The sequence below is a fragment of the Cervus canadensis genome, chromosome 1, assembly GCF_019320065.1.
Source record: "Cervus canadensis isolate Bull #8, Minnesota chromosome 1, ASM1932006v1, whole genome shotgun sequence".
Classification (NCBI taxonomy): domain Eukaryota; kingdom Metazoa; phylum Chordata; class Mammalia; order Artiodactyla; family Cervidae; genus Cervus; species Cervus canadensis.
Genome location: NC_057386.1, coordinates 96127032 through 96271210, shown reverse-complemented (window position 1 = coordinate 96271210; position 144179 = coordinate 96127032). Strand labels below are relative to the sequence as shown.

At 39.4% G+C, this 144179-nt stretch overlaps 1 pseudogene; it reads left to right on the top strand.

The window, feature by feature from the left end:
* The first annotated feature begins 100505 nt into the window (after positions 1 to 100505).
* On the top strand, positions 100506 to 101438 carry LOC122439808 (annotated as a pseudogene).
* The last annotated feature ends 42741 nt before the right edge of the window (positions 101439 to 144179 follow it).

Sequence of the window (144179 nt, the reverse complement as noted above, 5' to 3'; positions counted from 1 at the left end):
CAGGAAGTGAGTAAGTGACTTCCAAGTGGAAAGGTTGTAGTTACAGAAATCAAATGCCTTTCAAATGCAAATGTCCAAACTGAAGTCGCATCCTCTTTCCCAAGTCTACTATCGCCAAGTCTTCCATGTATCAGCTCATGGCGGTTTTGTCCTTTCATTTGCCTACATCTTATCTTTGCTTCTTTCTCTCATGGTCTACATCCAATGTTAGGAAATCTCACTGGCTCAGCCTACAACTATTTCTCTTTTTATAAATTTCTCTTTTTATTGAAGTACAGTTGATATGCAATGTTGTGCCAATCTCTGCTGTGTAGCAAAGTGACTCAATTTTACACATACATGCTTTTTTTCAATATTCTTTTCCATTATGGATATAGTTCACTCTGCTGCACAGTAGGGCCTTGCCGTTTATCCATTCTAAACGTAATGTTTGCATCTAATAGCTCAGACTCTCAGTTCATCCCTCTTTCCCCCCATTTCCCCTTGGCTGCCACAAGTCTGATCATATACCTGGGCAAAGCTATAATTCAAAAACATACCTGCACCCCTATGTTTGTAGCAGCCGTCTTCATAAGAGCCAAGACAGGGAACAATCGAAATATCCATCAACAGATGAAAAAATAAAGAAGACATGGTACATATGCACAAAGGAATACCATTTGCCTGTAAAAAAGAATAAAATAATGCCATTTGTAGTAACATAGATGCAACTATAGATTGCATCTAAGTGAAGTAAATCAGAAAGGGTATGATATCACTTTCATGTGGAATCTAAGATATGACACAAATTAACCCTTCTATGAAAGAGAAACAGACTCACAGACATACAGACCAAACACTGCTGTTAATCTCCACAAGCTATACCCCCAAAGCTTCCCTCTACCCCACTTTCTTAGACATTGTAAAGAACTCCAAGTTCATTTTGCCATCATTGCCTTCCTCTCCTACCACTCTGAACTTGTGTTGCTCAACTTATTTCAATATTCAATTACTTCTTATCAGTTCCTAAAGAGGTATATTAAAAACTACCATTATAATTATGGATTTGCCTGGCTCTTTCCTTAGTTATTTTTAGCTTTATAAGTTTTGAGGATATGCTATAAATATGTGTATAAATAAATAAATAAATAAATAAATATATATATATATATTTTAGTAGTTCATTACCTTTATAAAATATCTCTATTTCTAGTATGACTTTTTCATTTACATGTACCTCATCTGTTATTGGGACTTCCCAGTTGGTGCTACTGTTAAAGAACCCACTTGCCAATGCAGGAGACATAAGAGACACAGATTTAATCACTGGTTTGGGAAGATCCCCTGGAGGAGGGCATGGAAACCCACTCCAAAATTCTTGCCTGGAGAATCCCATGGACAGAGGAGCCTGGCAGGTTACAGTCAATAGGGTCAAACGGAGTCAAACAGGACTGAAGTGACTTAGCATGGATACATCTGTTATTATACCAGCTTTCCTTTGTTATTTTTTCATAGTGTACCAATTTTCTAGGAAGACAAAACAAAAACAAAACACCTCTTAGTTCAAGAAAGATATTTAATAAGGGGAATTGGTTTCATAGGTTTTCTGTGTGTTGCACTCTTTCATGTCCAACTATTTGCGACCCCATGGACTGTAGTTCACCAGGCTCCTCTGTCCGTGGAATTTTCTAGTCAAGAATACTGGAGTGGGTTGTCATTTCCTTCTTCAGCATAAGTTGAGAGAGTCTATATGCTAAAAGGAATACTGTTGTAATCCAGAAATGACAACTATAGAAAGCAACTACTATTTTTAGCGTGGGAAACAAAAGAAGAAAGCTGAAATGAAAGGAAGAGCCCTGTAGAGATGCTGCTAAAATCCAGGGTGGTGAGGGGGTGGTGGTGAAGGGGAATATGGTGCCACTCAATGCAAGGAGGACCACACAAAGGTACTGGGTCTCAGACCCAGGATACATCCCTCTCAGCTCCGTGTCCACTATGGGCTCCAATGTGGCTGCTTCTGGGAGAGTCCGTGGAAGCTGGTGGCTTTGACCTGTCACTCCGGGGACCATCCTTGGTGGTCACTGTTAATACAAACAGGAATATGGGAAGTCATCCCCTTTTGCCTTTCTTTGGCCTCAAGCATTCTCTCTAGTGACACTTCCTGGCACAACTAATAGAAATCCAACAGTCTGGAAATGTAGTTTGCAGGATCCCAGGCCTGGGATTGTAGAGTATAAGCAGAGAGGGATTTTTTAGAACTGAGAGATGATAGGTAAGTAACCAGAAAATAGGATATATATTTTTCTACTTTTACTTTAACCTCTCTATATTCTTACATTTTAAAAGTGTCTCTTTTAAGCAGCGTATGCTGCTGCTGCTGCTGCTAAGTCGCTTCAGTCGTGTCTGACTCTGTGTGACCCCATAGACGGCAGCCCACCAGGCTCCCCCGACCCTGGGATTCTCCAGGCAAGAACACTGGAGTGGGTTGCCATTTCCTTCTCCAATGCATGAAAGTGAAGAGTGAAAGTGAAGTCGCTCAGTCATGTCCGACTGCTAGCGACCCCATGACTGCAGCCTAGCAGGCTCCTCCGTCCATGGGATTTTCCAGGCAAGAGTGCTGGAGTGGGTTGCCATTGCCTTCTCCTAAGCAGCATATAACTGCATTAAAAAAAAAAAAACAAAAAAACAAAAAAAAACCCGGAGGCTGACAGTCTTTGTTTTTGGCTGTTCTGGGTCTTTGTTGCTGTGTGGGCGGGCTTTCTCTAATTGTGGTGAACAGGGCTACTCTCTTGTTGCAGTTGACAGGCTTCTTATTGTGGTGGCTTCTCTTGTTGAAGAACACAGGCTCTAGGGTGCATGGGCTTCTGTACTCGGGGTGATGCACAGGCTCAGGTGCCATGTGGCATGTAGAATATTCCTGGAGCAGGGATTGAACCCATGTCCTCTGTGTTGGCAGGTGGATTTATAACCACCAGAACACCAGGGAAGCCCCAGTTTTTGTTTTTAAATTAGAGAATTTGATTTATATTTAGTCTAGCTTGTATGTGATTGTTATTACATTGATTACTAACACATTTGGGTCTAGACCTACCACATCGCTATTTGCTTTTTGTTCATCCTGCTTTGTCTCTTTAGCTCTTCTTTACTGACATTCTGAATTAACTATACCGTTAAAATTATTTGGCTTCCCAGGTGGTTCAGTGGTCAAGAATCCATTTGCCAATGCAGGAGATACAGGTGACATGGTTCGATCCCCGGAGAGGGAAATGGCAACTCACTCCAGTATTCTTGCCTGGGAACTTCCATGGTGGGCTGGTGGGCTACAGTCTATGGGGTCTCAAAGAGTTGGATGGATGCAAGAGCATGTTTCTCCTTGAATCCGCTGGAAGTCACACATCCTTTCGTTCTTTTAGTGATTCTTTTCCTTTTCCCACTTCTAGGAGGGGCATTTTGCAGCTCTCATGCACCGCTTCCCTGATAGCTCAGTTGGTGAAGACTCTGCCTGCAATGCAAGAGACCCCAGTTTGATTCCTGGGTGGGGAAGATTCACTGGAGAAGGGATAGGCTACCCACTCCAGTATTCTTAGGCTTCCCTTGTGGCTCAGCTGGTAAAGAATCCACCTGCAATGCAGGAGACCTGGGTTCAATCCCTGAGTTGGGAAGATTCCCTGGAGAAGGGAAAGGATACCCAGTCCAGTATTCTGGTCTAGAGAATTCCACGGACTGTATAGTCCATGGAGTTGCAGAGAGTTGGACATGACTGAGTGATTTTCACTTCACTTCATTTCACATGCACCACTGGCCCTCCACTCCAGTTTTTGTCCCTTTAGTCATCTGCGACTGTTGAAAGCTCCACTTAGTATTTCAGCCTTGCAGAAATCTCTTGTTAAATACATATAAACCCCTAAGGGAAAGTGGCTCCTGATTTTCTTTTTTCTGATCCTGCTTTTCTAGTTCTAGTTCTGAATTACCTAATCTATCACAACAGAAAGTAGAGCGTTTTACAGTCAGTTCTCTCTAGAGAATAATACAAGTCAGAATGCATCATTGCTCACAGCTCACAACCTTTGGATGGGTCCTTCTGTATTCAGAGGAGAAGTCTGAGGTCCAGTGACCCCTCCCCTCCCCCATTTCCCCTGTGACCTTATCACCTCCTACTCAGCTGCACCAGTTTCTATGCTGCTTCTCAAACCTGGCATACTTGTCCTCAACTCTGACCATTTGCATTTTCTGTTCATTTTGTCTGGAATAGGATACCTTTCTATTTGATAGCTGCTTGTCTTGCTCCTCCCTCTCCTCACATAACTTGCTGAAATCTTACTTTCCCAGTAAATCTTATCTAGTGATTACAAGGAAGAATTAAACTCTGCAGGCATTATTTTCTTTTGATTCATTTTCCTCCTTAGAAATGACTACCTTATCATATATTTTATAATTTGCTATTGTTACTACCTTCTATCTGTTTCCTTTCATTAGAGTGTACGTTCCAATACGACAATGAATTTTTAAGTTATTATTGTTCACCATGTAGCTCCAGCATCTGGAATAGTGCCTGGCACACAGTAGATGCTTAATGAACGTGTTTTGAATGGTGGGATGAGTAACATGGTTATCAGTAAGATAAGTGTTTGGGGTTTAGATTTGAAAACTATTAAGCAACAGTGATTAATTACATGTTGATGATAATTTTGAGGAGCCCAGGAGGATGAGAAGTTTTCTGACCCAGGAAACAACCTCTTTTCCTTTGAACAAACAGGCTCTTTGTTTACCGGGTGGCATTTAATGTCTTTTTCTTCTCTGGCTCCATTTGACTGCGTGGATATCTCATCTCACTGTTTACCCCAAAGGCAATAACTATATTAACGATGCTCTCCAGGATGTTGCCAGTGATGTCAAAGGCCAATGTGCATCCTGTGGGCTATGTTCCCTGTATCTATTGAATTCAGGTAGAATTTCCTTAGTGTCAATTAAATGACAGAAATGATAAGTGCTACTGATGTTAAAAGGAGGAAAAGCTTTCTATAGTTTGAGAGCTTGAGGAAGGCTATAGAAAAGAAGTAGTCTTTCATATGCTCACTAACATTTGAGTAGGACGTGGCTATTTAAAAGATGTCTTTCAAGGAAGACAGGGCGTGGAACAAGTGTATTGTGGAGGTAGACATGGGGTACATAGAATGGATTTTGGAAGAACGTGGAGGAGTTGGGGTGGGGCAGAGGATGAACAGAGATGTAAAAATGCAAATCTTTCAGTTGTTTTCAAGAAAGGAGAATGTATCCATTTAAAGGTCACATAATTTACAACCATGCAGAATGTTTATTTAAAATCAGTGGATAATGAAGCTGGAGAAAAGATAATAGATACATGGTTAATTCAGTTCACTTCAATATCCAGGCAGTTTTGAAAAAATATAGGATGTGCTGTTTGATTTCATTTTCTTATTTTTTATTTTGAATAGATTCAGCTGATACCATATTCTTCACATTAGATTAATATGTCATTTAGAAAAGAGATGCAGTTTTAGTTCTTTGACTTTGATGTTCTCTATAGAGTCTTTTTGTAAGAAAGGAAACAAATAGGGATGAACATTCTGGAGAAATGTGGGTCTGCAGATCCTGGGTCACAAACCATTTGGTGTATTTAAAAATAAACAAACAGAAAAGGAGAGTGAAAAATAAAAAGCAGACTATGCAGAGATGAGAGTCAATTGAAAAGTAAAAATATCTCATGAACTATTAACTGTCTCTGGAGTATTAATGGAGATCAGTTTGGCTTTCTGAACAATCAAAATCAGTCAGATCAGCCAGACTCACTAACTTGGCTCTGGCCAGAGTCTCCGTTTGGGTTTTGGGTTTGGGGCTTTCTCAGGTAACTTAATGTAGCAAGAGGCACCCAATGACTGACTTTGCCTCTTACATGTCAACAACCTTGGGCAAGTCCACTGACCTCTTTAGGTTTCGGTTTCCTCATGTAAAATATCAAAGTATTGAAGCACATGTTTTCTATGACCCCTTTTACTCTCACACTGTCTCCTTACTCAGGAGACTGTCCCTGGAAACTGTCCCTCATCTGGGCCTTGGATGCCTGCTCCAGAGGATGCCTGGGACAGACTCAGCACTGTTTAACTACCAGCCCAGGGTTTACAGGAGGACTTCCTTCCTAAAACAAGTCAACTTGATGCACCTGTGTGAACGTCTAGGAAGAAAACTAAGCTAAGATCCTGATCCTATAAAATGCCATTGCAGGTCCTCTTCAACTGGGTGTTAGCTTTGAGGGAAAAATGTGTTATTTAAGGAAGTTTCTGCGGCCACATATTCTTCCATTGCCCAAGGAAAGATGAAGAGCTGGTCTAGTTCCTGTCTTAACAGTGATGGGGGAGGTCTGTCTGCTTTGTGGAAAATGTGTCTGGATTTAGTTTCCTCAATTATCTTGGTGTCTGTAAATGCAGGCTCTTTCCCTTCAAGCTGTTTCCGATTTCAATGTGGACTGTTATTTATATGAAGCTACAGAGACGAAACTCAGACTGAAGCCTTTCATGAATTTATCATTTTATTGAGTGCCTTAGACTAGAGTTGTTAGTTATATAACGATGTCCACTAATGCATTTTTAGGTAATTGGTTTGCACTAGGGTCTATATTGTTTATCAATATAGAGTAAATAATTTATATTTATGGGTTTTGTTTGTTTGCATGAAGGAGCTTAGTGAAGTGGAAAAAGCATAGACTTTTGGAACGGACTTGGCTTCAAATTTCACCTCCTCCACTTTCTAAGTGTATGGCTTAGAAATTGTTGCAAAGTTACCCTAAGACTTGATTTTCTATTAAATGCTTGTAATCAAGCCCAACACAAATTTGCTCTGCAGACAAATGATGTAGGTCAAGTTCACAGCATAGTTTCTGAGACAGAGTAGATTCTAAAAAAATGATTGTTAAATGAATGAAGTTAGTTCCCTTCCTCTTTTGTTTATTCCCCAACCTTCATAGTTGCTGAAACTTGTGAAAAATAATATATTACAGCAGTAGCAGATATGAATGATCAAAACAAAATCCTTTCCTTCAAGGGACTCCCATGTGACCAAAGTGAGGTAACCAGAGGTGTTGTCCTTGAAAAGATAACAAGTGTGCTATCTAAGTGTCTTTATTTTTTTAATCAGTGTTTATATACACTCTCCCTTATGTGGATGCAGGATGAAGCATGTGCCAAGGCAAATTTAGTAGTCTGAGATTACGAATAAATAGGAGGAAAACCTTTGAACTTAATTATCTTAATCTAATATTAAAGACTTAATAGATATGAGAAAACTGGGTCAATAAAGTTTAACTACCAAGAAGTGACTCCCACAAGAGACTGAGCCAGACCTGCTTTTGAGTGTTTGAGTGTCTCCTGCGGAGGCACGGGTCAGCACCAAAGGGGCTCTGGCTGCAGCAGACCTGGGAGGCATGGCATGTGGCATAAGCCCTCTTGGAGGAGATCACCATTAGCCCCACCAGGGAGCCACTGAGCAGACCACCCACAAACTGGAGAACAATTATACCGAAGAAGTTTTCATACTATTGCAAAAGCTCTAGGGCTCACAATAGATTTCCCAACCTGGGGATCTGGCAAAGGGACTGAGAACCCCCAGGGAATTTGACTTTGAAGGCCACTGGGGTTTGATTACAGAACTTCTGCAGGACTGGGGAAACAGACACTCTGGAAGGCACAAACAAAGCCTTGTGTGCACCAGGACCCAGGGGAAAAGAGCAGTGACCCCTCAAGAGACTGAGCAAGACTTACCTGTGGGTGTCCGGGAGTCTCCACCAGAGGCATGGGGTGACGGTGGCCTACCACAGCGTCAGGGCACCGACTACAGCAGTCCTGGGAGCAGCAGCCTGCGGGCATGAGTCCTTTTGAAGGAGTTTTCCATTACCACCATTACCCTTATATTTGGTTTCAGACCAAACTACAGGGAGGGAATACAACCCACCCATAAATAAAAATTGGATTAAAGGTTTACTGAGCATGGCCCCGCCCACCACAGCAAGACCCAGTTTTCTTCATAGACAGTCCCTCCCAGCAAAACCATCCCTGAGAAGAAGAAATGCAAAAAAGTAAAATGGTTGCCTGAGGAGGCCTTACAAATAGTTAAGAAAAGTAGAGAAGCAAAAGAGCAAAGGAGAAAAGGAAAGATATATCCATCTGAATGCAGACTTCCAAAGAATAGCAAGAAATCTGAAAGCCTTCCTTAGTCATCAGTGAAAAGAAATAGAGGAAAAGAATATAATGGGAAAGACTAGAGATCTCTTCAAGAAAATTAGAGATACCAAGGAAACATTTCATGCAAAGATGGGCTCAATAAAGGACAGAAATGGTATGGACCTAACAGAAGCAGAAGCTTTTAAGAAGAGGTGGCAAGAAAACACAGAAGAACTACACAAAAAAAGATCTTGATGACCCAGATGACCATGATGGTGTGATCACTTACCTAGAGCCAGACATCCTGAAGTGCAAAGTCAAGTGGGCCTTAGGAAGCATCTCTACAAACAAAGCTAGGGGAGGTGATGGAATTCCAGTTGAACTATTTCAAATCCTAAAAGATGGTGCTGTTAAAGTGCTACACTCTTTATAACAGCAAATTTGAAATTCAGCTGTGGCCACAGGACTGGAAAAAGTCAGTTTTTCATTCCAATCCCAGTGAAAGGCAATGCTAAAGAATGTTCAAACTACTGCACAATTTGCACTCATCTCACATGCTAGCAAAGTAATGCTCAAAAATCTCCAAGCTAGGCTGAAACAGTGAGTGAATAGAGAACTTCCAGATGTTCAAGCTGGTTTTAGAAAAGGCAGAGGAACAAGAGATCAAATTGACAACATCCGTTGGATCATAGAAAAAGCAAGAGAATTCCAGAAAAACATCTACTTCTGCTTCATTGACTACACTAAAGCCTTTGAGTGTGTGGATCACAACAAACTATAGAAAATTCTTAAAGACATGAGAATATCAGATCACCTTACCTGCCTCCTGAGAAACCTGTATGCAGGTCAAGAAGCAACAGTAAGAACTGCACATGGAATAATGGACTGATTCCAAATTGGGAAAGGAGTACTTCAAGGCTGTATATTGTCACCTTGCTTACTTAACTTGTATACAGAGTATATCTTGTGAAATGCTGGGCTGGATGAAGCACAAGCTGTAATCAAGATTGCCAGGAGAAATATCAATAACCTCAGATATGCAGATGACACCACCATAATGGCAGAAAATGAAGAGGAACTAAAGAGTATCATAATGAAAATGAAAGAGGAGAGTGAAAAAGCTGGCTTAAAACTCAACATTCAAAAAACGAAGATCATGGCATATAGTCCCATCACTTCATTGCAAATAGATAGGGAAACGATTGAAATAGTGACAGACTATTTTTGGGGGCTCCAAAATCACTGCAGATGGTGACTGTAGTCATGAAATTAAAAAAAAAAAAGTTTGTTCTTTGGGAGAAAAGCTATGACATACCTAAACAGCATATTAAAAGCAGAGACATTACTTTGCCAACAAAGGTCTGTATAGTCAAAGCTATGGTTTTTCCTAGTAGTCATATATGGATGTGAGAGTTGGACCATAAAGAAGGCTAAGCACCAAAGAATCAATGCTTTCGAACTGTGGTGTTGGAGAAGACTCTTAAGAGTCCCTTGGACTGCAAGGAGATCAAAGCAGTCAATCCTAAAGGAAATTAATCCTGAATATTCATTGGAAGGACTGATGCTGAAGCTGGATTCCAATACTGTGGCTACCTGATGTGAAGATCTGACTCATTAGAAAAGACCCTAATGCTAGGGAAGATTGAAGGCAGGAGAAGAAGGGGATGACAGAGGATGAGATGGTTGGATGGCATCACCAAACCCATGGACGTGAGTTTGAACAATCTCCGGGAGATAGTGAAGGACAGGGAAGCCTGGTGTGTTGCAGTCCATGGGGTCGCAAAAAGTCAGACATGACTGAGTGACTGTAAAACAACAACCAAGAAGTTTAAGATCTAAACTAAATGTGTGGGTTTTTTTTTTTTTTGACAAGTCACATTTGCAAGGACTATTATCTATTTTAAGATACTTCTCAAGTTTGAGGTAATGGTTTGTTATTCTTTATTTCCAAAATATAAAGGAGTGAATGAGTTGTATTTTATGTCATTAATATTAATGAATTTTCTTAAAGGAAAAGCAACAGATTTTCTTGGATCAGAAAGATGAATTTCACATTAGTAAATGAGGGAGTGGAGAAAGGGAAGAGAAAAAATGATAAAAGTAACAAAAATTACTAAAAAGTACAGTTCCAAAGGAATAGAGAGACTTTTATTTATTGGAAAAAGTATTAAGGTATAACTCCAAAGTAATGATGATAGGTTATTAATTTAAAGGGAGGAAGTTCTTAAAATTCATTATGCAAATCTATTGTTCCTTTCATTTTCTTGGACTCTAAAATCACTTCAGACAGTGACTGCAGCCACAAAACTAAAAGACGTTTGCTCCTTAGAAGAAAAGCTATGATAAAACTAGACTGCATATTAAGAAGTAGAGACATCACTTTGCCAGTGAAGATTTGTATAGTCAAAGCTATCCTTTTTCCAGTAGTCATGTATGGATGTGAGAGTTGGACCATAAAGAAGGCTGAGTGCCGAAGAACTGATGCTTTCTAATTGTGGTAGTGGAGAAGATGCTTGAGAGTCCCTTGAACTGCAAGGAGATCAAACCAGTCACTCCTAAAGGAAGTCAACCCCGAATATTCATTTGAAGAACTATGCTGAAGCTGAAGCTCCAATAGTTTGACCATCTTATGTGAAAAGCTGACTCACTGGAAAAGACCCTGATGCTGGGAAAGATTGAGTGCAGGAGGAGAAGGGAAAAACAGAGGATGAGATGGTTGGATGGCATCACTGACTCAATGGACATGAGTTTGAGCCAACTCCAGCGGATAGTGAAGGACAGGAAAACCTGGCATGCTGAAGTCCATGGGGTCAAAGAGATTTGGAGATGTTTTAGTAACTGAACAACAACAATGTTGCCCCTTTCTTCTATTCCTTCTTCCTGATAATATCACCAATACATTAATTAAACACATATCACAGTGACACGAAGAGGCTGCCCCAACAGTCACGTCACATGTACAATGCCCATAATAATGAGGGTAAACAGGTGGCAAAGCTGGAAGGGTCAGACTTTAAAAGGTCAGATTGTTATTTGGTTTGAGAACTCTCCAGCCTCCCATCATCTGGTTGAGAAATTGACATGGTTTTACTTATCTTGAGTAGACAGCCCCAAATAGAAGCAAACGAGACACCAAACAAAAAGGCCGTGCCTTGAGACAGACCTGGTTTTAGATTCTTTCAGCCTTGTGATCCTTGGCGAGTGACTAATCATCTCTGAGACTCGGTTTCGTTTTATGCAAAATGAGTCGGTAATGTTTGTGTCAAAGCATGAGGATTATATGAAACAGGGTATCAAGCATGTGGAAAGTAAAAGGTGCTCCTTGCATGGTGGTTTCTCACGTTTTCCTTAGGACAGGGCATTGAGAAGGTGCTTACTGAATATTTCTGGTATTAATCAGAATATTTACCTCTTGGGATGAGTATGAGGATATACTTGCTGACAAGTATAAAACTGTAACAACAACAACATAAAGCACCAAAACCTGATACACTGAACGGATCAATAACTGTTGGTGTCCTTTCGCTCTCATCTATAAAGTAAGAGCTTAGGACTAAATGGCCTTCAAGGTCTCTCTTGGTTCTTAAAATTCTGCAGTTTAGTAGATTTTGATGCTCTTCATTAGAAAGTATACTTTTGTGTGCTCTTTTATGTAGAAAAACATCCAGTTTCAAAAGGGCACTCTGTCTGGCTGTATGTCAAATGGGAACTCCAAATCCTCCATAAAAATGGATTTTTCTGTTAAAAGAAAAAACCAACAATAGCAACCCTTCTTCTCTTATTCTTCTTCTAAAAGCAAGGAATAAGAAAAAGTTGAGAGAAAAATGAATGGGTAGTGAACTCTATAAAGACATTGAAGTAGAGGCAGAAAGAAGATTGAGCAATAATTGCAATAATGGGTGGAACCTAAGGAGAACATGTTAGCAAAATCCTGTTTGTAGGCAGAACAGAAGTGCCTTAGATGTGCATGAATGGCCTGAAAGTAAGAGGGCAGTGGATTTCAGCATGGTAGAGGTGAGGAAGGAATGGTCAAAGGAAGGCAGGAATTCAAGAAAAATAGGAGCTAAGTTTTCTGGTAAAAAGAAGAATTGAAAAACAAAACAAAACAACCAACCAACAATCTCAAACTAAGTGAAAAGTGAAATGCAAGTGGGCAATGGCTGAATGTTTTTCTACTTAGCCTGCATGTGTTAAATTTGGTTCTATATTTTTAAACTGAAGTATAGTTGATTTATAATGTTGCATTAGTTTCTGGTGTAGAACAAAGTGATTCAGTTACATATGTATATGTATCTGTTCTTTTTCAGATTTTTTCCCCTTATAGATTGTTACAGAATGCTGAGTATTATTCCCTGTGCTATACAGTGGGTCCTTTTTGGTTATGTATTTTATGTATAGCTGTGTATATTTGTTTATACCAAACTCCTAATTTATCCCTACCCACCTTTCCCCTTTGGTAACTGTAAGATTGCTTTCTATGTATGAGGGTCTTTCTATTTCTGTTTTATAATAATTTATATCTTTTGGGGACAGATTGGCTTCCCTGGTTGCTCAGATGGCAAAGAATCTGCCTGAAGTGCAGGAGATCCAGGTTAGATCCTTGGGTAGGGAAGATCCTTTGGAGAAGGGAATGCCTACCCACTCCAGTATTCTTGCCTGGAGAATTCTAAGGACAGAGGAGCCTGGCAGGCAACAGTCTGTGGGGTTGCAAAGAGTTGGACATACCTGAGTGACTGGGCATACACACACATATCATTTTTTTTAGATTCCACATATAAGCAACATCATGTATTTGTCTTTCTCTGTCTGACTTATTCACTCAGTATGATAATCTCTAGGTGTATCCATGCTGCTGCAAAATGGCATCATTTCATTTTTATTTTTATGGCTGAGTAATATTCCATTGTATATATGCACCACAACTTTATCCATTCAACTCTTCATGGACATTTACATTGTTTTCACATTTTACATTGTTTACATTGTAAATAGTGCTGCTAAGAACATCGGGGTGCATGCATCGTTTTAAATTATGGTTTTCTTCAGATTTTTGACCAGGAGTGGAATTGTAGGATCATATGTTAGCTCTGATTTTAGTTGTTGGCTTTTTTTTTTTTTGTAAGAAACCTCCATACTGTTCTTCATAGGGGCTGCACCTATTTACATTCCCACCAACAGTGTAGGAAGTTTTCTTTCTCCACACCCTCTCCAGCATCTTGCTTGTAGACTTTTTGATGATGTTCTTCCTGACTGCTGTGAGATGATAACTCATTGTTTTTATTTATTATTGATGTTTTCCTATGATTTAACCACTGATGACCTAGTCTCTTCATGAGAACATTATCATAAGCCTGGTTAACTTCTGACTTGTCTCAAAACAATGTATGAAATGCAGAAGCAGGGATGATGGAAGGAAAAGTATAATTGATAAAATGAAAATGAGTCAGTGAAGATTTTGGTGGAGTTTGAGTTAAAGTATAAATTTGGTGGAGATAAGTTAAGGCACTGTGATAATAATAGTTTTTAGGAAGGAAAACACTGGATGTATTTGTTTGGAATTTTAGAAGACAAATTGTACTAAAGAACTGATAAATAACTTTCTCAGAATAGCATCTCCACAATAAAATATTATACCACTTGAGAAAAAGTGCAAACATCATGCTTATGGGTTCTCTAAAACAAATTTAAATCCAGTCATATGTTAAATGATAAAATTAAAATGAAAATTTTATCCGAATAGTTTGCTAATTTACTGGGCAATTTATAAAGTAGGGATTTGATAGCAATATGCTACTCTTTTCAGACTGATGGGGAAAAAAAAATTCTTTCAATTACTTGCATCTCCCATTCAACTCCAAGATTACAGATTTGTCCCTTGCCCTTAGTGTGATAAACATATTTCTTTCCAGAATTGCCCCTCCAGAATTCACTCCCACTTGTTTTGAATCCGGTTGTCAGATTCTTCTTAAAGTGTGATGTTCTGGACAGAACCCATCATTGTTGGTGGGAGTCTAAACACTACTACTCAGGTTGCACTTCAAGAAGATGAATTTGACAACTTTCCTTAGGATGGACTAGTGTCTGCAAATTTTCACAACACTGTGAATGTCGATAACATCAAATTTTCACTCCAAGAGTTTGGTTTCTTGTTTGGGGAACTCATATTTGGCCTCCCTTCTCTTTAACCTTTAGAAAAAGTTCTGCTCTTGGCTTCAGGCTGCCTTGATGCACTGATGCCTGGCTAGTCCTTGGACAAACGGAGATCTCAGAGGAGAGCATCACTCACCCACCCCTTGGGCCTGCATGGCAATCGCTATTCTAGCATCAATTGCTGAGACCACTCAGTATTCTGAACAATCAGTGGCCTAAATATGAGGGAAAAAATGAGGGGGGTGAGAAGAAAATAAATATGGGATGAGTGACAGAGAAAGGAAAGGATGAGAGAAGAGAATACCAATTAATGGGTCAATCACAACTATCACTTGCCATTTATCCAAATATTTCTATGATTATGTGATTTTTTTGCCTGAAAATGATGGCATTGCCTATACAAATTTTCACATATTCTTTCTTAAAAAAAAAAACCCTTAAAAACAGATTTTTTTTAACAGTTTAAAGCTTAAGGTTTTTTTGCTATGTGCTCAGTCACTTCAGTTGTGTTCGATTTTTTGTGACCCTATGAATTTTACCTGCCAGAATGTAGTCTGTCCATGGGATTCTCCAGGCAAGAATATGAGAGTGGGTTGCCATGCCAACCTCCAAGGGATCTTCCCAACTCAGGGATCAAACCTGCATCTCCTGCATTGCAGTTGGATTCTTTACTGTCTAAACCACTGGGGAATCCCACAACTTTTTAAGTGTATTTTAAAACATTAAATTGAAAGGTAGAAGGAGAAGAGGACAACAGAGGAAGAGATGGTTGGATGGCATCACCAATTCAATGTACATGAACTTGAGCAAACTCCAGGAGATGGTGAGGGACAGGGATGCCTGGCATGCTGCAGTCCCTGAGATTGCAAAGAGTTGGACAAGACCTGGTGACTGAACAACAACAAAAATTAAAAAAAAAAAAAGAACTATGAATGCAAAACAGTTGAACAACAACAGTAACACTTTTATTATAACAGCATTTGCTCAGTTATTTCTTCAAATCTTCTTTCAGATCTCAGCCCAAGCATCCTTAGAGATGCCTATTCGAGTGCCTCAGTGAGAACTGATTTCACAAAAGCACAGATCTTCCTCTTTGGCTTTTGCACAGGTGTCACTGAACAACTTACAGATTATTTTCATTAATATTCATCTCCTTCCCTACACCGTGAACCTCCCAATGGCAAGGTTTGTCTTTTTTTTTCTAAATCACTGTCGTATCCCCTGCACCCAATGCCTGGCATACAGTGGGTGCTCAATGACCATTTAATGAAATAAAGAAATTTATGATTAGTTTGCTAGACCACTGAAGGACATCAGAGAAAATCTATTTGCTGAGTTTCAGAAAAAAACTTTTGATAGGTGAGATGGAAAAATATAATGATTTACTATAATAACATATTTCTTCCACTTGTAGATTTTGAGTTATTTTTTCAGCTATGCTTACTAACAAACCTAGAATGAAAACAAACTGGATTTATAGCCAGAATTGCTGAATCATAAAATGCTAAATCAAATTTTCTAAAAGGATAAAACATTTTCAATCATATTTCTGTCACTGAAAGCTGTCATGAATGGTCAATTTATACTGTTAAAAAAGATAGTTATTTTTAAAACATTGTTTTATAGTCATTCATGTTTTCTTTCTTGTGTGTATATATATATATTTTAAAACACATATAGCATATTAAAACACAAGCATATGTGTCTGTAAGTCACACTCATAGAGCGACTTTATTTCGTGCCCACTCTTTCTTTAAATCTGCTCTGTGAGAACGTTTTTCTCTACCCTGGATGGAATTTCATCCTGAGTCTGTAGTTTTCGGGTAGCTCTTTATGTAATAGACATGTCTCTGATCAGTTCTAATCTCAACAGACAGATTTTAGTGACTAAAACATCCAGGTCAGGGCCAATAAAGACTCTTTTGAACTTAGACTCCTTCTCCCCTTTTCTGGGTGGCTTCAGCTAGAAACCTGAGAGGGAAATGGTTCCCTGATGGCCCCTTTGTCATACCGTATCTTGCCTTTCTCATCAACCAACTCTCCTCCAAATCCAAGGAGCCTCCTCTGGATCCTTCAGGATTGGCTGGGAAAAGGGAGCCTGGTATTGCATGAGGAAAGAGAAGTGGGATCCTGGGAATTTCTTCCTTAACTGTGACTGCTACATTCTGGCATTTATGCTTTCTGGGCTGATGGGCGGTCCAAGTTATTCCTGTTCTCTCTTGTGATTTTATGGGTTTCTCAGAGACTTTCGAGTACTATTTGTGATGTGAATATCCGGTCTTCTGGTCTGATTGCTTATAGTTCTCCCCCCAAATCCTGGGCATTAAGCTGTCCACTATTTGTATTGAGGTCCTGCTGCCTCAAACTTGCCCTTTCCACGGATTCCACAATTTGGCCCTGGCTAAACATGCTCCATTGATTACCATTGCTGCAGCTACTTTCCAGTGATATCCTGACCACTCTGTTAATCTGGGACCAACTAGCCAGCTCCAATCACTTGCTTTGAAAATTCTCAGGGTCTAAGTATAGCACTCCACTATACTTTGGCCACCTGATGTGAAGAGCTGACTCATTTGAAAAGATTCTGATGCTGGGAGGGATTGGGGGCAGGAGGAGGAGGGGACAACAGAGGATGAGATGGCTGGATGGCATCACTGACTCGATGGACATGAATTTGAGTAAACTCCGGGAGTTGGTGATGGACAGGGAGCCCTGGTGTGCTGCGATTCATGGGGTTGCAAAGAGTCAGACATGACTGAGCAACTGAACTGAACTGAACTGAACTGAACATGAACCAGCCATGCGTGTACATATGTCCCCCATCCTGAACCCCCCTCCCACATCCCTCTGCATGCCATCCCTCAAGGTCGTCCAGTGCACTGGCCCTGAGCACCCTGTCTCATACATGGAACCTGGACTGGTGATCTATTTCACATATGGTAATATACATGTTTCAATGCCATTCTCTCAAGTCATCCCACCCTCGCCTTCTCCCACAGAGTCCAATGTCTGTTCTTTATATTTGGCATCCTCCAAACCTCAACCCTTCCAAGACCCCTCACTTTAAACATTTTCTTTCTTGGTTTCTGGTCTACCACATCCTCCCAGGTTTCCACCCACCACGTGTGCCACTCTCTCAGTCATTATGCTGGTTCATCCTGATGTTCCCTGACCTCTCAATATTGGAGGCCCCTGAGCACTGTCCTCAGATCTCACCTCTTTTGTAAACATTCTCCCTCTGTTGGCCATCTTGCTTGATAACATGCCATCCACGTGGTGATAACTTCCAAACTCTATGCATATTCCACTTGACACTTCTTGTTCAGTCACTAGATCACATCTGATTCTTTTTGACTCCATGGACTGCAGCATGTCAGGCTCCTCTGTCCTCCATTATCTCTTGGCGTTATGCTCAAATTCATGTCCATTGAGTCGGTGATGTTATCTAACCATCTTATCCTCTGCTGGCCCCTTCTCCTTTTTCCTTCAATCTTTCCCAGCATCAGGGTCTTTTCCAATGAATCAGCCCTTCACATCGGCTGGTCAAAGCAATGGAGCTTCAGCTTCAGCAGTAGTTCTTCCAGTGAATATTCAGTGTTGATTTCCTTTAGGATTGACAGTTTTGATCTCCTTGCATCCCAAGGGATTCTCAAGGGTCTTCTCTAGCACCGCAATTCGAAAGCATCGATTCTTCAGTGTTCAGCCTTCTTTATGGACCAGCTGTCACATTCATATACGACTACTGGGAAAACCATAGCTTTGACTATATGGACGTTTGTTGGCAAAGTGATGTCTCTGCTCTTTAATATGCTGTCTAGGTTTGTCATAGCTTTCCTTTCAAGGAGCAAGTGTCTTTTAATTTCATCTCTGCAGTTAACATCTGCAGTGATTTTGGAGTCCAAGAAAATAAAATCTGTCACTGCTTCCAGTTTTTCCCCTTCTATTTGCCATAAAGTGATGGGACTGGATGCCATGATCTTAGGTCTTTCGAATGTTGAGTTTCAAGCCAGCATTTTCACTTCCTCTTTCACCCTCATCAAGAGGCTCTTTACTTCCTGCCATTACCCTTTTCATTTTCTGCCATTTGCTCAATCATCTGCATAACTGAGGTTGTTGATATTTTTCCAAGCAATCTCAAACCCAGCTTGTGATTCATCCAACCTGGCATTTTACATGATGTACTCTGCATATAAGTTAAATAAGCAGGGTGACAATATACAGCCTTGTCATACTCTTTTCTCAAGTTTGAACTAGTCAGCTGTTCCATGTCTGGTTCTAAACACCACTTCTTAACCTGCATACAGGTGTCTCAGGAGACAGATAAGTGGTCTGGTGTTAGTGTCTCTTTAGGAATTTACTACAGTTTGCTGTGATCCACTCTGTAAAAGGCTTTAGCATAGTCAATGACGCAGAAGTAAGTGTTTTTCTGGAGCTCCTTTACTAACGAATGTTGGCAATTCGATTTCTGGTTCCTCAGCCTCTTCAAAATCCACTTGTACAATGGAAAGTTCTTGCTTCATATACTGCTGAAGCCTGCTTGAAGGATTTTGAGCATAACCTTACTAGTTTGTGAAATGAGGACAATCATGTCGTAGTTTGAACATTGTTTGGCTTTGGCTTTCTTTGGGATTGAAATGAAAACTGACCTTTTCCAGTCCTGTAGCCACTGCTGAGTGACCACACTTCTTCTTGGATAGTTAATAAAAAATTGAAATAATAACATGTCCAGACACAAAATCCTGATATTATCCCCCAACACAACACACACACATACACACACAACTTGCTATTTCAACATTCTTTGCTCTTTATTACCTCCACTCTTTCTCTTATATCCCATATCCATTCTTTAACCAACCTTATTTACTTTAAATTCAAAAGGATTTCAGAATCTAAACACATCTCTACTGTTATTCCCTGGTTTTGTCATTTCTGCCATTGTGTGTTTTCAACAAGTCAGAATACTCCTTTTAAAAAGTAAAAAGTTGTTGGGATGATGCATATAAAAAGTTAAAAAAATTTTTTTTATAATTATTTGAGGTGTTGAATATTAAAAAAACTTACTGTGGGAATCATTTTGTAGACATACATCAAACTATTTTGTTGTGTACCTTTAATACTATATGTGAGTTATAGTTTAAAAAACTGGAGAAAATTTTAAAAATTATTTCTTTGCTCAAAATCTCCCACTGGGTCTTATCAGAGTGAGAGCCTAAGTCTTTACAGGGTCCTCCCCTCTGGGGAATTCCCTCTTACCCTGCCCCACAGTCAGTCTGCTCCAGATGCACTGATTCTTGGCCAACCTCCCTGCTCAGTCTCTAGGCATCTGCTCTTACTCCTCCCCAGACAGCCTCATACTTGCCTCCTTAGTCTCTTTTTAGATTTTGCTAAAGTGTCTCTGTTTCAGTCACATTTTCTTGATCATTCTGCTTAATAATCCAGGTCATCCCCCACTCTGACACACCTCATGCCTCTTGATGCTTTCCTTTTCTTTATGTCACCTATTACCACGTGACTTTACTTATTACACTTTTGTAGCATCATACATATTGGCTTAAATATTTTTTGGGGCATTTTGATCTAGTTATTAAGAATGTATTTGTTTATTTTATTTTATTTTATTTTTTTTGGATGAATCTTTTTGTTTATTTTAATCAAAGTATAATTTACATTCAGTACAGTTCACCTATAAAATTTGGTGAAATTTTGACAAGTTTACACACTTGTGTAACCACCACAGTCAAGATTAAAACTTTTTTGCTATCTGAAAAGTACTTTTTGCAGTGAATATTCTCCCCAAACCCTTAGAGAGACAACTGGGGCCTGGGACTCTTTGCTGTGGAGTTTACATATGGACAAAGGTCTCCTCAATAGATACAAAGAAACAATAAGGGACTAAAAATAACTGCATGCATGTGAAGTTGGGGTTAAACATGAGCAATAAGATACAAGAAGGTAAGGACCAATTGCTACTTCTGAGGGGTCCATGCACTCTGCCTAGAGCACCACCAAGGGGGAAGGCAGACCTAATCCACCCCGCCAGTCCCACATTGTTGTGCAATTGCTTGGTCATGTCTGACTCTTTGCAACCCCAAGGACTGCAGTCCCACATATAGATGGGTAAAAAATGGAAACAGATGGGAACAGTGACAGATTTTATTTTCTTGGGCTACAAAATCACTGAGGATGGTGACTACAGCTACAAAATTGAAAGACACTTGCTCCTTGGAAGAAAAGCTATGACCAACCTAGACAGCATATTAAAAAGCAGAGACATTACTATGCCAACAAATGTCCATCTAGTCAAAGCTATGGTTTCTCCAGTAGTCATGTATAAATGTGAGAGTTGGACTATATAGAAAGCTGAGCGCCGAAGAATTGATGCTTTTGAGCTGTGGTGTTGGAGAAGACTCTTGAGAGTCCCTTGGGCATCTAGGAGATCCAACTAGTCCATCCTAAAGGATCCCTGTGATCCCTGTCTGGAAAGATCCCGCGTGCTGTCTTTTTCAGCTAGGTCATCCCTCATTGCTCCGCCTATCTTCCTACCTAACAAATGGAACAGAACATTTGTTTTCTCGTTGTTTGGCTTCTTTTCACTCAGCTTAATGATTTTGAAACTTGTCTATGTTTTTTAATATATCACAATATTTTTTTAATTGTTGAGAAGTATTACAATCTATGGTTAATCTACAGTTTGCTTTTCTAGTCACCCGTTGATGAACCTTTGGATTGTTTCCTGCTTGGATCATGGTGAATAAAGTTGCTTGAACATTTATGTAAAAGTCTTTGTGAGTATTTCACTTTCTTGGGTAAATACTTACACATAGGATCACTGAGTGATATGGTAAATGATAGGCTAAGTTTACAAGAAACTTCCAAAATATTTTCCAAGATGGGATATCATTTAGCTTGTCTTCCAGTTGCCCCACACCCTTGCCAACATCAGTATTATTGATCTTTTCATTTCAGTCTTTCTAGCAGATACATAATGATATCTCAGTGTGGTTTGCATTTTCTTAATGACTAATGAAATTAAGCATTTTTTATGTGCTTATTTGCCATCTGTTTAAGTTCTTTGTTGAATTACATTTTAAATCTTTTGCCCATTATTTTTATTAGTTTCTTTTTCTTATTATTGTGTTTTGAGAGTTCTTTTCTTATTCTGGATAAACACACTTTATCAATAACTTGTTTGCAAATATTTTCTCTTACTTTGTACTTGATTTTTTTATAATGCTCCTTGATGTAATTTTTAATATATTTCTACCACTTATTGTCTGCTGATTCTCTAGGATCTAAAAGTTAATAATTTTCACCAAATTTGTAAAATGTATGATGCTTATTTCTTCAAAATTTTTCTCCCTTCATCTCTTTTCTCTCCTCCTTGATCTTCAGAGACACATAAGTAAAACTGTTTGATATTGCCTCATACCTTTCTGTGGATATATTTTTTCTTCTTAAGGCTTTTATTGTATTATTTTTATCATATTATGTGCAAGTTTCCACATCTTCTGCAATATTGAATCTGTCATGAATCCTAAACAATGTATTATTTATTTCAGATATTATAGGGTTTTTTGTAAATTCAATTAGGATCTTTTAAATTTTCGCTGCGTTTTCTCTTTTATGCTCAACTTAGCACATTCTTGAATATATTTGTAAGATTTATAATAGATGCTTTAAGTCCTTGTCTGGTAATTCTGTTATCTCTGCCCTTTCTGTGTCTGCTTCTACTTCAGGCTGTGGGGATGCTTCTCACTTTTTCATGCTTTGTATTTGACTGGATGAACAATTTGTAAATTTTAAATTGAATATTATATTTTTCTTGTATTCATTTAAGAGTTTGAGCTTTGGCGTAGCACTCTAGTATAGTGCCAATACTTTGGCCACCTGATGCAAAGAGCTCACTCATTGGAAAAGACCCTGATGCTGGGAAAGATTGAGGGCAGGAGGAGAAGGGGGTGACAGAGGATGAGATGTTTGGATGGCATCTCCGACTCAATGGACATGAGTCTGAGTCAATTCTGGGAGATGGTGAAGGACAGGGAAGTCTAGATCACTCCATGGGATCGCAAAGAGTCAGATACAACTTAGAGACTAAACAACAATAGCACAAAGTGGATGAAGGACTTCAGGACCTCATGATCTTACCTACTAGTATCCATGTCCTTGGATAGTCTCCTCAGCTTGAATGCTTCTAATTGGTAGAGTGTCATAAAGATGAAGGTGATACTCCTGGTAAGGTGACGGAGTGTCACTTCTGCTACATTACCTGAGACTCCACCTTATCAGACTGGCGTCAGTAGCTTTCCTTGCAGGCTCAGTTAAAAAAGGGCCATGTTGGTTGGCCTCTACGGCATGAAACTATGGGTGGTGTCTTGGACCTGAGGATGGCCTCCAGCTAAAAGCAAACAAAAAGGGAGGGCCTCTAGACTTAAAATTAAAAGTTAGTGGATTCTGCAAACTGAGTGACCTCAGAAGCAGATGCTATCCCTCAGGTAAGCCTTGAGAAGACACTGCTCTAGTTGACATCTTGATTGCAACATGATTTAAGCTGATATATTTGTGCTAGTTTTTAAACAACAGTGAAAACTGAATGCACACCCAGGCATGTCACTTTTGTATCAGTTAAATCCTGGTTTGTGTTTAAGCTTTTGCAATCAGTCTAGAACAGCCAGCCTTTACTCCAGGTAGCATTTATCCTCTAAGAAGATGTGAGCCTCCTGGGGCCTCAGATACATTGTATTAAAATGTTCCTTCACTCTCCTCGGTGGGAGCATGAACAATTCCCAGAGCTGTGCAAGTTCTAGGAATTATGTGGCCTTCTGCTTTAACCTGGCTAGTCCCTCAGTCTTGTGGAGTTTCACCTCACATCTGCACAGACAAATGCTTGGGCAAAGACTTAACGCAATGAGCTGTCTCCTTGTGTGGATGCCTTCCTGTGGGAAACTCTGCCCTGTAAATCCTAGCATCTCCCGAGTAATTTTACCTGTCATTCCGGTTCAGCAGACGGTCGAGCTGCATCCTGGAACCTGACTCCCAGAATGAAGCTGGGGCCCTTCTCATTCATCCTGTGTCCTTACTTCTCTGAACTCTCACAATCCTGTGCTGTATGATGACTGATGTCTGTAAACAATTTTCATGTATTTCCTGATATTTATTGGTATGTCTGTTTGTTTTAGGCAGGAGGGTGGGTCCCGGGACAGGTAATAATATTTTGTGGGCAGAAGTAGAAATCCAAGCGGATGTCACGCTGTGGTCAGTCACCTCTGGAATGAAAACATCACGAGGCTGATGCCTTCATGCTTGGAATACTCTGTGCATGTAGAAAATGCTCAGTAAGTTTTTTGTTGGTTCGTTTTTTGTTTTGCCGTGCTGCATGGCATGTGGGATCTTAGTTCCCTGAACAGGAATCGAACTCCCACCCCCTGAATTAGAAGCATGGAGTCTTAACCACTGGATGACCAAGGAAGTCCCTCAGTAAGTGTTCTTTTTTGAATGAATGAATTCAGACACACTATTCTTAGTGTCTGTGGAGTTTTCCCTTTTCAATTTATTTGGTCATTTATGTGAGTTTGTTTTCTCTTGCTATTTCACGAGGGGTATTTCAGACAGCCTATCGGTCAGTTTTTTCTTGTTCTTCTGAGTTAATTTCTAATGTATGCTTGTTCATTGATTGAACCATATACATGGAAAACGTTGGATATATCAGGTGTTCTTTTAGACACTGGTTAAGGAATGTGCCCCTCAGTCCTTCCTTTTTCTCTGTCGTTAGCCTTATCTATTTATTATCTTTTTTTATCCTTTTTCTCCTTAAGTATTAGAGCACCATTTAAATTTTAAAAAACATAGTGGTCATTCGTGTTTTATCCTTGACCTTAAAGTAGGTGAATAAGCTTGAAGTTACCTATACCCTTTTACTTGGGGATGGTCTTGATCCCTGCCTCTTGTACAATGTCACAAACGTCTGTCCATAGTTCTTCAGGCGTTCGGTCTACCAGATCTAATCCCTTGAATCTCTTTCTTACTTCCACTGTATAATCATAAGGGATTTGATTTAGGTCATCCCTGAATGGTCTAGTGGTTTTCCCTGCTTTCTTCAATTTCAGTCTGAATTTGGCAATAAGGAGCTCATGATCTGAGCCACAGTCAACTCCTGGTCTTGTTTTTGCTGACGGTATAGACCTTCTCCATCTTTGGCTGCAAAGAACATAATCTGATTTTAGTATTGACCATCTGGTGATGTCCATGTGTAGAGTTTTCTCTTGTGTTGTTGGATGAGGGTGTTTGCTATGACCAGTGTGTTCTCTTGGCAAACCTCTATTAGCCTTTGCCCTGCTTCATTCTGTACTCCAAGGCCAAATTTGTTGTTACTCCATGTATTTCTTGACTTCCTACTTTTTCATTCCAGTGTATTATAATTTTATTATAATTTATATAATATATATAAATTATATAATAATTTATAATGGAAAGGACATTTATTGACTATGCCAAAGCCTTTGACTGGGTGGATCACAAGAAACTGTGGAAAATTCTTAAAGAAATGGGAATACCAGACCACCTGACCTGCTTCCTGAGAAATCTGTAGGCAGGTCAGGAAGCAACAGTTAGAAGCGGACATGGAACAAAACACTGCTTCCAAATTGGGAAAGGAGTACATCAAGGCTCTCAAGGAGTACTTCAATATTGTCACCCTGCTTATTTAACTTATATGCAGAGTACATCATGAGAAATGCTGGGCTGGATGAAGCACAAGCTAGAATCAAGATTGCTGGGAGAAATATCAATAACCTCAGATATGCAGATGACACTACCCTTATGGCAAAAAGTGAAGAACTAAAGAGCCTCTTGATGAAAGTGAAAGAGGAGAGTGAAAAAGTTGGCTTAAAACTTAACATTCAGAAAACCAAGATCATAGCATTTGGTCCCATCACTTCATGGCAAATATATAGGAAAACAGTGGAAACAGTGATAGACTTTATTTTTGGGGGCTCCAAAATCATGGCAGATGGTCACTGCACCATGAAATTAAAAGACACTTACTCCTTGGAAGAAAAGCTATGACCAAACTAGATAGCATATTAAAAAACAGAGACATAATTTTGCCAACAAAGGTCTGTCTATGGTTTTTCAAGTAGTCATGTATGGATGTGAGAGTTGGACTGTAAAGAAAGCTGAATGCTGAAGAATTGATGCTTTTGAACTGTGGTGTTAGAGAAGACTCTTGAGAGTCCTTTGGACTGCAAGGAGATCCAACCAGTCCATCCTAAATGAAATCAGTCTTGAATATTCCTGATGTTGAAGCTGAAACTCCAATACTTTTGCCACCTGATGAGAAGAACTGACTCATTTGAAAAGATTCTGATGCTGGGAAAAATTGAAGGCAGGAGGAGAAGGGGATGACAGAGGATGAGACGGTTGGATGGTATCACTGACTCAATGGACTTGAGTTTGAGTAAACTCTGGGAGTTGGTGATGGACAGGGAGGCCTGGTATGGGGCAGTCCATAGGGTTGCAAAGAGTCAGACACTACTGAGCAACTGAACTGAACTGAACTGAACTGAACTGAACTACTTGTACCCTATTGGGTAATTGGCTTGTGGTGATAGATCAATACTTGACCTTGGGGAATGTGAACAACTTGGTAGGACAAAGCTATAGGAAATTAATAATTGGCTCCTCTATTCCTTCAAATACTTGGCAGGTGTACTATCACTGTGTCAAAGGAAGACTAAAATACCCTAGAAAGTTGTTTCTCCAAAAATAAACAATTTAGTGAAAAATAGTGAATTAAAATAGTAAAAAGTGAATTTGAAGTATCTTAATTTAAATTTTTTTGACTCTAAAGTGTGCTTTTTTAAATTAATAGTTGCTTTATATGTCTTACAATTTCTGCACAAGAAATTTGATGGTTCAATATATAGCAGTTTATAAGTGTTCCTATTTGCAAAGTACAGTAGAAACCTACATTTAGGATCTTAAAAAATGAAGTAAAGCTAAGTTCCTGAAAAGGCAATCACTGGATGATATTGCTCAGTTTTTTCTCAACAAAATAAAATATCCATCTTTTAATAATTCTGTGGCTAAAGTAAATCTTAGCTTGCTTAAAATATTTTAATTGCCATTTTCAGAGATTAGAAATTTATAATACTAAAAATTATTTTCTATAAATTGTTTTCTTTTTGTTTTTTTCAAAGCACTTTTTTTTACGCTGCCAAATTGTGAGCTACATGAAGAAAGAAACTGTATCTTTTTATTTAATGATACAACCCCAGAACTGGCACATTCTAGGTGCTCAATAATTTTTTGCTACATGAGTGAATTCTTAGTATTATTAACTAAAATTATTGCTGACTTGTTTAAATAAGACTTTGTTAGCAATCATCTAGATTTTGAAAATTTGATCTATAAAAATAGCCTTCTATCAAATGATAAGCACAAAAATTGAAAGATAACTATAATTCAGAATGAGAACAGAACATTTGCTCGTCTAGAAATCTAAGTGATCTGATGCAAAAATATTGTTTCCATTGGTATAAACCACATGGAAACCTGTTAGATCCTGAAGCATATTCTAAAGAAAAGGAAAAATAAAGAATTGACATGTATGTCAGAAAAAGTGTCAAAACATTGAGTATAGCTCTTCAGGAAATATAAAAATAGCAGATCTCAGGGTGAAACTGATGTGAAACCAACCACTGTATCTTGACGCTGAATTAAATCTCAAATACAGAGTTTTGAGTGAAGTAGAAAAAATAGATGTGTTGCTTTGCCAGGCAAAGGCAGCCACAGCGGGCTAATGCCCTCAAAACTGTGTGTCCCAACCTGGAGAGGGTAGTGAGGAGTTTAACACTAATAGTTTAAAGAGGGTGTGACCAGTTCATGGACATTCTTCTGACAGTTTGTGGTGAAGTAGGTGGGAGTCGCTGAGGAAGGCTTTCTTATCTCCCCTGGCTCTTCTTTGGAACTCTGCATTCACATGGGAATATCTTTCCTTTTCTCCTCTGCTTTTCGCTTCTCTTCTTTTCGCAGCCATTTGTAAGGCCTCCTCAGACAACTATTTTGCCATTTTGCATTTCTTTTCCATGGGGATGGTCTTGATCCCTGTCTCCTGTACAATGTCACGACCTCCGTCCATAGTTCATCAGGCTCTCTGTCTATCAGATCTAGTCCCTTAAATCTATTTCTCACTTCCACTGTATATTCATAAGGGATTTGATTTAGGTCATTCCTGAACGGTCTAGTGGTTTTCTCTACTTTCTTCAATTTAAGTCTTAATTTGGCAATAAGGAGTTCATGACCTGAGCCACAGTCAGCTCCCGGTCTTATTTTTGCTGACTGTATAGAGCTTCTCCATCTTTGGCTGCAAAGACTATAATCAATCTGATTTTGGTGTTGACCATCTGGTGATGTCCATGTGCAGAGTCTTCTCTTGTGTTGTTGGAAGAAGGTGTTTGCTATGACCAGTGCATTCTCTTGGCTTCATTCTGTACTCCAAGGCCAAATTTGCCTCTTACTCCAGGTGTTTCTTGACTTCCTACTTTTGCATTCTAGTCCCCTATAATGAAAAGGACATCTTTTTTGGGTGTTAGTTCTAGAAGGTCTTGCAGGTCTTCATAAAACCGTTCAACTTTGACTTCTTCAGCATTACTGGTCGGGGCATAGGCTTGGATTACCGTGATATTGAATGGTTTGCTTTGGAAATGAAGAGAGATCATTCTGTAATTTTTGAGAATGCATCCAAGTACTGCATTTTGGACTCTTTTGTTGACTATGATGGCTACTCCGTTTCTTCTAAGGGATTCCTGCCCACAGTAGTAGATATAATGGTCATCTGAGTTAAATTCATCCATTCCAGTCCATTTTAGTCCGCTGATTTCTAGAATGTCGACATTCACTCGCCATCTCCTGTTTGACTACTTCCAATTTGCCTTGATTCATGGACCTAACATTCCAGGTTCCTATGCAATGTTGCTCTTTACAGCATCAGACCTTGCTTCTATCACCTGTCACATCCACAACTGGGCATTGTTTTTGCTTTGGCTCCATCCCTTCATTCTTTCTGGAGTTATTTCTCCACTGATCTCCAGTAGCATATTGGGCACCTACTGACCTGGGGAGTTCCTTTTTCAGTATCCTATCTTTTTGCCTTCTCATACTGTTCATGGGGTTCTCAAGGCAAGAATACTGAAGTGGTTTGCCATTCCCTTCTCCAGTGGACCACATTCTGTCAGACCTCTCCACCATGACCCCACCATCTTGGGTGGCCCCACACGGCATGGCTTAGTTTCGCTGAGTTAGACAAGACTGTGGTCCTGTGATCAAATTGGCTAGTTTTCTGTGATTATGGTTTTAGTGTGCCTGCCCTCTGATGCCCTCTCGCAACACCTACCGTCTTACTTGGGTTTCTCTTACCTTAGACGTGGGGTATCTCTTCACGGCTGCTCCAGCAAAGCGCAGCCGCTGCACCTTACCTTGGACGAGGGGTATCTTCTCATGGCCGCCCTCCTGACCTTGAACGTGGAGTAGCTCCTCTCAGCCCTCCTGTGCCAGCGCAGCAGCCGCTCCTTGGAGGTGGGGTTGCTCCTCTCTGGCGGGGCCCTTGACCTCCGAGGTGGGGTAGTTCCTCTCGGCCGCCGCCCCGACCTCGGGCGTGGGGACGCTCCTCTCTGCCGTCGCCCCTGCGCTGTCGCAGCCTGGCGCTCTCGGTCACTACCCCCGACCTTGGGCAAGCGGTAGCTCCTCACTGCCAAGCTTCTGTGCGGTGGTCGCAGCCGGCACGCTTCTGTGTGCAAAGGAGAAAAGGAAAGATATTCCCATTTGAATGCAGAGTTCCAAAGAATAGCCAGGAGAGATAAGAAAGCCTTCCTCAGCAATCAATGCAAAGAGATAGAGGAAAACAACAGAATGGGAAAGACTAGAGATCTCTTCAAGAAAATCAGAGATACCAAGGGAACATTTCATGCAAAATGGGCTCAATAAAGGACAGAAATGGCATGAACCTAACAGAAGCAGAAGATATTAAGAAGAGGTGGCAAGAATACACAGAAGAACTGTACAAAAAAGATCTTCACGACCCAGATAATCACAATGGTGTGATCACTCACCTAGAGCCAGACATCCTGGAATGTGAAGTCAAGTGGGGCTTAGAAAGCATCACTACGAACAAAGCTAGTGGATGTGATGGAATTCCAGTTGAGCTATTTCATATTCTGAAAGATGATGCTGTGAAAGTGCTGCACTCAACATGCCAGCAAATTTGGGAAACTCAGCAGTGGCCACAGGACTGGAAAAGGTCCGTTTTCATTCCAATCCCTAAGAAAGGCAATCCCAAATAATGCTCAAACTATCACACAATTGCACTCACCTCACATGCTAGTAAAGTAATGCTCAAAATTCTCCAAGCCAGGCTTCAGCAATATGTGAACTGAGAACTTCCAGATGTTCAAGCTTGCTTTAGAAAAGACAGAGGAACCAGAGATCAAATTGCCAATATCTGTTGGATCATCAAAAAAGCTTGAGAGTTCCAGAAAAACATCTACTTCTGCTTTATTGAGTACACCAAAGCCTTTGACTGTGTGGATCACAACAAACTGTGGATAATTCTTAAAATGATGGGAATACTAGACCACCTGACCTGCCTCTTGAGAAACCTGTATGCAGGTCAGGAAGCAACAGTTAGAAGTGGACATGGAACAACAGACTGGTTCCAAATCAGGAAAGGAGTATGTCAAGGCTGTATATTTTCATCCTGTTTGTTTAACTTATATGCAGAGTACATCATGAGAAACACTGGGCTGACTGAAACACAAGCTGGAATCAAGATTTCTGGGAAAAATATCAATAACCTCAGATATGCAGATGACACCACCCTTATGGCAGAAAGTGAAGAAGAACTAAAGAGCCTCTTGATGAAAGCGAAAGAGGAGGGTGAAAAAGTTGGCTGAAAACTCAGCATTCAGAAAATTAAGATCATGGCATCTGGTCCCATCACTTCATGGTGGATAGATGGGGAAACAGTAGAAACAGTGGCTAACTTTATTTTTCTGGGCTCCAAAATCCCTGCAGATGGTGACTACAGCAATGAGATTAAAAGACACTTACTCCTTGGAAGAAAAGTTATGACCAACCTAGACAGCATATTAAAAAGCAGAGACATTACTTTGCCAACAAAGGCCCATCTAGTCAAGGCTATGGTTTTTCCAGTAGTCATATATGGACGTGAGAGTTGGACTGTAAATAAAGCTGAGCGCTGAAGAATTGATGCTTTTGAACTGTGGTGTTGGAGAAGACTCTTGAGAGTCTCTTGGACTTCAAGGAGATCCAACCAGTCCATCCTAAAGGAGATCAGTCCTGAGTGTTCATTGGAAGCACTGATGTTGAAGCTGAAACCCCAATACTATGGCCACCTGATGTGAAGAGCTGACTCATTTGAAAAGTTCCTGATGCTGGTAAAGATTGAGGGCAGGAGGCAAAGGGGACAACAGAGAATGAGATGGCTGGATGGCATCACCAACTCAATGGACATGAGTTTGAGTAAACTCCAGGAGTTGGTGATGGACAGGGAGGCCTGGCATGCTGCAGTCCATAGGGTCACAAAGAGTCAGACACGACTGAGCTACTGAACTGAACTGAACTGAATCTTGGGTCTGCTCATCTGATACACAGCAAAGTCAATTTACTGACACTGGGTTTTGGAGAAGGGGAGTGAAAGTACAGTGTTTATTGTAGCCTCCAAGCAAGGAGAACAGGTAACTTACATTAAAAAAGACTCAAACTCCCTGACAGATTTCAGGGAAGGACTTTTAAAGATGGTTTGAGGGAGGGAATCTTGGCTTGTAATCAGCTTCTGCATAATCCTCTGACTGTGAGGTCACAGGGTGATGGTTCCAATCTGTCTGGGGTCTCCATGCTGGTGGCAGCATGCAGTTAACTTCCTCTGTGTGGTGGAGGCTTCACCATCTGCAAAGCAGCTAAAGGCTATGACTCAGGATGTTACCTATAGTCCTTGAGGAGGAGCTCAAGGTCCTTGGCTTTGTTTTATGGCTAAACTGTTATGATTTTGTCTTGCTTGACTATTTGCTTTGTTTCTGCATTTTCTCACTTCTCTGATCAAATTTGCTCTTTGGAATTCAGGGAAGGTCTTGGAGGCTAAAACTTCTCTACAGACAAGAAGTGGGGGACATGTGGGTGTCTGTCGCTGGGAAAGCCCTGCAGGGTCCTTCTCAGTTTTATAATGAAATACCGCACTTGCTTCCTATCCCTAAGGGAAATAAGAAAGGATAGTTTTTTTTTTTTTTTTCCCTTTGTTTTGAGGAAGATTAAAAAAAATCTGTCTTATTGTGTGACCAAAGACAAAATTTGGAAGAAACAGTAGTAGGCCAAAATCAGGATTCTAAGCAAGTAGACAGCAATGTTTGTAATCTTCTGTTTTTAAACTCTTGCATCATAAATTTTGTTGCTCTTCCTTGGATGGTGTTCAAAAGTAAAAACTGCTCTTTAAATATATGAAGATTTATGATGATTCAGGTGATTTCTGAAGTGGCCTCTCACCTGTGTGAATATTTGTAAGAATAAAAAATGAAAGGAAATTATGTTTGCTATAGATTCAAAAATTATCCAAGAAGCAAAACATCACAGCCATCCATGCAGACAGTAGCATGCTTTTCTGAAGGAAATCAAATATTACAGTTTATTTATTGGTAAGCACAGTTTACTGTGGCCTTGGAAATCAGCCAAGATTTTATAACTTATGACCAATTTTTCATAAGTTATAAAAGAGTAATAACCTTCCATATGCCAGTGGAGACTTTTGTTTTGAGAAAGAAAATAAAAATAATAATTGAATAAAGGTAATTCTTTAGTTTTCAGATGAGATTTTAGGTAGTAAAACAGTTTTTTATATATAATAGTAATGCTATTTTTTGGCATGAAGAAGTGAAAATAACAAGTCTGTATATTATCTCAAAGGAAAGTGTACAAGATTGTGGCTATAATAAAATATTGTTATCTAACTTTGAAATTTTTCTGCTTTTACATTTGCTTGCTCTCTCAACTTTCTCTGATATATGACTACATTTTCTCATATTTCCTGCTTTTATCACAGTGTTATGAAATTTAGTGTCTTGACAAGTTAAGTAATAAATTCATAATTTTTTTCAACCATGTGATTGGTTGTAAACATTTAGACTGCATACATTAATTTTGTATCTGGTGCATTTGAAATTATTTTCTTTTTAGTGTATCTGATTTTCAAGATTGACCTTCCAAAGTTCCAAATTTTTTTTAAAAAAAGTTTGCTATAAGGTGAAAAACCAGTTATAGAGATCTGTGAAAGGCAAATCATATTACAGAGATGAGAGTGTGCTTATCAAACTTGTTCATCAGGGGTGAACAGCACAGTGACCAACTAATCCTAGTTTGCCCAGGATTTTGCTGACTCTAGTTAATTATAAGTCCTGAATCCCAGAAAGCCAGTCCTCAATCCATGTAGTCAATATACAAAATTTCATAGGACCAGCCCATATATAATCACAGTTTGTCTATATCTATAAATAAATCTGTTTCTGTATCCGCATGCTAGATACATGATATATGTATGCATAGTGAGTCAGTCAGGGAGAGGAAAACTTCCCATCTTCCCTTTATGCTTCAAAGTTTGGCATTGTTCATCTTTATAATTGAGCAATTTGTGTTTGATATGTATTTTTTAACAAATCGATAGATACCCACTTGGTTAGTTTTTAGTTTTCTCTTTCTCTTTTTCTTTCTTTCCTCCTTTCTTATGCACATATTTATTATCTATTTATATAGCTCTATGTTTTGTTTTATTACTAAAAAATTACACACAGTTTATATGGCACATTGATGATATACATTTGGGCAGAAGCACCATTTCTCTGTGTTAGATTCATTTTCCTTTTGAAAACTGATATTCTTAAATTATTCATAACAAATTTTTAAAACTCCTGTTATTTTTTGTATTGAAGTATACTTAATGTATGAAAAGTGCATGTGTTAGTCACTCAGTCATTTCTGACTCTGAGAACACATGAACTGTAGCTTTCCAGACTCCTCTGTCCATGAAATTCTGCAGGCAAGAATGCTAGAGTGGGTAGCTATTTCCTTCTCTAGGGACTCTCCCCAATCCAGGGATTGAACTTGGGTCTTCTGCATTGCAGGCAGATTCTTTACTACCTGAACCACCAGAGAAGCCCGTAGTTAATGTATAACATTACATAAATTACAGGTGCACAATATAGTGATTCACAATTTTTAGAGTTTATACTCCATGTACTTATAAAATATTGAGTATATAACCCATGTTGTATAATATCCTTAGCTTATTTTATACTTAATAGTGAAAGTGAAAGTGAAGTTGCTCAGTCATGTCTGACTCTTTGCGACCCTATAGACTGTAGCCCACTAGGCTCCTTGGTCCATGGGATTTTCCAGGCATAAATACTGGAGTGGGTTGCCATTTCCTTCTCCAGGGGATCTTCCTGACCCAAGGATCGAACCCGGGTCTCCCGTATTGTAGGCAGACCATCTGAGCTACCAGGGAAGTACCTCTTAATGCCCTACACCTATATTGCCCCTTCTTCCTCCCCTTCTCTCTCTGTAACCACTAATTTGTTCTCTATATCTGTGAGTCTGTTTCTTTTTGGTATATTCACTAGTTTGTTGCATTTTTTAAGATCTCACGTCACATGTAAGTAATGTCAGTAAGTATTTGTCATTCTCTGTCTGACTTATTTAACTCAGGCCTCCCTGGCGGTTCCCTGGAAAAGAATCTGCCTGCTAAGCAGGAGACCAGGGTTCAATCCCTGGGTCAGGAAGACCCCCTGGAGAAGGAAACAGCAAGTCTCTCCAGTATCCTTGCTTGGAAAATCCCACTGACAGAGGAACCTGGCAGGTTACAATCCATGGGGTTGCAAAGAGTTGGACACAACTTAGTGACTAAAGAGCAGCAGCAGCAGTCTGACTTATTTAACTTAGCCTAATGTATTCCAAGCTTTTTGAGGACATTAGACTGCAAACGGCCAAGATTCATTCTTTTTATGGCTGAGTAGTGTCCCAATGTGTATACATGTCACATCTTCTTTATCTGTTCATTCGTTGTTGTTTTTTTTTAATTTATTTTTTAACTGAAGGGTAATAGCTTTGCAGAATTTTGTTGTTTTCTGTCAAACCTCAACAACATGAATCAGCCATAGGTATACATGTATCCCCTCCCTTTTGAACCTCCCTCCCATCTCCCTCCCACCCCACCCCTCTAGGTTGATACAGAGCCCCTGTTTGAGTTTCCTGAGCCAGACAGCAAATTCCCATGGGCTATCTATTTTACATATGGTCATGTAAGTTTCCATGTTACTCTTTCCATACACCTCACCCTCTCCTCTCCTCTCCCCATGTCATAAGTCTATTCTCTATGTCTGTTTCTCCATTGCTGCCCTGTAAATAAATTCTTCAATACCATTTCCCTAGATTTTGCATATATGCGTTAGAATATGATATTTATCTTTCTTTTTCTGACTTACTTCACTCTGTGTAATAGGCTCTAGGTTCATCCACCTCATTAGAACTGACTCAAATGCATTCCTGTTTATGGCTGAGCACCATTACATTGTGTATATGTACCACAACTTCTTTATTCATTCATCTGTCAATGGACATCTAGGTTGCTTCCACATTCTAGCTATTGTAAATAGTGCTGAAATGAACAATGGGATACATGTGTCTTTTTCAATTTTCGTTTCTTCAGGATATATGCTTAGGAGTGGGATTGCTGGGTCATATGACAGTTTTATTCTTACTTTTTAAAGGGCTCTCCATACCGTCTTCCAAAGTGGCTGTATCATTTTACATTCCCACCAACAGTGCAAGAGCATTTCCTTTTCTCCACACCCTCTCCAGCATTTATTGTTTGTAGACTATTTGATGATGGCCATTCTGACTGGTATGAGGTGATATCTCATTGTAGTTTTGATTTGCATTTCATTTGTTGATGTGTTGGTCACTGAGGAAGGCTTTCTTATCTCTCCTTGCTATTCTTTGGAATGCTGCATTCAAATGCAGGTATATCTTTCCTTTTCTCCTTTGCCTTTCACTTTTCTTCTTTTCACAGCTATTTGTAAGGCCTTCTCGGACAACCATTTTGCCTTTTTGCATTTCTTTTGTTGAGGATGGTCTTGATCACTGCCTCCTGTACAAAGTCACGAACCTCCGTCCATAGTTCTTCAGGCACTCTATCAGATCTAATCCTTTGGATCTATTTCTCACTTCCACTGTATAGTCATAAGGGACTTCATTTAGGACATCCCTGAATGGTCTAGTGGTTTCCCCTGCTTTCTTCAATTTCAGTCTGAATTTGGCAATAAGGAGTTCATGATCTGAGCCACAGTCAACTCCCGGTCTAATTTTTGCTGACTGTATAGAGCTTCCCCATCTGTGGCTGCAAAGAACATAATCAACCTGATTTTGGTGTCTACCATCTGGTGATGTCCATGTGTAGTCTTCTCTTATTTGGTTGAAAAAGGATGTTTGCTAAGACCCGTGCATTCTTTTGCCAAAACTCTGTTAGCTTTTGGCCTGCTTTGTTTTGTACTCCAAGGCAAATTTTGACTGTTACTCTAGGTATCTCTTGACTTCCTACTTTTGCATTCCAGTCCCCTATAATGAAAAGGACATCTTTTTGGGGTGTTAGTTCTAGAAGGTCTTGTGCGTCTTCATAGAACCATTCAACTTCAGCTTCTTCAGCATCACTGTTTGGGGTATAGACTTGGATTACCGTGATACTGAATGGTTTGCCTTGGAAACAAACAGAGATCATTCTGTCGTTTTTGAGATTACATCCAAGTACTGCATTTTGGACTATTTTGTTGACCATGATGGCTACTCCATTTCTTCTAAGGGATTCCTGCACACAGTAGCAGATATAATGGTCATCTGAGTTAAATTCACCCACTCCAGTCCAGCTTATTTGACTGATTCTTAAAATGTCGATGTTCACTCTTGCCATCTCCTGTATGATAACTTCCAATTTGCCTTGATTCATGGACCTAACATTCCAGGTTTCTATGCAATATTGCTCTTTACAGCATTGGACTTTGCTTCCATCACCAGTCACATCGACAACTGGGTGTTGTTTTTGTTTTGTCCCTGTCTCTTCATTCTTTCTGGAGTTATTTCTCCATTGATCTCCAGTAGCACACTGGGCACCTACCAACCTGGGGAGTTCATCTTTTAGTGTCCTATCTTTTTGCCTTCCTCAGTGATCAGTGCAAAGAAATAGAGGAAAACAATAGAATGGGAAAGACTAGAGATCTCTTCAAGAAAATTAGATACCAAGGGAACATTTCATGCAAAGATGGGCACAATAAAGGACAGAAATGTTATGGACCTAACAGAAGTAGAAGATATTAAGAAGAGGTGGCAAGATTACACAGAAGAACTATATCAAAAAGATCTTCATGACCCAGATAACCACGATGGTGTGATCACTACCTAGAGTCAGAAATCCTGGAATGTGAAGTCAAGTGGGCCCTAGGAAACGTCACTACAAACAAAGTGAATGGAGGTAATCTAATTGCAATTGAGCTATTTCAAATCCTAAAAGATGATGCTGTGAAAGTGCTGCACTCACTATGTCAGCAAATTTGGAAAACTCAGCAGTGGCCACAGGACTGGAAAAGGTCAGTTTTCATTCCAATACCAAAGAAAGGCAATGCCAAAGAATGTTCAAACTACTGCACAACTGCACTCATCTCACACACTAGCAAACTAATGCTCAAAATTCTCCAAGCCAGTCTTCGATAGTATGTGAACCATGAACTTCCAGATGTTCAAACTGGATTTAGAAAAGGCAGAGGAACCAGAGATCAAATTGCCAACATCTGTTGGATCATGGAAAAAGGAAGAGAGTTCCAGAAAAGCATCTATTTCTGTTTTATTGACTATGCCAAAGCCTTTGACTATGTGGATCACAAAGAAACTGTGGAAAATACTTAAAATGATGGGAATACCAGATCACCTGACCTGCCTCTCTGAGAAATCTGTTTGCAGGTCAACAAGCAACAGTTAGAACTGGACATGGGACAACAGACTGGTTCCAAATCTGGAAAGGAGTATGTCAAGTCTGTATATTGTCACCCTGCTTATTTAACTTATATGCAGAGTACATCATGAGAAACACTGGGCTGAATGAAGCACAGCTGGAATCAAGATTGCTGGGAAAAATATCAATAACCTCAGATATGCAGAAGACACCACCCTTATGGCAGAAAGTGAAGAAGAACTAAAAAGCCTCTTGATGAAAGTGAAAAAAGAGAGTGAAAAGTTGGCTTAAAACTCAGCATTCAGAAAACTAATCATGGCAACCAGTCCCATCACTTCATGGCAAATAATTGCGGAAACAATAGAAACAGTGACAGACTTCAATTTTTTGATCTCCAAAACCACTTCAGATGGTGATTGCAGCCGTGAAATTAAAAGGCGCTTACTCCTTGGAAGAAAAGCTGTGACCAACTTAGACAGCATATTAAAAAGCAGAGACATTACTTTGCTAACAAAGGTCCATCTAGTCAAAGCTATGGTTTTTCCAGTAGTCATGTATCGATGTGAGAGTTGGACTATAAAGAAAGCTGAGTGCTGAAGAATTGATGCTTTTGAATTGCTCTGGTGAAGACTCTTGAGAGGCCCTTGGACTGCAAGGAAATCCAGCCAGTCCATCCTAATGGATCAGTCCTGAAAATTCACTGGAAGCACTGATGCTGAAGCTGAAACTCCAACTTTTTGCCCACTTGATGTGAAGAATTGACTCATTTGAAAAGACCCTGATACTGGGAAAAATTCAAGGTGGGAGGAGGAGGGGACGACAGAGGATGAGATGGTTGGACGACATCACCTACTCAATGGACATGAGTTTGAACTAGCTCTGGGAGTTGGTGGTGGACAGGGAGGCCTGTGTGCTGCAGTCCATGAGGTCACAAAGAGTCGGACACGACTGAGCAACTGAACTGAACTGTTGATGTTCATTTAGATTGCTTACATATCTTGTAAATTATAAAGTGCTGCTATGATCATTGGGGTGAGTGTATCTGTTTTGAATTAGTGTTGTTTTTTGTTGCTGTTGTTTTTGCTAGATATATGACCAGGAGTGAAATTGCTGGGTCTTACAGTATCTCTACTTTTTAGTTCTTTGAGAAACCTACATGTTCTTTTCCATAGTGGCTGTTCCAATTTACATTCCCACCAATGCTAAGGCAATCTAGAGATCTAATGCAATCCTTATGAAAATACCAGTGACATTTTAACAAAACTAGAAGTAATTTAAGAATTCTTATGGAAACACAAAAGACCTGTAATAGACAAAATAATCTTGAGAAAGAAGAACAGAGCTGGAGGAATTTGCTGCCTGATTTCCAACTATATTACAGAGCTACAATCACTAAAATAACGTTATTTTGGCACGAAAATAGACACACAAATCATTGGAAGAGAGTAGAGACCCCAGAGGGGGGAAACAAAAAAACAAACACCTCCAGTCAATTAATCTTTGACAAATAAAGCAGGCAAGAATATACAATGGAGAAAAACAGTCTCTTCAATAAGTGGTGCCAGAAAAACTGGATAACTATGAATGAACAAAATGTAAAAATGTCAAAAATGTAAAAAAGAAATTAGAATATTGTCTACCACCATATGGAGAAGAAAATGGCAACCCACTCCAGTATCCTTGTCTGGAAAATCCCATGGAGGGAGTAGCCTGGTGAGCTACAGTCCATGGGGTTGCAAAGAGTCAGACACGACTGAGCAACTTCACTTTCACTTTTTCTATCACCATGTACAAAACTAAACTCAAAATGGATTAAAGATGCAAATGTAAGACTGGATATCACAAAACTCCTAAAGGAAAACATGACCAGAACACACTTTGATATAAATTGTAGCAACACGTTTTTGATACATCTCCTAAAGGAAAGGAAATAAAAATGAGCAAATGGAACCTAATTAAACTTAAAAGCTTTTTCACAACAAAGGAAACCATCAACAAAATGAAAAGATAACCTAATGAACAAGGAAAATATTGGCCAGTGATATAACTGATAAAGAGTTAATATCCAACAAATATAAACAATTCATACAATGTAACAAAAAAAAGTTGAATTTTAATGTAAATTTTTTAAGCATGGAAGCCATTAAAATACTGAGAAAATTGTTTCAGATATCACTTTAACTAAATGTCTGTGTATATAAAAAACAAAATGGACATCTCTTATATATGGGAGATATTTCTTACCAATCTTTACATGATTAAGGTTTTTTTTTTTTGTTTGTTTGTTTTTGATGATTAAGGTTTTTAAAAGCATAGTCAACTTCAGTTTATGATCATGTCATATACAACATTAACATCCTCAGGCTTCACCATTCTATGGTTATTAATTATTTCATATTACCATTTATATTTACATTTCACTCACTTGTAGATCTCACTAGTTACCTATATCATCTAAATTTTCTCATCAAAATCTCCCAGCCCTGCCTGTACCAAGAGTTCCTTGGGTCTCAGATGTGTCCCAGATTTTTTCATCTCTAGGCTGTAGAGGCCACTATGGGATGTAACCTGCTCTTTCTGCCTGTCCTCCTTGAAAACAATGCTTCTTTCTGCTGATCCCTTTACTACTTATAGAGCTATATTTTGCTGTAAAATGGTCTATCTTATTCATCACTTTATGCCATGTGCTTGGAATAGTATTTAGCACATAGCTTATTTGAAAACTATGTATACATTATAGAAATATTCACACATATTTATTGAGTGTCTGATATGTATCAACACAGTGTTAGTAACTGATGGAACAAGGATGGAAAGAAGAGGCACTGGTCCTTCCCACATGGAGGGAAGTTGCTGTTCACTAGAGTATATGGACAATTGGCCAGGCAACTATAGATGCATTGCAGGATGAGAAATCCATGAGAGGGGAGTGCAGGGGGCTGACATGCCAAGAAGGGGTACCCAGCTGCTCCATGCAGGATACACCTGGACTGATTTGTTCTACAGAGAGCAGGTTGCCTGGGTTAGATGTGTTTGGCTGGGAATAAGCAGAACATATCTTTGCTTCTCTGGGCTCAGGAAAGCTTTTTCCTAGCATGATTCACTCTTTAAAAGAAAATTGAGTATATCCACAAATTCTAGGTCATTTCTGGTTTTGAGGTATAAACACATGCACATTTTAAAGCAGAAAATTAGTTCTTTAATGCATTTCAGTTTCTAATTTACCATAAGAGAATTTCAGAGGAGAATCTAAATTTATCTTTTTAGTCCTTTACAAATATAACATGCTAAGCATAATGTCTGAAAACTATGATGAAAACCTAAGACTAATTCACTTTTTTTTTCAGAACAAGGGAGGAGAAAGAGCATCTCACAATTCTTTGTAAGACCTACATTTCAGTGCTTTTTTTTTTCCCCCTCTGCTTGTTTAATCATTACTGGCAGGTGTGCAAGATGATGTTGGTAGGGTTTCTTTTATTTCTGGCAAAGCATTTAGTATACAGTTTTATTTTTATGAAGTAAATTTCAATGGGACCACTGTACTTTTTGGAACTCATTTAATATCACATAGTGGTAGGCCAGGATAAGAAACTCTTTTAAATGAACTTTTTTTCCCCCTGTTCTGTATCATTCATATGCTAATATTCTGCCAAGTTTCAGTATATGTCCTGGAGCTTTAGAAAGTGTTTTATCTACAGATACTTCATTCATTCTCATCAAAACACAGTCAAATAAGAAAAATATGGCTCACTTTCTAGTCATTTTCTGGTTAACATATTGTAACATTTTTACAAGTATGGTATAGTTATTGTAAAATATTTTATTAATTGTCTGAGTGTGTACATGAAGGACATCAGCTATATATGATTTAAAGGAAGAGAAATGTATAACATCTAATCATTAAACAACATTCCCCCAGGTTTGGTAGCAAGTTTGTCAGAGCAAAATAGGATCAAGATTTTAACTACTATTAAAAATAGTGTAGGGCTTTTTTAAAAAGAAAAACTTAATATTATAATCAGATTATGTGATTTCATGGATGCTTTTAAATATATATATATATATATATATACACACATTTTTTCTAATGTAAACACTTGTTATTAATCATGTTATCCTCTTTGGATAAAATAAAATGGGTGTGCATGAAATCTGTACTTTTTCTTCAACTGGAGTGTTTTCCTGATGATTCCTAATGATATTATCATGTTACCTGTGGGAAATGGTGGTATTTACATAGAACAGTGGGTTTCCCCGGTGGCTTGGTGGTAAAGAATCTGCCTGCAATGCAGAAGAAGCAGGAGATGCAGGTTCAATCTCTGGGTTGGGAAGATTCCCTGGAGGAGGGCATGATAACCCTGGAGGACAGAGGACCCTGGTGGGCTACAGTCCATGGAGTTGCAGAGTCGGACATGACTGAGTGCACAACACAGCAGCATCGTATAGAACAATAGGGTCAATAATGAGTCTTGATGGCCATAAGATGACCACCTGGGGGCTTGACTAGCCCTGCGCCTTGCTCCGCTGTCCTGGGCTGAGAGGAGTAGTATCTTAAGCACATCCACGAACCACTCACAACATATTAGTTGAGAAGCTCTGTAATTATGTGCATAGGGCAGCCTTGGCAAATCATGTCACATTACTATAAATGCAGACATTGGGTTTTTTTTTTTCTCTTCTCTTCCCCTTTTCTTTTTCCCACCTCTTTCCCTTTATCTTTTAAAATAATATTGATGAGAATATTTTCCCAAATATAACCAAAAAATATATTCTAAAATATTCAGATAATAAAAAAAATAGTCAATTATTCATAATTCCAATACCTGCAAAATAACTGCAGTTAGATGGTGTGTATAAATTGTGACTGTAAGTCATATACAATTTTGTGTGCTTTTTTTTTTTTAACCTGATGTTCTATTTACATTTCCCTACTTTAATTAAAGCTGATTTTTTTTACTTGTTGCAAGATGTTCCATTAAGTGAACATTTTGTAGTTAATTTTATAATTTATTTAGTTAGATAATTCTCATTTTTTCCAGTATTTTAGTTAATGGTTGATATATTCTTTAAATGCAATAAGGATAAATATCTAAAAGTAGAATTAAGGGTTCTATTTTAGTTGAACTAGCTACTGAAACAAACTCCAAGATACAAGTTGTTAATTGGATGTACCTTTTGCTCTCATAGAGGTCAATGAGAGCCTACTGTATCGCTCAGGGAACACTACAAGCGCTCTGTGGTGACCTATATGGGAAGCAACTCCAAAAAACAGGATATATGTGTATGTTTAGCTGACTCACCTTGCTGCAGCAGAAACTAACACACCATTGTAAAGCAAATATGTGTCAATAAAAATTAAAAAAAAAAGAAAAGTTTAGTCAGAGTGAAGTGTGGTTTTGGGGGTGGTGGTGCAGAGCGAAGGCCATATTCAGTTCCAGAAAAATGGCTGCAGGCTGTTCCCTGGTCACACATGGCTTCAGAGGTCACCCTGGAGATGAGGCACAGGGTGGATTGAGAAAGAGAAGCAGAGAGGGGGATTACATGGAATGTGTAGATGGGTCAAGCCTGCAGGTAGTCCTCACTCATGGTTGGACCACTGCTAGGGAGACCATGTGCTCAGCGACTTTGTCTTCATCTCAAGATCACAATTCTGAGCGTATTTAAAGATCTTGCCAATTACCGTAAGGAATGTTTTACCCAATTTGCACCTGAAAAAAAGTGTAGAAAAAACTTGCTTTAACTTCACAGTCATAGGCATATTTTTAAAAAGTTTCTGATCTTCAGGTAAAATAAAAAATGAAAGCCTTCTCACTGTTGCTTTAAATAGCAACTCTTTGATTACTAGAAAAATTGAACATTTTTATATGTATATGGGCCATTTTTTTTCTGGATTCTGAACTTAGGACATTAATCATTTTGTTTTCGACTCAGGTGCACATCTTTTTCTTAGTAATTAAAAAAAAACTTAATAAAGTTAGGAAGATAGCACTTTTTTGGTTCAATTTTTTAAAAACCATTTTGGATTTATCTTTCACCTTTGTTTATTACATATTTTCAGAATAAAGCCTCTAAGTTTTATGTGCTCAGATCTGATCATATTTTCTGTCTCTCGTTTTATGTGCCCAGCTTTTCTTTTCTAGAACATTTGATTCTCTATCTTTCTCTCTTAGTCCCTGAATTTCCGCTAACACTCTGGCTTTCCTCACTTTGATAGTTTCCCCCATCTCTATCAAAATTGATTGCTTCGGAGAGTCATTCTGCTGAAAGAAGCTTTTAATTACATCTCATTATTAATTATACCTTTAAAATACTTAACATGTATGAGGCACTCTCAAGTGTTTCAAATGCAGTATTTCATTTCATCTTAGCATCATTTGGGTTAAAGAAGTTAGATCACTTGCCCAAGGTCACACAACAAGTGAGTAGCAGAGATTTGGATTTGCATTGCTAGAACCTGAATATTAGCATCATTCTTCTGGGAGATAATTTGGGTAACTGCCTTTCCAATGCCCCTTAAATGACAATGCCCAGGGTCAGCTTTCATTTTGGTGGGTCTTGCAGCATAGATACTAAGGGTGCTCTTAACCTTGTAGTTTGAGTTTCTACTCAAAATCTGAAAATCTCTTTTCTAGATGGTTCAGCCACAAAGCATCCATGTCTTTCTATTCATCTTTGATATAATATAGCAGAATCAACTTTTATTCAGACGGAAAACTCTAACTGCCTCCAAGTGAAATGCCCTGCTGTTGAGACTTCTTTTCTTTATAGGCCACATCAGGAATTAGTGACACTAATATTGGGGTTAACTGATCATCCTCTTGGCCCTGATGTCTCATGGCCCTATAGTAAGATTAACCACTTTCTCTCCATGGATTCACTATCTCCTTTTTCCTAAGATGGTAAGGAACTTGTCTTATATCCTCTGTTTGATTCAAATTTGATTCGAATCCCCTATTCATTCAAGTCTTATAGACTAGAAAGGTGTTATAAATATGTGAAACTCCTCCCTGAGTTCTTTTCCCACACAAAGCAATGCACTCTGAACAAAAGGGATAATAAGGCTCAGCATACATGACATGTGGATTTAGGTATTCATGTTTCAAAATCAGAGTAATACTGGCCTTTCTGCTCACTTCATGTTTAAGCTAACATCATTCACACGCTTAACCATGAGAATGATTATCCTCTCTTTGAACAGATAAACACTCTCCTTATCAATTTTATTTTTATTCGAGGAAGTGGGGATAACAATATTCAGATTTGATCTCATGCTATCTATATAAGTGTGAGAAGAAAACAAAGAAAAACTGATCCAGGCAACCATTTCCGTCTGTGGTTGCAACATCTCATAATAAGTGGCTTTTAAAACAAGCATCCATAATAATTAAACTATAATTTTCTTTTTTATGGTGGGATGGTAGCTCTAACAGAATCAGGAAAGAGCATCTGGAATCCCTTGGGATTATAACCTAATAATACCTTTTGTGGTCAAGGGAATTTTCTTATTTCTTTAGGGACTGGTCCAGTAATTTCCTTGTCCATCAACAAGGCCGTTTATATGCAGTTGCTAAGAATAATCCTGTATTTAGAAGACTTCAGAGCAAGAAATCCACTACTTTTTTAAATCAGTATTTTTATATCAAAGAAATCAATATCAGGAACTGTTTTTTTTTACATTTAATCTGAATTATTAGAAGCAATATGTACAACTCTCAGCAGCATGGTACAAACTCTGGACATATCTTTAGCTCATTTTAACTTTATTCCTTTATATGCTCTCCAAAAATAAGCAAATAAAGGCCTGAAAAGCTATGAGAGTTAACTTCTATGTACAGTGATTCTGAAATTATAAAATAAAAATTTTCAGCTAGGGAGTTAATGATATGTACAGAAATCTCAAATGAGGAGATATAAATATATATTCTTTTTGTTGACTGTACTATACTTGTTTTGTAAAAGGTTGAAATTCCCTGAGAAGCCATCATTCCTGCTGCAAAAGCAAAATTAAACTCAAATCACTTGCTATTGAAAAGAGTTGCATTACTTTGAGTCAGAGGAATTTAATCCTTTTCTTTTATTGTTTTGATCTTTTGATCTACTTACTTTTACCAATAGAAATCCTTAAGACATAAATACATTGTTCTTATTTGAGAGGAGTTGGAAATTGTAAGTATTGTTTAATATTTGCAAAAGATTTTCATTTTGTAAGAAAGATTATCTTGCTCAATATGTCATGTTAAAAATCTTTGCCTGCCTACCTAAATAAGTTTGAGTTCTTTTGGAAAACATTTTTTTTTTTTTTTTAATAAACTGTAAGTCATACAGATTGTACTTTTTTTTTGGATTGACTTTGTATAGTACATTGGTTAGAGAGGTACAAGTTGTAAGGTAGCTGGAATGGGATGGAAATGTTGAGACGTAGGTATGTTTCCATATAAATTACTCCATAAATCTGTAAGAAATGCTTAGAGTATGTTTGTGAATAATGCATTGTGCTTCAAATTTTACACATTTGTTTCTGATCATATGCATTTTACAGAGTTCAGATTGAGTCTACTGGATTACATTTGAAAATATGTCACCTTCATACAGTAGGTTACTGTATATACCCACATGATCAATTCAGGCTTGGTAATATATTCCAGTCTTCCTTTTAGCAGTCCAAATGCTCATATTTTACACTACTAGTTACCATCAATCGAACCATATGAAAGTTACTGGATCAAAAACCAGATTATCAGTTTCTGGAGCTTTTGTAATATCCACACAACACTGAATATTTCATATTTATAGACTTTTATAACATAGGAAACATTTTTATAACTTATTCTATATAGCATTGTATATTCCAGAACTCCTGTGAATGTGATTCTATTCAAGCTTCTAAATCTCAAGAAGATAGTGTGTCTTTATACCATCTTATTCCTATGAAGTAGCCTGCTTTTGCATTGATAAAAATTCTTAGGAGTGTGATTGTGACAAATCTCCTTAGAGAATTGAAGAACATTTGTACAGAACTTTCTTCAAATTTCAGGTTTGCCTGAAGAGTTACATTTATAGTAACCTGGATTTTGGAATGGAATGGGGATGGTATCTTTGAACTACAGTCATAATCAACCTTTTCACAACTTTTCTGGACCTTATTAATTTCCATGAATTAAAAAAAAGGCTGCACAACATGGATGGACCTGGAGATTGTTGGACTGAGTGGTGTGAGTCAGATAGAGAAGGATGGATGTCTTGCAATGTTGCTTGTATGTGGAGACAAGAGAGGAGGTGCAAATGCATTTGTTTTCAGGACAGAGACAGAGTCCAGGATGGGAAGAGCAAACATGCTACCAAGGATAAGGGGGAAGGATAAATTGGGAGACTGGAATTGACATGTATACACTACTATAAGCAGAATGGATAACTGATAAAGACCTGTTGTGTAGCAGAATAAACTCTACTTTGCGTTCTGTAATGGCCTGTGTGGAAGTGGAATCTAAGTGGAGTCCAGGAAATGTACATATGACTGATTAAACTTGCTTGATTAAACCTGAAGCTAGCACAGCACTGTGGATCAGCTATAGTCAATAAAGCTTCTTAATTAATTTTGAATAAAGCTGCAGACCTCTTTCATGTTTGCTTAAATTTCATTGAGAAGTAAAGGCCAAATGTGTGCACCTCGTCATATATATTAAACATACGTTGCATTGATTTGAAATTTTAATGATGGGTTATGCAACTTTCTGTAAAATGCAAGTCAATAATCACCCTGTGTATGCTGACTTTTAATTAAAAAAACAGAAAGAGTAATGGTCACCTTTTAACTTCTTCACTAATACAGTGGCAGCTGCATAAAGTGATGCCTAGAATCACATATGTTGTCTCTGTGGGAAGCTGGCCTCTTCACTTTGTAACAAATTAGTAAGTAGGGTTTCTCCATAGATGAATGTGAGAAGCCAAATGGTTCTATTTTCTGTAATGTATAGACTTAAATTTAGGAAATATACCAAGTTCATAACCTGTTATACTCAAGAAATGTTGGGCAAATTGTTAACAAATTATATGAGAAAATTTAGAACCAGATCAACAGATGGAATTTGACTGGTTTTGTTTGTTTGCTTGATATTTGTTCAGTTGAGTTTAGGTCTGAATTAGTTTGGATCAGAGTAGATTCAAATGTAGACTGAAATGTACTTTGGGTTTCTTAATAGCTGCATAAACTTTGGTTAAGTTACAGAACCTTTACCAAGTTTTAGTTTCTCATCTTGTAATATGGAAATAATATATCAATACCGACTTCAAAGGACTGTGTGGTGTTTGGGATAATGTTTCTATTTTCTTTACTACTGACTCTTCTTTGGAGATTTCACCAATTCTCAGGGATTTTAATCCCATCTTTAAGATAATGATGATGTCTACAACAAATTTTTCTGTACTTTCCACCCTGATTCTTCCTGAAACTGAATCCCCCCAAAATTGAATTTCCCACCAAGTTTATGATGAACATCTTCACCCAGTACTTTATTCCTTTTCTTGTCTTGTCCCTGTTCCCCTCAGGATTGAGGAGTATGAAAGAAAAAGAGGGATTGAAAGCAAGTAGGAATTTGCAGGACCTTTCTGGATATGAAAGGTCCTCCACGTCTCCCATTTCTGTTTGTGGAAAAGCTTTATTCTCCTAGGCTTTTCCTGAGTTTCAAAGAACAGACTCAAGCATTTACTAATTAGGGAAGTGAGGTAATGTAGAAACAAAGGAAAAGCAGCAAAGAAAGAAGCATAATGAAAATAATTTGGAGATAAAAGCAGTCCTAGTTCCTCCTCAAGGAATATATTAATACACAACTATCTGACACATATCTTTGAGTTGTTCTGCACAAACTAAGACTCCCACCCAGTGGAGGATGGTGACTACATGCTGACTACAAGAACTGAGGCCCCAGGCTGCTTGGAGCGAGGAGGTTGATGATTAACTTTCCCGAACATCATCCTGTTGAATCACCACCAACCGGTCAAAGGAAAATCACGCATCCTGCAGCTCTCACTCCAAATGTTGCCCTAAAAAATACTCCTGGCCTGAAAGCCTTCAGGGAGTTTGGGATTTTTACTCCTGAGCTGCCTGTTCTCCTTGTTTGATGCCTGCAATAAACACTGTACTTTCCTCCAACATGACCTGGTGCCAGTAGATTGGTTTTGCCACATGGACCCAAATTCGGTTTGTAACATTCCCTCCCCTCACACTTAAACAGAGAACCATTAACCATCCTGATTCTAATTCCTATATATATATATTCTATCCCTCCACCTCCAATGCCAGCTCATTCATCAGACCACAGTCATTTCCTTCACCAATTGCTCCCAGCATCTACAATCCAGCCTGTCTTTTCCCATCCTCGTATTCCTCTCATGCAGTCTCCAGATTGTTGTAGCTATGATATTCTTAACACTCAAATTGGATCACACTCCACTTTGCAAGCTATAGGGGCTTCCTCTGAGTTTAATATAAAAAAAAAATGCATTTCCTACCCCGGCTGACAAGGCCCTTCATGAATGTTTGGAGCATATCTTATCAAATTTATGTCATGCTACACCCTTTCAAGCTTGACACACGAGAGGCCAACTGTGTTTCTGTGACCACTCCCTGCTATTTCCGGCCTTGGCCATTTGGCATAAGCTGTGCCCTTTGCATGATATGTATTCTCCCATCCTGAAACTCCATGGTTTCTCCAGTAGTCATGTATTGATGTGAGAGTTGGACAGTGAAGAAAGCTGAGCGCGGAAGAATTGATGCTTTTGAAATGTGGTGTTGAAGAAGACTCTTGAGAGTCCCTTGGACTGCAAGGAGATCCAACCACTCCATCCTAGTGGAAATCAGTGCTGAATATCATTGGAAGGACTGATGCTGAAGCTGAAAATCCAATACTTGGGCCATCTGATGCAAAGAACTGACTCACTGGAAAAGCCCCTGATGCTGGGGAAGACTGAAGCCAGGAGGAGAAGAGGTTGACAGGAGATGAGATGGTTGGATGGCATGGACACAGACTGAATGGCTGGATATGACTGAGCAACTTGACTGAACTAAACTGAACTGATCCTGCAACTCACACTCACCCCAACTCTGCATGTGGTTTTCTTATATCATGCTTCACTTTACAGAGGTATTCCTCAAAGCTCTTCCCCAAACTGTCCTAACTAAATAAGGCCCTCGTGTGGAATTCTCTTTGTTGCTCCTGTGTCTCCATGGTAACACTTATAATTGAAATTATTTTATTGTTCAAGGGTGGGGGGAGGGAGTGCTCAGGCCTGCATTCCTTTAATCTGGCCTCAGGTCCTCTTCTCTGGCATGAAGAATGCTAACATCTGCTTGTTGGGGGATTTCAGTTCAGTATAGTTTAGTTGCTCAGTTGTGTATGACTATGAGACCCTATGGACTGCAGCACGCCAGACCTCCCTGTCCATCATCCACTCCTGGAGTTTTCTCAAACTCTTGTCCATTGAGTCGGTGATGCCATCCAACCATCGAATCCTTTGTTGTCCCCTTCTCCTCCTGTCCTCAGTCTTTCCCAGCATCAAGGTCTATTCTAATGAGTCAGTTCTTCACATCAGGTGGCCAAAGATTTGGAGTTTCAGCTTCAACACCAGTCCTTCCAATAAACACCCAGGACTGATCTTCTTTAGGATGGAGTGGTTGGATCTCCTTGCAGTCCAAGGGATTCTCAAGAGTCTTCTCCAACAGCACAGTTCAAAAACATCAATTCTTTGGCGTTCAGCTTTCTTTATAGTCCAATTCTCACATCCATACATGACTACTTGAAAAACCATAGATGGACCTTTGTTGGCAAAATAATGTCTTTGCTTTGTAATATGCTGTCTCGGTTGGTCATAACTTTTCTTCCAAGGAGTAAGCATCTTTTAATTTCATGGCTGCAGTCACCATCTGCAGTGATTTTGGAGCCCAGAAAAATAAAGTCAGTCACTGTTTCCTTACTATTTGCCATGAAGTGATGGGACTGGATGCCATGATTTAGTTTTCTGAATATTGAGCTTTAAGCCAACTTTTTCTCTCTCTTCTTTCACTTTCATTAAGAGGCTCTTTAGTTCTTCTTCACTTTCTGCCTTAAGGGTGGTGTCATCTGAGGTTATTGATATTTCTCCCGGCAATCTTGATTCAAGTTTGTGCTTCAACCAGCCCAGAGTTTCTCATGATATACTCTGCATATAAGTTAAATAATCAAGGTGACAATACACAGCCTTGAAGTACTCCTTTCCTGATTCAGAACCAGTCTGTTGTTCCATGTCCAGTTCTAACTGTTGCGTGCTGACCTGCATACAGATTTCTCAAGAGGCAGGTCAAGTGGTCTGATATTCCCATCTCTTTAAGAATTTTCCACAGTTTGTTGTGATCCACAGAGTCAATGGCTTTAATGTAGTCAATAAAGACAAAATAGATATTTTTCTGGAACTCTCTTGCTTTTTCAATAATCAAAAGGATATTGGCAATTTGATCTCTGGTTCCTCTGCCTTTTCTAAAACCAGCTTGAACATCTGGAAGTTCATGGATCATGTACTGTTGAAGCCTGGCTTGGAGAATTTTAAGCATTACTTTAATTGCATGTGAGATGATTGTAATTGTGTAGTAGCTTGAGCATTCTTTGGCATTGCCTTTATTTGATATCGGAATGAAAACTGACCTTTTCCAGTCCTATGGCCACTGCTGAGTTTTCCAAATTTGCTGATATACTGAGTGCAGCACTTTCACAGGATCATCTTTTAAGATTTGAAATACATCAACTGGAATTCCATCACCTCCACTAGCTTTGTTCGTACTGATGCTTCCTAAGGCCCACCTGACTTCATGTTCCAGGATGTCTGGCTCTGGTCACACCATCATGATTATGTGGATTGTGAAGATCTTTTTTGTATAGTTCTTTTGTGTATTCTTGTCACCACCTCATAATATCTTCCGCTTCTGTTAGGTCCATACCATTTCTTTCCTTTATTGAGCCCATATTTGCATGAAATGTTCCCTTGATATCTCTAATTTTCTTGAAGAGATCTCTAGTCTTTTCCATTCTATTGTTTTCCTCTATTTCTTTGCATTGATCACTGAGGAAGGCTTTCTTATCTCTCCTTGCTATTCTTTGGAACTCTGCATTCAAATGGGAATATCTTTCCTTTTCTCCTTTGCCTTTCTCTTTTCTTTGTTTCACAGCTATTTGTAAGCCCTGCTCAGACAGCTATTTTGCTCTTTTGCATTTTTTCCCTTGGGATGGTCTTGATCCCTGTCTTCTGTACAATGTCACGAACCTCTGTCCATAGTTCTTCAGGCACTCTGTCTATCAGATCTAATCCCTTAAATCTATTTCTCACTTCCACTATATAATTGTAAGAGACTTCATTTAGATCATACCTGAATGGTCTAGTGGTCTTCCCTGCTTTCAATTTCAGTCTGAATTTGGCAATAAGAAGTTCATGATCTGAGCCACAGTCAGCTTCCAGTCTTGTTTTTGCTGACTGTTTAGAGCTTCTCCATCTTTGGCTGCAAAGAATATAATCAATCTGATTTCCCTATTAACCATCTGATGTCCATGTGTAGAGTCTTCTCTTGTGTTGTTGGAAGAGGGTGTTTGCTATGAGCAGTGCATTCTCTTGGCAAAACTCTATTAGCCTTTGCCCTGCTTCATTGTATACTCCAAGGCCAAATTTGCTTGTTACTCCAGGTGTCTCTTGACTTCCTACTTTTGCATTACAGTCCCCTATAATGAAAAGGACATCTTTTTTTGGTATTAGTTCTAGAAGGTCTTGTAGGTCTTCATAGAACTGTTCAACTTCAAACTTCTTCAGCATTACTTGGGTAACTGTGATATTGAATGTTTTGCCTTGGAAACTAACAGAGATCATTCTGTTGTTTTTGAGATTGCATCCAAGTACTGTATTTTGGATTCTTTTGTTGACTATTATGGATACTCCATTTCTTCTAAGGGATTCTTGCCCACAGTAGTAGATATAAAGGTCATCTGAGTTAAATTAACCCCTTCCAGTCCATTCTAGTTCGCTGATTCCTAAAATGTCGACGTCCACTCTTGCAATCTCCTGTTTGACCGCTTCCAATTTGCCTTGATTCATGGACCTAACATTCCAGGTTCCTATGCAATATTGCTCTTTACAGCATCAACTTTGCTTCTGTTACCAGTCACATCCACAACTGGGTGTGGTTTTTTTTTTGTTTTTTTTTTTGCTTTGTCTTTATTATACTGCTAATGTGGAGGAAATCAAAGTATATGGAAAACTGTTTCTTAAAACAGCATCCCAACATCTAAGTTTGTAAGACATTTTCATCCTGAAGAATTCTATTTTGTTTAACAGGCAAAGTATTACCAAACCTTTTCCCTCTCCCATCTACCCTCTTTGAAAAGTTCTCATCTTACTCCATAAACCAGTGGATACCCTTAGGTAAAGATCAGATACTCATAAAGGTAATCATAAAGGCAAAAAGAGATCATTGCATTCAGAATTGTCTAAATATAGCCTCCTTATACTGGACTCCTTCACACTGAACTCAAAATTAGGAGGAATGGTAAACTTTGGCACAGGTGTTAAGTCATTCAAGAGAAAAAATATGAAAAAAAAGAGACCTTAAAAAGTATTTCTATATGACTATGAATTCAGTTCATCGTATATGAATTATGCTGGGTTAGCAGGTAATTTTAGTTTCTGAAGTTCAAGGTGCTGAATATGAATCTGCTTTCAATACACAGTATAGTCTGCCCTGGTTGGCAATATTTAAATTCAAATGTTGTTGTCTGCTCAATCTTCTCAACCTCAAATTCTCCTCTGTACATCCGGTACACATTCAATCTCTTGTCCCTGATTTTGCCTGATTTAGTGAGGAGCAAGGTCTATGTAAAGATGTTGCTCAGTCAGCACTAAGAAAAGGAAGTAAAATTTGTAGCATTGGCTCTGCTGGTAGATAAGCTGTAAGAAAAGATTGCAGTTATTAAAATAAGATAGTGACTGTTGGGTGCCTTTGCCAAGAAGTTTATTATAATAGGATATGGATCTTGTTAATTAACTCAGTAAAAAGTACTAAATCTAGACGTTCTTTTCTGGAAAATATAGAGGAGACAATTTATATGCTCTAAAGTGTGTTATAAAATCTGCACCTTTTCATTCAAAAATGAGTAGCGCTTATTAGGTGCTTGCTGGCAGGCAGGATAAATTGAACATTCAACTGAGGCACCAGGATACAAGATTTAAATTCCAAAGTAAAGGTTTAGGTGCAAAAAAGTATTTTTAGAAGATTCAACTACATACTTGAAATGTCTGATTTACTTTGAGGCATAAAATTGTCATGTATGGTTATTGAAATGGCAACCCATTCCAGTATTCTTGCCTGGAAAATCCCATGGAAAGAGAAGCCTGGAGGGCTACAGTCCATGGGTTACAAAGAGTCGGACACAACTGAGTGACTAACACACATGGATATTGAATGAAAGAAATTTTGAAGATTGACATTTTTTGGAGCAGTGGTGTTGGAGGAGGGGGGTGATGCTGGTATATCTCAAAACCTGTGCTCTCCAGGGGAGCATGTGTCTTCAGGTGTTGGGTCTCCAGGTACTGTGGGGAGGGATAGATGGTGTTAGACGTGGTGGAAGTGTCTCAAGGCTGGAGGTCGCCGCTCTCAGTCTAAGGCTAAGACAGATGGGATGGGTTTGGTGTTGTACTGGAAATAACTCCACTCTTCAGTGGGGATCCTGTGCTAGAAATGCCAGCCCCTTAAAACTTTCTACTAGAAGGCAAGGAGATTCCAGCAAAGAGTTACTCTCTGCAGTGACCACCAAAGAACCAATAGTTGCAGAAGCAGAGAGGTGGAGGGAGAATAGCCAGGTGGAGGAAGAAAGTGGAGGCCCCCAGCAGGAGCGGGGTCCACAAGCCCATGAAATCATCTATGAAAGAAAAGGTCAACTTTAAACAACACTATGCCTAAGGAATATAAAAACAGTCAAGTTAAACTTTCTGGACAATTTCTTTTTCTTCTCCTGCACTCAAACTATAAAGGTTACAGCAAGGGTAGATAGTGAGCTGGATGAGGACATGCAGAGAAAGAGAAAAAAATAAAAAGTTTATACCCCCTTCCCAGAAGTCAGCTGCCTGCCTAAACCCAGACCCAGCTGATAGAAGGTCCAACTGAAACTCATATTCAAAGTTTTTATTATTGTTTGGATGTATATTTTAATTGATAAATGGAAATAATTCTCACTTCAATTGGTCTAAAGGTAAGCAAAAAGCCATAAGTTCTACCAGCATTTTCATTTAGTGGAAGAGGAATTTTTCCCTGATTGAGGTGTTTAAAGGGAGACTAGGAAATAAATATAGTTTGTATAAAAACATCATTCATGATTACATTAGCTCTTAGAGAAACAAAAGATGTGATGCAGTTCCTGTCCTCAAAGAGTTAAGTCTGTGATATCATATATTTAAGAGAAGACTGATACTAAAGGGGTACAGTGGAGATGCTTGGAGGGACATTTACAATACACAGAGGGATACAAGAGCATTTCCCAGGAAGATGCAGCATCAGTTGAGTCTTGAAGATGAGATGCTGTGAGCTGTGTTCTGGACAGACAGAGCAGCACAGGCAGCATCGGGGTCTCTTTTTCTAGAGAGAGAACCTTTGCCTAAATGTACTGACCTTCTTGCTCTATTTAGGGGACTGAGCTGGACTCGAGTCCCAGAAGGAGCTGCAAAAGTGGTTTGTGCATTAAGTCTGCTAAGGGTGCAGCCCTCTGCCCGCTGCTTCCTCTCCTCTCCCCTCCACCTTCACCTGTCTGCATTTCTGGGATGAAAATTTCCTTAAGACAGAGGACATATGGCAGTTCTATTTCCAGTTTTTTAAGGAATCTCCACACTGTTTTCCATAGTGGCTGTACTAGTTTGTATTCCCACCAACAGTGTAAGAGGGCTCCCTTTTCTCCACACCCTCTCCAGCATTTATTGCTTGTAGACTTTTGGATAGCAGCCATTCTGACTGGCGTGTAATGGTACCTCATTGAGGTTTTGATTTGCATTTCTCTGATGATGAGTGATGTTGAGCATCTTTTCATGTGTTTGTTAACCATCTGTATGTCTTCTTTAGAGAAATGTCTGTTTAGATCTTTGGCCCATTTTTTGATTGGGTCATTTATTTTTCTGGAATTGAGCTTCAGGAGTTGCTTGTATATTTTTGAGATTAATCCTTTGTCTGTTGCTTCATTTGCTATTATTTTCTCCCATTCTGAAGGCTGTCTTTTCACCTTGCTTATAGTTTCCTTTGTTGGGCAAAAGCTTTTAAGTTTCACTAGGTCCCATTTGTTTATTTTTGCTTTTATTTCCAATATTCTGGGAGGATCTTGCTGTGATTTATGTCGGATACACACCGAGGAAACCAGATCTGAAAGAGACACATGTACCCCAGTGTTCATCACAGCACTGTTTATAATAGCCAGGACATGGAAGCAACCTAGAGGCCCATCAGCAGATGAATGGATAAGAAAGCTGGGGTACATATACACAATGGAATATTACTCAGCCATTAAAAAGAATACATTTGAATCAGTTCTAATGAGATGGATAAAACTGGAGCCCATTATACAGAGTGAAGTAAGCCAGAAAGATAAAGACCAATACAGTATACTAACGCATATATATGGAATTTAGAAAGATGGTAATGATAACCCTATATGCAAGACAGAAAAAGAGACAGAGATGTATAGAATAGACTTTTGGACTCTATGGGAGAAGGTGAGGGTGGGATGATCTGAGAGAACAGCATTGAAACATGTATATTATCTAGGGAGAAACAGATGGCCAGTCCAGGTTGGATGCATGAGACAAGTGCTCGGGGCTGGTGCACTGGGATGACCCAGAGGGATGGGGTGGAGAGGGAGGTGGGAGGGGGGGTCAGGATGGGGAACACATGTAAATCCATGACTGATTCATGTCAATGTATGGCAAAAACCACTACAATATTGTAAAGCAATTAGCCTCCAACTAATAAAAATAATTGGGAAAAAATCATATAGAGGATAAATTATATATTACACATATTTAACCAAAAAATCTTAAATAAATAAATAAAATGGTTAAGATTAAAAAAAAAAAAAAAGACAGAGGACATTCTTAGCCTAAACTAGAGCATAGAGATACACATTACAGATTTGAAGTCCAAGAGGCTTCCTCCAGATCTCTCCAGTTAAATCCCCATTCCTTGCCCTCTTCCCCTCTCCCCTACCCGCTCCCCCCAGCTCCTGGTCCCACCCCCCACTCCCCACCAGCACACCAGTTCAGTTCAAGGTTGTAATTTGGGGGATGGGAGGTGGGGGAGAGTCTGTTGACCATTTCTGACCCAAGTAAACCATTCTTCTTAACATTTCCTTGCTTTGATGGAATGCAATATTTCAACTTATTTGGAAGTCTAGATTGGCTCTTTACTTATTTTTAAGTCTGTTCATTTATTGTATGTATTGTATATCTACAAAACTCCTCCAAGAGGGAAATAAGGTGGACCATAAGAAGGCAGATACTAACCAGCAGTCCCAATGTATTTAAGATTCTTGGGATTTTTTTCAAGAGAATAGAATAAACTAAAAAACAGTCCGCAAAGAACCACAGGTACCACAAGAGCTCCCAGTGAATCAAGTTGGGGATAATCTAAACAAACTAATAAATGACCGTTTCATCCCACAGGTCATTATTCTGGTCCTCTCTGCTAACTCTGTGGTGAGCAACAAAAAGTTATGGAGTTCCGATTTTCATTTCTGTGTCTTTGAACTTGAGGAATTACATGAAATAAGACAAGAGGGTTCAGTTTAGGGTCAATACTCTGCTTCTTGGTCTTGGGTCTCTTACTGTCCAGTCAAATGGCTCAATGAAAACCATTCATTCTCTTTGGGTCTCCTCTTTGCTTTCCAGAAAAGTGCCTTTTCCATTTCAAAATGCTGTTTTTACAGTCTGAGATGGTGATGCACTTTATACTGTCAGATGCCATACCGATGTTAGTTATTTTAAGATGAGACTTAGTTTTAAATCCTGGATACCATGCAAGCTCTGGAGCATCGGAAATCTTTCACATCCTACAAGCTGTACTTGGCTGGGCAGGTTATTTAATCTCTCCATGCAAATGTTTCTGCATATGTACAATGAAAACAGTGACTGTTTTGTAAGATTGTTGTAGGTTTTAGCCAGATTATCCATATGGAGTAAGCAGCTGAGTGCCTGACACTTCTAAGTGTTCAAAGTTTAAGGCTAATTATTTATTATATTAAAGTAATAATAATTGCTGTCCTTCTAGAGTTGCTCCAATTTTCTAAGGCTGGAACTGGCAATAGATCCCTGGGAGTTATGTCTAGTTTCTGGATACTGTCCTCTCTCTGTCTAGCTGAATGACAGACAACATCTGGCCAAATAAAGCAACAGAGCCTTGTCTCGTTATGATGTTATACTGTGGTTACATACATTCCTACTTTCTGAACTCTGTGGATTTAGGCATGATGGCACTCTCATGCTTGATTCCCTCTCTACCTTTTGATGAAGGATCTAGCAGGGATCTCAATGGGCACAGAGATCTACGATCATTCAAAAGTCAAACAGATATGAGGGTTTGATTCCTCCACTCCAAGAAGGTGGTTAGAACTTTTTTTTTCCTGGTATACAGTGGCAGCTGTTACTTCTTACCAAGCAGACAGGCCCAAGTTGCCAAGTTCTCATTCTGGGCGGCAGGTGCTTTGTTAGTGGGAACACATAGATGCAGTTATGCTGAAATGCCTTACTTATTAATGCATTTACTTGGTTGTACTGGGTCTTAGTTGTGGGACATAGGCTCTTTAGATATAGCATGTGAGATGTTTAGTTGAGGTCCTCAAACTTTTAGCTGCACCACATGGGATCTTCAGTCTTCCTTGTGGCATACAGGATAATCTAGTAGCACATGTGGGATCTAGCTCCCTGACCAGGGATTGAGCCCAGGCCCCTGCATTGGGAGTGCAGGGTATTAGCCATTGAACCACCAGGGATCCTTCAGGTTTTGCTCCTTCCTACATACAGGCTAATTCATTTCAGTCATGTCCAACTCTGTGTCACTCCCATGTGACCCCCCTGCCAGGCTCCTCTGTCCATGGGATTCTCCAGGGAAGAAAACCAGAGTTGGTTGCTGTCACCTTCTCCAAACTAGAACCAAAATCAAGTGAAGATTTGGGGAAGGACCAATAATTTTTTCTTTTCTCTTCACTCAACTAAAATTTTTGGATTCATTTAGTCTATAACAAGGGTCTTCCTTGGTGGTTCAGACAGTAAAGAATCTGGCTGCAATACGGAAGGCCCAGATTTGATCCCTGGGTCAGGAAGATCCCCTAGAGAAGGAAATGGTAACTCACTCCAGTATTCTTACCTAGAGAATTCCATGGACAGAGGAACCTGGTAGGCTACAGTCCCTGGGGATGCAAACAGTAGGACACAACTGAGTGACATTTTCACTTTCAGTATATAACAAACAACAAAAAACAAACAAAAATGTCTTTGGAATTGACCTCATTCTCCTTTTTGTAAATAGTGAAATTATTACTGTATTTTTGGATAAATTTGCACAAAATTTACATTTTTACAATATCAAGTTTTACAATTCATGGCCATGGATTATTCCTATGTCTATTTACATCCACTTTGACTTTTTTCAGTAATACTTTCTACTTGCACTTTTTTTTTTAACTTTTTAGAGAATTTTATTTATATTGGAGTATAGTTGATTAGGGCTTCCCTGGAGGCTCAGCAGTAAAGAATCACCACCAATGCAGCAGACAGTGATTCAATCACCTTCATAGATCAAGCTTTGTCATGTTGAAGTGGCTTGCATAACTCAGAGAAGCTATGAGACATGTGCAGGACCACCTAAGATGGATGGATCATAGTGAAGAGTTCTGAAAAAACACGGTCCACTGGAGAAGGAAACTCTTAACATTCTGTCCTGAAGAACCCCATGAACAGTATGAAAAGGCAAAAAGATATGATCCTGGAAGATGAGCCCCAGCACCCCCTGCCCCCTCCACCCTAGGGCGACAACTGTCCAGTGTGCTACTTGGGATGAGCAGAGGCCAACTACTAATAGTTCCAGTAAGAATGAAGTGACTGGGTGAAATTGGGAACAATGCTCAGTTGTGGATATGTCTGTAAGTGAAAGTAAAGTCTGGTTGTGTAAAGAAAATATTCCACAGGAACATGAAATGTTAGGTCCATGAATCAAGGTAAATTGGATGTCAAGCAAGAGATGGCAAGATTGAACATAGACATCTTAGGAATCAATGAACTAAAATGGACAGGAATGGGCAATTTTAATTCAGATGACCATTATAGCAACTTCTGTGGGCAAGAATCCCTTAGAAGAAATGGAGTTGACATCATGTCAACTTGTTGACATTCATGTTAACAAGAATCTGAAATGCACTGTACTGTGCTTAGTTGATCAGTCGTGTCTGACCCTTTGTGACCCCATGGACTGCATCCCGCCAGGCTCCTCTGTCTTTAGAACTTTTCCATGCAAGAATACTGGAGCGGATTGCCATTTCCTCCTCCAGTGAATTTTTCCAACCCAGGGATCAAAAACAGGTCTCCCACATTTCAGGTGTATTCTTTACTGACTGAGCCACCAGAGAAACCCAAGAATATTGGAGTGGGTAGCCTATCCCTTCTCCAGAGGATCTTCCTGACCCAGGAATTGAATCAGGGTCTCCTGCATTGCAGGTGGATTCTTTACCACCTGAGCTACCAGGGAAGCCTGAAAGGTACTACTTGGGTGCAATCTCAAATAATAAGAGGATAATGCTGGTTTCCAAAGTAAAACAATAAACATCACAGTACTCAAGAATATGTCTCAACTACTGATGCCAAAGCAGCCGAAGTTGACCAGTTCTATGAAGATCTACAACACTTTGTAGAAGTAACACCAAAAAAAAAAAAAAGAGATGTCTTTTTCATCATAGGCATTGGAATGCAAAAATATGAAGTCAAGAGATACCCAGAAAACAGGCAAGTTTGGCCTTGGAGCACAAAATGAAGCAGGGCAAAGGCTAAAAGAGTTTTGTCAAGAGAACATGCTGGTGATAACAAATACCCTTTCCCAACAATACAAGAGAAAACTCTACACATGGACATCACCAGATGGTCAATACCTAAATCAGACTGATTGCACTCTTTGTAACCAAAGATGGAGAAGCTCTACACGAGTAAAAACAATACTTGAAACTAACTGTGGCTCAGATCATGAGCTCCTTATTGCAAAATTCAGGCTTAAATTAAAGAAAGTAGGGAAAACCACTAGATTATTCAGGAATGATCTAAAAATGGTGATGAATAATTCAAGGGATTAGATCTGACAGAGTGCTGGAAGAACTACAGATGAAGATTCTTAACACTGTACAGGAGGCAGTGATTAAAACCATCCTAAAGAAAAAGAAATGGAAGAAGGCAAAGTGGTTGTCTGAGAAGGCTTAACAAAAAGCTGAGGAAAGAAGAGAATTGAAAGGCAGGGGAGAATGGAAAAGATGTACGCAACTGAATACAGAGTTCCAAAGAATAGCAAGGAGAGATAACAAGGCTATCTTAAATGAACAATGCAATAAAACAGAGGAAAACAATAGAATGAAGAAGACTAGAGATATCTTCAAGAAAATTGGAGATATCAAGAGAATATGTCATGCAAGGATGAGCATGATAAAGGACAGAAATGGTAAGGACCTAATAGAAGCAGAAGAGATTAAGAAGAATTGGCAAGAATTGGCAAGAGTACACAGAAGAAGTATATAAGAAAGGTCTTAATGACCCAGATAACCACAATGGTGTGATAAATCACCTAGAACTGGACATCCTGTAGCGTGAAGTCAAATGGGCCTTAGGAAGCATTACTGTGAACAAAACTAGTGGAGGTGATGGAATTCCAGCTGAGCTACTTAAAACCCTAAAAGAGGATGCTGTTAAAGTGCTGCACTCAATTTGTCAGCAAATCTGGAAAACTGAACAGTGACCTCAAGACTGGAAAAGGTCAGCTTTCATTCCAATCCCAAACAAGGGAAACGCCAAAGAATGTTCAGACTACTGGACAATTTAGCTCATTTCACAAGCTAGCTAGGTTATGCTCAAAATCCTTCAATCCCGTCTTCAGTAGTATGTGAACTAAGAACTTCCAGATATACAGGCTAGATTTCAAAGAGGCAGAGGAACCAGACATCAAATTGCCAACAGTTGCTGAACCATGGAGAAAACAAGGGAGTTTCAGGGAAAATGTCTACTTCTGCTTCATCAACTACACTGAAGCCTTTGGCTGTGTGGCTCACAACAAACTATGGAAAATTCTTCAAGAAATGTGAGTATAAGACCACATTACTGTCTCATGAGAAACATGTGTGCTGATCCAGAAGCAACAGTTAGAAAGCTGGAACTGGACACAGAACAACTGACTGGGTCAAAATTGGGAAAAGAGTACAAGGATGTATATTGTCATCCTGCTTATTTAACTTATATGCAGTGTGTGTGTGTGTGTGGGGGGGTGTGTGTGTGTGTGCGCGCACGCACGCTCAGCTGCTAAATTGTGTCCAACTGTCTGTGACTCCCTGGATTGGAGCCCACCAGGCTCCTTTATTCATGGAATTTTTCAGCCATGAATACTGGAATGGGTTGCCATTTCTTCCCCCAGTGGATCTTCTTGACCCAGGGTTGAACCCATGTCTCCTGCATTGGCAGCTGGATTATTTACCAGGGAGCCACCTGAGAAGCCCTATATGCAAAGGACATCATGCAAAATACCAGACTGAATTATAAGTTTGAATCAAAATTGCCAGGAGAAATATTAACAACCTCAGATATTCAGATGATACCACTGTAATGGCAGAAACTGAGGAAGAAATAAGTGCCTCTTGATGAGGGTTAAAGAAGAGAGTGAGAAAGTTGATTTGAAACTCAACATTCAAAAAACTAAGATCATGGCATCCAGTGTCATCACTTCATAGCAAATAGAAGGGAAAAAAGTGGAAGCAGTGACAAGATTTTATTTTCTTGGGCTCCAAAATCACTGCGGACAGTGACTGCAGCCATAATCTTTAAAGATGCTTGCTCCTTGGAAGGAAAGCTATGACAAACCTAGACACCACATTAAAAAGTAGAGACATCACTTTGCCAGCAAATGTCTGTATAATTAAAGCTATGGTTTTCAGAGTGTTAACAGCCTCAGTGGGAAGGCCAGAGGTTCCTGAGAGGTAGGAGGAAATAAACTGCAAATGATAGACTTTTAAAAATATATATTTTTCTTTTCTCTTCTAATCCTGTGTTGTCATGGAGATACCTGGTTCCACCGGAACTTAACTTTATCTCAAACCTTGGGGTAACCAATGCATTGTTCTTATGGAAATGTTTTCTTAAGCTATGTTAACAAACTATGTATTTGCTTGGAAATCTGCCTTTCTTCAAAATTCAAGTTAATTGTTTTATGGCCAGGGATGACTCTCCTTGTGCCAAAGTTATCTCAAAATGCATGCTGTGGGTGAGGGGCTGGGCGCAACTCTCAGCTTTGAGACGATTCCTTTCTCTGATTAGCAGCTTGCTAACAGGTTTATAATGCCTTGCTGAAAACTAGTAAGGGGGACACTCTTTCTGTCCCTTTCTGATGTCTATGTCAGAAGCTTCCTTATCTCTTTTACACTTTAATAAAACTTTGCTACATGAAAAGCTCTGAGTGATCAAGCCTCGTCTCTGGCCCCGGATTGAATTTCTCTCCTCTGGAGGCCATTAATCGCGGCATCATTCATGACTCATAGCATCAACCTTTCAACTTTCTCAGTAATCAAGTATGGTTGCGGGCTGGTCCATAGAGAAGACTGAGAGTCAAAGAATTGATGCTTTTGAATTGTGATGCTGGAGAAGTCTCTTGAGATTCTCTGAGACTGCAAGGAGATCAAAGCAGTGAATCCTAAAGGAAATCAACTCTGAATATTCACTGGAAGTACTGTCACTGAAGCCGCAGCTCCAATACTTTGGCCACCTGAGGCAAGGAGTCAACACATTGGAAAAGACTCTGATTGAAGACAAAGGAGAAGGGGGTGACAGAGGATGAGATATTTATGTAGCATCACTGACCTAATAGGCATGAATTTGAACAAATTCCAGGAGACAGTAGAGGACAGAGGAGCCTGGTGTGCTGTAGTCCATGGGGTAGCAAAGAGCTGGACATGACTGAGAGATTGAACAACAACCCTAACCTTAAGTTTAACCCTAACCCTAACCCTTAACCCTAAACCCTAAATCCTAACCCTAACCCTAACCAACAGCAACATAGTTAAAGAACAATGTTGTGTTAATTTCAGGTGTATACAGACTGATTCTGTTGTACATATACACATATATAATCTTTTTCAAATTCTTTTCCTGTTTATGTAATTAGAGAATATCGAGTAGAGTTCCCTGTGCTATGTAGTGGTCCTTGTTGATTATTAGTTTTAAATACAGTAGTGTTTACATGTCAATACCAAACTTCCAATCTCTCTCTCTCCCAAATCCCATTTTTTTTTTGTGATTGAGATGAAGGCAGTTGACAACTCTGTATTAGGATACCATGCTTCCAAATCTATCTCTGGATTGCAACAAAAATAGAAAAAATATTTTTCTTGTCCTTTGCTAACCAATTAATATTTGGTAATATTTATTGGTTGATAAATAGTCAGTGATTCTCCAGAAAAAGTATATCATTACAGTCCCACATTCCTGTATCTGAAATCCTTGGGGTCAGAGGTGTCTCTGGGTTCTGAGTTTTCAAGATTCAAGAAATGCAATAAAGTGCATTTATATTACAGAATGTTGTTGGAGGGGTATACAGTAGCATCTTATAATCAAATAAGTCTTTATTTCTGTTTACACTTCTGTGAAACATGCACAGTCAAGCTAGGCAGGATGAAATAAAGCCTATGAAGTCTCCCATCAATTCAGCACATGGGTTTTGCTGCCAAATTTGGTTTTTCAAAGAGTTTCAGGATCACACTTCAGGTTTATAATTTTTAGATCTCGAAATTTCACATAAAAGGTTGTGAACCTTATAACCCTAACCAAATTGTACTGAAATGAAAGATCTAGATGGAAAGGTTTCCCTTGTGCCCAAGTTGTGCAAACATTTGGAGCAATTCACCTCATACAAAAGGGGACATTTAGTGACATCTTGGACTCTCAGATTATGTATTTCAGTATGTGGGACCGCAGTGTCCCCTGTGTACCTTTGTACACTGTGAGAACACTAATCTTCAACCTTAGCAAGTTGCCAGCTACAGTCTTGACTCCTGATGCCGCCTTCAGCCTGCTGCCGTCTGCTGACCATTCCCACTGCCGCACGGCACCACCGTCCAGGTCCTCCTCAGTCAAGAACGCAAGCATTCTTTCTGTGACCGTTTTTCTTCCTCACACTGCTCCAACTCCGAATTCACCATGCAGTCTTCTCTTCTCTTTTCTTTTTCAGTCACAAAATCAGGTCTCAAATCCACTCCATACAGACACTGAAGTGTTTCTTTATAAACATTGTTCATTTTATCTCAAGCCATTTCTTAAGATACTTTAATAGTTTTCTATTGTACTTCCTTGGTGGCTTAGAGGGTAAAGCATCCGCCTGCAATGCGGGAGACCCGGGTTCAACCCCTAAGTCAGGAAGATCCCCTGGAGAAGGCAATGGCAGCCCACTCCAGTACTCTTGCCTGGAAAATCCCATGGACGGAGGAGCCTGGGAAGCTGCAGTCCATGGCGTTACGAAGAGTCAGACACGACTGAGCGACTTCACATTTTCACTTTAGAATATAAAACAAAATCCTTTGTAAGAAGTTTAATTTTGTCAGCAATCTGGCCCCAGCCTGTCTCTCCAACATTATATTACGTCATTCTCTTCTACCTATTTGTTTTTCTTGGAGAAATTATTTCAAAATTATTTCTCTTTTAAGGAATCTATTTATCTATCGTGTCCTATACTTGATTCTTAATCTCCAGTTCATTGTCTATGTCTTATGCAGGTGTGTGTGCTAAATTGCTTCAGCCGTTTCTGACTCTTTGTGATCCTATAGATGGTAGCCTGTCAGGCTCCTCTGTCCATAGGATTCTCTAGGCAAGAAAACTGTGCATTCTTGCCTAAACGCTACTAACTTGAGAGACCTTCCCTGAAGCTTAAGTAGGTCTCCATTCTGATTCTTGCTCACAGTATTCTGGTCTTTCACTTCAGTTTATCACAATTTGATGATTAACTTATTTCTGTGCTTTTTGGTTAATGTCTGTCTCTCTCATTATACCATAAGACCCATAGAAGCAGACTCTATTTTTGGCATCATGACTATGTGCCTAGTATTCAGCAGAAAGCCTGACATAGGGTAGGAGCTCAAAAATGTTAGATAAATGAGTGTTTGGATAAATGAATAACTTAACTGGTAGTGACTAACAGCTAACAAAGCACACTCATTATCACATTTAATTGCAAATCAACCATGTCCTAGCAGGACAGGTATTATTAGCTTTAGGTTATAGATAAACATGCCAAGCATTAAAAGATTAAATGATGTGATTCCAATTACCTAAGACTAAGAATAATGTTTGAGATTCAGATTCTCAGCCTACCTTTTGTTTTTATTTTCCTCCAACTCCTCTATACTATTTCTCTCTCAGTCTTGGAAAATGAAAGTGGATTTTGAAATCATGCTTATGGATTTCAATAGGAAAACATTTATACAACGGAGTCATAAGTTGTTGACTTACAATGCTGAAATGAATCTTGCTCCGAGTTGTTTCCTTTACCAACTTTTGCAAAATTTCAGGAGATAATATGCAAATAACTTACATGGGTTCTCAGAAGCACATTTATAAAGTGGTAAAAGAGTACAGCTAAGATACACCTAATCTTGCATTGAAGGTTGTGTTCAGGGTTGAAAATCAAGTGAAAGGAATGAAATTCTGCCTATTACAAGGGAAGGGTATTTATACTATGCATATATATGCATGAAGTAAAAGCAGCTTCATTTTATTTGAGAAATTTATTTAATGAGAAATCTTACTGAGGCTTCTTAGTTGATTAGGGAGCATTTTTCAGGTCTCATGCATGCTAAAGCCTTGTAGACACAAATAAAGAATGTGCAATTGTCACCAAATAACTCTGAATGAGGACATCAAGAAATGAAGTTGTATTTCAATGGGGAAAGTTATCCTAGGAGACCCATCTCCTCTTGACCTTGTATTTTTTACCTATAAAGTGAAAGGCTTGACTAGATATTTTATAAAGTAATTTCAGTTCCTTATAGTCTTTGATATGGATCTAAGAATTGGGAGGGAGATACTGTAAGTATTCTATAATTCTTAATATCAAACATGCAAAGTGGACTGACCTATTTCTTAGCCTCATATCATTCAGGTTTAAAAATAATGTTTAACAGAGAGGGTAAATGAAGGCAAAGTTATGTTATAGATTTAGGCAATTCCACAAACCATGCAATTGCCCAAATCTATAAGAGACCAACAAACAGCTTCCCTCATCATTTCAGTTCAAAATCCACTAAATACCAGAAATGGGTTGGTACTAAGAGACCCAGTATGGGTCAAAAGCAAGGCAACTATTACCAACAAAGGATATTACAGTGGGCTTCCAAATATACATTATTTTTTTCAGGGAGTATAAATGTTAGTTTTTCAGGAGTGTGTTCTTGAACTCTTACATGGGGGACAAGTCTGACTGGAGAATGGCTATAGGCACAATGGCATATTGTGCAGTCTACTTGCTCATGATTCATACAGGAAGGGACAGTGACATGGTGATTCAGCCAGGTAAGAGCCTGGGCCCTGGAATCACAGAGACCTGGGTTTGAATTCTGACTCTGGCATTTGCTTTTCTTTGTGGTTTTGAGAAAGTACTATTTTGTCTGTTGCAGTCTATACAATTATAGGAATTGCTATTTCTATAAATGAGATGATTCATGTAAATACTTATACCCTGAATGCTACCTTTTATCATGTAGATTGTTTCTTGTTTAGTAAAATTATCTCTATTTCAATACAAATTGTTCACACTCCCAGGTTATAGATAAAATGAAAGGAAAGATCATATTTATTATTAAAACAGTTACTAAGAAATGTGTAAGTTTTAATTATTATAAGTCAATGTGACAAATAGATGATAACACATTATTTGAGACAATAAAGAACTGCTTTAATTAGATAATAATCCTGCCTTTTATTTTGTTGTCATTGTGGTTACTTCAGTCTCATTCCCGTGACTTTACATGGAATCTTTTTTCCCACCTGAGCCAAGGGTTTCTGGGGGCTGCTCTTTATGGTCACATGATTATGCTAGACTATAAAGCTCACAGATTGCAAAGCAGCTAAAGCTGTGTGGTGATTGTACTTAATTGTAAATCCACCCACTCTTCTTCCATTTTTGTTCATTGTAACTAATCACAGTTTTGTACTCAAGTGGAGAGCATCATGTACGTTACTTGGTACTTAGGTTGCTACTAGCTATACTTTTATTTTGGATAAGTATTTAAGGCAAAAACACGTAAATTCCAATGCAAGCAGCACTTCAGTTATTTGAATTCTTTATATGCAGTTTTTGGAGAAAGCATGCAGTCATTGGTCTTGACTATCTAGATATAAATAGAAACTTATTGCACAAGAAATAATGTGAGAACTGGCATCTCACATAGGGCACAGAGTGAAGTATCCCATGAAGAAATGAAGAGACAGGAAAAGGTATAAACACTTTCTAAGCAAGTCCTACATTTCAAGCAATTTGCAGTGAAAAACAAAAGTGCTTAGTGCTTTTATTGAAAATGTTTATTTTATGACCAAGAATTTGACTGGATCATTTAGGAAATCTTGATGTGGATGTTTGTGGTTGCAGGCTGTAAGTAGGATAACTAATTTTGGAAGATACCTAAAATATGAAGGAATACATACCAGAAAGATTAGAGTCCACTGCTAGTTGCATCATATTCTGGTATTTATGGTCACTCTGGGTATCAGGGTTTCCCTGGCATGAATCATAGAACTCAAGATCTGGAAGTTGCTTAAAAGATCCAATCAAGTTCCTAAGATTCCTTTACAATGTACATGAATACATTAAAGAGTTAGGAGAATTAATACAGGAAATAGTTCTTTTCACTTCTGTTTAACACAGCATTTCCCAAATTTGGCTGTGGAAACTTATATTTTTGAATAAAATACCTATTAAAATCAAGGAGTCAAATACAAGGAATATCTGCTTAAGCATTGACTGTAGAAGGGAACTTATCAGTTGCAAATATTCACCTGATTGTTAACACACTCTCTCTTGAATAGAGGTACTATTTCTGATATTTTTCAGGGCAGAGAAAACCAGTTTTCATAGTTTTTCTTTTCAAAGACTGCAAGTAAAACAATACAAAAGTTCATGAATTTTAAGAAGAAATTAGCAGTACTTTTACATAATTATCAGTTTTGGATTCTTTATTCTCATTGGAGATTAAAAAGGGAATAACAACCTTTATACTGCCCCTGAAAAACCCTTTATCATGCATAAGTTGGCATTTTTTGGAAATCTTAGAAAGTCCAACATATATATGACGTAGGGAGCCAAATCTGGTGCTCTGTAATGACCTACAGAGTGGGATGGGGTGGATTTTTGTGGGAGGGAGGCTCAAGAAGGAGGGATTGTGTATATATATATGACTGATTCATGTGGTTGTATGGCAGAAACCAACACAACATTGTAAAACAATTATTCTCCAATTAAAAATTAAAAAAAAAAAAAGAAAGCTCAACTTACCAAAGAAGGTAGTAATTGTTATCTAAACAAACAGAAGTAAAATAAAGTTCAATTTCCATATATTTGGATTTTCTCAGTATTATTATTTCTTTTATTCTCCAAACTAATTATCCATAATGTACAAGATACCTTCTGAGTTTTAATTAATAGATCCAATTAAGTAGTTTCTACATTTTACAAAAAAGAAAAATATATGAAAATGTGCTTTTAGCTGTTTAAAGCTTTCTTATTCCCCATCTACTATTTATTTCTTATGTGACAACTGCCTTCTCGAGTCATTTCAATAGAAGATTTTTCTAATTGTGAATTGTTCAAAATACATTGCTTTATTATTTAACACTAGTTCAGAATGCAGCCTTGTACTGCACTGTCCCGTAGCACTTTCTGAAATGATGAGGATGTTCTTTGCTGCCCAATATGGTATGTGCAGCCATTGTGCTTGTGACCAGTGCAACTGAGGAACTGAATTTTTAGGTTTACTTAATTAAAATTATCTTAAATAGGACTGCTTCTGCATTTAAGTATCCTAGAAGCTGCCACTCTGTCTTCATAACAAGTCAAAAGCTGAACAGACTGAAAAATCTACAACTCTTCTAGAATCTTGGAAGAAAGGTGAGGACACAGGAAAATCACTGCTCTGCAACATCTGAGAGACAGAAAAATTCAGAGAATAACAACTTACCTAAGCAGAGACACAAATGGAAACTTCTGTGAGAACCAGTGCTGGTATAGGAACATTTGAACTGCATTGATGAATTTCTAGAAGCTCAGTGTGGACAACTCTGAGACTTAAAATCTCCAGGGGGACCCAGTTATAAGGAGGCCCCTACAGTTTTGTGAGATCTGCTTTCAGGAGTTTGCCCAGGTTTCCCTAGTAAATGATGGAGGAAAGTTCCCTCATGCTTCTGGCAGGGGGAGAGGAAAAGCAACTATTTTGAAATTCACCAGAGCACTTTGCTTCTCTTAAGAAGGTCAGCTCTTAGGAGAAGCCAGGTAATCAGCATGTAACCTGCAAGGGTATTACTGCAGCCTAACTGACCTTGGTAAGGGAATAGCCAATTCCAATCAGGTCTAGTCCTCCCCTGGGGAGAGGGAAAACAGCCATCTCCAGCCAGCTATAGCCATCCTCCCCCCACCTAAGCTGTGGAGATAAAATAACTAAAAACACTTGTGAAAGTCACAGTCTAGAGGTATAGGCCCACTAAACAACTGAGACCTGATCATAGAACTATACAATGCTTCCCCTTCTCCTATACCTCACTGCTACATTACCAGAGGCCTATTTATAGCACTTCCTTTAATGGTGAGTCATGTCTGCTTATAAAGAAAAAATTACAAGCATACTGATGACAAAAAACACAAATTGAAGAGACAGAGCAAGGATCATAACCACACAAGGCAAAGATGTTGGAATGACCAGATTGGAAATTTAGCACAACTAAGGTTAATACACTAAGGGTTCTACTGGTTAAAGTAGATTGTTGTTGAGTTGCTCAGTAATGTCCAACTCTTTGTGACCCCATGGACTGCAGCATGCCAGGACTCCATGCATGCAAGAACAGATGGACATGTAAGCAGTTATGGAGATCCTAAGATAAAACCAGAAAGAAATAGCAGAGACAGAAAACCCTTTAGCAGAAGAATGTTTACAGAAATGAAGAATTTGTTTGATAGGCTTGTTAGTAGACAGGACATGTTTGAGAAAAGAACCTTTGAGCTTCAGAATACAGCAGAAACCTCAAAAACTGCAAATAAAGGAGAAGAAAAACTAAAAAAAAAAAAAGAAGGAAAGAAACAGGAAAGATATCCAAGGATTCTTGGGACAACTACAAACAGACAAAAGACAACTCTCAGAGTCGGAGAAAATACTTAGAAACAAAGCAACCAACAAAGGATTAATCTCCAAAATAAACAAGCAGCTCATGCAACTTAATATAAAAAATAAACAAACAACCCAATCAAAAAATGGGGAGGGGAATCTAAATAAACATTTCTTCAAAGAAGAAATAGAGGTGGCCAATAAATACGTGAAAAGATGATCAACACCACTAATTATTAGAGAAATACAATCAAAACTACAAGGAGGTATCATCTCTTACTGGTCAGAATGGCCATCATCAAAAAATCTACAAGCAATAAATGCTGGGAAGGGTGCAGAGAAAAAGGGAACCTTCCTACACTGTTGGTGGAAATGTAAATTGGTACAGTCACTATGGAAAACAGTTTGGAGGTTCTTCAAAAAGCTAAATAAAGAACTGCCATATGACCCAGCAATTCCACTCCTGGGCAGATACCCAGAGAAAACCATGTCAAAAAGATACATGGCTGATTCATGTCAATGTATGGCAAAAACCACTACAATATTGTAAAGTAATTAGCCTCCAACTAATAAAGATACATGGGAAAAAAAAAAAAGATACATGCACCTGAAACTTCATTGCAGCACTGTTTACAATAGCCAGGATATGGAAGCAACCAAAATATCCATCAGCAGAAGAATGGACAAAGAAGATGTGGCACAGATGTGTAATTGAATATTACTCAGCCATAAAAAGGAATTAGATAGTGACATTTACAGAGACATGGATAAACCTAGAGACTGTCATATGAAGTGAAGTAAGAAAGAGAAAACCAAATATCATATAATATTGCTTATATATGTAATCTAGAAAAATTATTCAGGTGAGATTATTGGTAAAGCAGAAATAGAGGCACAGATGTAGACAACAACTTATTGACACCATGAGGGGAAGGGGGTGAGATGAATTGGGAGACTGGGATTGACATATATATATACTGTGCTTGTGTGCGTGCTAAGTCACTTCAGTCGTGTCCAATTCTTTGCAGCCCCATGGACTATAGCCCACCCGGCTCCTCTGTCCATGGGATTCTCCAGGCAAGAATACATGAGTGGGTTGCCCGTGCCCTCCTCCAGGGTATCTTAATGACCCAAGGATTGAATCTTCATTTCTTAAATCTCCTGCATTGGCAGACAGGTTTTTACCACTACCACCACCCGGGAAGTCCACATATACACTACCGTGTATAACTAATGAGAACCTAGGAAGGCTTGGAGAAGGCAATGGCCCCCTTCCCCTCCAGTACTCTTGCCTGGAAAATCCCATGGGCGGAGGAGCCTGGTAGGCTGCTGTCCATGGGGTCGCTAAGAGTCGGACACGACTGAGCGACTTCACTTTCACTTTTCACTTTCATGCATTGGAGAAGGAAATAGCAACCTACTCCAGTGTTCAATCCCAGGGACTGGGGAGCCTGGTGGGCTGCCATCTCTGGGGTCGCACAGAGTCGGACACGACTGAGGCGACTTAGCAGCAGCAGCAGCAGCAGCAGGAAGGCTCATATCACAAGGAACTCTATTCAAAGCTCTGTGGTGACCTAGATGTGAAGGAAATCCAAAAAAGAGGGGATGTATATACATACATAACTGATTCATTTTGCTGCACATAATTAACACAAGATTATAAAGCAACTATTTTGCAATAAATATTAATAAAACATGAAAAAACACAACATTGAAATTTGTAGGATGCAGCAAAAGAAGTACATAGAAGGAAATTTAGAGCATTACATAAGCATTTTAGAAGGGAAAAACCCAATAATCTAAATTTCCATTTTAGGACTCCTAAAAGATGAGCAAATTAAATCTAAAATAACTAGAAGAAAAGAAATAATAAGAATTAGAGCAAAAATCAATGAAACTTAAAGCTGGAAATCAAAAGGAAAAGTAAACAAAACCAAAGAAAGGTTATTTGGACATTTTAATAAAGTCAGTAAAATTCTGGCAAGGCTAACTAGGAAAATAAGAAAGAGAACACAAATTACTAATATCAGAAGTGAAAGGGGAGCATTACCACAGATACTGTGGAAATTTAAAGGATAATACGGAATGCTGTTCAGTCACAAAGTCGTGTCCAGCTCTTTGTGACCCATGGACTGTGTAGCTCACTAGGCTTCTCTGTCCTCCACCATCTCCCAGAGTTTGCTCAAACTCATGTCCATTGAGTTGAAGATGCCATCCAACCATCTCATTTTCTGTCATCCCCTTCTTCTTTGGCCTTCAGTTTTTCCCAGTATCAGGCTTTTTCAATGGCCTACTCAAGTGGCCAAAGTATCGGAGCGTCTGCTTCAGTGTCAAACCTTTCAATGAAGTCAGTGTTTATTTCCTTTAGGGTTGACAGATGTGATCTCCTTGCAATCCAAGGGACTCTCAACCATCTTCTCCAGTCCCACAGTTCAAAAACATCAATTCTTTGGTGCTCAGCCTTCTTCATGGTCCAACACTCACATCCCATCCATACATGATTACTGGAAAAACCATTGATTTGACTATACAGACTTTTGTCAGCAAAGTGATGCTATGCTTCTCAGTACACTGTCTAGGCTTATCATCTTTCCTTCCAAAGAGCAAGAGTCTTTTAACTTCAAGGCTTCAGTCACCATCAACAGTGATTTTGGAGCCCAATAATATAAAATCTATCACTGCTACCACTTCTTCCCCTTCTATTTGCCATGAAGTGATGGGACTGGATACTATGATCTTAGTTTTTTGAATGCTGAGTTTCAAGCCAGCTTTTTCACTCTTCTCTTTCACTGTCATCAAGAGGCTCTTTAGTTCCTTTTTACTTTCTGCCATTAGACTGGTATCATCTGCATGTTTGAGGTTGTTGATATTTCTCCTGGAAAACTTGATTCCAGCTTATGATTCATCAAGCCCAGCATTTCTCATGATGTACTCTGCATAGAAGTTAAATAAGCAGGGTGACAACATACAGCTTTGTCATTTGCCTTTCCCAATTTGGAACCAGTCAGTTGTTCCATGTCCGGTTTTAACTGTTTCTTCTTGACCCACGTACAGGTTTCTCAGGAGATAGGTAAGGTGGTCTGGTACTCCCATCTCTTGAAATATTTTCCACAGTTTGTTGTGATCCACACAGTCAAAGGCTTTAGTGTAGTCAGTGAAGCAGAAGTAACTGCTTTTTTGGAACTCCCTTGCTTTCTCTGGGATCCAATAAATGTTGGCAATTTAATGTCTGGTTCCTCTGCCTTTTCAAAATTAAGCTTGTCCTTTTGGAAGTCCTTGGTTGAAATACTGCTGAGGCCTAGCTTGGAGGATTTTGAGCTTAACCTTGCTAGCTTGTAAAATGAGCACAGGACTGATATTGAAGCTGAAACTCCAATACTTTGCCCACCTGATGCGAAGAGATGACTCATTTGAAAAGACCCTGATGCTGGGAAAGATTGAGGGCAGGAGGAGAAGGGGACGACAGAGGATGAGATGGTTGGATGGCATTGGCGACTCAATGGACATGGGTTTGGGTGGACTCCTGGAGTTGGTGATGGACAGGGAGGCCTGGCATGCTGCAGTCCATGGGGTCGCAAAGAGTCGGACACCACTGAGCAACTAAACTGAACTGAACTGATATGGTGGTTTGAAACTCTTTGGCATTGCCCTTCTTTGGAATTGCAGTGAAAACTGACCTTTTCAGTCTTGTCTCTGCTGAGTATTTCAAATTTGCTGACATATTGAGTGCAACATTTTAACAACATCACCTTTTTAAGATTTTAAATAGTTCAGCCAGAACTCAGTCACCTCCACTAGCTTTGTTTATAAGTAATGATTCCTACTACCCACTTGACTTCATGCTCCAGGATGTTTAGCTCTGGGAGACAATGCTACCATGCTTATCTGGGTCATTATATAGTTCCTCTCTGTATAAGAAATACTATAACCAATTCAATGCCCACATTTTGATACCTTAGTTAAAATAAATCAGTTCCTTGAAAGACACACTTTGCCATGATTCACACAAGAAGAAATAGACAATCTGAATAGTCCTATATCTGGAAAATAAATTGAACTAAAAATTAATAGCTTTCTAAAACAACACCAGTCTCTGGTACAACAATTCACTGGTGAATTCTACCAAGATTTTAAAGGAGAAATTATAGCAATTCTCTACTATCTATTTCAGAGAGGAGAAGTCCTGGAACTCATTTTATGAGGCCTCCATTATCCTAGCCAAAATCAGACAAAGACACTACAAGAAAAGAAAACTACAGGCAAATGTCTTTCATGAACACAGATGCAAAAATTCCCAACATAATATTAGCAAATAATATCCAACAACATATACAAAGAATTACACATCACAATGAAGTGGGATTCATACCAGGTATACAATGCTGGTTCAACACTCCAAAGTCAATTAATGTAATCCATCATATAAAGAGGCTTAGAAAATTTTTTTCATACAATCATATCAATAGATGTGGGAAAGAGCATTTGACAAAAATTCACCACACATTCATAAAAAAAAAAAAAACCCAAAAAACTCTGAGTAGGAATAAAAGGAAATTTTCTCAAGTTCATAACGACATCACAGAACCACTACAACTGATGTTATAAGTTAAATTTTTTCACTAAGACCAGGTGCAAGGGAAAGATTTCCCTTCTCATCACTCTTTCCAGCTTCATACTGTAAGTCCTTGCTAATGAATGAAAACAAGACAAGAACATCAAGGTATATAGACTGAGAAGGAAGAACTAAAACTGCCTTTGTTCATAGATGACATGTTGATTTATGTAGAAAATCCAAAAGAATCCCATGGACAGAGGAGCCTGGTGGGCTACAGTAGTCCATGTGATCGCAAAGAGTTGGACACGGTAGCGATTAACACTTTCACAGAACAACAGGAGTTTTCTCACATTGCTGGTGGGAATGCAAAATGCTGCATATGGAAGACAGTTTGCTGGTTTCTTAGAAAATTAAACATATTCTTATGATATGCAGATAAAGAAGCAACAGTTAGAACCGGACATGAAACAACAGACTGATTCCAAATTGGGAAAGGAGTATATCACATCTGTATATCATCCCCCTGCTTGTTTAACTTATATGCAGAGTACACCATGCGAAATGCCAGGCTAGATCAATGACAAGCTGGAATCAAGGTTACTGGGAGAAATATCAACAACCTCAGATATGCAGGTCACACCACCCTTATGGCAAAAAGCAAAAAGGAACTAAAGAGCCGTTTGATGAAAGGTGAAAGAGGAGAGTGCAAAAGCTGGCTTAGAACTCAGCATTCAAGAAACTAAGATTATGGCATCTGGTCTGATCACTTCATGGCAAATAGATTGGGAGAAAGTAGAAACAGTGACATATTTCATTTTCTTAGGCTCCAAAATCACTGCACATGGTCACTTCAGCCACAAAATTAAAAGATGCTTGCTCCTTGGAAGAAAAACTATGAAAAACCTAGACAGCATATTAAAAAACTAAGACATCACATTGCCAATAAAGGCAACAAAGTCCATATAGTCAAATCTATGATTTTCCAGTAGTCATGCATGGATGTGAGAGTTGGACCATAAATAAGGCTGAGCACCAAAGAACTTTTGCGTTTTAACTGTGGTGTTGGAGAAGACTCTTGAGAGTCCTTTGGACAGCAAGGATATCAGATCAGTCAGTCCTAAAGGAAATCAATCCTGAATATGCATTGAACGGATTGATACTGAAGCTGAAGCTCTAATACCTTGGCCACATGATGCGAAGTTCCTTCTCACTGGAAAAGACCCTGATGCTGGGAAAGACTGAAGGCCGGAAGAGAAGGGGATGACAGGATGAGATGGTTGAATGGCATCACTAACTCAATAGACATAAGTTTGAGCAAGCTCTAGGAGTTGGTGAAGGACAGGGAAGCCTGGCGTGCTGCAGTCCATGGGGTCACAAAGGTCGGACACAACTGAGTGACTGAACAACAAATAATTCAGAAACTGTGACCCTTGATATTTACCCAAAGAATCTGAAAGCCTATGTCCATAAAAAAGCCTACACAAAGATACTTATAGTAGCTTTATTCATAATTGTCAGCCAGTCCTTTAGTAGGTGAATGGATAAATAAATTATAGCACATCTTGACAATGAAATATTATTCAATTCAAAAGAAATAAGTTATGGAGCCACAAAAATACATGGAGGAGTTTTAAATGCACATGACCAAGTGAAAGAAACCAATCTGCAAAGACTGAATATACTATATGATTCCAACAATATCCTAGTCAAGAAAAGGTAAAACTACTGAGATAGTAAGAAATTTATTAGTTATCCAGAACTGGAGGAGCAGAGGTGAGAGGCAGAGGACAGAACATTTTTAGGAAACTGAAAATGCTCCTTATGATATTATAATTATTAATGCATGTCATTCATTATACATTTGTCCAAATCTACAATATGTAAAATACCAAGAGAGAACCCTAATGTAAACTGTGGATTTTTTTGGTCATGATATATCCATGTAGGTTCATCACATAACAAATATAAAAGGCTGGTTAGACATGTTGATGGTGGGTGAGGCTGTTGTGTACTTGGGAAACCACTGTACTTCCCTCCCACCTTTGTTATAAACTTGAAACTGTTCTAAAACATGAAGTCCTTTAAGGAAATTAAATAGCCACATGTGGCAAATGACTACTGTATGGGGCAACACATGTCTAGCAGGTACTGTTAGAGTTACCCACTCTATATTCAAAGGATACATGAATAAGTTTTGGAAATTCTTGCTTACTTCTGAGTCATTTGCATTAACTATTTTTTAAACAGGATTTCATTTTTATCTATATTTTAAATATTTATTTATTCATGTGTATATTTGGCTATGCTGAGTCTCAGCATGCAGGATCTTTTAGCTGTGGCATGTAAAAACTAGTTCCCTGACCAGAGATTGAATCCAAGCCCTCTGCACTGGGCTCCGAGGTCTTAGCCACTGGACCAGCAGGGAAGTTCCCTTACATTATGTATTCTTAAATACATTCTCCCTAGATGGCAGCAAATTCCTTAGGTTCCTTTTTGATCCAATCCTCAAATTATTTCTGTCTGTGGACCAGCTCTTTTGACCATTATGGTATTAATTTAACATTATTTAAGAAGACAAGACACCTATCTTTTATTTTTTATTCCTAAGCACTGTCTTTACTGTAGCAGACAGAATTCTTTACTGACTGAGCCACCAGGGAAGCCCTCTGTAGGAGGTATCTGGATTCAAAAGTCTAACTTATGGGATATGCAGCCATAAGTATTTACATGTGTTTCATTGATGAAAATGGACATAATGCTATGGGGTCAACACTTTTAGGATTCAAGAAAAGATATGCCCTTGATAACCTTTTCCATAAATGAAATGAGACCAATGATTGTTTGCCTTGCAATAACCTGGCTTTGTCCCAAATTGTATAGAAACGCATCTTTGAAGTAGTGAGAGGAAACTGGGACACCCATTCCTCTAGGGTAAGTGTTCTGAGCTTTGTTACATTTTAGTGGTTTCTACTCTCTTATTGTAATTGCTGACATTATTTCCTGGGCTTATAAAATAGTTCAATCATGGGATAGACAAGAAAAGAAGAGAAACACCCTCAGAGTTGGAAAATTAATGATAAAAGGAGAAAGTGATAAAAGAAACAAGTGATAGAAAATCAAATAATAATGAGAAAGTATAAATGCAAATAAAATAGTTAAAAATCTATTCTGTCAAGAGTTCAGTTAAATAACCTTTTGGCCTGACAGTAAGAACAAAGTAAAATAATGAGCTTTTAGACCCTCACTACTGTTTTCACAGAGTATCTCTTTCCTTGCGTAATTTGTAGTCTATGTTTTAATTTATTACAAGCTATTAAAAGTCATTAAATTACATATCTGTACAATGGATTTAAACCAAAGGTGAATAAACCTTCCATTTCAACTATTGTAAGAAAATTCAAAGTATGGATACTATAGAGTTACAATAACTGGATGGCATATTTCAAGGCATCGGTCCTATAGAGGAATGTGACATTTTTTCATTCATTTGTAAAATGAAAACATACCAAGACCCGGTGTATGTCAGGTCCTGTGCTAGTTGTCTGAGACAAGGAGAGCAAGTCATGGCGCCTGCCACCAAGATGCTCATAGTCACCTTGAAGTTTCTTCCAAATCTATCTTTTTGTTTTGAAACAGACCATCAGGGCACCAACAGAGTTATGCAAAAGAGGTCATGTAGCAGTAGATGAGCACAAAAGTTGGGGAGTTAGGGAAAGCTTACCATAGGAGATGATATTTGACATAAGCCTTAAATGAGGGAATAGAGAAAGAGCATTTTTTTAAGTGGAAGCATGAAGAAAGACGTGAAAAACTGAAGACACTTTCAAAAGTTCAGTATTGCAGGAATCAGTGGTTTATGTGGATAAGTAAAAAGCTTAGAGCACCCAGATTTTGCAACATCTTATATGACATGTAAAAGACCTTTATTTTGTGTATGCAGGTTATGGGAAAGTAGAGTTTAAAAATTCTACTTTTCATCCAATTTCTCAAAAGTGGTCTTTTCAAACTAGATGAGGTATGTACTTTGGGAAGTAATATGTCAAATCTTTACATTAAAGCTACTTCACCTTTTGGTAGTTCATTATTTGATAGATCATTATTATGGTCAATAGAGACCGTGTCCTAAGTGATGCATAAATCATAAAATCCACTCTTCTATCTCTAGTTTGAGGCCAAGATGCAAAAATAATTAATGGCTGTATTTATCAACAAATAATAATACTAACTCATTCTTTATGAACATTAATCAGATCTTCCCTAAATGACTAAACTTCTATTTGGTTTAATCACTGTGTGAACCTAGACGTCAGCAAGACCCTATGCACTCATGTATTTACTGCTGCCTTTCCAACCATGGTAAGACTTCACATCCAGATTTAAATCAATTTGTCTGTCTTTAGAAATAATTACAGAGGTTTTTCTTTCTGATAAATGAAACTAAACAGTTTAAAAATTAAGATAAATCTAACCACACAAGTGATTGTTACTTTCCCACTCCATTTCCTGATAAACCATGCAGATAATCAAAACAATGGAAGATGTCTTGGGTCAGTTAGCATGATACAGTTGAAATACATTTACATACCCAATATATGGAGGATGTTCCTCTTTGGCTTAAATTTTATTTTTCCTTAATTAATTTTAAATAGGAAGAGTCTTGTATTTTGAATGTTAAAAATATGGCTGATTCATGTCAAGGTTTGACAGAAAACAGCAAAATTTTGTAAAGCAATTATCCTTCAATAAAAAATAAATTAATTTTAAAAATAAGCACCATAAATTTGATTTTTAAAATAAGAATATATTTGAAAATGATGATTTTTGAAAACTTTAATAGAGGGACCTTTTTATCAGTTTGAATTTTAAATATACAGTTTAAATTAACTTTCTCAATATTTTCTCATAATGCTTTATTACCAAGTTTAGCAATTTCTTCTGCATTTGCTCTTAATGCAAACTAAAATAAATCATTAATGGGAAATATATATTTCTTTTTTAGCATGTGATATTGGTCAGATTAAAAAAATGTGCAATTTGAGATGTACATTTGAACTTTAAGTCAGGTTTACACAGATAACTGGTATTAGAAAGATTAAAAAATGTCATATGGACTTAGATGTAGATAAATTATAAAATTCATACACTTACAATTTTTAACTTAAAAATATACATTACATTTCTTTGATTGAGAACAATAAAGTAAGCACCTTAAAGGAATATGTTGGAAAGATACAATGATCAAAGCTTGGCAATGACACGTATCAGGAAGCTCTAAATGGTCTCATAGAAATATTTACAAGAGTTTCATGGGTTCTCCATCATGGTCAGGTTACCAATTCCAAATTTCCCAAGTTTCCCTTGGGACTCTTAGCTGCTACATAGACTCTTCCTCCTTTAGCTGGCATGACATTTATTGAAGGGATATTATGGATTCATGGAATTGGTTGGAGGCAGAAAGCTACACTGGAAGAACAGGCAGGAACCTGGAAGCTTGCGAGGACCTCACTGCAGGATCTGTAGGCATGGTCACCCTGCAGAAACACTCAGATCCAAATGCTGACACTGTGATGAATGCCATCTCCATCAGTTTGGCAACTCAGGTTCAAAGTCCAGGAAGAGAACTTCTGAGGAGCCTATTCAGTAATCGTGCTAGAGCAGGAATGTAATGTTATTGCTTTGGCTTCCATAGTGGGATGTTGGAGCCACCTTGCAGGATGCTACACAAGGATGCCCAAAGATAGGGACTGACACTATCTTTTGAGGGTTTGAGGCTGGATAATTAAGGAACAACACATGCTTGTAACACAGATCCATCTTTCCTGTCCTTCAGATGCATACAGTTGACATACATCACAATTTATTTATCTGTTTATTTATTTATTGGTGGTGAGATGATGACTAACAATGATGTATGTAAATCTCATTAAAATAGTTAGTTTAGGGATATGCTGGCTCTAAACCAAAATATGTAGTGGAAAAAATATACCAATAATCAACCTTCTGAAATATTGGCATTTTTCTCTTCTGACATATTTTTTCTATCTTAACTCCATTCTTTTAATCTTCATTTATAAATTCATCTTTTGCTTATTTTCCCCCCTACTCCTATCTTCTGTCACCACCCAAAATTTCTCCCTTTAGGTATATTTGAACTAATAGTGTGAGGCTGTCACGGCTAACGCCATGGCAGGCAGCCTAGATTAGGGAGTAGGCCTGGTTTCCCAGGGTAACATAATAATCAGGCCTCCTAGAGCCAGCCAATCAACATATGCCTAGCCAGAGAAAAGGGAACCTATCAGGGGAAAGCTGAAAGCCTTACGTTGGGCCAACAAAAATTACCTTGCAACTGTGTAACCTATCAGCTTGCGCCAACTACCCACTGTGTAACCAATCCGATTGCGCCAACTACCTGCTGCTTATTTTGACCTAATAAATACCCGAGAGAACTGGGGCTCGGGGCCTTTCGTCCTCACACACCTGGTGAGGGCGGGAGGCCCTGGCTCGAGTCAGTAATAAATTCCCCTATTGCAAGCTGCATTGTTTCAAGGAGTCTTCTTTCCCGACCGGGGACTCGGACTACGGGCAGAACATTTGGGGGCTCGTCCGGGATCCCTTGACCGGGGAAGAACGCTCTTTGGAACAAAGGGGAAAAAAAAGATAGGGAATAGCACCGGTGCTCAGGCAGGTTTAGAAAAAGACCAGAGTAAAGCCGAGGCCCCGCTGTGAAGCGGGAAGGTGTCTGGCGCAGAAAAAGACCAGAGTAAAGCCGAGGCCCCGCTGTGAAGCGGGAAGGTGTCTGGCGCAGAAAAAGACCAGAGTAAAGCCGAGGCCCCTCTGTGAAGCGGGAAGGTGTCTGGCGCAGAAAAAGACCAGAGTAAAGCCGAGGCCCCGCTGTGAAGCGGGAAGGTGTCTGGCGCAGAAAAAGACCAGAGTAAAGCCGAGGCCCCGCTGTGAAGCGGGAAGGTGTCTGGCGCAGAAAAAGACCAGAGTAAATCCGGGGCCCTGCTGTGAAGTGGGAAGGTGTCTGGCTTTAGGGAAAGCTTTCCATGAGGGAACGGACTGGCCGTTCCGGCTGGGGTGAGGCCGCGGCCAGCGAGCGCGCTGGGAGGCAGCCAGCTCTGCAGGAAGGAGACCTCCTCTCCTAAGCCCGAATCTGGGGAACAGTGGACGCCATACGGTAAGGTGACCCTTGTTCCAGAGGATCTGTGTCGTCGGCCGATGTCTGTCTGTCTGTGTGTTTTTCTGTGTAACTGCCGGCATTGTCTCCTGTCTCATTGTTCTCTGATGTGTCGTTGTCTACTTCTTCCTGTAAAGCCTTGGAGCCTCATTTCTGTTTCTGGGAGTTTCAGTGAACAGGCAGACAGTTGTCGGGGCAACTGACGAGTCCTGGCCAGGGCTACTCCCTGGCGGAATCTGAAGGCCTCCCAACAAGTCAGCCCCAGTAACGGGAGCCCGAGAGGGTGAAACTCCTTTCTTTTTCTTGTATTCTAAACTGAGAATCTGGCCAAATAAAAACCCGTCTGTGTGGGCACGGGACAGGCACTTAAGAGCCAATAGGGCGCCTGCCACTGGAAGACTCCCGTGAAAGGATAAGGGGGTCACGGAACGGGCTAGAAACCCTTAGGGTGCCCGCCCCCAGCAAGAAAACTTCCGTGCAATGACTAAGGCACTCAAATAGTTCCACGAAGCATACCACAAGCCCAACCTCCTGGCCGCCACCACTCCCGATAGGATTTATTGGTGGTAATTCTCGGTGACTTTCTTCTGACTCTTGCTATGGGGCAAGAAAATCTACCTCACTCTCTCTCATGACTGATCATTTCTCGGATGTCAGGGCTAGAGCATATGATCTGTCGCTACTGGTTACAAAGAGTAAATTAATAACCTTTTGCTCTGCAGAGTGGCCCGCCTTCCAGGTTGGATGGCCTTCAGAAGAAACTTTTCAACCTTCTATTATTCGGGCAGTGAAAAAGAAAAAGTTATGGCTCCTGATCCCTGGGGCCACCCGAGCCAAGTCCCATATGTTATGGTCTGGCAAGATCTAGTAAAAGATCCGCCCGAATGGTTAAAACCTTTTGTTCACAAACTCCCTGATTCTCCTAATGTACAGGCCCTGGTTATGAAAACTCCCACTGCCCCAGAGGAAGCCAAGAAGAATAAGGGCCCAAAACCGGTCTTGCAGGAATCCTCGGACCGGAACCTGATTGACTTGGAGACAGAAATTAGGCCCCCGCCATATGCCCCTCCTCCGTTGCAGTTTCCCCCGGGGGGAAGAGCCCCCCCAATGAATCAGAAGGGACAAGGGAATCCCGACCCCAGAGAAAGAATAGAGGAAATAGGGGTGAGCAGGATCATGGGGAACCTTCATTTACTGTACAGGCACTCCCCGTCCAGGTGGGACCAGCTAACCCAGACGGAGAGCGAACCTAGCAATACTGGCCCTTTTCCCATTTTGTTCACTCATAACCCCACCTGGGATGATTGCCAGCAGCTGTTGCAGGTGCTCTTCAACACGGAAGAACAGGAGCAAATCCTGGCAGAGGCGCGGAAACGGGTCCCGGGGGTCAACGGGAGACCAACCGCCCAGCCTCATCTCGTGGACGAGGGGTTTCCTCTGTTGCGGCCTAACTGGGATTTTGAGCGAGTGGAAGGTAGGGATCGTCTCCGAGTGTACCGCCAGACTCTAATGGCTGGCCTGCGGGCCACAGCTAGGAAGCCGACAAATTTGGCAAAGGTAAATTTAGTAAGACAAGAGCCCACTGAGAGCCCGTCAGCCTTCCTAGAGAGGCTAATGGAAGCCTTTAGGCAATATACACCCATGGACCCCCAGGCTGAGGAATCACGCGCTGCAGTTCTACTAGTGTTTGTGAATCAGGCAGCCCCAGATATTAAAAGGAAATTACAAAAGATAGAGGGGTTAAGAGAGCAGACAATACAAGACTTACTGAAAGCAGCTGAAAAGGTGTTTAATAATAGGGAGACCCCAGAAGAAAGGGAGGAACGACTTCGTCGGGAGGAAAGGGAACTAGCTGAGAAGATCAGGAAAAAAGATAGGGAACATAGGGCAAAAGAAAACCAGAAGAACCAGAGAGAGCTAACCAAGATTCTTTTTGCGGGGATGAAGGCTGGAACAGAATTGAGGGAGCCTCGAGACCCCCAGATGGGAGAAACAGAGAGACCAAAAAGGCAGGCCCTAAAGAAAGATCAGTGCGCTTACTGCAAAGAACGGGGGCACTGGAGAAAGGAGTGCCCTAAGAGGGACCTGAAGAAAAGAACAACACAGAGAGAGAGAATTTCCCCTGGAACTCGAGTTCTATATGCGGGGGAAGACAGTGATTAGGGGAGTCAAGACTCGGCACCCCTCCCCGAGTCCTGGGTAACCATACATGTAGAGGGGAAACCCGTTGGCTTCATGGTGGACACTGGCGCCCAACACCCTGTTTTAAATAAAAAAACTGGGACCAATGTCTAAGAAAACCAGCTTGGTACAGGGAGCCACGGGGACAAAAAAAAAAAAAAAAAATTGTTGGACCACAGAACGGAAAGTAAATCTGGGGACCCACCAGGTGTCCCATTCGTTTTTGGTGATACCAGAATGCCCAGCCCCTCTACTTGGACAGGACTTGTTGACTAAAGTTAATGCTCAGATCCATTTTGACCCTGGGGGAATGTCAGTCACGGATGGACTTGGACAGCCGATACATGTCTTGTCTCTAGCTTTAAGAGATGAATACAGACTTTTTGTGCCTAAGCCCTCAGAGGTTATAGCACCAGATATACAACCGTGGGTCCACAAATATCCGTTGGCATGGGCAGAAACAGCAGGAATGAGACTGGCTAAACAGAGACATCTGGTCGTCATCGAACCAAAAGCCGAGGCGACTCCTGTGAGGGTGAGGCAATATCCTATGAGCCAGGAGGCTCGGCAAGGGATCACTCCCCACATTCGACGGCTCATGGATGCTAGAATTCTCAAGCTGTGCCAATCCCCTTGGAACACCCCCTTACTACCGGTGAAGAAGCCAAGGAGTACGGATTACAGACCTGTCCAGGACCTACGAGAAGTCAACAAGCGGGTGAGTGACATACACCCTACTGTCCCCAACCCGTATACCCTCCTGAGCAGTCTGCTGCCTGAGTACACTTGGTACACTGTGTTGGACTTGAAAGATGCTTTTTTTTCAGCCTACCCCTGGCAGCCCAGAGCCAGGAGATATTTGCCTTTGAGTGGACTGAGGGGGAAGGCCAACCGGTAGTACAACTAACTTGGACCCGCCTCCCACAAGCGTTCAAAAACTCCCCTACCTTGTTAATGAGGCTTTGAGTGAGGACCTCTATGAATATTGGACTTGCCACCCAGAGGTCATCCTGCTGCAATATGTAGATGACCTTATGTTGGCTGGAACCACAGAGGAGGCATGCAGCCGTGCCACCGGTGACCTCTTACAGACTCTAGGCACCTTGGGATATCGTGCTAGTGCAAAGAAGGTGCAAATATCCCGGCAAGAGGTCACCTATTTGGGGTATAAGATCAGGCAGGGGCAAAGGTGGCTAACTCAGGCCATGAAGGAAACAATATTGCAGGTACCAGAGCCCAAGACCCCCGCCAGGTGAGAGAGTTTTTGGGGACTGTTGGATATTGTAGACTATGGATCATGGGGTTTGCTGAAAAGGCCCGGCCCTTATATGAGGGAAGTAAAGAGACCCCAAACTGTACTTGGACTGAGCCAATGAAACAGGCTTTCCAGACACTCAGACGGGCCCTACTAAAAGCGGCCAGCCGGGACTACGCCGCCCCCATATTAGCCATGGGACTTCCACCTCCTGGTACAGGGACTCTGCCTCCAGTCCCCAACTATTCCCTCCCTGACCTCATTTGGATCAACGAGGATACCACCCTCCAGAAGAATAACAAAGATGGATGGTACCGAGATCAAAACAACAACCTGATATTGTCTGCCATCCTGGGTCGTCACCTATGTGAACACCTGCACACAACTACACACTTGGGAGAGAAAAAGACCTTGACTCTTCTCCAGACAGCCTGCCTGAGGTTCCCTCGACAAAATGCAACTGTACGAGAAATAATCCAGGCTTGCAAAGCGCGCCAGCTGATGAGGACAGGGAAAAGGCAGCACACTGGAACGAGGTACCAAGGGGAAGAGCCAGGGCAACACTGGGAGATAGATTTCACTGAGGTAAGACCAGGCAAGTACGGGTATCGCTATCTGTTGGTTCTGGTAGATACCTTCTCGGGGTGGGTAAAAGCCTTCCCCACTAAGGGAGAGACAGCAACAGTGGTTGCTAAAAAGATCTTAGAAGAGATAGTGCCTAGGTACAGGCTGCCAGTGATTATGGGCTCTGATAACGGACCTGCCTTTGTGAGCCAGATTGTACAAGGGCTGGCCCAAGCTCTGGGGACAAAATGGAAGTTACATTGTGAATATAATCCCCAGAGCTCAGGACAGGTTGAGAGAATGGATCGGACCCTAAAAGAAACTTTGACAAAGTTGGCAATAGAGACTGGCGGGGACTGGGTGACCCTCCTTCCCTTTGCACTCTTTCGAGCGCGTAACACCCCTTATAAGCTGAATCTTACCCCTTTTGAGATTCTGTATAGAAGACCCCCTCCTGTGTGTCCTATATTCGAGGGAAAATGCCTACCACCCCCTACCTTGGGACAATTCCAGCAATCACTGATGGCATTAAGCAAGGTGCATAGCCATGTTTGGAAATTAATTCGAGAGATACACGAGGGAACAAGCAAGGGGACCATCCCCTCACATAATATTGGCCTGGGTGATTGGGTTTGGGTAAAACGACACCAATCCAAAGCATTAGAACCTAGATAAAAAGGCCCTTATGTTGTTCTCCTTACCACTCCTACTGCTGTTAAGGTCGATGGGATCGGGCCCTAGGTTCACTGCAATCACGTGCGGCAAGCCAGGCCAGAAGAACAGGAGAAGATGCAAGCAGAATGGGAGGCAAGACCTCACCCGTCAAATCTTTTGAAACTGAAACTCGTACGACGGGAGCCCTCTTAACTCTCCTGCTGATAACAGTTTTCATTGGCCCAGGAGGAACCAGCCACAACCCCCATCAGCCAGCTAACCTGACTTGGGTGATCTACAATCCTGAGACTGGAGAAGTGCTTAATTCGAGCTCCAACGTGGCCCCAAAGGGACATGGTGGCCAATACTGACCTTTGATTTGTGTGTGCTGGTGGCTGACAGTAATGGGTTTGGTCCCCACCAACTGACCAAGTTCTTTGCCCATGGCTCTTTTGGTCTGTTCATGTCTGCCTGGGGGGAGGAAGGGATCAGAACCAAAATGAAAAATGTGGGGAAGTTGACTCTTTTTATTGCGCTGCTTGGGGTTGCGAAACCAAGGGAACAGTCCATTTCGCACCTCCAAGAATCCTTGAGCTCCTTGGCTGAAGTAATGTTACAGAATAGGAGAGGTTTAGATTTGCTGTTTCTGCAACAAGGAAGATTATGTGCAGCACTGAGAAAAGAATGCTGTTTCTATATCGACCGTTCAGAGGTGGTACAAAAATCTCTCTAAAAAGAGAGAGACTAGCCCAGTGGAAGAGAGAATGAGAAGCCCAACAAGGCTGGTTTAAATCTTGGTTTCAGCGCTCCCCCTGGTTGACCACTTTGATTTCTACCCTCCTGGGTCCACTCATAGTATTAATATTGTTACTGACCTTTGGTCCATGCATTTTAAACCGTCTGGTCTCATTTATTAGGGAGCGCCTAAATACCATCCAAATTATGGTATTGAGACAACAATATCAGTCAATTTCACAGAGTAAAGAGGAAGATTCCTCTACTTGAACAACAGACAGGGGGGAAATGTGAGGCTGTCACGGCTAACGCCATGGCAGGCAGCCTAGATTAGGGAGTAGGCCTGGTTTCCCAGGGTAACATAATAATCAGGCCTCCTAGAGCCAGCCAATCAACATATGCCTAGCCAGAGAAAAGGGAACCTATCAGGGGAAAGCTGAAAGCCTTATGTTGGGCCAACAAAAATTACCTTGCAACTGTGTAACCTATCAGCTTGCGCCAACTACCCACTGTGTAACCAATCCGATTGCGCCAACTACCTGCTGCTTATTTTGACCTAATAAATACCCGAGAGAACTGGGGCTCGGGGCCTTTCGTCCTCACACACCTGGTGAGGGCGGGAGGCCCTGGCTCGAGTCAGTAATAAATTCCCCTATTGCAAGTTGCATTGTTTCGAGGAGTCTTCTTTCCCGACTGGGGACTCAGACTACGGGCAGAACAATAGAACTGTTTTCAATTGGACTATCCATGAACCAGGCCAATACATAAGGATTTGCCTTTAAGTAGTACATTTGGGAGACAATCTCAGAAACCTTCATCAGGGAGTGCTCAAATGCCACAGAGAAGGGAAGTGGTAACCAAATCACCATTGTGGGTAACTGGAGTTTGACCCCACTGGGGAAATCTGGTAGCCAGGGCAGAACACACATTATCAGTAGGATTCCAGATGAGGAGCACGAGATCTGAGATATTTTATATTCCAGTTTTCATCAATCATTGGTTTAGATTCTCCCATGCTTCCCTGGTTTGTATACAGATGGTCAAAATGAGCTCTTGCAAAAATCATAAGGCAACAGAATGTAGTGCTAGCAATTGGCCTTCAGCCCATGTAAAGTGAAATGGTAGGGATGAGGGATTATGGGTGGAACATCTGTGGCATCCACTACAGTCATAGAACTTCCTCTTTCCCTGCCTCTAGGGATGCATCAGCTGCCTTGTTGGCTCTACTGGAATAAAATGAAAGTCTTGACTGAGTACAGAAATAGTAAGTATTTAGGGACATGGATACAGACCATAAGCCATCAGGACCAAGACTTGTAAAAGGGTGAGAAGATTTAGGATGTGAGCAGGTTATGGTAGTGGCATTAAGTAAGCAAAGATGGGAAAACTGGGGACCAATGAGAAACTAAGGTAGATGCAGAGATGCTCTTCCCAGTCCTCCCATCTGGGCTGTGACTCTCATCCCCAGGTGATGGGGTGTTCTTGGCTGACAGCTCACCACTGAGTCCTTCTCTGCCAATTGCCTTTGAAAAAGAGTTGTCTCTCCTGGTGTTAAGCCATGTTCCCATCAGTAGCCACTTCTAATGACTCATTAATATAGGGTTAAAAGCCTCTGATTTCTTTCTTGGGGCATGTTTGAAGGGTCAGACCTACTTAAGAGCGCCCTGATTGATTGGTCGAGACCACTTTTGAGACTGCATCCAAACTCAATCTCTCCTTCTCCCCAATCCTTCTAGCTTTACTACTTTAAGGCAAGTTTTTATTATTTCTCTAATAATAATAACTGGCAAACCTCCTATAAGCAAAAGTCCTTCTAAAAGTCTGTTTTCTGGGAACCACAACCAAAAACAGTGGAGTGGGCTTGACAAAAGTGGAAGTATGAATCTTATCAAACTTTGCACAGGCATAGTAGATGGTAATTGCCATTACTTGTATTTATTTATTCCAAGCATACACAGAGATGAGTTCTGATGCTTACTCTTAGCCCATGTATATAGTTATTAGTGTTTATTGATGCAAGGCTTCCCTGGTGGCTCAGACGGTAACTGGGTTCCATCCCTGGATGGGAAACACCCCCTGGAGGAGGAAATGGCTACCCATTCCAGTATTCATGCCTGGAGAATACCATAGACAGAGGACCCTGATGGGCTATAGTCCATAGGGTTGCAAACTATCGTACATGACGGGACAACTAACACTTACTTTCTTTCATCCTACCTGTATTCTAATATTGAACACTTGCGGCTTACTTTGAATTCTATTGTATACAAATACCAAATAAATGTTGAACCATGGGGCATATGAAAACGAATTATTTTATGGGTTGTCAAGAGTAAAAGCAGCTCAGAAAAGATGTGGACAGAAAAGCAAGGCTGTTATCCAGGGAGTTGGTGTTGTTAGGTGTATCACTCACTTGTCAGGTCTTCTTTTGTTAGTGCCAATCTATTTCTTTCTCAGCAATATTGAGAGGAAAATACTAAGCAGGTTATTGCAATTGCTTTTCTGTAAAAATAATGACCTACATTACTGGGAGTCTTAATGTCACCATGTTATTTACCTTCCATAGTTTCTGGTTCACAGGTAATTAAAGCCTGCTGTAGACTTAGCAGACATTTATTTTAGAATGACATTCTCCAGCCCCTCCCCATTTTGAATTAAAAAAGGACTTCCTGTGATTTTGCCTCACCTATACTGTGAAATCACTTCTCTACTGTAGGAACTCAAATATCTTGCTGAAAAGGCTCTCTCATTTTCTCACTGTTAAAATCTCATTTCTTTCCTATTTATTTTAATATATCTTACATTAATAGTTCCACAGGCAAAGCAATAGGAATGAGGGTGGGGGAAAATATTGCAATTCTCAAGACCTTCTTTTCAGAATAAAAATTAGGTTTGACCTTTTTTTTTTTTTTCAGTAGACTATCTTGGAGCATTTTATGGATTTCAGAAATAAGAGATAGTGTTGGGAAGACTGGGACCAAAGACCCTTTATATTCTCTTCTTCTCAGCCATGTTAACTTTAGATGAAAGATTTAATTACAGGAGAAACTTTAATATGATTGTTTGGTGTGTATTTTTACTTTTTGTCAAGAAGGTAACGGAGAAGGCAATGGCACCCCACTCCAGCACTCTTGCCTGGAAAATCCCGTGGACGGAGGAGCCTGGAGGGCTGCAGTCCATGGGGTCATGAAGAGTCAAACACGACTGAGTGACTTCACTTTCACTTTTCACTTTCATGCATTGGAGAAGGAAATGGCAACCCACTCCAGTGTTCTTGCCTGGAGAATCCCAGGGACCGGGGAGCCTGGTGGGCTGCCGTCTACGGCGTTGCACAGAGTTGGACACGACTGAAGCGACTTAGCAGCAGCAGCAGCAGCAAGAAAGTAAATGAAAGAAGTTTTAGAATTTCACCAAAGTGATGTCAAGGACATAATGAGGTTAAGTAGCTAAAATTAGGCTCTTGGGCTTAGAAAAGAAAATAATTGACTTATGAAAGGAATTGTTAATTAATGAAAGTGACTTCATCCAAATAGCACAATCTGCTAGTTAGAGATGAGAAGCTGTGATAGGTCTGATGAGAGGAGATGGTGATAATGTGATGTTTTCTGAGATCAAGACTCAGTGCTCATTTCAACACTTCTGCATCCATCAGCAGTCTGCAACTGCTGGAGAAAAAGAAATACAACAGAAGGAATTAGCTCTGAGAAAGACATAAGCACCACTTTCATCCTGGTATATTGCCCACCCTGCAAATCTGTATGCATTCATTTCCCAGATCTGCCAGAACAAATTACCATAAACTTGGTGGCTTAAAACCACAGGATTTGTTCTCTTACAGTTCTGGAGGCTAGAAGCCTGAAATCAAGAGGTTGCCAGGACAATGCTAATTGCTAGAGGCTCTAGGGAAAGATTTTTCTTCTGGCGGATACCAATTGCCTTTTTTTGGCCTGGTAGCTGCATCATTGCAATCTTTGTCTCCAATGTCACTTGGCATTATCTGTCTGATTTTCTCTGTGTGTCTGTGTGTTGTGTCTATTTCCTCTCTTTTTCTCACCCTGTGTCTGTTTTCTTTTCCTATAAGGACTCCAGTCATTGAATTAGGGCCAACCCTGTTCCAGGATGATATCACTTTGATTCACCGAATCATATCCTCAAGGACTCTATTTCCAAATAAGTTCACAGTTTGAGATTACTGTGGATATGAATTTTGAGGGGACAATATGCAACACAGTACACTGTGTAAAAATATTTCTGACAGAGCTCTTCAAATTAGGACATCTCTTAACAGTAAATGATAAGATTTTGACTTCTTTCCCCCTTTTTTGGGACACTGTTATAATAATTTAAAAGGAATATACAATCTATAACACTATGCATATTTGAATTTCATGATTAAAACAAAAGAGACATCTAGGGTAAAGCTCTTTAAACCTTTGTTCAAATTATTGTGTTTAATAATTCACTTGGAAATGAAAATGAGAATAATTGGTTCTTAGAAAATTGAAGGTATATTCTATTGAGTTTGAATTTGTGCCTAACTTTTAAGAATACCAATGGGGCAATGTATTTTTTATAACTTTTAAAAATTAAAGTATAGTTAATTTACAACGTTTTGTCAATTTCAGGTATATAGTAAAGTGATTCAGTTATACATATGTGTCATATGTGTGTATATATATGTATATATATGTAACTCCTGATGGCTGAGACAGTAAAGAGCCTGCCTGCGACGTGGAAGACTCACATTATCAACTCAATGGATGTGAGTTTGAGCAAACTCTGGAAGACGGTGAAGGACAGGGAAGCCTGGCCTGCTGCAGTCCATGGGGTTGCAAAGAGTTGGACACAAGTGAGCAGCTGAACAACAAGAAAATGTATATACATATATATGTGTCTATATATAGATACATATTCTTTTGCAGATTATTTTCCTTTTATATGTTATTATAAGATATTGAATATAATTCTTTGTGCTATACAGTAGGTCCCTGCTATTTATATATTTTATATTCACCACGTAAAAATTCACAATGTGAAAATTGTTAGTTAAGTTGTACGTGGGACAAAGTGAGGACTATAGTCCAGGATAGGGTGCCTCAGATAGCTCTGAGAAACTGCTGCAAAGAGGTGAACACTGGGGCATGGTGGGGGGTGGTGTAGGTCAGTAATATATGTGTCTTTGGTGAAGGAGGAGTACGTGCAATCAGGCACATATTTTTTTCAGAAGGTTTCTGCTAGTCTCATGGTTTCTGCTAGTCATAAGGAACATGAAGGACTTTAGTGGTTTTCTAAATATGAGGAGATACGAGAATAGGACTCATAAAATCTTCCGAAATTATCTAATATTAACTGAAGACCTGTTTTGCCAGTTTTTCCCAGAGCACAGAGTGCCTCATTTCTTCTCTCCACACTGAATTCCTTTCAGGGGTGTTGAAGGTCAGCAGCTGCAGCAGCACATGATTTAATCCTTGTAGAGGTTGATGGGCAGTGCCAAAGGCAATTACCGATTTGTAGCTGACAATATATCATTGGACGTATCTGTTAATTCCAAACTCCTAATTGTTTCCTTCCCCCAACTCTTTTCCCTTTGGTAATCATAATTCGTATTCTATGTTTGTGGTTCTGTTTCAGTCTTGTATTTAGGTTCATTGATATCCTTTTCTTTAAATACCACATATAAGTGATACCATACAATATTTGTCTTTCTATGTCTTACTTCACTTAGTGTGATAATTTCTAGGTCCATATATATTGCTACAAATGGCATTATTTCATTCTTTTTATGTTGTTTTTGTTGTTCAGTTGCTCAGTCATGTCTGACTCTTTGTGATCCCATGGACTGCATCACATCAGGTTTCACTGTCCTTCACCGTCTCCCTGAATTTGATCAAACTCATGTCCACTGAGTCATTGATGCCATCCAACTATCTCATCTTCTCCCACCCCGTTCTCATCTTGCCCTCAATCTTTCTCAACATCAGGGTCTTTTTCAATGTGTCTACCATTCACATCAGGTGGCCAAATTATTGGAGCTTCAGCTTTAGCATCAGTCCTTCCAATGAATATTAGGGTTGGTTTCCTTTAAGATTGACTGGTTTGATCTTCTTGCTGTTCAAGGGACTCTCAAGAGTCCCCTCTAGCACCAGAGTTCAAAAGCATCAGTCCTTCAGCACTCAGCCTTCTTTATAGTCCAACTTTCACATTCAGACATGCCTACTGAAAAAACCATAGCTTTGACTATGCAGACCTTAATCAGCAAAGTGATGCCTTGGCTTTTAAAAGTCTCTCTCGGCTTGTCATAGCTTTTCTTCCAATGAGTCTTTTAATTCTGTGGCTGCAGTCACCATCTGCGGTGATTTTGGGGCCCAAGAAAATGAAATCTGTCACTGTTTTCACTTTTTCCCCATCTATTTACCATAAAGTGATGGGATCAGATTCCATGACTTTTTTTTTTTTTTTTTTTTGAATGTTGTGTTTCAAGCTAGCTTTTTCTCTCTTCTCTTTCACCTTCATAAGTAGCTTTTTAGTTCCTCCTTGTTTTCTACCATCAGGGTGGTACCACCTGCATATCTGAAGTTGTTGATATTTCTAACGACAATCTTGGTCTCAGCTTGTACTTCATTCAGCCTGACATTTCTCATGATGTACTTTGCACATAAATTAAATAAGCGGGGTGACAATATACAACCTTGAAGTACTCCTTTCCAATTTTAAACCAGTTCATTGTTTCACGTCCTGTTCTTTCTATTGCTTCTTGACCTGCATACAGGTTTCTCAGGAGGCGGGTAAGGTGGTCTGTTACTCTCATCTCTAAGAATTTTCCAGTTTGTGGTGATCCACACAGTCAAAGGCTTCAGCATAATCATGAAGCAAAAGTAGATTTAAAAAAAAAAAAATTCCCTTTCTTTTTCTGTGATCCAATGGATATTGGCAATTTTATCTCTGGTTCCTCTGCTTTTTCTAAATCCGGCTTGTACTTTTGGAATTTCTCAGTTCATGCATTGTTGAAGCCTAGCTTGAAGGATTTTGAGCATAATCTTGCTAGCATGTGAAAAGCATGCAATTGTGCAGTAGTTTGAGCATTCTTAGGCATTTCCCCTTTTGGTATTGGAATGAAAATCGACCTTTCCCAGTCCTGTGGCCATTGCTCAGTTTTCCAAACTTGCTGACATACTGAGTGCGGCACCTTAATAGCATCATCGTTTAGAATTTGAAATAGCTCTGCTGTAATTCTATCACCTCCACTGGCTTTGTTTGTAGTAATACTTCCTAAGGCCCACTTGACTTCACATTCCAGGATATCTAGCTGTAGGTGAGTGACCACACCATTGTGTTTATCTTGGTCTTTAAGACTTTTTCAAATAGTTCTTCTGTGTATTCTTGCCACCTCTTCTTAATCTCTTCTTCTTCTGTTATGTCCTTGCCATTTCTGTTCTTTATTGGGCCCATCTTGCATGAAATATTCCCTTGTTATCTCGAATTTTCTTGAAAAGATGTCTAGCCTTTCCCATTCTATTGTTTTCCTCCATTTCTTTGCATCATTCACTTAGGAAGGCTCTTTTATCTTTCCTTGCTATTCTCCAGAACTCTGCATTCAGATGAGTGTAACTTTCCTTTTGTCCTTTGCCATTAGCATCTCTTCTTTTCTCAGTTGTTTGTAAGGTCTCCTCAGACAACCACTTTGCCTTCTTGCATATCTTTTTCTTGGGAATGGCTTTAGTCACCACCTCCCATACAATGGTATGAACCTCAGTCCATAGTTCTGTGGGCACTCTGTCTACCAGATTTAGTCCCTTGAATTTATTCATCACCTGCATTATATAATCACAAGGGATTTGATTTAGGTCATTCCTGAATAGCCTAGTGATTTTTGCTACTTTCTTCAATTTAAGCCTGAATTTTGCAATAAGGAGCTAATGATCTGAGTCACAGTAAGCTCCAGGTCTTGATTTTGCTGACTGTATAGAGCTTATCCATCTTTGGCAGCAAAGAGTATAATCAATCTGATTTCGGTATTGACCATCTGGTGATGTGCATGTGTAGAATCCTCTCTTGTGTTGTTGGATGAGGCTGCTTGCTATGACCAGTGTGTTCTCTTGGCAAAACTCTGTTAACTTTGCCCTGATTCATTTTGTGCTCCAAGGCCAAACTTGCCTGTTACTCTAGGTAACTCTTGTCTTCCTACTTTTGCATTTCAATACCCTATGTGAAAAGGACATCTATTTTTGGTGTTAGTTCTAGGAGTTCCTGTAGGTCTTCATAGAATCATTCAGCTTTAGCTTCTTTGGCATTTGTGGTTGGGGCATAGACTTGGATTACTCTGATACTGAATGGTTTGCCTTGGAAATGAACAGAGATCACTCTGTCATTTTTGAGATTGCACCCAAGTACTGCATTTCAGACTCTTTTGTTGACTATGAGGGCTACTCCATTCCTTCTAAGGGATTCCTGCCCTTATATATAATGTAAATATACATCTGAATTAAATTTGCCCTTTCCCATCCATTTTAGTTCATTGTTTTCTAAAATGTCGATGTTCACTCTTGCCATCTCTTGTTTGACCACTTCCAATTTACCTTGATTCATGGACCTAATATTCCAAGTTCCTATGCAATACTGTTCTTTACAGCATCAGACTTTACTTGCACAACCAGACATAACCACAGCTCGGCATCATTTCTGCTCTGACTCAGGCTCTTCATTCTTTCTGGAATTATTTCTCTACTCTTTTCCAGTGGCATATTGGAGACCTACTGACTCAGGGGCTTCAACTTTCAGTATCATATCTTTTTGCCTTTTCATACTGTTCATGGGGTTCTCAAGGTAAGAATACTGAAGTGGTTTGCCATTCCCTTCTCCAGGGGACCACGTTTGGTCAGGCCCTGACTAGCAGAGATGTCCTTCTGCTGCTCTGTGTAGCTAGATTACATGTCTGGTGCCCAGGTTGTCCCACTTGCTGGTCCTCCTTGAATGTGTGAACTTTCACCAGCTGTCAGAGATTGGTCTACATGCTGCCGGTGGACCGAGGCAGTGGCCCTGATGGAGTCACCAGGAAGAGGGTCCGGGGAGGGCTGGAGCCAACATTGGAGGATGCCGAGGAGTGGAGGGCTCTCTGGCTTCACTGCTGCCACTGGTCGCCCTGGGACTGAGCCACTGAGCAAGGGTGGAGTGCACCCTGTCCTCTCCTCTGCCATTGATATAAATTGATGTACAACCTTTTTGGAGGCCTATTTTGACAGTGGTTATTAAATTTTTAAATGCTATTGACACCGAAGACCATTCTCTGTGGATTATTAGGTCAAACCATTTTAAATTTCTTTTTTTAAAATTTTATGTCCAAACTGGCTTAATTTCCACCAATTGCTTATGGTGCAACCCAGTGCTACAGCAGGTTGAGTAATATTCCGTTGTATGTGTACATATACATATAGTATGTATTGCTTCCATGTTTTGGCTATTGTAAATAGTGTTGCTACGAACATTAGGGTGCACATATCTTTTCAAGTTAGAGTTTTCATCTTTTCCAAACATAAGGGCAATTTTTAGTAACTTTTCTATTTTAGGAAATTTCTAGATTTATGGAAAAGGTATAAAGACAGTATAGAGAGTTCTCTTATATTCTGCATCTTATTTCCCTGATTGCGAACATCTTATCTATGTGTGAAATATTTGTTGTATTAGTGAATCAGTATTGATGCAATATTATTAACTCAATACCATATTTTTAAAATTTCTTTAATTTTTTTCTTTTGCTGTTCTATCCCAGGATCCAATACAAGATGTCATGTCAACATTTAGTAGTTGTGTTTGCATGGAATGCTTTTGGCTGTGACCATTTCTCAGACTTATCTTGTTTTCAAGGACCTTGACAATTTTGAATAATACTGGTCAGATATTTTGTAGAATGTGGTTCAGTCTGGGTTTGTCTTACTTTTTCTATTTCCCATGAACAGACTGAGGATATGTGTCTTGGGAGAAAAGTCACAGATAAACTGGCATTTTCATCAAATCACATCAAGGATATGTATTCTCAACATGATTTAGCATTGTTGATGCCAACCTTGATCACCTGGGTCAGATATTTGCCCACCACGGTTTCCAACTTAGTTACTCCTTTGCCCCCTTTTCATCCTGAATTCTTTGGAAGGAAGTCACTAAGGACTGGTGGGAGGGAAGGATGTGATGTTCCATCAGCTCCACCATATTAAAGGGACAGTATCTACATAAATTATTTGGAATTCTTCTACACTGGGCATTTTTTTTATTCTCAGTCATTTATTTATTTAGTCAATCATTTATTTAGATGAGTATGGACTCTAGGTATTTGTTTTATGTTTTGAGTCATAATCCAATAATATGTTATTTGCTTAATTGCTAGAATGGTTCCAGTTTTGGCCATTGGGAGCTTTTTCAATTGATTTCTGTTCCCCTTTTACATGCTCCCATCCGTGTGTGTATATGTGTGCATGTGTGTGTATTTGTGTGTGTGCGTGTTTAATATAGCATTTCCTACTTTTTGGATTAGTTATGCTCCAGGCTCATATTGTGTATTACATTCCCCAGGCCTAGAATCAACCATTTTTTTTCAAGGAGCTCTGGTTCTGTGCTGGATGTGCTCATTACACCTAAGTCTTCCAGGCAACCTTTTGCTCTAAGTATTGCTGGATCTCTCCATCTGTATTTATGTTAAATTGAACATGAGTTCATGCTGAAGGCACCACGTCCAATCCATAACCATATGGGTTCTTCTAGCTACTCCCCTTGCTTCTATGTAAACTTCCCCCCCAACAGTGAGGCTCCTGGCTCTGTAATTTGGCATCCATTTACCTATCTGTTCAATTCCAGCATAATCTAGGGTTTCAGAATTATCAACCTATACTCCTGTAAGAAACAATGCTACCTACCGGAGTACAGTGCCTACAAGCAGTTTCTTTTTTCTCCTTTTATTTCCAAAGTTGCTTACATCAAAACATTTTCCACACCCTTCTCTGAGAGGTTGGGGCTTCCCTGGTGGTTCAGATGGTAAAGCGTATGCCTGCAATGTGGGAAACCCAGGTTCAATCCCTGGGTCAGAAAGATCCCCTGGAGAAGAAAATGGCCAGCCACTCCAGTATTCTTGCCTGGAAAATTCCACGGATGGAGGAGCCTGGTAGGCTACAGCCATGGGGTTGCAAAGAGTTGGACATGACTGAGCGACTTCTCTTCACTTCTCTGAGAGTTTATATTACACATTTGTAATACAGTTAGATTCTCTTGCCACAGTTTGCCTTCCATTTTGGGATCCCTGACCTCCTTGAATTTCTGTTTGTGTCTATTAAAGTTTACTTCCTGTGGTGAAAGATTCTATGAGGTTTGACAAGTACATAATAATATGTATCCGACACTATAGTATGAAACAAAATAGAGCACTAAAAATTTCTCTGTGCTTCAATCAATCAACACTTCCCTCACCCCCAAGACCCTGACAATCACTAATCTGTTTTCCTTCTCCATAGTTTTGTCTTTTTCAGAATATCATGTAAATGGAATCATAAAGTATGCTGCCTTTTCAAGACTAGCTTCTTTGACTTAGTGATATTCTTACAATTCATACATGTTGTTTTGTGGGTTGATAGTTCATCCATTTATATCACTGGATAACATCCCATTATACTAATATACCATGGTTTATTCATTATTCATCTATTCAAATACATCTAGGTAGCTTCCAGTTTTTAATGGTGGTAAGTAAAGCTGATTTATAATTCACTCATGTGCAGATTTCTGTATAAGTTTCAAATCAGTTGGGTAAAACTGGAGTTAATCTCCAGTAAGCTATGTTTAGCTTATAAGAAACTTCCAACATATATCTCAAAGCGGTTGTAACATTTTGCTTTCCCACTAGCAGTAAATGGGAGTTACTGTTGGTCCACATATTCATCAATGATGGATACTGTCAGATTTTAGGTTTTAGCCATTCCAATAGGTGCACAGTAGTATGTCATTACTGTTTAATTTTTATTTCCTTAAAGGTATATGACATTGAGGATGTTTTCATATGCTTATTTGCCACTGTATATTTTCAGTGGTGAGTTTTTTATTCAGTTTTTTGCTCATTATTAAGTTGTTTTCTTAGTATAAAGTTATTTTCTTAGTATAGAGGACTGAGATGCTTTATTATTATGTAAGTTTTTATATTTTGGATATGTCATTTATCTGATAAGTGATTCACAATTTTTTTTTTTTATCTGTGAGTTTTCATTCTCTTAATAGTGTTTTTTGTTTTTTTTTTTGCAGAACACTGCTTTTGTAAATTTTTTTAAAAATTAAATAAATTCCACTTTTTGCCTGTGGATGCTGCCGGGTAAGCATCATTGAAGCCTCTCCCTCTCCACTGCAATCAAGTCTAAGTCAGAGTTTCCCAAAGAGCTTGAACAGCTGCAGAAGTTCTTTATCTGAGGATTGAGACTTGAAATAACCATTGAGAGTCTGAGGAGCCATTCTGAGCAATGCGGAATGCTCACAGGCTGTGTGGTGATGAGGGTTCCAAGCACCAAGTACTCCAGAGGCTTCGGGTTTGTCACACAGGCTACTGTGGAGGAGGTGGATGCGGCCATGAATGCAAGACCATACAAGGTAGGTGGAAGAGTTGTGGAACCAAGGAGAGCCATCTCCAGAGAAGATTCTCAAAGACCTGGTGCCCACTTAACTGTGAAAAACATGTTTATGGGTGGCATTAAAGAAGACACTGAAGAACATCACCTGGGGGGTTTTGAACAGTTTGGTAAAATTGAAGTGGTTGAAATCATGACTAACTGAGGCAGTGGCAAAGAGAGAGGCATTGTAGCTTTTGATTACCATGACTCCATAAACAAGATTGTCATTTAGAAATACTACACTGTGAATGGCCACAACTATGAAGTAAGAAAAGCCCTATCTAAGCAAGACATGGCTAGTGCTTCATCCATCCAGAGAGGTCGAAGTGGTTCTAGAAACTTTGGTGGTGGTCATGGAGGTGGTTTTGGTGGGAATGACAAGTCTGGTCATGGAGGAAACGTCAGTGGTCAAGGTGGCTTTGGTGGCAGCCATGATGGTGGTGGTGGATATGGTGGCCGTGGGGATGGCTATAATGATGGGAGCAGTTTTGGAGGTGGCAGGAAGCCACAAGGATTTTGGTAATTACAACAATCAGTCTTCAATTTTGGACCCATGAAAGGAGGAAACTTTGGAAGCAGGAATTCTGACCCCTATGATGGAGGTCACTGCTTTTTTAAACCATGAAACCAAGGTGGCTATGGTGGTTCCAGTAGCAACAGCAGCTATGGCAGGGGCAAATGGTGTTAATTACTGCCAGGAAACCAAGCTTAGCAGGAGAGAAGAGCCAGAGAAGTGACAGCTTCTCCACCAAAGCAGGTTGCAAATAAATTTCCAATGGAACCTGGCATCACCCTGAAGGAATTCTAACTTCATACTGTCAGGATAGTTTATCAAAATGGCTTCAGAGTAGACAAACGTTACATAACACATTAAAAAAAAAGAGAGGTACATTTATTCAATGTCATGTTCAGCCTATTACATTTAGCAATCAACAACATGGGTGCAAAAAAGAAATCTACATTAAAACCCTTTGTTGAAATGCTTTATGCATTCCACAGAATAGAAACTGAAATAACCTGTTACACAATTGGTCACAAGTACAGTCCTCAAGTTTTTTGCCCACACACTTGAGTATTGTCTAAAGCATTTCTTCTTTGTAGCAGCTAGGCCCTGCCACAGATTTGTGAACTCAGCTAGGGAATGAAGCTTGTGTATCATCCTTTATTATGTGTAAACAAAAAAGATTTAATACCCTCAAAAAATTAAATAAATTTCAACTTATACATATATTTTTCTTCCATGGGTTTGCTTTCAGTGTTGAAATTACCGCTAAATTGCAGGTAATGCAGAGTTTTTCCTATGTATTCTTCTAGAAGTTTTGCAACTTTGCATTACATTTAGGTCAATGGTATATTTTGAATTAATATTTGTGGAAAATGTGAGATCTATGTCCAGTATCTTTATTATTTTTTCTTTCTTTCTTTAAAAAGATGGGGACTTTTTATTATTCTAGCACCATCAATGGAAAAGACTATCCTTGTGTTATATTGCTTTTTTGCTTTTGTCAAAAATCAGTTGACTTTATCTGTGTGGGGCTATTTCTTAGTTCTCTGTTTATTCCTTTGACTATATGTCTATTCTTTCACCAATACCACACTCTCTTGATTACTGTTGCATGATAGTGAATCTTGAAATTGAGTGTTTGCTTTCCCAGCGTATAATTATTGGAATTGGTTTGTTGTTACCACCAAAAAAATTGCTAGTATTTTGATAGTGTTGTATTAAGTCAATATATCAATTTGGAAAAAAAAAAAAAAACTGACCTCTTGACTACATTGAGTTTTCTAATCCATGAACACAAAATGTCTCCATTTACTTAGGTTTTTTTTTTTTTTTCAATCAGCTTTTTTTGTTTAAAATTCTTGGTACATTGTAAATGGAATTTTAAAATTTAATATTCTACTTTTCTTTGTTGATATATAGGAAAGATTGAGGGCAGAAGGAGAAGGGAATGACAGAGGATGAGATGGTTGGATGGCATCATCAACTCAATGGACATGGGTTTGGGTGGACTCCGGGAGTTGGTGATGGACAGGGAGGCCTGGCGTGCTGCGGTTCATGGGGTTGCAAAGAGTTGGACACGACCGAGCGGCTGAACTGAACTGATAGGAAATCAACTGATTTTTAAAAGCATACTGACTTTATATCAGCTACCATGCTGTATTCATTAATTATTTTTCATTGTCTATCCATTTTATTGGTTATTTTTCAGGCTATCTACACAGACAATCACCTTTGAGTAAAAACTGTTTCATTCTTTCTTTTAAATTTTGTGTATATTTAATTTTCTCTTCCTCATCTTATTGAATGTTAGGACTTCCAGTACAGTGCTGAATAGGAACTCAGAAAGAAGATATTCTTGCCTTACCCCTGGATTGATGTGAAAAGAATTAGTCCTGCTTCACAAAAGATGATATTAGCTATAAGGTTTTTATTTTTTTTAAATATGTATAACTTTTGTTAAGTTGTTATATTTCTTTTCTTTTAAAGTTTTTATTATAATTGATTACTTTTTTCCTGGTTTCCTGCAATTATTCCATAAAAAGTTATGGAAGAAATGCAAAGGAATATTTGGCGAACTCAGAATTTCCTTACTAACCATTTAATATGCATGGGGTCAGCAGTAATAACTTCCCTCTTTAGTGGGTGATAGTGGTAATATATGTCTTCTTTCTTTTTCTTATCTAGCCTGCATAGAGGTATCGATTTTATTGATCTTTCAAAGAACCAGCTTTTGATTCAGACTATTATTTTTTAGTTTTATTGTTTTTAAATCCATTGATTCTTTTGTTCTAATTTTTCATTATTTCTTTTCCTCTTATTGTTTTAGAGATTTGTTTTGTAGTTTTCTAAAGTAAGTACTTTGTTGGAGAAGGAAATGGCAGCCCACTCCAGTATTCTCGCCTGGAAAATCCCATGGATGGAGGAACTTGGTAGGCTACAGTCCGTGGGGTCGCAAAGAGTCGGACATGACTGAGTGACTTCACTTTTCTTTCTTAAGGTAAGTACTTAGGTTGTGGCCAGTGTACTTTCTGCAAAATCAAGTTTTATAATAAGATATGTGATGGGGGTTCTGATACACACCTGGGATTTGACATTGCTTTGGTGATGGCAGAAGGCAGAAGGGACAGCAGTCATCAGCTGCCTCTGATATTTCAACCTTAGGTAATAGACCAACACAGGTCATGTTGCTAAGAGTGTAGATGAGGAAAACAGAGGGCTAAGAACAAATTAAAGGTCTATATAAAGTCAATATGTTTTCAAAGGCACATTCAACTTCCAGTCCTTTTGAGAGAAAGGACCATTCTGCTCATGACTTTCACACATTCCTGCTGATACAACAATTCTAGGATGGTATCAGAGTTGAATCATTACTTATTGAATTCAGGATTTCAGACCATCCAAAGAATGAGTAGAATCCTCAGTTAACCATGAATGCCCAACCATCTGAACTGAGTAGAAAAGGGTCCTTCCACAGAAATGATGCTGTTCATGGCTGCCATGATTTTGCTACCTACAGCTGATTTACAAGACCATGTGACAGTGTTATATTTACATAGATATAGAATAGAATAAGGGGCTTCCCTGGTGGCTCAGAGGTTAAAGCGTCTGCCTGCAATGTGGGAGACCTGGGTTCGATCCCTAGGTCGGGAAGACCCCTGGAGAAGGAAATGACAACCCACTCCAGTATTCTTGGCTGGAGAATCCCATGGACGGAGGAGCCTGGTGGGCTACAGTCTACTTCAAAAACTCTGATTAAGACAACAGTCTGGATGTCTCTGGGGGCTATCATTGCTGAGGTCTTATTAATGCTGGCTCCTCACTTCACCTTGACAGAGGATGTGTGCTTTTGCTGTGTTCTCAATCTTCTACTTTGAAAATGTCAAATTTCATCAAGTGTTGTATGTATTTCTGATATTCATTTTGAAGGAGCATGACTTCTAGACAAACTTCTATTATTTCTTTGTTTCATTCTCTTATTTTTTGTTTATTTTTAAAATAGCAAGTGTTTACCGTGCATTGGAGAAGGCAATGGCAACCCACTCCAGCGCTCTTGCCTGGAAAATCCCATGGATGGAGCAGCCTGGAGGGCTGCAGTCCATAGGGTCATGAAGACTCAGACACAACTGAGTGACTTCACTTTCACTTTTCACTTTCATGCATTGGAGAAGGAAATGGCAACACACTCCAGTGTTCTTGCCTGGAGAATCCCAGCGACGGGGGAGCCTGGTGGGCTGCCGTCTATGGGGTCGCACAGAGTCGGACATGACTGATGCGACTTAGCAGCAGCAGCAACCATGCATTAGGCTCTATTCTTCCTTAGCTACTTCCTAGAGTAGGAGACAGATTAAAAAAATAAATAAATAAAAATATATGTAATATGATTGTGATTAAAGAATCTGCCTGCAATGCAGGAGACACAAATTCGACCCCTGGGTGGGGAAGATCCCCTGGAGGAGGAAAATGGCAACCGACTCCAGTATTCTTGCCTGAAAAATCCCAAGGACAGAGGAATCTGAGGGGCTACAGTCCAAAGGGTCACAAAGAGTGGACACAACTGAGCGATTAAGCAAGCAAGCAAAAAAAGCAATGATTGTGATTATGCTATGATGATTCTATGACTGGGATTGATGTGGTTGTGTGCATGTGTTAGGCAGGAAGTTAAGAAAGGGTATTTTGGGGAAGTGATGTTTAAACAAAGATTTGATTGAAGTGAAGGGGTGAGCATTGTAAAACTTGAAGGATAAAGGGTTTTAGGCAGTGGGGAGCCCTAAGTAAAAATAAGCAGGCCATCTTGGGGGAGCTCCTCCAATGACCCTGGCCCTGGAGGCCAAATCCAGTTGTGGTGGTAGGAACAGCAGGCGGGCAAAGAGCCTGTAGTACCTTTAAGACCACATAGAGTTTAGATGCAACACGGTGGGCATGTTTTAAACAGAAGAGTGAATGATTACTCTAGCAGCTGTGAAGAGAATCACTATTGACAAATTTGTTCTGCTTTGGGTAAAACAAAACACAGATATGCAGCATTTTGCTTGGAGCTCAGAATGAATTGAGCAGATACTGCAATAAAAAATAACAGTGGAAAAGTCCTGCTATTCTTCAGTTGGGTGTTTTTAAGAAATTCTATGGACTGAATCTCAAGACTGTGTTGTTAAAATAATCAAAGAGACAGAGAAGATTATTAGAGAAAATGACGAATGATTTTAGTCTTGTCTTATAACTGAGCTAATGGCCAGGATTGGATATCAGCTGGGATGAGAAGTAATTGTGCTTTTGTGCTTGGAGAGAGTCAATGAATGCATCTTCAAGAACCTGTGCTGACAGGAAGTGACTTGAGACCTGGGACAGTGAGGTCCCCTGAGTCCCAGTTCTGAAACTTTGTGAGATGAGCTTCTTGGACCTCTACCTTTGATATCTCTTTTACTGTTACGTCTTTTAGTTATTGCCTCAGCTGTGTGGAAACATGGATGCTGTCTATTCCTGGAAGGAATACATAATCCCATCACTAATCCCATAGTAGAATATGTATAGATAGTTGAAGCTTTGTAACTGTTTTAAATAAGGAATATAAAGGTTGGTTTCCACTAAGCTGGGTGGTGATGAGCTCCTGTTACTGAGCTCCTATACTAAAGAACTTGAGGAGAACTATATCATTCACTTATGCAAATCCTCTGTGCTTAAAGTTCATCAAATTCAATGCTCATTGTCAGGATAACAGAACAGGATAAACTAAACGTGTATCAAGTAGGTTCTTTCACATCATTTGGTCCCGTGCTTTTTTCCAGCATACAATATAGTCTACTTCTCCTTTAATGTATAAATCTTCTAAGGTTCTCATCATGTTTTGTATTTATAATCTGTGAATTTTTCTACCATCCCTACCACATTGTTTCTCATTTATTTATATTTTGTTTTTGCACTGTATTTAATAAAGTGATTATCTAGAGCAGTTGAACACTACTGTCATATTCTATAATATGCACAGTGTATTTTTTCTATTTCAGTTCAGTTCAGTTCAGTTGCTTAGTCATGTCTGACTCTGCAACCCAATGGACTGCAGCACTCCAGGCCTCCATAAATATTAGAGAAATGACTCATTACGGATAGTGTAGCTGTTCATTAATTTACCTGTTCTTTTTATTTCCTTATTTATTTACTGTCTTACATTTAATAGACATCTGGCAAGTATCTGTAAGAATACTAGAGGACACATGTATAAAAGATGAGTAAGGTATAGTTAGATGAGCTGACCTTCTAGTAGAGATGATCATAATAGAATATAATGAGGGCTTCATGACAAAGGAATAAAATGCAGAAGTAGCATAGATGCGGGAAGCATTTCTTACTAGAAAGGATAAGGAAAGTATTTTGAAAAGAAGCAACATTGAGGGGGATTTTCAAAGTGAACTAGGATTTGTTCATGTAGAGGATCAAGATGACCCTAAAGGGCACAGAGACATACAAACACAAGGCATAATCAGGAGAAACCAAATTTCTCCCATGGAATTGAAGTATGAGATAGTAATTAGGGACTGGAAGGTTGATTGGAGCCATTTAGTAAAGACTCTTTATGTTTTGCTAAGGAATTCAGATTTTGTTTTATAAACCATGGATAGTCAATCATTATCTTAGTACATTTGGGCTGCCATAACAAAGGTGACTTATAAACAACATAAATGCATTGCAGTTTTGGAGGCTGGGGAGTCCAAGAACACGGTGCCAACTGACTCAGTGTCTGGTGAGAGCCTGTGCTTTCCCTGTGACCTCACATGGTGGAAGGAGTGAAGGGACTCTTAGGGGTCTCTTTTTATAACACACTGATCCCATTCATCAGGACTCTGCCTCATGACCTAAACACCTCCCCAGAGCCCCACCTCCAAACACCATCACATTTGGGATTAGGTTTCAATTTATGCATTTTGGTGGAGCATATGTATTGTCATTAGCATTCAATAAAGGTCTGACCACAGTTAAGGACTGGATTGTGTCTCCTCAATTCATATGCTGAAGCCTGAACCTCCAACACAACTGTATTTGGAGATAATGCTTTATAGGTAAGTAAGAGGTAATTAAGATTTAATGAGGCCAACAGCTTTCATTTAACATGATACTGTTATGTTAACTATAATTATTATGCTGTACTTTACATTCCTAGTACTTATTTATCCTATAATTAGAAGTTTGTATCTTTTGACCACACAACTTATAGTGGCTCAGCTGGTAAAGAACTTACGTGCCAATGCAGGAGATACAAGAGACCCAGGTTCAATCCCGGGCTTGCAAAGATTCCCTGGGGAAGGAAATGGCAACCCAGCCCAGTATTCTTGCCCAAGAAATTCCATGGACAGAGGAGCATGGTGTGCCATGGTCCACGGGGTCACAAAGAGTTGGACACAACTGAGTGTGAACATGCACCTTTTGACCAACTTTATCCAGTTCCCCCTTCCTCACCCCTGCCTTGGATAGTCACAAATCTGACCTCATCAAGTTTAGTCTTTTTGGTTTTGTTAGTAGATCCTGAGTTATCACAGTGAAAACAACTTTTTTTTTCTATTTAATTTTGTATCTATACGAGGTCATGGATATTTGCCAAACTTATATGATCATCATTTCCTGTATATGTAGGTCAAATTATTATACTGTACACCTTAAACTTACGGATGGCTATATGTCAATTATAATCTCAATAAAATAGAAAAAAATTAAAAAGGAAGGAAAAAAGATTAAATGAGGCCATAAGAATGGGGCCTTAATCTAATATGACTTGTGTTATATTAGAACACATTAGAATATAATATATTATCTTAGAAAAAGATAGCAGGATGTGCATGAGCAGGGGAAAGCCCATGTGAGCAATGATGAGAAGGCGGCTGTCTGCAAGCCAGGGAGGGAGCCAGAGAAGCCAAACCTGTCAACACCCCAATCTTGGGCATCCAGCCTCCAGGACTGTGAGAAAACAAATATCTATTTTTTAAGCCACCTAGTCTGTAATGTCTTGTTATAGCAGCCCTAGAAGATTAAGACAATTACTAAATTATTTCACAATATTTTTCCTCTCTTTGACCTCAATTACTGCTCTCTCTGGTCATCTTTCTGTCTCCTTCCTCACTACTTCTTTCCTGTTTTCTTTGGCTCACTTTCTTTCTTAGTCTCCTTAAATGCTCTTTCTAGATGTTGGTATTCTCCTGGTGTTTGCTGGTGGTGATGTTGTGTCCTCAAACTGTCTCATTCTCAGTCTATATGTCTCCTTGGTCAATTTTATCTGATTCTGTGATTTAAATACTGCTCTTTCACTGATGACTTTAAATCCCGCTCTTAAGCTCAGACTTTGCTTCTGAGCTCCTGACTGATACAGACAGTATCCCCATTCCATGTCTTCACATACACTACTCTCACAAGTGGCTTAAAGACAGCACATTCCAAAATGAATTATGATATTCCATTCCCCATCTGTTTCTATTTGTGTGACCTAATTCAGAATATATTATAGCCATTTACTCAGTCACCTAAGCTGAAATTATGAGAGTCATTCTATGCTCCTCCGGTAGTCCACGTTCCTGCACACAGGTTCAAGTAATCACCAGCATCCAGAGGCACTGTCTGTGTAGCATTTCTACTGTTGGATTTTCCTGTTAATTCCTTTGGTATTGCTTTAAATTAATCATGAACTGATTCTTAGACACCCTGGCCTTTCTAATCAGGGGGGCACTTCATTCTATTAAAGTTAGTTATTTTCTAATATCTTATAATTTGAGATACTGACTCAGGAGAAGATCTCTGTGATTGGACAATTTAAATTCTATTTAGTTTTTGATGTTTCATGGAATGTAGGGTTTCCTACCCAAGATGAATAATCACTGTGAAGTTGACATATATGCCTCCAGGGTTATTTCAGCCTAAAATTTTTAGACTGACTGAGTCATTAAGGATCATTAATATGGCACAACTTCCTAGAATAAGAGACATAATTTTCTCTTATAATGTGATCTTTGCCTTATAATTTACATGTGTGACTCAGACTGAAATTTAAATAATGCCTTTTGGAAACTCTTGGTGCACTATCTTCCTTAAGCAAAGCTGCAAGAGAAACACAACAGCTAGTTAGTTAGTTAGAAATGAATTAACATGTTCATTCACCTAACCCACTTGGTCAGTCACCATTGTCTAGAATAAAATGTTAACTTCTAGAATCTTCTAACTTTTTAGTTCATTCCTTTTTCCTGCAAGATAGACTCAGATCTGCTTTATAGTTCCATTCATTTCTTTTTGCTGCTCTATTTTTGCTTTTCTGGGTCATAAATCTGGTACAAGTTTCAAACGTCTTGGTCTTCACAATTCATGAGTGGTGGTAGTTCAGATCTTTCAGCCTGCGATATAGTACTGTGTCAACTGAATGTGAAAAGAAAACCATAAACTTTTGACCTAGAAGCCAAATGTACACAAATAAAAGCTCTCTTATTTCTTCTGTAGTTTCAGCCCTTCCTAAGAAGTTTCTTATATCATTTTCATGGATTTTGTGATGCTTCAGCAATGTACTGTGAACCATTCAGTTGGAACATGGGGGAAAAGCTACTGAGAAAATGCAAATATCAGTAGGTATCATTTTTATCAATCATTTTTATTCATAGCTGACTTCTAAGTTCTATCATATTTTCCACTGGATATATATGATTTTGCATTGAGGTTGTTTTTATAGATGGGAAACAATCATTGGATTAATTGGTTGGGCAAATCAATAAGATAGTACAGATTGCTTGTCTGTGACAGAAAGAAAAGCTATGATTCTGAAAGCACAGCATTTCTGTTACCTATAAAGAAGAATTACTGGTATGCAAATGATAAAGAAGCTAATTAGAACTGTTTACCTCATGCGTGATGCTGCAGTGAAAATTGGCAAAATGAGGAGTGGACATTTTCCCCCACCTCCTTACCCTTCCACTATCTAATATAATTTAGAGCTCAAAAGTAAGCCATGAACAATACCTTCAGTCTTGACATAATGAATGGAACAGCCTCTCTGTCTCCCACTATGACCTAGCCAGTTGAAGAGAAAGCACAAATAAAAGCAAGTGACTCTCAGATTTGATGCTTGCTCTCAGCTCTGCTGTAGTTTTAGGCTTCTACAAGATGCCAGTGTTTTAGAACACAGCCATTTCTGAATAGATGGTTGGTGAACACCGTCCAGTTACTGAAAGGAAAGGCAACTGTGCTGGGAAAAGAAACACTCTCCATATATTTTTTCTCTAGATACATGTATTCCATATAAAAGAAATCATGAATTATTGATAGTAAAGCCCTTGAGAGTGAAAAAAATGTAGAAGGATCATCCTTTAAGCAAGAGAGACCGAACAGTTATCTTTAAGTCACTTCCTGCTCTCTCATGATGTGTGACACACACAGGATGAAGTAATGTCAGCCCTCTGTGTCCACAGGTTCCCCATGTTAAAAAAAAAATGACTTCAAGAAACCTCTAGAATGTAACACTTTAATTTTCTGTGCAACAGCAACTATTTACATAGCATTTACATGTATTAGGTTTTATATGTAATACAGAGATAAGTTAAAGTATATGGGAGGATGTATGTAGGTTATATGTCAACATTATGCTATTTCATATAAGAGACTTGAGCATCTGTGGATTTTGGTATTGGAAGGTTGTTCCTGGAACCAATCCATCATGGATACAATGAGAGGACTGTACATCATGTATTTAAAATTTTGGGTTAAAAAAATGATTGGATTGAAATCTTTGTACTCTTTCTTAATAACTGTATTTTCCTAAGCAAGTGAGCTAACTCCTCCAAGTGTCAATTTTCTCATACAGCAAAATGAGTAAAATTACCTGCTTGATCCATTTGTTGTAAGGATTCAAGAAGATAATGTATTTTAGCACTTGCTGAGCACTCAGGAGAGGGCAATGATGATCAATAAAATGGAATTTCCTTTAGAGTAAATTTATAATTCCTTTTCATAAAATGAACAAAGAAGTCCTGATAAGATGCATTTCCCTCTAAAGTTAGACAGTCTTCAAATACATCCGTAAGTCTCACTGTTCTAATTTGCATTTTCTTGTTATCCATTATAGAAGCTGGATCTAGACTAGGGATATTTAAAACAGATTTATCAAAACAGTAAAATGAGAGCTACCATTTATTGAATATAGATGATGCCCCACATTTTGGCATGTGCTTTATAAGAAAATTAAAAAAAAAAAACTGACTAAAATCACATAACTTAGAAACTACAAAGGCAGTATTCAAATTCATATCAAAACTCATGCTCTTAACCAATTTTGACAAAATTGTTTTTCAATTGCAGTTTTCCTTCTAAGTTCTAGAGCTGCTTAGTACCAGAAATGTTGATATACCTGGTATCTGAGGTGAAATTTGGTATAAAGTTGGTTGATAAAATTGGAAAAACTTTATGGGAAACAAAAACAACTCTGTGTTCACAAGTTATGTTTGGGATTAGATCAAACTATCTCAACTACTGCCGATGAGTTCTGATTTCTCTGCAATAGAAGTGTGAGGATGCTCCTTGGAAACCAGCTTCTCTGTGACTCAATATACTTATCCAGTGTGGACCCTCACAACTGCAGTTTGCCTCAGATCGCTCATTGTCTAAGACCCATTCAAAGAAAAGACACAATCTCAATTTCTCGAATGCTGATACGAGTGAAGGACCACCCTACACCAAGTTGGGCTTTTAGGATGTATCCAACTTGCATACTATTTAAAGTGAAATCTTGACCATGTGTAACCTTCCATGCCTGCTCTCTTTCTAGTAAACAATACTACAGATTATATGCTTGGTCCACTTGAAACCATTATCAAACATGAGTGGTGATGGCCCTTCTGTGAAAATCTTTCTGACTCTGCATGCAGCCATTTTTACAATTGGCTATTGAAGCTGATATAATAGTTATGAGCATCATGCACATTCAGTTCTGAAAAAGAAAGTATTATTGGGCCCTGGGCACTTCCCAAAACTCAAAATTCCTTTGTATCAAAAAGCTCCAGCAATCTCATACAAACCTCTTTCTCAGCTCCATACTGATGATTTGGTGAGCTTTGATCTTCCGTATAAAGCTGCAACCCCCTTTGAGCAAACAAACAAAAACAGATGGGAAGAAAAGCTGGCTTTTTACAAGGCTGCAGGAAAATGGTATCCCAGGAATGAGCATGAGAGACTGAAACAGGTCAAACATGACTTTTGGGTATGTATTATTAATGTCACATGATGGTAAGATTGAACCTCTCTCTCAATGCTAAATTAAGGAAGTAAAGCAAGGAACATACAGTTTGTGTAGAATGGGGAGGTATTACAGTTGGGGTTTCTTGCTTTTCTTGTGAGGAAGGAGGGCGTAGCTATGGGGAAGGATATATAAATGTGTTCAATGTATAGATAGCATGTGTATACATCCTATATAGGATATATTGTATACAGTGTATACATGTGTATGGACAGGAACATATATGAACACAGACACATTAAAAAAAACTAGATGACTAGTTTTATATCAGTTTTCCTAGTTTTATCTCATTACTTTTGATATAGGTTTGCTCTAATTGGTACATAAATAACAATTTGGCACAGACCTGAATGAAAAAAAAAGACACCCTATTCTGAGAAGCTTGGTCTTAATATCTCAACACCTATTTACACATTGAGGTCAGGTAGAGGTAGGGTAGGAATATCACTGAAGCTGGAAAGTTGGGTAGAAGAGTTTTACCGATTTGATTAAAAAACCATCTGAGTACTTACTATACTCAACATTTATGTTAGACTCTGTCAAGTAGAAATATGCCACTAAAAGACATTACTTCTCCTGCAATCTGCCCTGAAATGTCTGATAGAAAATGAAAAACCATTATGGCTCCCTGGTAGCAAGTCCAATTACAAATGACTCCAGAGCCCTCTGCAACGCGACCTGACTCTAAATCGTCCTTTAGGGTCGTCATCCCGTCTGCCGGCCTCGGCATTCTGCCCGCTCACGGGTAATTGGGAAATGGAAGGCACTTATCTGTCTTGTTGATGGCAGTGTGCTCATTTGATAACAGTTTCTCCACAAGTGCATGAGACGGAGAGTACATTTGCTGGAGCTCTAAATTCACGCACTGGGGTGAGGAAAGCCTGGGTACTGCAATTGGACCAGCAGACATGGGCAAAGCGGGTAGGGCTAACAGAACTTTAAAAAAAAAAAAAAACACGGAAAAGAAAGGGTGCAATAAAATAAACCTCCCTGTGACCATCTTTTCTTGACCTCCTTTATCTTGTTCATGAAAAGTACAGACGAAAGAAGAAAGAAAGAGAACAGCAAGGAGGACTTAAGAAATACACAGACATTTGTATTCTTGGAGGAAGGAGATTTGAGACATTGGAGTAGATTTCACTCTCTTGATCCAGTTACCCTTCCAGGATTCTCCTGCTCCCATCTGAGCTTCACTTTGTTGCTATCACGTCACTGCACATAAAAATGCTCACTACTTTTTGATTCCGGCGGGCTGGTCAGGAGTCAAGTCTTACTTTGCAGTGGAATCCCGCACAGGACCCATTTCTTGTTGGTCTGGAGAACTGGACCTTTGTGAATATTCACTGCTGGTGCCTGGTTCAGGAAGCCGATTTTCATGGACTGAACAGGTAGTAAAGGCGTCTATTTAGATGTAAGGATTGAATGGAGGGGTTTTACATTTCCATACATTTTTTATGAATTATAAAAAATAAATGAACACACAAAACCGCATCTGCAAATAATCACAGAGCTCTAAGACCGTGTTTAGAGACTTGAAGAGAAGAATTTTCACTTCAGCAAGCATCGAGAAGGAGTGTTTTGCTCAAGTGCTGTCACAGCCATAAAAGCAAGAATTTTACATCTTTTATTAGCACTTCTGATTTAGGAAGCTGAAAAGCACTTTGACTCATATGTGAAAATGAAAATACTGAAACCTAAACGTCTTTCTTTCTGGTAATAAATCTCCATCTACTTCTGAGGGTTGTCTCATATGCTTTTTTGGCATATTAGTAGCAAAACTGTTTCTTACAAACCAAAGCAAATACCTTTATGTGCGTCTTTGCAAGAATGCTTTATTTCTAAAGAAAAAAAAAAAAAAAGAGGAGTAAGATTTGGTGAATCCATAGACATTGTTGCTTCAATGACTTAAAATTCTTTGAAGAATTCAAATCACTGTTTTCTCATTAATATAGTATTAAAGCATCAGAATACTAATAACACAATTGATAACTGGAAATCACATAACATTGATAAATCCTTTCCAATTTAATATTACAAAATACCAGATTTGTTCAAGCACTTGCTGAAGTGAGCATTCTGAGTTTCCTTTTGCATCTGAAGTTTTGTAAAATGAGGACACTTGCCCTAAGCCCCAGACACAGCTGGGACTGAAATGATTGAGTCCTTATTCCTGGTCTTGCCTTTCTTTCTCTTCACTTGACAACACATCATCCAGCAAAGGAGCAAATCAATAATAGTGAAAACTTCCTCTTTTTCCCTGGAGTGTTAAAGAGAACAGGTTCACAGACCAGTATATATAGCAGCGCTGGCTGTTCCTTGACCAAGACTAGCCATTTTGGTGTGGATCTAGTGGGGGGATGAAAAAGACACTAAATAATGACCGTGGCAGGCAGTACAGCCCTCTGGGCTAAACACAGGCCATCTGAGCTCCGAAACCAATTGGCTGTGTGACTTTGGGCTAATGACATAATTCCTCTGTGCCTTATCTTAGCCACAAGCAAAATGGGACCTGGAGGCAGAACAGTCTTGCTTTCCACAGTTGTGGTATTAAATCAATCTTTGCCAACTACTTGCAAAACCCAGGTGCCAGGGGTGGTATTTTCAGTATTGATTTTCATTTTAAATCAAGCTGGCATTTAAACAATCTTTATTGGAGGCTTTATTAGTGTCTAAATTGTTTGGGACAAAGTATGATGAGTTTGAAAATAATGACAAGTGTAAATGAGATCAATGTGGAGAGTGCAAAAGTGAGTTAAAAGATTTTTAAATGCTAAAAGGAATATTTAATTTTTTTTTCCTAAATGACAAAATTTCAATATAGCACAAGGTTCCCTTAATGAAGCCCCTATGTACTTTTTCAGGAACTGTGATGTACCTATCCCAATATTTCCGTTACTCACCTTGGCGTCTGTTGCTTATGGTACATTAGCCCTGAACCCTGGTGCTCTGCACACTGCATCCACTGGTGAAAGAACCACTGAAACATCCTCCTGGCCACTGCCATGTTTATCTCTTGGTGGCCGCCTAATCAAGATGTGCTCTTCCAGTGCTTGTTGAGGTTGAAATGATCCAAGAGCTAAAATTCTTTCAAAGATGCTAAAATGTGTCTGTTTTCCTTTCAACTTCCATAGAATCCACAGGGAGCAGATCCCTTTCTCTACCTCCTATTCTTCACTCAGTTGGGCATGGAAAACATTTCCTACATGAGGGTGGATGCAGAGTTTGAAACCCTCTATGCTTATCTCCCTTTCCAGTGATTTTGCATAAAATTCCTCCATCTTTTTATCCAAAATGGAAACTTAAATAAAATTAAAAAAAAAAAAAGCAACTCAGCTTATAACAGCTGGTGGGATGCAGTAGGGGGATGAGAAGAGGACAAAGTTGAAAGATTGTAGGAGTCAGTAGTCATTGGTAAAGCATGGACCCTTACATGTGTTGCCTAGATACACATGACATTAACATACATAGAACAGTCCATACAGACTCCCACCACTGCCAAACTATAACAGGGGTGGGAGGGACCACTCCTCCACTTTGGAACCATGTGCACGTACCCCTTCAGATTTCACAGGAACACTTTGTGATTTCTGAAGCTCTTCAAGACCTCTTGAGGTATTCATTTTGGTATTGATTAGACTACATAAGAATGTCATGTTTGTCAAATGAGCAGCTGTGAAGGGAGTCCTGCAAGACTGAGTAGAGGAAACTGCAGTCCTGAAACCAAGCAGGACCGTGAGGGGCCTTCTCCGAAACAGACACACTGCCTCTTCTTTGTAGAAAAGCTTCAGCCTTATAGTCTTCCTTGAGTTTGAAGAGCTAATTTAATAAGAGAAGTGAGAACATTCAGAAACAAAGGAAAACAAATTAAGACAAAAGAATGAGTTTAGCCATAAAACAAAGTCTCAGGGCTATAGATAATAGCCTGAGCCATGCCCTTAAGTTGTTTTGCAGATACTGAACCCCCATGAGGTGGAGGAAATGAACTGCATGCTGCCCACTAGCATGTAGACCGCAGACAGGTTGGAACAAAAAGATTGATGATTGAGAGTCTTAAAACACCACCCTGTTACCTCATCACCAGCCAATCAAAGAATTGGTCATGAGCTGATCAGGCACTCCAGGATCCTCTCTGTCACACTGTCCTAAAAACCCTTCCCTGAAAGTCATTGGAAAGCTTGGGTCTTTTGAGCATGAACAGCCTATTTTCCCTGCTTGGCATCTGCAGTAAGTGCTGTATTTTCCTTTACTGCTACCCAGTGTCCGTAGATTGACTTTGCTGCATGTTGGCCAAGGAAACTCAAGGTTGGTTTGACAACAGCATCTATAGTGAGAACTGATAAAGTCATCCCTCAGCACAAAGACAATCTGACACCTGACCTTTTATATACTTGCTTTTGAAAAATAGTGGCTAAGTTCTCACAGCTGTACGCATACAAGGACATCTCGGTTAGGTGGAAAGAGAGAGCACAATGGCTGTGAGTCCACTTCAGGCATGAGCAAGCCAGAAAGAGAAAATGTGGCAGTAAGTACTTTGAGGACTAAGCATGTTCAATTTTTCACCATGGTTTGGAGGAATAGAATTCTCAGAAGGATTCTGAGGCCCTATTGCTTGATCACAAGATCAGTTCTAAAATATTGTCTCCTTTCTTCTTGTGATGGATACCTTGAAGGATGATTTTCTGAATGGCTTTCTTCAAGGAAGTTTTTTGTGTGCAATGCTATTTAGAGCTGCCTCAGTCATATCTGTTGAGATTTCCCTCTCAACCTACTTTCTTTTTAGTTACTAATACCTCAAAATCCTCATCCCATTTTTCTCATTTTTGTGATGTCCTCCTCCTGCAGCTCTTCGTCCACATTGTCACTGTGTCTGCAGTTGTTACTTGCCCAAGTGGGTGAGAATTTCAACCTGCTGGGACGTGGGCAGTGTGGGCCTAACAAGTGGGAGCTCTCACTTGATGTGGATTCTGGGATGATTCCAGCAGCTTGTCTGCTCATTTTCAAAAGAAAGCACATTGTCAGCAGAGTGGAAGCTGATCTCCTTAGGAAAATAAACAGATCTCTGACTGCTCTTATAAAACTCACAGATCTTGTCAGAGTAAGTTCGATGTGGCTGACAGATCATCAATGAGAGGGTGCATATGTGAAAACAAATGTGGGAAGTGACTGGTGTGTGGCTTTTCATGGGGGTGGCAATGGCTCTCACCAGATTGAGAGACAAGCTGAAATCCATTTTCCACTCGGTTTTGGCTAAAACACAGTAGACCTAGATTTCAGAGAGCAGGGATTAATTTACAAAGCCTCATCACCTCTTCCCCTTGACTAATATTCATGGATTCCAGAAAACTGTCAGCGTAAAATTAGCTAATACTGTATCTTTACTGTATTTTGTCCTTACTTAAGAATACTATTATTTACCCATATGTATTGTACTAGTTCTGTTCTAGCAGCGTGGACTGATTTAGACTGTGCTACCAAGATTAATCAGATTCATGTCTACTATAGAGTAGATGGTTTTGATTCACCAAGGGATAACTCTAAGGACTTACTGGTGATTATTTCAAATTTTTAATATTTAATCACAATGACAAACTCTTTTTGCTCCATCTACGCTGGAACATTACTAATGTGGCACTTATGCATCAACTCAATATGATGCACCAGAAAGAGAATCATTATGGAGGCAGACTGACTTGTACTATGTACGCTGCCTAGAAACTGTAACTTCAGCAATTTATTTTCTTAGAGCTTTGGTTTTAACATCAGTAAACTGGGAATAATAGCACCTACTTTGCAATCTATTGTTAAGATTAGCGAGGTTAAACAAAACGAACACACAGAAATTTCTTTAGTCCTCGGCAATCAGTTCAGTTCAGTTGCTCAGTCATGTCTTTGGCACATAATTGGTGCTTAATGGTTCTTGTCAGTTCAGTCACTCAGTTATGTCTGACTCTTTGTGACCTCATGGACTGCAGCATGCCAGGTTTCCCTGTCCATCACCAACTCCCAGAGCTTGCTCAAACTCATGTCCATCGAGTTGGTGATGCCATCCAACCGTCTCATCCTCTGTCGTCCACTTCTCCTCCTGCCTTCAGTCTTTCCCAGCATCAGGGTCTTTTCCAACGAGTCAGTTCTTCACATCAGGTGGCCAAAGTCTTGGAGCTTCAGCTTCAGTATCAGTCCTTCCAAAGAATATTCAGGACTGATTTCCTTTAGGATTCACTGGTTTGATCTCCATGAATAGCGACAAAAACCCACGACACTAACAAAAATTTATTGAGAATCTGGGCACTAGAATTCAGTGATGAAAGACATTGCACTTAAGAGTTCAGGAATTTACAGCTTTGTAGCCAAGGTATATCTTGAACCATTTCCACAGGTTAAATTGCTAGAAGTACTGCGAGGATTCCTCATAATTCCTGTGTAACATAATCCAAGGCATGGACCTCTGAATTTAATCTTAGGGCCATATACAGAGGCATCAATAAAAATAATCTGCCAAAAAGTTTTTGCCTCGAGTAAATGAAAGTGTCTTTAGAAAGAAATCACTTTATAGAGGTTTTTCCTGAGTTTTCACAAAATATTAGTTTCAGAATGACTATATTCCTACTTTCTAAAAAAATAATTGAGGGACAGAGTTTTAAACTTGTGTCAGCAAGACAGATTTCAGGCTTTGTAATCTCCCAATCTTTGTCCATCCACTATCACTCACTTCTTATCTTTTCTTTGTTTCTTTCCACTGAAAAGATGAATGTTTCAAACAACACACAAGACCATATGTAGTTACTCATCAGTGATTTAAAATATAAAAGCTACTTTTTCGTATCTATCAGAGGCTTATGGTTTCAACAGGCTTGTGCATTTAGAGATTTTTTTTTTTTTCCATTTAGAGATTTTTAAAGAATACAAGAGAAAACTGAATATTTGGAGGAACACTTTCTATTATAGTGATAACATTTATTAGAAGAAAATAAATGCAATGCATGGGTTAAAAAATGAAAAATGTAATTGAATTATATTCTTGCTTTGTTCATTTCTCATAAATGAATTTAATTTAGTAAAACATTTTTCTTTGAGACAGTCAAAATTAAATTTATCCAGAAAGGTATTAAGGAGGCCTAGATAATTACTTAACTTTATATTGGTAGTTTTCAAAACAATATTAGGTCATGCATATATGTAGTTAATAAATCTCATTATTAGGACCACCTTAGTGTGCATATATCGGAGAAGGCAATGGCTCCCCACTCCAGTACTCTTGCCTGGAAAATCCCATGGATGGAGGAGCCTGGTAGTCTGTGGTCCATGGGATCACTAAGAGTCGGACCTGACTGAGTGACTTCACTTTCACTTTTCACTTCCATGCATTGGAGAAGGAAATGGCAACCCACTACAGTGTTCTTGCCTGGAGAATCCCAGGGACGGGGGAGCCTGGTGGACTGCCGTCTATGGGGTCACACAGAGTTGGACATGACTGAAGTGACTTAGCAGTAGCAGTAGCAATGTGTATACATATAAAGTCTTTGTGAATTATTTCTGGGGTATGATATATTTTGGTAACTTCCATCAATATTGCCAAAAATTGAAAAAAAAAAAAAGATACTCTAGTTGTTCAGCAAGGTTTAATTAAGCCCATAACACAGGTAATTGAATACATAAATATTTCATTGAGTGATAAACTTCACACAAGGAACTCTTCTAAGAGTTGGTAATATTGAACTTGGTGACACTACAGGTTCATCAGAGAGCTAATCTATGTGAATGATTATGTCTCTAAGAAGGAACAATGAGCTTAAACTAGAAATAAAAGTGACCTGAAAGATTGCTTGGAGCCTGAATTGAACTCTTTTTTGAACTGCTTCTGATTTATATCTATTTCTTTTTCAGAGTGTAATTATAATTTTTAGCATCTCTGCATTTAAAAATGCCGTATAAAAATACCAGTATGCTACTGGAGATTTAAGTGTCTTTACAAGGAAAAGATATTGGCATCATTGAATTACAATCTAATTTACAAGACTTTCACCTACATATTTGGATACGTGGTGTTTCCAGATAGATGACTGATAAATACAAAGAGATATTTGTTTTTTTTATGAACTTAGGTCTATATCTTATAATTGTCATTCACAAGCCTTGATGAACTTAAGAATCTTCTTTGTACCGCAGAACAAAACCAACATTAAACTCACCCTATTTTAATAATTCCTTTTTGAACTATCTTTCACTGCATCTTAACACTCAAGTCGTGAGTAGTCTGTGGCGTTCATAATGCAGAAACCCGTCGTACAGTATCGTCTTCAGAGATTGGTTTAGCTCCTTAACATGCTGCAAATCTTATATCTGTCAAATGTTTTGTAGGGGAAACAAAGCTGAGGAAAGTGAATACTGGAGAGAAGAGATGCCTATTTCCAGATGCAGAGGGTACTAGAAGCTGCAGCTGTCCCTCCCATGTGCCCTGGGTGGTTATGTTAAAGGTGGACGGGGCCTCTGTGTGTCTGCCCTTCATCCTCCTGATGTGCCTACATCCTGCACTTTTACACCACATAAGGCTTTTCATTAAATCTTCCATATGTATCTCAACTAGGCTTCCCTGGTGGCTCAGTCATTAAAGAGTTTACCCACAATGTGGGAGACCTGGGTTCAATCCCTGGGTCAGGAAGATTCCCTGGAGAAAGAAATGGCAATCCACTCCAGTATTTTTGCCTGGAGAATTCCATTGACAGAGGAGCCAGATGGGCTACAGTCTATGGGGTCCCAAAGAGTCAGACATGACTGAAGTGACTTAGCACATGTATTTCAACATTCAGTATGGAAACATTAATCTTATTTCCAAACTGATAACATTTGCAATTCCTTTCAATAGTGGATGGAGCTACAGTTTGCAACTGTTGTTTTGATAGATTTGCCTTGTAGGCTGCCTGATATCTGTTGAAAACTCATCTCCTCCCAGACAGTGTATTTTGTAGCCTTTTTCGGCTTGATTCAAAGTCAGGGAAAGAAAGGCAAGAGGTCAAAGAAGCAGGAATCATGTAAATTCTAACCTGGTTTCTGCAAGGTCTTGGGAGCCTTGGCTCTAACCTTCAATTGGGGAATATAAACATAGAACATCCTCTGGAAAACTCATTCTATAATCATCAAATATTGCTTTCTAGTCTAAAAATAGTACCTACATCTTAGAATTAATGAGTATTAAAAAGACTTTTTTTTTTTTTTTGGTGATGCTGGAGTGTGGAATCTTAGTTCCCCAACCAGGTATTGAACCCACAGCCCCTGCAGTCGAAGCACTGAGCCCTAGCCACTGCACCAACAGGGAAGTCCCAAAAAAATTCAATTTAATGAACTTAACCAGTTTTAAGTATATACAAACTAGTAAATGTTATCCTTATAAATATAGTTTGATCATTCAAGGAAATTAAGTTCCAACCTTATTGAATCTAGTATAACATGAGTTAAAAAGCCTCCCCTTGAAATTTCCCTGTTTTCCAGTGGTTAAGACTTCACCTTTCAATTCAGGGGTACCAGTTCAATCCCTGGTAGGGGAGCTAAAATGCCTCATGGCCAAAAAAGGAGAACAAAACCAACAGAGGCAATATTGTAACAAATTCAATAAAGATGTTACATCAAAAAAAAAAAAATCTTAAAAAAACCCTCCTGTCCTCTTACTGACCCCACTGGCCCCCATTTCTAGTAGTTAGTCTGTCCAGTATTTCTTGTAGATTTGCAAACTGGAATTCACTTGTTAGAATGCTTGACAAACTAGGGGATATTAATAAAACAGCTTCTTATTCACCTACTCAACATCAAAATGTAACAGACTGATTAAAGAGAAGGAAGACATGAATAAAATGACAGAATGCACATTAAATTTTAATCACTGCAGGTTCATCAAAGACATGAAGCTGACATGCTGAAAAGGAATTATATTTAGGTCAGGGAGATGGCAGTGTTGTTTAGAAGCTGGTTGAGTTCATCCAAATTAATGAAAAGGTAGTGGTAGGATTAGGGCATGAAGAATAAAAGTAACTTTCTGATTTGTAACACAAACATTTAGACTTTTTGAGTCCCAAACTAAGCCAGATGGTGTTTTTAATGTCTATGTATTTGGAATAAAAATGTGTATGACATTTCAAGAAATTTTACTGGAGTAGAATCTTTTGTCACCTATATAATTTAACTGAAGAGAAGTTCCCAGAAAGTCTGTGGGGAAAGAAATACCTGAAACAGTCCCTATCTGTCAGAGACAAGCAGTAAGATGAATTTCAACTGACAAAATGTTTATTACAGAATGCAAGGCTATCGATTAGTGTGAAGTTGTACATTTTTAAAACCATGTCATTTAATTTATTCCTTTAAAGAAACTGACATGTTTGTCAGAATGAGACATAAAGCTATTTTAACTGCCTACCTAGAAGTTCTCGAATTCCTCAGCATAAAACTTAATGGAATCCACAATCTGAATCCAATCTGCCTTACTGTCCACTTCTCATCTACAGTTTCAGTAATTCACTTACCCATCAGAATACCCATGGACCTCAAACAGTGGGGAAGGGTCATGCTAGAAAAATCTAACCCTTTTTTAAAGATCTAAATGTATGTTGTATTCAAGGCTGGACTCAAATATTTCATTCTAAAATCTTTTCTGCTCTCTTATATTTTATCTTCCAGGAAAAGAGTACATAGTGTCTCTTTTCAAGCTTCTGACAATTTGTCTGTATTTATCGTTTGGAACTTAGTACTTTTGTAAGCTGAAGAATGTCAGTCACCATCTGCCTCTATAAGGATTAGATCATTAACCACTGTAGTCACTGATCTTTAACACTCCCTGAAAGGAGTTCAGGAATGAGGTACTCTGTAGGAAAACTGGCAGAACAGGCCTACAGATAATTAGATATTTTCGGGAGAAGATCTTATGAACTCAATTTCTTGCATCCTCTCATACCTAGAAAAGTACTAAAATCATTAATGGAGACATCTGCTCCTCACAACTAGTAGCAAATTTCTACAGAGATGTGTGCTTGATTTCATGTACTACCTTCACCAAAATCACATATGTACTGACCTTTATGTTACCTCTTGGGAGAAGTTACTCAGAGCTAGAGAGGCCATCCCCTGGGCTTTAGTCCTCATTTTGTCTCAAATAAAATTGATCTCACAGCTCTCACATTGTGCATTTTTTTCAGAAGATAGTTTTCTTCTTTTATAATAATTATTAATGCATATTCCTTCAGTTCAGTTCAAGTCAGTTGCTCAGTCATGTCCAACTCTTTGCGACCCCATGAATTGCAGCATGCCAGGCCTCCCTGTCCATCACCAACTCCCGGAGTTTACTGAAACTCATGCCCATCGAGTCGGTGATGCCATTCAGCCATCTCATTCTCTGTCATCCCCTTCTCCTCCTGCCCCCAATCTCTCCCAGCATCAGGGTCTTTTCCAATGAGTCAACTCTTTGCATGAGGTGGCCAAAGTATTGGAGTTTCAGCTTCAGCATCAGTCCTTCCAATGAACACCCAGGACTGATCTCCTTTAGGATGGATTGCTTGGATCTCCTTGCAGTCCAAGGGACTCTTAAGAGTCTTCTCTAACACCATAGTTCAAAAGCATCAATTTTTCGACACCTAGCTTTCCTCACAGTCCAACTCTTACATCCATACAGGACCACTGGAAAAACCATAGCCTTGACCAGACGGACCTTTGTTGGCAAAGTGATGTCTCTGCTTTTTCATTATATTCCTTATTAACCTTTAAAATAATATGTTGAAAAGTAAATGACCTTGTCTTCTTATCATTGTGCACTCTACATCTGGCAAACAGTTGTCTATTCATACTTTCATTTAATAATTCACTCGTTTGTTCTAAAAACTCTTTAAGTCCTATAAATGTTTCAAGGCACTACAGATATTAAGTTGAGAGAGAGAGAGGCATACAGAGGCAGAGACATAGAGTTCTTGTTCTGAAGAGCTAATACTCTAGGAAGAGACAATACATGTTGCCAAGTACTTATGTTTTGAGTATAATGGTATTTGAGATAAATGATTCAGCATGATAGGAGCAAAGAATACTCATGAGAGATGGTAAGAGAAAGCTGGAGGGTTAAAGATGTGGTTTGGAGCCTTTATATACTGTGCAAAGTTTTAATTTTATCCCAAAGTTAATGGGCATTTGATGAAAAGTATTATGTTCCAAAGTTATACTCTCTAATTATGTGAAATATGATTCTTAGAAATATAACCATTGAGGTAGTGAGTATAGATTAAATGGTGTTGAGGTTAAAAACAAAAAATAAACAATAACAAATAATAAAGGTCAAATTGAGACAGTAGCAATAGGTGATAAAAAAAGAGACAATACATTTGGGAGCTAATTCTTATAAACATCTGACAAAGTCTAGGTTTGAAATGGGAAGGATGGTGATGAAAGAATTAAGGATGACTCCAAGGTTCTTGGCTCAGGCAACTACCTTGAGATATTAATGGAGAAGAAAATGTAGAACAATAAGTAGGTAGGAGAAGAAAAAGAATGAATTTTAAACCAAATGAGGCATGTGTGTGTATGTGCATGTATGTGTAAGTGTGTATGTGTGTGTAATGGAGATTAAAAGTCACTGGAATTAAACACGTCAAACAACTGTAAGATTAGAATCCATAGGGAAGTGGAATTTGTCACCCTAAAATATGTCTATTTGGTGTATTCATTATTTTAAGCTAGCTATTTTCTAAGAAACAGCAGGCTTGGGAGAAATTCCGGAAACCACGAAGGAGTTACTCTTTTGTAAGAAACATGTAGATTTATAAGGGAAATTTCTATTTGTAAAGGCATCTCCCTTGATGAACAAGGAAGAAACATGTGACAAAATCTGTAAAAATGCTTCAGTGGAGACAGCAAAGGCCTAAATCTGAATAACAGTCTTACCTTTGTTAACTGTGCTTTTACTGGTCACCTCCTATAACTTTTCCTCCATCAATATCCTCTTAGGTCTTTAGCTGAGGATGATATTAAGGTTAGCGCTTTGGCCACCTTAGTGAGTTACTGAGTTTCCCTAGGTCTCTCCCATATACACACGTTGTTAAAGTTTCTTTGATTATCTCCCATTAAACTACCTCATGTCAATGTAATTCATAAATCAGCCAGAACTTAGAAGGGTACAGGAAATTTCTCCCTCTTTGACATAGCCTAAGTGGCTCATTCACAGGAATGTTTAAGTTGACTGGCAAGGGGAGAGATGTTGGGTAAGTGGAGATTATTAGCCAATGGCAAAAATTTTCTGGAGAAAGTGTGTGAATTACCAAAGGTTAATCCATGAAAGCAACATGTTAGAATTTCTGAAAGGACTGATCCCTCAAATATATGTTACAAAATCTACCATAGTAGCATAAATTAGTAACATAACCATTGCTTGATTAAGAATTGGGTTTCAAGATTCTATCATAAACAATACAAATACATTACCTAGGAGAAAAAAATGTACCACCAAATAACACTTTAGCATTAAAGATGGACCTTGGTAAGGAAAAAAAAAAGGCAGAGGAGAAAAACAAGGAAACATTCATTGAGCACCTGTTACATTACGCCACCTAAATTGCACAGCCAACTTTAAGGTTTCATTATTTTTTACCAATGAAAAAATACATTCCACTTTAAAGGTCTTGCCCTATGTCATATCCAAAGTGACTCAGCTCCTAAAACAATTCTCTTTCCATCGCAGCAGCATAACAGGGAGAATGATGGCATTGTTGAAAAATACCATTTCCCAGGCACTTTTACCAAGTTTGGTGCTATGTGCCTTATACAGCACATCTTATTTAGTCTTAGCATTCCTAAGCAGTAGGTGCTATCCTCATTTAAGTGAAAAACCACTACAATATTGTAAAGTAATTAGCTTCCAACTAATAAAAATAAATGGAAAAAAAAAAAAGAAAACTGAGGCCTAGAGGGATTGAATAACCTAGTCATTATCATGTAGCTAATGAAAGTGGTGAAACAGATTCAAACCCGGATGGGACTGGTTTCCTAGTACAAGTTTTTAAACATTATCCTCACTGCTTCAGGGACTTATGATTCCTAGATAAAGACGAAGAATGTAACAAGATGGTTTCTTTTAAATGTTATGATTCAACACATTGGCAGCATCTTATTATTTAAAATACAGTTAAGAAATCAGGTGTTTTAACAATTGAATCCTTGCCAATGTCAGCTCTCATCACATCCTAATTGCCCTTCACTCAAGAAAATTCACATCATATCCAAACAGGATATACTATCTTGTAATAGGATCTTGTGCTTCACCTGGCAGCTCATCTGAAGTTCATTAGGAATGTCTATTTTAATCAGGTGTCTATCTTGCTGCACCAAATGAAAGAATCATCTTTACTTTTTGACAACTCAAAGACGATATAATCGATTTGCAGTTGCATTTAGCATGGTCATTATGTTGGAATGACTAACATTTATTCAAAATCAAAGAGTTAAATGTGTTGGAAAAATAACACTGGGCCATGACTTTCTCAGTCAGCAAAAAGACATAGCTGAGGCAAATTGTTATATTAGAAGAAAACACTAGAATATGAGAGAACATGGAATAATGATATTTATAGGCTAAATCATGTTAATTACTTGCCAATCAACCAAAAGTGAACTATGTTTAAAGATAGAATGACCCAGCAGACAGTCAATTGATTTTAAATATATGGAATATGACATGTTTTGTTCTTTTCTTTGAAGATGGTTAAGGAATAACATGAGCATTTTCATGTCCTAGTAGCCACTAGGACATTAATGGAATATGTGTAAGAGATTAGCATGCTTATTAGCATCCTGGATTTAGAAGCAGGAATCAGAAGATTAACAAAAATTTAAGGTAGATAGGAAACCCATGAATGAATCAAACAACCATAGAAAAATCTCCTTGCACTCTGAATTTAAGTATTATGCACATTATTTTCAAGCTGTTCCGCTTCTGTTTCAATGTATTCATGAAAAATGTTTCACCTCTGTTGCCAAGGAGTGAGAAAAATGTTTTGTGTTTTAAAACCTTAAAAATTAAAGTTTTGCTTAAATGATAAAAGCTGTATTCTTGTTTTAAGTTCTGCTGTCTCTACAAGTTATGCTTTAGAGCTTAGTTCCATTTAAGTTGGGTTATTTAAGTAGATTCCAAGGAATTTTAAGTGATGCTAGAGGCACTTGATGAATTCATGTTTAATCCCATGCAGATTATGGTGGGGTGAATTTAATTGGTATGTATGTTAAGCACTTACTAAAATGTTTTCAATTCATAGATAATTGTTCTTCCAATGGTATCAGTTGTAGAAACTCATTATTTTGTACTGCACAGACAGTGATTTTCCTATGTTATGAAGAGAGAGAGAGCACTATCAATTTAAGTGCATTATGTATGATGTATAATGAATTTTAGAAAAATTGAAATTGGAATCAGGAACTATTGAATGCAGACTCTACCTATAGACCGGTGAAGAATTAGTTAGGAGTGAAAACATTCAATGTTATTTAAGTGGTCTTTAGTTGCATTGTCTTATTTAGCTGTTGTAACAAGCTACCACCAATTGAGCAGCTAATCATCACCCATTTATTATCTCATTCTCTACAGGTCAGAATTTTGGCACAGCCTCACTAAGCTGATTCTTGACTTGATCTCACAAGGTCAGAATCAAAATTTCAGCCAGGCAGCATTCTTTTCTGGAAGCTGTAAGGAAGAATCATGTCCCAGGTTCATTCAGGTCATTGCCAGAATTCAGTTCCTTGTGATTGTAGGACTGATGTTCCCTTGTAGTTGTCAGTGGGGTTTGCTCTCTGTAGCAGTTTCCTGAATTCTTTAGCTCATGGTCCCCTTTATCTCCAAAGTCAGCAATGATGAATTGAGTCCTTCTCACACTTCCTATCTCTCTGACTCCCTCTGTTGACTTCTCCTCTTGTGCATCTGTCTGACTTGATTCTCTGCCTTTCCTCTATTCTCCTAGAGATGGAAGTGATTATAATGACCTCACTAAGATTAATGTCTTATTTTTATACTTAGTTGATTAGTAACCTCAATTCCACCTACAAATTTCAATCACAGAAGCAAGTTGTTTAATTTTGACTGAATAGCCAGGTGATAGAAATCTTGAGGGAACACCTTTTGAATTCTACCTGAGACAACAGCTACTTCGATCATATTAGGACAACAGAGGAAAGAGTACAAGGAACTCTTTGAAAAGAATCCAATCTTCAGAGAAAAACAGTTTTATATTTTCTATAACTGTGGGGGCTGAAAATAAACAAAGCACCCCAGGGATTTAAAATATGTTTCTCCCCCTCTTCTCAACATCTGCCCTACACTAAAATTAATCATACATCTGGTGATATACAAAATTTTAGTATACTTGGCTAAACATTTCCTTACCTAGTTAAAAAAAACAAAACTAGCCATTTTGAAGCATTACACATTTAATTACGTGATTTGATCAGCTTAAAATAAGTTAAAGTAAATAATGTTAAAATGGTAAGTTAATGGTGAATAACATTCTCCAAACATTTAGTTTTATATATAGTTATATATGGGCTTCCTAGGTGGCATTAGTGGTAAAGAACCTACCTGCCAATGGTTCTAAGGCATAAGAGATATGGGTTTGATCCTTGGGTTGGGAAGATCCCTTAGAGGAGGACAAGGCAACCCACTCTAGTATTCTTGCCTGGAGAACCTCATGGACAAAGGAGCCATGAAGGCTACAGTCCATGAGGTTGCGAAGAGTCACACTTGACTCAAACAACTTAGCATGTATATATATGTGTGTGTGTGTGTGTGTGTGTGTGTGTGTATGTATAAATTTTTGTAGACAGAAAATAAAAAGAAGAAAAAGGGAAAGAAAAAATCAAGAGGCAGATGGAACAGATGCCTACTGTGACATTCAAAGGTGTTGCACAAATGCTTCTCCAGTGTACTTTGAGCTCTCCTCAAAATATCACCTTTTTGTTAGATGTAGTGTCTGCAACAGTAGGTCAGTAGCCTGTTAAGCTTTCCATGGCTTGATGATATCCTATTTGAATAGTTCCTTGAGTTTTTCATTTTTAGGAAAAAAAATCTCTCTTAGGTATATTCCATAGGTTGAAACAGTGCATGCTTTCTAAATGTGTTCTTCCTATAGGTTGCTACTGATTATGTCTACTTTACAGAAGGGTTTTAAGTTTTTTGTTTTATCTGAATTCTTGCAGCTGCTCTTCTCTTACACATCACTTCTGGCAGTGATTGTCACCTCCTTTCCTGTGGCAGTTTTTAATTTTGGTTGCTATCTTTGCTCCCTGACACACCTGCCTTTTGCTGTTATTTTTCTTCTTTTCTCTATGTCCCTCTTGTTACCTATTTGTTTCCATTGTAGCAACCTTCTCCTGTTGTCTGAAGTTCTTGAATGTAAAGACTATCATTAACCATCCCCTTTTCTTGCTCACACAATTCATAACACAGTAATTGAAATATCCTTCTCCTCAAGGATACCAGTGTCATCTAAGTGAAAATACCGGCCATACTTTTCCATCCTATCTTCCTGGGTCAGTGTTACACTGTGGACTCTCCTTTCATCCTTAAGTGCTGGCATTTCTTCAGATTCTTTCTTACAAATTTCTGTTTTCTATTTTCACTTCCAACAGCTCTTCTCCTGGTAAAAATCCTTGCAAATTTGAAGGGTTTTTGTGTCCATGTATGGCAATCACTCCCTAAGAGGTATATCTATGCCAAGACCTCTCTCCTCAAGGTCCAAGAAAACATGTCTATTTCTCTGGAGCATGACCCTGCTGTCATAGGTTGCATTTTCCAGAAGAGGATGCAGAGAACAGAGTTAAGTGTGTAAAATTATCATTAAGGATTGACACCTATGAGAGGAAGGGAGAGGAAGAATGCTTGAGCTGAGAGAAATGTTGGATCATGATTCAGGCTGAGAAAATCTCAGCTGACTCAATGGGATGTTTCAGAGCAATTACTGCCTATCAGAAGAGACCTGCAGTTGCTCAGAATAACCATATTCTTAGACTCCCACTTTGTACAGTAGATGTACAATGGCCTGTAAGGGAGTGATTCTGGCTGTCGGAGGCAGATCCTGAAGCAGCTCATGACTGCAGACTGTCTGCTGAAAGCTTTCCTTGCAGCTGGGGAGCTGGTCTTTCCTTGAGGGGGGATCTGGGTAGCATATCACCATGTTGACAATGCTGCCTGCATGTCTTCTAATTAACTAAAATTCACATTTCCCTGATGTCACCCAAGGTCTTCACTGCCCCTTGGTTGAAATTAATTAGTCTCTCCCCAGTGAATTTACTAATTCAACTAAAATTTATCAAATGCCAGACCCTGTTCTAGACCTTAGAGATTCATTAGCTCTCAAAACAAAGTCTTTCCTAATGGGGCTTACATTTTTTTTTTTAGGGGTTTTTGTCATACATTGACATGAATCAGCCATGGATTTACATGTATTCCCCATCCCGATCCCCCCTCCCACCTCCCTCTCCACCCGATTCCTCTGGGTCTTCCCAGTGCACCAGGCCCAAGCACTTGTCTCATGCATCCAGCCTGGGCTGGTGATCTGTTTCACCCTAGATAATATACATGTTTTGATGCTCTTCTCTCGAAACATCCCACCCTCGTCTTCTCCCACAGAGTCCAAAATTCTGTTCTGTACATCTGTGTCTCTTTTTCTGTTTTGCATATAGGGTTATCATTACATTTTAAACAAGTAATCAAATATACAATGTTTTGGGCACTGTGACCAACTTTTCCCTCTTTCTGTGTCTCTGTGGATGAGCTCAAGCCCATGTGGCTCTCTTGGCCTCTCCCTTCACATGGAAATTCATTCTTTTCCTTGCCTGGCAACAGAACACGGAGAAGCAGCTGTCATGGTTAGGAAAGGTACACAACAGATCCAAACCACACTCTGCTATGGGCTCGGGGGAGAGGACCCTAACATTGTCTTTCTCTGCACTGGAGCTGAAGCTTTGAAATTCATCTTTTTTCTCCTCTGCTTTAATTTTCGATTCGATTTAAATGTGGGAGGGTAAGGATTGGGTATTATATTTTGAACTCCCTAAAATCCTACCACATAAAATGTCAGGTGGAGAAAAGTGTCAGGAAGGATAAGACCAGGGTGAAAGGGCAGAGGTTGATGGGAATAGGTGGTGGCTATCTTGTGTAGAGTTATAAAGAGCTGTCTTTCTGAAAAGAAGACATTTTGAGCAAAAGCCTTCTTGAAGTGACCTGAATTCAGTGACCTCTGGAGAATGACAGTCTGGTCCTCAGGTGTGAGTCTATCTTCCCCAGGTTTCCTCTGTTTTTGATCTTGACTTCCACAGGGCTGGCTCACTTTCACACTAAATCACTTCTCCAGATTCACAAAGACAAAGATCTCACCAAGCATTGATCAGTGGAGTTGACTTTACTGGAGATGGGTAGGTGTTCACAGAGGTGCCACATCATTCAGCTCTGTAAGCTTGACTGGCTGCCTGTTGACCCCACCACTTCCACTCCATTCTAGATTCTTTTCCCTTTATAAAGGAGAAGAATTAAAACATCAAAACTTCTAAAGCTGGAAGCTAACTGACTTTTAGCCCTTAAAGTCAGGGTAGAACATTGGGCATGGCTTACCTTCTATAACTCCCTCATAAAAAATTATGGCCTTTTTTCCTCGTAATAAGGTAACTCTTTCTTTATTAATCTTTTTAGTAATAGTTAGGCAAGACTGCTTTCTCCACATTCAGTTCAGTTCAGTTCAGTTCAGTCACTCAGTCGTGTCCGACTCTTTGCGACCCCATAAATTGCAGCACGCCAGGCCTCCCTGTCCATCAGCAACTCCTGGAGTTTACTCAAACTCATGTCCATTGAGTCAGTGATGCCATCCAGCCATCTCATCCTCTGTCTTCCCCTTCTCCTCCTGCCCCCAATCCTTCCCAGCATCAGGGTCTTTTCCAATGAGTCAACTCCACATTATTTCATAGCAAAAAAGCATGGCATCCTTATTCAAAAGTGTTTCACAAACTGCCTCTTATCTCTGTGGTGAAGAGGAACCAGGCACAAAATTGGCCTCTGCAACTTACATGTCCTTACTCAAGCTTCCCAGCTTGCCCAGGGCTGAAGAATTTTCTGGGACACAGGAATTTCAGAACTAAAACTAAGGAATCCCAGACAAGCCAGAGTTTTCAGGTTTCTTTTGACTTAATCCCCAAATCTCCTGCTTTGAAGGTTGTGGAGGGACTCTTTGAGGACCCTAGTTAGAATATAATACTTTAGCTTGGTTCTAAGGCTCATTCCTGGAAAGAGTTGTTTGCCCACTGGCCCCAGGTTTACACTCTTCCCATTGGGCCACTTTTCCCCTAGGTACCTCAGATAGAGGTCCTGCCAAGTATCCAGAAGTTTCTTGTATGCCTTGGGTGGCTGGGAGATGCAGGTTGAGCAGATTTATAGAAGATCTAAAATATAAGCAGGTACCAGTTCATTCTCTGCTCTCAGAAACAGCTCTTACTGCTGTTCATGATCTTTCAACACTAGGGTAAGCTAAATGGGATTCAGCTGTCCAATTCATCCCCCCCATAAATATATCTATTCTTTTTCAGATTCTCTTCCCTTATAGATTATTATAAGATTGAATACAGTTCCCTGTGCTTACAATAAGTCCTTGTTTTTCTTTCATCTATTTTATATATACTAGCATGTCTCTGTTAATCCCAAACTCCTAATTATCCTTCTACCCTTTACCCTTTGGTAATTTCAGTTCAGTTCAGTCACTCAGTTGTGTCTGACTCTTTGTGACCCCATGGCCTCCCTGTCCATCACCAACTCCTGAAACTTGCTCAAACTCATGTCCATCAAGTTAGGGATGCCATCCAACCATCTCATCCTCTGTCGTCCCCTTCTCCTACTGCCTTCAATTTCTCCTTTGGTAACCACAAATTATTTTCTATTGGGTTTATTTATCTTTTAAGAAGAGGGTTTCACCCCCCTGACCCTAACTTCCCCCCCCACCCCCGGACTTCACTTTCTGGATAACTAGGTAGGGATTTATGATGGGTAAATTTCACAAACTAAAACAGAAAGATTGTTGCTTCACGGAGGCCTTTGCACTTTTCTTCCCTAAGCAGAAAGGAAAATTTTTGCTAATAGGGTTTAATTTTCATGTGGTCACATTCTGCTGCTGCTGCTAAGTCACTTTAGTCGTGTCCGACTCTGTGCGACCCCATAGATGGCAGCCTGCCTGGCTCCTCCGTCCCTGGGATTCTCCAGGCAAGAACACTGGAGTGGGTTGCCATTTCTGTCTCCAATGTATGAAAATGAAAAGTGAAAGTGAAGTTGCTCAGTCGTATCTGACTCTTGGCGACCCAGTGGACTGTAGCCTACCAGGCTCCTCTGTTCTTGGGATTTTCCAGGCAAGAGTATTGGAATGGGGTGCCATTTCCTTCTCAATGGTCACATTCTGGCTCTATTTCATAGTAAAGGGAAACAAAAGTAGTGCATGCAGTAATTGACTTGATTCAACTTTAGTAGTGACAGGAACTTCTTAGAGGATTCAGAGAACCCCACTGTTCACCCTATGCCCTAAAGTTTTGTTTGACAGGAATAAGACCTCAAAAATCCTAGTCCATCCCAATGATAGGTCTTCAGATTTGAACTAGCACCTCTAGCCCCAGGTTTGTTCTTTTTTCCTGCCATTAAATGTTTTCTCCTTATCTTCAGATTCCTTCTAGAATGGCTTTATTTAATATAGACAAGCTGGGAGACCCTTCAATGACTCCTGGGAAATTTTAACTTTCTAGGAAAGTTTGGGGATGTTTTGTTCCCTCAACACTGTCTTGAATGAAACAGAATTGTCTGCCACTTACTTTCATTCCTCATTATACCAATCCTCTCAAAATATCCATATGTTGAAAATTTGTGCAGAAGTCTTTCAAACTTCCCCATGAAAAAGAGCAACAGTTTATTGTAAGAGTTCCAGCCACCCTCAGTATTGTGGCTTTCCTGGTGGCTCAGACGGTAAAGCGTCTGCCTGCAATGCGGCAGACCCGGGTTCGCTCCCTGGGCTGGGGAGATCCCCTGGAGAAGGAAATGGCAACCCACTCCAGTACTCTTGCCTGGAAAATTCCAAGGACAGAGGAGCCTTGTAGGCTACAGTCCATGGGGTCACTAAGAGTCAGACACGACTGAGCGACCACTACTCTCAGTATTAGTAGATAAAAAAAAGTAAAATAATGATTATACTGGCTGTGTTTAAACTTTCTTTGAGTGATTTTTTTAAACTTCATTCTAAGAGTTCAGTGAAATTGTGATGCTGTTCTAGAATTTATCATGTAAAGTTACTAATATTGAAGTACTATTTTCTTATAAGTTCCCACTATTTTAAAAAAAGAGCTCATTAACTGAATATATGTCACTGTCTAAAATGAAATCCCATTGTTATATTATTATTTAATGGAATTTCAGAATGATTAAAAGTTTACACACAGAGATACACACGCTGACAAGAAAACCACTGGTTAAATTAGTGAACAGCCTGTCTCTTTGACTACAGTCAACTCAATTCCAGGAACATCTTTGAGTGTTTCTCAGTTAAATATCAAATCCTAATTGAAATAATGGCCTTCAGTTTTTGCAGTTTTGTTACTGTGTCTGTTGAAAATGTCTTTTAGAAACCTTCTTTTATAAACATATCACTGTGAAGAGCTATATGTAAACACGTATGTTATAAATCACATTTGAGTCACATTTTCTTTTAAGCTCTGTTGTTGTTCAGTCACCCAGTTGTGTCTGACTCTTTGCAACCCCATGGATCGTAGCACACCAGGTCCCTCTGTTCCTCACCATCTTCTAAAGTTTGCCCAAGTGCATATCCATTGCATTGGTGATGCCATCCAGCCATCTCATCCTCTGATGCCCTCTTTTCCTTCTGCCCTCAATCTTTCCCGGGCATCACGGACTTTTCCAATGAATCAGCTTTTGCATCAGGTGACAAAATACTGGAGTTTCAACTTCAGCATCAGTCCTTCCAACAAGTATTCAGGGTTGATTTCTCTTAAGATTGACTGGTTTAAGCTCTATAAACAGGATTTATAAGGCTCAGCAGGCTTTTACTCTTTGTGGACTGAATTTTCTTTTCAATATTTTGAATGAGCATAATGTCTTTAACCAGCTTAAATCCATTCTGACCTTTATCAGATTAGATGATATTTTTCACTAGTTTCAGGTGTCTGTTATGTGCATTGTCTCCAGGTAACTGAACAGACTATTGCCACTCTTGGTTTTTCCTAGGACTTACTCTAATTTTATTTTATAGTTAACTACCATGAAATGCTGTAGGAAGAAAGTTTCACTGTTTGTTGACTAAAACTTCTTTTTATGCAATATTTCTAAATGAAAGCTTATAAAGAAGTTAAATTCTAAACCCACAAATGACATAGAATTAAACAAATACATCTTTTTGGTTTCAAGGTGCTTTGATTTGAGGATATTAGAAATAATAGCAGTAAGTAGATGTGGAACCACCAGGTTGCCTCTAAAACAAACATGCTATGGTGCTGTATAACACGGAAGCCAGGAAAATGGAAAGGAGATGGAATTGTAGGGAATCCTGCTGTTCGGGGAATTACTTGTCTAGTAGTTTTAGTACTATTCTTCCCACATCCGCTTAACTCTTAGCTGTGTATCATCCAGTTTAGCAGTTGCCTGGTTTTTTATTCTATGCTTCTCCTTGGTTAGGTAATAAGCTCCAGGAGGGCAGGGGCCATATCTAAAACTTTTGTTTTTCTTTCTCAGCATTCTCCTGCACCAAGATCAGCACTTAAAAGATGCTTAAAATTCTTGGTTAATTGATCTTTTTTTTTTCTCAAGCTGACTGATAGCTCCCCCTACCCCCACCTCGATGGATTAATTGAAATCCATTTGGCAGCAACAGTGCCGGTGACTTTGATCCAAGAAAGGAAAGCTTGGGCAGTCTAGGGTGAGTCATTCATCATGATAGAGTACAGAATCCGTTTCTTGTAGTAGGCTAAGGATGTCTAATATAGTATAGTCTAAGTGGATGACAAGCAGACCAGAAGATAAATGGGGTCATTTTACTATTACATGGGAAACTTGGATTAGGAACACAGCACCCAGAGTCTTTTATTGCCCTATCCACCCCAGGAAATTGTTCAAAACCATATCAAGTAAAGACCTCTGCTGAGGAGCTGATAGTTACAGACTTGGTGCAGTGATGATGCCCTTGTGGTTTGCCGCTTTCTGAGTAGCCTTATTAAGCTTTGACTTTGTATGTGGGGCTGTTCTAAGTGTCTGCCAACCCAGACTGACATTCCAAAGCAGAGTTTAAACCAACTGAAAGCTCAGAAATATTGCTGCCCAGAGACATAACTGGGGGCTGAATACCATGACCTGTATTTGTATAGGATTTTTACAGTGTTGCCAACCTGTCAATTTTATTTTATGGTTAACTACCATGAAATGCTGTAGGAAGAAAGTTTCATTTTCTCCTTCATTGTAAAGTGAAGCCTGTAATACCACATTTCCAAATCCCGTTAAGTTCTGTCTTTTTCCTACTGTTTGAATATTTACACATATGCTTCCAAGGTAAATTAAACATCAATACACTTCAAGATTAAGAATCTATTTCATAGGAACAGTAATAAATGTGAAGGTGAAAGAAAATTTTGAGCATTTTGTTTGGTAGGGGAACTATTTATACCATTTTGTTTTGTTTAGGCAGAATCAATGTCAGTTTGTTCCAGGTTAAATACCTGGAATCTACAATAACATTTATTTCAGAAATCGGAAGCAACAGTCTAAAGCACATATTGTCTTGATCATGTTAGTTTATCTCAATTCTATTCACTTTTAAAACTATAATGGCTATATCTTCCATTTCTTTTTTCAAAAAGAAAGATGTATCAGAGCATTTCATATTTTTATTTGATGTAACTTTTCAGATATCTGGTAACTGTATATTTAGTTTTAGAATTAAGGAATAATTTTTGGATTCCATCCTCTAGAGGTATAACGAAGTCACCAAATGTAGTAGGACAGTACATGGATTTTAATAAAAGTAATTCATCTTTAAAATAAGGAAGCAGTATCTTGAGCCAATAATCTAAAATTCCTGGTTTATCATCAATTTGTTGACCTTCCATTCATTTATTCACACTTTTTTTGACCCAGCTTTTGAAAATACAAGGTAAATAAGTCAAGAGCTCTGCCCTTAAGTAGCACATAACACTAAACTTAAGTGCTGGGAGATATCAGTTCAAGGGTTGACAAGACCAAAGATACCACAAAGAAAAGCATAGTTTACAGAAAAAAAAACCTGATGTTTGAAAAAAATGAAAACTGAACAAGTTAAGATCGCTATTGTTAAGCTATAATTGCTAAAAAAGAAAATTTAGATGAGTTTGAATTACATAAGAGGCAAAAACAAACAAAGAAACAACAAACTCTGGCATTAGTTGTTCAGTTGTAAATCATTCTGACTCTTTGCAGTCTCGTGGAGTGCAGCATACCAGGCTCTTCTGTCCTTCGCTGTCTCCAGGAGTTTGCTCAAATTCACGTCCATTGAGTCAGTGATGCTGTCTAACCATCCCATTCACTGCCGCCCTCTTTTTTTGCCTTCGATCCTTCCCAGCATCGGGGTCTTTTCAAATGAGTTGGATCTTTGCATCAGGTGGCCCAAATATTGGAGCTTCAGCTTTAGCATCAGATCTTCCAATGAATATTTAGAGTTGAGGCATTAGGAGGAAGGATATATAAGCTTAACAGTGCGCCACCCATGTAAGTCATCTCTGGTGGCTCAGAGTAGTTGGCTAAGTCCAGAAAGCAATGTATAAGAGAATAGTAATGTAAAACTTAAAGCAAATTACTGAAACAATTCTCTTTTTTATTTCTTGAATCAATTTTATGTTGTTCATAAGTAACCACTGGTGCCATGCAGTATATACTAAACATAGTATTTAATGTGTGTGTATATACACATTATATGCACATATCTATTTATTTATCATCTATTTTTCACAAACTGAACAGTAAATGTTTCATTACTTTACAGATATGCTATAATAATGGTTCATAATTCTTTTCTAGAGCCATTTTCATATTTAGATGGTCAGTCATTCTCTTTAAAGTTGTGTGAATATAGTTTGGGGAGAGGAATATTTCCCCCTCTACTATTCTGAAGTTTTTGTGGCTGGAATAAAAATAAACTTGACACAAGACAGATTCAGTTCAGTTCAGTCCTGAATATTCATTGGCAGGACTGATGCTGAAGCTAAAACTCTAATACTTTGTACAAGATTTTGTGGCTGGAGTAATAATAACATTGACACAAGACAGATTAATGGAAGAAAATGAAAGAAATTTTATTTCATCCTTATGGAGATCTTACAAAAATAGACCTTAGAAGTGACCAGAGCAGGCAGCTTTTATATTTTTTGGACAAAGGAACAATAGATTTATGAGAAATTAATAGGTCAAAGAAACTTAGGCTTTGGGTGCTCAGTTAGTGAAGAATCATCTAAATAGAGTTTGGGCGTGTGGTAGTAAATTTAGAAAGAAGTGTGGTTTGTTTACTCAGGTTTCTCTGCCTGAATTCTCTGTCTCTGACACTAAGAGTGTCCTTCAACCCCCAGAGGCAGGGGGTACACCTTTCACAGGGGAGGTTTATTTCCTGTTTTCAGGGAGACAGAGAGAAGAATCAGAATGTCCATTTTGCACTGGCCATTTATTAACTTATTTTAATTCCAAATAATCAGTATGACTTTGTGGCATATTTAAGGGAGGTCCTCCCTGAGCCTCAAGAGCAAAAGTGAAGAATTATGTGGCTATTTACAATTCAAATTGCAAATTAGATTTTTTCTAAATTTCATATAGGGCTTCCTTTGTGGCTCAGCAGTAAAGAATCTGCCTGTGATGCAGAAGATGCCAGAGACACTGGTTCAATCCCTGGGTCAGGAAGATCCCCTCGAGGAGGACATGGCAAACCACTTCAGTGTTCTTGTCTAGAGAATCCTCATGGGAAGAGGAGCCTGGTAGGCTATGGTCCATAAGGTTGCAAACAGTCAGACATGACTGAAGCGACTTAGCATGCAACCCAATTTCAGATAAGAATGGTATACATTTGGTTTTTATTCAGTTATGCGGATAAATGGCATAGTGAACATCTTTCTGTAAATTCCCAGATCAGTTTATAGGCTCCGACTCGCATAAGAAATCCAGGCCTTACTTAGAATATTTAGTTGTTTGTCAAAATAATTAGAAATCATTAGACTAATCATAAACTCGTCTCTCAGCTTATTGGTCTTATACTTTCTATCTTCACTGAAGATTTCCAGTGCCCTGTCTCCTAAGCTAAAATAGTTTCTATTGACAATTATTTATTCACTGCCTTTTTTTTTTTAATCTCCCATATCCAATTGCTAACAGTTCTTATTGAATGAACTCTTGAATTGCTTCTAAATATTTGTCTGTACCTTCTTACTAGTATCTGGTTCAGAACTGAATTTGTTTAGGTTACTGCAAACTTCTCTCTTTGCTTAACTCTTTTTCTCCTCTTCATCTAATGCCCCATAGTTCCAATTAAGAAAAACAAAATCAAAGCAGCCCATGACTTTTCTCATCTTGAAAACCTTTGGTTTTCTATTACCTTGTAGGACAATAACTTCTTAGCAAACCATATTGAAGAAAGAGTCTGGTTCCTGACCAGAAAACCCATGTGTGATTTTTTTCGTCCAGATCTGGCAGGCTTCAGAGAGGGAGCGTGGTGTCTAGGCAGCACACTGCAGCGGAGGACTCAGGGCCCCGGGCTGGCCACACTCTTGTGTTCGCTGTATTCCTATCCCAGGTGCCTGCATTTGGGCCTCTCCTTATTGGGGAAACTTAAAGATTATCTTCCAGACTGTCACTTAATATTCAGTAATTTTCTACTCCTGCGTTTCGTCTGCACTGCAGGAATCTTTTGTTTAAGGCTCCCTCTACAGGGAGACAACCCTTACTCCTGTGCTTGTCCACCCGACCCTGAAGGTGTTGGTCACTCAGTCATGTCTGACTCTTTGTGATTTCATGGACTGTAGCCTGGCAGGCTCCTCTGTCTGTGGAATTTTCCAGGCAAGAATACTGGAAGGAGGATGGAAAGAGACACGTGTACCCCAGTGTTCATCTCAGCACTGCTTACAATAGCTAGGACATGGAAGCAACCTAGATGTCCATCGGCAGACAGATGGATAAGAAAGCTGTGGTACATATACACAATGGAATTTTACTCAACTATTAAAGAGAATGCATTTGAATCAGTTCTAATGAGGTAGATGAAACTGGAGCCTGTTATACAGAGTGAAGTAAGTCAGAAAGAAAAACACCAATACAGTATATTAATGCATATATATGGAATTTAGAAAGATGGTAACAATGACCCTATATGCTAGACAGCAAAAGAGACACAGATGTAAAGAACAGACTTTTGGACTCTGTGGGAGAAGGCGAGGGTGGGATGATTTGAGAGAATAGCATTGAAACACGTATATTACCATATGTGAAACAGATCGCCAGTCCAGGTTTGATGCATGAGGCAGGGCGCTCAGGGCTGGTGCACTGGGATGACCCTGAGGGATAGGATGAGAGGGAGATGCAAGGGGTTCAGGATGGGAAACACGTGTACACCCATGGCTGATTCATGTGAATGTATGGCAAAAACCACTACAATATTGTAAAGTAATTACCCTCCAATTAAAATAATAATAATAAAAAAAAATACTAGAAGGGGTAGCCATTCCCTTCTCCAGGATATCTTCCTGACCCACAGATCGAACCCAGATCTCCCTCATTGCAGGCAGATTCTCTACCTTCTGAGCCACCAGGGAAGCCGCATCACACTCTGGAGTGATGCTATTTCATAGAGGAAAATGGAGCAGGGGGAGAGTTGGTGCTTTCTCTGATTTTAGCCTCTTACAGTGTCACAATAAGTGATTAAAGTCTTTATGGAGAGCAATTCTGGCTCATTTTTGATTGGCTTAGCTCTTTTCAGATCACCTAGCTCTTCTGATGAACAGATTTTGTGAGTTGATTAAGCACAAGGACATTTAGGAAAAGCAAAAAGCCTGACGATCCCAAATGAGCTCCTTTGTGGGGGGCTAGGGGAGTCCATGGGGCATTCCAGGGGATGCTTGTGGTTTGTCTGCAAGAGTTTGAAGGTTCTGTGGGCATTTTGCCAGTGGTTCCTGGGAAGTGCTGGCAGAAGCTGTGGGCCGTTCTTGGAGGATGCCAGAGAATCTGTGTATGTTTTCTTGGTGCTTTGGTCTTCTCTTTAGCCCAGCTGACTTTGCCTAAACTTGCTCAATGAGTCAAATCAGGCATACAACAGAGGGGTTGAGACAAAGCTAGGGAAGCAGTTCTGTATCTACCCCTTGGGGCCTCTTCTGGTGGGTCCAGAGATGATCAGCTCTCATGAGCCGAGTAACCCTGAACACATCCCTGGCACTGTTGATGTATATTCTGCAGTGCAGAAAGCTGTCAACATTTCATAAGGGGGAAAAAAAAAAAGGTGTAGAGCTCTTTGTGATTGCTTTGCACAGAGGTCCCTAAGAGACCTTATGGACTTAAATAGATCCTCTCTGGAGGTAATTTTGCCCAAGTTAGCAAAGCAGAGTTTCACCGCATGGGACACAGTATACAAATCCTCTTTCTTCAGAGTTCCCTGACAGCAGCTGCTTCCAAGACGACAGCCACTGCCTTACTGGGCATCACCCCTTCTGCGGAAGCACGGGCTCCTCCTAAACCAGCTTCCTTGTGACAACAGACTCCTGACCAGCTGCTCAACCTGGCTCCCTTGCCCACAAAATTTGTGGCCAAACCCTGACAAGTAGCTCCCATAACTGAAATGGGTGTTCTCCCCACCCTCTCTGTATGCCTGGGGGTAAGTCTGAGGACCTCACTGACTTGTCCAGACCTCTTGACTTTTGAAAATAAACACTGGGGATTAAACTGATGTCTCTAGGAATGACCAGAGGCACTATGCCATGGTTAGAGTTCAGAGGGCAGGTGTGGGAGGATGACACTTCTCAGGCTTACCATGTATAGTGGACAAGTGACTGTGTGTGGTCCCTGCAATCCTTGCACCAAGCTGAGGGATAAATGGATCGTGGTGTCTAGTTTGGGGTCTGAGGTCATCACCACTGGGGCCCTTGCCCAGTCTGACTGTAGGTGGGTCCCTTTGGGCCCATCTGTGACTCCATTGTAATGGCCCCCATGACTGTGTTACCCCACTGCTGTGTTACTGGGACTGATGTATTATCTATGCACACTCCTGCTTGCCTTTATCCCCACACTGGGACAGGGGTTGATGCCATCAGGGACATTTTTGGTGGGGGACTGTGAGCCTGCCAGACTCACGGGCTGGAGCCACCTGACCGGGCTGTGGGCCAGCCTCAGAGTGACAGTTGAAACAAGCCCTCTGTGAGGATAAGACCTTTGATTAAGAATCAGTTCTTCTGCCTGCCAATGCAGGAGACACGGGTTTGATCCCTGGACCAGAAAGATCCCACATGCCACAGAGCAACTAAGCCCGTGAGCCACAGATGTTAAGCCTGTGCTCCAGAGCCTGGAAACCACAGCTACTGAAGCCCTAGAGCCCTAGAGCCTGTGCTCAACAAGAGAAGCCACTGCAATGAGAAGCTCATGCACCAACTAGAGAGTAGTCCTAGCTTGTTGTAACTAGAGAAAAGCCCCAGCAGCAACACAGACACAACACAGGCAAAATAAATAAGTCAATAACATTATAAAACAAACAAACAAACAAACAAAAAAAAACAAAAAAACCCCAGAATCAGTTCTGCTCCTAAAGTTTTTTCCTCATGTATCTGCTCCCCAGACAGGTCCCTATGCTATCGAAGGACATGATCATTTTCTGTTATATGATTCATTGTATAATCCACTTCTAAAGGAATACTGTTCCTCCCTCTCCTCTTTCTTCCTCTGACCCTGAGCCAAAACTCACCAGGCCATTTTTAGTTTAGTGTTATCGTATAGACTCCCCCTCTATATTAACTGCTTTTTCTCCCCTAGTAAACTATTTAGCCTAAAAAACCTAGCTCAAATCTTGTCTTCATTGTCACAGGCACCTTATATTGCTCACCTAGAGCTTCAAGGACCTACAGGTTCTCTAGCAAGAGTGTTATGATAGCCTTTA